General features: G+C 37.9%; 3 protein-coding genes and 1 pseudogene across 5 annotated transcripts; 1 reads left to right on the forward strand and 3 right to left on the reverse strand.

The window, feature by feature from the left end:
* The first annotated feature begins 207 nt into the window (after positions 1-207).
* Positions 208-16003, forward strand: LOC149008226 (ABC transporter G family member 31-like; annotated as a pseudogene). Its single transcript, XR_016175012.1, has 24 exons — positions 208-533; positions 3621-3741; positions 3829-3917; positions 4117-4201; positions 6095-6257; positions 6529-6605; positions 6684-6828; positions 7419-7720; positions 7804-8085; positions 8974-9290; positions 9379-9539; positions 9626-9729; positions 9884-10040; positions 10175-10234; positions 10342-10478; positions 10559-10891; positions 10974-11264; positions 11372-11455; positions 12170-12303; positions 12439-12666; positions 14185-14356; positions 14434-14521; positions 15174-15340; positions 15457-16003. The product of XR_016175012.1 is annotated as an ABC transporter G family member 31-like (transcript).
* A 3192-nt stretch (positions 16004-19195) lies between these two features.
* MOS7 (nuclear pore complex protein-like protein) lies at positions 19196-53705 on the reverse strand. Of its 2 annotated transcripts, none has more exons than XM_089165541.1 (9): positions 53204-53293; positions 50618-50769; positions 50059-50181; positions 34070-34188; positions 28714-28775; positions 27910-28126; positions 22118-23035; positions 20123-20372; positions 19196-20024 (listed from the first exon to the last, which is right to left on the reverse strand). In XM_089165541.1, exons 2-9 carry the CDS (start codon positions 50709-50711, stop codon positions 19759-19761), a joined length of 2049 nt encoding a protein of 682 aa, XP_089021667.1. In that variant the 5' UTR covers positions 50712-50769; positions 53204-53293; the 3' UTR covers positions 19196-19758. The 2 variants fall into 2 exon arrangements, with proteins under 2 accessions (XP_089021667.1, XP_089021666.1); XM_089165540.1 differs by having other exon boundaries at positions 19198-20024; positions 34044-34188; positions 53204-53705.
* A 4393-nt stretch (positions 53706-58098) lies between these two features.
* LOC149008228 (NAD(P)-binding Rossmann-fold superfamily protein) lies at positions 58099-59509 on the reverse strand. The gene has a single exon (XM_089166774.1). The coding sequence runs from the start codon at positions 59463-59465 to the stop codon at positions 58317-58319; it is 1149 nt and encodes a 382-aa protein (XP_089022900.1). The 5' UTR covers positions 59466-59509; the 3' UTR covers positions 58099-58316.
* A 4611-nt stretch (positions 59510-64120) lies between these two features.
* Positions 64121-99798, reverse strand: LOC149008229 (putative envelope ADP,ATP carrier protein, chloroplastic). Its single transcript, XM_089165769.1, has 10 exons — positions 99380-99798; positions 98920-98976; positions 98334-98396; positions 98195-98251; positions 98005-98088; positions 97316-97384; positions 97125-97237; positions 96844-97013; positions 65988-66066; positions 64121-64297 (listed from the first exon to the last, which is right to left on the reverse strand). The coding sequence occupies exons 1-10, from the start codon at positions 99731-99733 to the stop codon at positions 64198-64200; spliced, it is 1146 nt and encodes a 381-aa protein (XP_089021895.1). The 5' UTR covers positions 99734-99798; the 3' UTR covers positions 64121-64197.
* Between the last annotated feature and the right edge of the window lie 1424 nt (positions 99799-101222).

Here is a 101222-nt window from a genome sequence, read left to right on the forward strand (position 1 = left end):
GAGTCGTAAGGACTCTTTTTAAGTGGTAGTTGAGAGCCGTGAGGAGACTCAAACTGGTGTATAATTCGTATTCGCTTTGGTTTCTTCATAATTAACTCTCTCATCTTTCCCAAAACCCTGTTGCATTAAATAAGGAAAACCCCAGAAGATAGAGAGACACAAGTTCCATCGGAAAAATACAGAGAAGAGTGGTTTGTAGAAGTTGTAATGGCAGCTTCGAATGGGAGTGAATTCTTGGAAATTAGAACAGAATCTTTTGCTCAGCCTTCCAATGCAGAAGCTGTGAGGATGGATGAAGAAGAACTACTTTGGGCTGCGATGGAGAGATTACCGTCTCAGAAACGTACTTATTTCGCAATTCTGAAACGAGATCAGTTTGCAGATTCAAATGAAGAAGAAGAGAAGATGACAGAGATGATTGATGTTCGTAAGTTAGATCATAAAGCTCGGGAATTTCTTGTTCGAGAAGCTCTTGCAACCAACGAACAAGATAATAGTGAACTCTTGTCTGCAATCAAAAGACGACTTGATAAGTATGCATTCACGATCGATTTAATCACTCTTTTTGTTGTTTAATCTTCTGGTTTACCCTAAGAGAAGATACTGGAAACGGTTCTCAAGGATCCAAAATCGCCTTACTAGTTATTCCTTTACGTGATTTCCAACTTCATGGGAATCAGGTTTGGTAACGGAATTGAGTAACGCGTTTATGGGCCTTCATAACCAAGCCCTAGTTGGGCCTTAGTCCAATTTTTCATGGGCTTCATTATGGGCTTTGCGTTACGGTTGAAGCCTTAGATCGGATCCTAAAATACATTTGTGAGAAATAAAAATAATGCCTACGAAATTTTTTATTTTATTTTGGGGTCGAGTAAGGACCCATTGAATAACCCATAAAAAACAATTTCTGGTTTTTTTAATGTAGGAAAAAAACAGAAAATGTGGCCGAATCAAACTGTTCTATTTTAGGTGATTTTTTTTTTAATAAATTAAAACTTATGATAATTTTCTCTAAATCCTTCCTTAATGAAGTAGTCAAACAAGGAAAATGGGATTTTAAAGGGGATACCAATGCAATGTGGAATGAGATGGCTATGTGTATTAAGAAGATGGCTAAAGATGTTCTAGGTGAATCAAAAGGAAAGATCCATTCTTATAGAGAGACGTGGTGGTGGGATAGTGATGTTCAAACTGCCATTAGGAATATAAAAGCTAGTTTTAATACATGGCAAAGAACTAAGGATGTTGAGGATCTTCAAAGGTATAGGTTGGATAGAAATGAAGCTAAGAAAATTGCAGGAAAAACAAGGGAAAAAAAGTATGAAGAGTTATACAATAAGTTGGGCACAAAAGAAGGGGGAAAATCTATTTATAAGATAGCTAAGATGAGAGATATGAAGAGTAGAGATCTTAACCATGTTAGATGTATTAAAAATGGAGATGGTAAAGTATTAGTTTGTGAGGAGGATATTAAGAAAAGATGGGAAACATATTTCTCTAGTTTACTAAATGAGCATTTTTCAAGCACTTATGTTTTGGATGATTACACTTTTCACCAAGGCACCAATGGTCCGAACTTATATACGTAGAATTTCGATGTCCGAAGTAAAAGAAACTTTAAGGGGGATGAAACTCGGCAAGACACAAGGTCTTGATGAAATCCCAATTGAAGTATGAAAGAGCTTAGGAACCCATGGACTAGTTTGGTTGACTAAGTTGTTTAATAAGATTATGAGCACAAGGAAAATGCCAGATGATTGGAGGAGAAGTGTTGTGGTTCCAATTTACAAAAATAATGGAGATATTCAAAGTTGTAATAACTATAGAGGCATTAAATTGATGAGCCATAAGATGAAATTATGGGAGAGAATAATTGAAACCTGTTTGAGACACTTAACTATAGTTACGGAGAACCAATTTGGGTTTATGCCGGGAAGATCTACAACAGAGACTATTTACTTAATTAAGAGACTTATGGAAAGGTATAGAGAATGTAGGAAAGACCTTCATATGGTATTTATTGACCTAGAAAAAGCTTATAATAGAGTCCCTAGAGCGTTAATTTGGCAAATACTAGAGAAAAGAAGTGTTGCAAGTAAAAATGTAAATATAGTTATGGATATGTATGATGGTTCGGTGACTAGTGTTACAACAGTTGGGGGGACAGTAATGAATTCCCGATAACAGTTGGGTTACATCAAGGGTCAACTTTAAGCCCATATCTATTTGCATTGGTAATAGATGAATTAACCAAAGACATTCAAGATGAGGTTCCCTGGTGTATGCTTTTTGCGGATGATATTGTGTTGATTAATGAGACCCAAGTGGGGATTAATACCAAATTAGAATCATGGAGAGTAGCTTTGGAATCAAAAGGCTTTAAACTTAGTAGATCGAAGACATAATATCTAGTTTGTAATTTTAGTCATGATCGGGCAGATGATAAGGTGGTGATACTTGACGATAAAGAGATTCCTTAGAGTGATTGTTTTAGGTACCTAGGTTCAATCATAAGTAAAAGAGGTGATTTAAATGATGAGGTTTCCCAAAGAATTAAAATAGGGTGGATGAAGTGGAGAGGTGCGTCCGAGGTCTTATGTGATCGGCATATTCCATTAAGCTAAAAAGAAAATTTTATAGGACCGTTGTTCGACCAGCTATGATGTATGGTGCAGAGTGTTGGGCTGTTAAAAAGAATCATATAGATAAACTCAGTGTAGCATAAATGAGGATGCTAAGATGGATGAGTGGCAAAACTAGGATGGATAAGATAAGAAATGATCATATTAGAGTTGGTTTGGGAGTTGCTCCCATAAGTGATAAGCTTAGAGAAAGTCGTTTGAGGTGGCACGACCACTTTCAATGGAGGCCTATAAATGCTCATGTTCGGAGAAGTGATATAATCCATATTGAAGAAACTAAAAGAGCTAGGGGTAGACCTAAGATAACCTTAGGAGAAGTGGTGAGAAATGATATGTATAGCTTAGGCCTTGTATCTAGCATGGCCTCGAACAGAACTGATTGGAGGCCAAGAATCCATGTAACTAACCCCATTTAGTTGGGACAAGGCTTATTGTTGTTGTTGTTGTTGTTGTTGTTGATAATTTTCTCTCCAAGAAGCAATTTTGACTCAGTTTCTTGAAGCAAAAGTAGTTTGTAAGCTAGGTTTAAGTATAGAGAGAGGTATTCATGGAATTTAAATTCTAAATATAAGAGCTCTTGTAAAATCCTCCTATAGTGTTTTCGCTTCTAGAAGCAAGTTTTATACCTAAAAGAGTGTTTTTGCTTCTAGAAACACTTTGTGGATTATCAAATGCATCCTAAGAAAATCTTAGAAAGCAAAATATCCTACTAGAAAAATTAACCAATTCAAAACTCAAATTTGAGCAGTACCTAGATGGGCATTCAAGGTGTGGTAAAAGGACAAGGGCAAATGGAGGAATCCTTCTTTGATATAATTACAGAATTATAAGGAGAGTATTTAATCAAAAGCTCATAATCTAAATAACATCATAATGGTATTAACTCCCTATAGAATAAATTAATGTTTAAAATCAATCAACTGTTAATTTCTTGAGAAGGAAAAAAGAATATTAATTTTGGTTGTTGAAAATTTACAGTGCAGGATTGATAGTTCCAAGTGTGGAAGTGAGGTTTGAGAACCTTTGCATCACAGCTGATGTTCAAATAGGCAGTAGATCATTGCCTACATTGTTGAATTATTACAGAGATGTAATAGAGGTAAAACAATTACAATTTTACAGTTTTATTTTATACCATTTATTTCTTTCATAGAATCTCAAAGGAAGAATGGCTTTTTGAATGCAGAAAATTTTAAGCAGTTTGAAGATCTTTCACCCCAAAAAGCATTCACTTAAGATCTTGGATAACATTAGTGGCATTGTGAAACCAGGAAGGTAAAGTACACAGAGTTTCCTTCTTCTTCTTCCCTTTTTAAGGTTTTTTTTTTTGTAAAATATAATTTTAGAAAGTGACTTACCATGAAAATTTTCCTTTTTAAATATGTTTTTAGTTTCTTAGTAGAAGGTGTTTTGCTTGTTGACCAATCATCAATGGAGTTTCATTTAATTTGTTTCCTTCTCTTCTGATTTGTAGGATGACCCTACTTTTGGGACCACCCAGCTCAGGAAAATCCACCTTACTTTTATCTCTTGCGGGAAAACTTGACCCAAAATTAAAGGTTTGTACATTTCTGTCTCTTAAAAGATAAAAAATAAAAATAAACGTTATTATGAATTTACAAGTGCCTTGATGTATGGCCTTGTAACTTGCAGTTACAGCCAAACAAAAAAATCATTAAAAGTCTCATTAATAATGCACATTCTATGATGAAAATTTTCTTAAGATATTGATCTTCATTCTTATGCTAATTATTTTTATTTTATTTTATTTTAATAATTGTCATATTTTTTTAAAAATTTTATTAAGACACTCTAAGATGTTAGAGTAGGGGAAAGGAGTGTTGCATGGCTACATTGAACCTATGCCTTAACATACGAACATATGAAATTGTAATCTCATTCCCTGTGACAATTTTTTTTTTTTAAATTTGAGGTGACACTAAGTTTTCGTCAATGATGCCCTTGTAAGCACTCACTAGATCCCTTGCTAGTGGGCATCATATTACTAAGTAGTTACTTTCAAATAAGTATTTCATTTGACATATATCTTAGTTATCCCCAGCTATACTTCCCCACCCCCTGAATTTGTTCCAAAAAAAAAAAATAATAAGATATCAACTATTCTTCTACTAATTAACATAGGATGACTGCTTCTTGTTCCTTTAGACTTTACTTTGGCCTTTGTGTGAAGCCTTTGGCACGGGTTCGCTTTTTGAGTTCAAATCCTCTCGGGGCCAAGAGCAAAGCTACGTCTATATTAATTATATAAATTTTCCTTAGGAATGTAATCAATGTGCACATAAGTTGACCTGGATGAGCTCAAATAAAAAAATAATAATAAGTAGAATGACATTTCCTTTTGAGTATAGGTGATTTGATGATTAGACTTTGTAAAGAGTCGATATTAGTCTTAGTCCCCCCTCAGAAAAAAAAGAAAAAAGAAATATTATTTTTAGTTTCCAACGTCTATTCTACAAAGTTGAAAATACTTCAATATTTTCTCCGATTCAACCAAGGATCAAATTTGAAAAGATTCAATATTTTGAAGAGATTCTCTCTACATGATATATCATAAGAAGCTAGGTCTTTTAATTTTAATTGAAAATAGTGACTTTAATAAAGTAAGAATAATTTATGTCGATGATCATTAAATACGATACGATTCATTTGAGATCTACATATTTGGATTAGTCAAAGATATAAAGAAAGTTCATGTGAGAGCCTACACATATTTGTAAGCTTAATTTTGATTATTTTTTGTTTACTCCAACAATTCTTTAGTGTATATATTATTATTAATTTTAAAAGGGTTCAATTTGTTTCAATTTAGAGAAAATTTTGCTTTGATAATTGAAAATGGAACACTTTTTAACATATCAAATGTTTGTGTCAGAAAATGCACAGTACTGGTGGTTTCAGGTCTGTGAAGTTAGCAATAGAGACAATCTGCACACTGGTGGTTTCGGGTCTGTGAAGTTAGAAATAGGGACAATGTTTGCTCGGGAGTTCTGTAGTGAAATGCAAGGATTATGAGGAACACTAGTACATGTCTGTGTTGAAAATCTATACACAACCTTCATTGTGGTTGAGTTTTGTCACTCAGTAGCTAGTTTAAGCAATTTCCCACAATCTAGGTGTTTCAGACAATAATCGTCTTAGAAGCAATGCAAGGAACCTCCACTGCTTTGAACCCTGAACTATAACATTGTTAATTAATTGATAGGGTTGGAAAAGGGTATATATCCTTTCCCTTTCGTATGTAATTTATTCTGCATTTGATCATAAAAGGAGGGTTTATTGTTTTTTTAATTTTTTTATATCAGTCTTCGCTTTGCCTGTTCTGATTAAAATAGGGAATGTCTTCAACCACAAACTGAAAGAACAAGAAAATCATCAGGACTTTCTGCTCTTTTTACTGTAATTTTTATATTGATTCAGCTTTTTGGTTTCAGAAAACTGGGAAAATTACATACAATGGACATGAGCTTGATGAGTTCTGCGTACAGAGGACTTCTGCATACATTAGTCAAACAGATACTCATATAGCTGAGCTAACAGTAAGGGAGACACTAGATTTTGCTGCAAGTTGTCAAGGTGCCGGCCAAGAATTTGCAGGTTTGTATCTTGATTAACTCTACTCCAGGTTGAACTCTCTTCTTCTCATTTTGTAACTGCTCGATTATTGAATCTACCAACATTGGTGGATTCCTTTATGCTTTTGTGTACCGCAATATGAATAGCTTGACCATAAGTTCCCCTTTAGGACAACAGGGAAGAGAAAGAACGAATATTGGGATTTTTGCCAGTTGATCTTGCTTTGAACCTTTAAGGTTAATTTCCTGAAAAGTGTTGTATGATAACTGATAAATATATTTGGTAATTGCAGGATATTTAAAAGATCTGGAGAAACTGGAGAAGGAAAAGAATATACACCCCACTACAAAAATCGATGCATATATGAAGGTTCTTCCAAACCAAGACTACAAAATGCCCACTGTTTATCTTCTTTGTATTTTTTCTGAAATAAACTGAATTGCACAGGCATCATCTGTAAGTGGCAGGAAACATAGTCTTTCTACAGATTACATCTTGAAAGTTTTAGGCCTTGACATCTGTGCAGAAACACCAGTGGGTAATGATATGCTCAGAGGTGTTTCAGGTGGTCAGAGAAAGCGAGTCACCACTGGTAACAGACTTATCCTTTTGATAATTGCTTTCAATTTATTTGTTTCCCCCCTATTATTACTCATGATCCTTTCTGGTTGTTCCTTTTGAATTCTTCTTCTTGATTAAAAAAAGCCCTTGTTGGCTCAGTAGAGCATTATCTGTCCCGGAGCATGATATCCAACTTCCACTCTAGAAGTCCGTATACATTGGCCTTGAACTTTCTGATACCTTCAGCTTGCATTGTACTATTCATCCTAACTGTTCAGTCATTGGACTTTCTACATGAATGAACCTTCTCGGGTGATTTCCTACAGTCTTTTACCTATTAGCATTACTGCCACCATTGACTTTGGCTAGAATGTTCATTTTGATGTCCTAGTTTTGTCTTCCTCAGTCTATGATCAAAGGTTTTGGACTTGGAACTAATTTTGTCCAGTGAATAATAATAGTAGTTGATTGTTTTTTCAAATTCTGGTGAAATGATTGTTATGCCAAGAGAATAAAATCCATCTTTCCAGTCTTAGAAAACATCAATTTCAATATCATCATTTTGTTTCTTATCGACTTGGCCTTCTGAATTATCTACTAAGTTTTGTTTTCCAAATTCAGGTGAAATGGTTGTGGGGCCAAGAAAAACTCTTTTCATGGATGAAATATCTACTGGTCTTGATAGCTCAACAACCTATCAAATTGTCAAATGCACTGGGAACTTTGTTCATCAAATGGGTGCCACTGTCTTGATGTCTCTTCTCCAGCCTGCGCCTGAGACATTTGATTTGTTTGATGACCTAATACTATTATCTGAAGGACAAATTGTCTATCAAGGACCTCGGTCAGAAGCTGTGAGGTTCTTCGAATCATTAGGCTTTAAACTTCCACCTCGTAAGGGGATTGCAGACTTTCTTCAAGAGGTATTGTTATGTAAAAAGTCATTGGAGCTTGTGTTTCTTGCCCACTTCAATTCTTGCATTATTTGAATTTGTTCTGTTTTCAGGTTACCTCCAGAAAGGATCAAGCACAATATTGGGGTAATTCTTCAAAACCATATGTGTTTCTTCCCAGTTCAAAGATTGCAGATGCATTCATTGACTCTGAGTTTGGACGTTCCTTGCACTCCACTCTTGGAGTTCCATATGATAAAACCAAGAATGTTCCTTCAGCTCTTGCTCAGACAAAGTTTGCTGTTTCAAAATGGGAACTCTTCAAAGCATGTTTTGCACGTGAACTTTTGCTAATTCGCAGGAACAGATTTCTTTATATTTTCCGAACATGCCAAGTATGCTTTACTTTCAATCTTCTGCTTCTGAAGCTTACAACTTTATACAGTTCGAGTAAATGCCACATTAACTTGAAATGAAACTCATTTTTATCATGACTTTATTTATTCACAAACTATCTTTTTTCCTAGATTAATTAAGACTGGTCCAGTTGAATTGGTCTCTCTCTACTCTTTGCCATCTCCCCTCCCCCACCCTTGTCTTTCTCTTCTATTTCTTGCTTTCTATCCCTTACATGATTTGCTCCCCTATTGAAGGAGAAACATTAGATAATGCAGGCACCAACTTTGTTCTCTGTAACTGATATAAATATTCTTGCTCATTTGTCCAAAACATAAAACTCATTTGTGAAAAATACAAAGTTGTCAAGGGGACACCAGGATGCCTTCACCCAAAGAATCTCCATGACTCCTAGGCATCACTAGGTGACACTTAAGTTTGATCTGGAACTCCATTTTCCTTGCCATATTCAAAATTACCCTTCTTGTGAGCAAGCAAGATCCGTCCATTTAATTTTCCCAAACCTTTAAAGCATATAGTCTCTTGACACCTAAACATGCCACTTATTGGTCCTACGAATAACTAAACATGCTACATTATGCATTTGTGAAGAAATAATAAATTGTGTATCTTGATGTGAAATATTCATCATGAATAAGTGTCTAACTTTCAACTGTGTTGGGTGTAAAAACAGCATGGTTTATTGTCTGAATACATGAGGCTCTTATCGGTTTAAAACATAGTTAGTGGTTGATTGAAGTAGTCATTTCATGCAGTTTTTAGCCTTTTCTACATATTCAGAGTAAATGGAAGTGACAGCTTTCAATGTAACATACATATCTTTATTGGAAATTCTTTGCAAGTTACTGACTGTAACACACTTTCAGGTTGCATTTGTTGGAATCATAACATGCACAATGTTTCTACGGACAAGAATACATCCTACAAATGTGATGAATGGGAACCTCTACCTTTCTTGCTTGTTCTTTGGACTGGTGCATATGATGTTTAATGGATTTACCGAGTTACCCATTACCATTAGTCGACTCCCAATCTTTTATAAGCAAAGAGATAATTTCTTTCATCCTGCTTGGGCATGGTCCATTCCTAGTTGGCTTCTGCGTCTGCCTTATTCCATCATTGAAGCTTTTGTATGGTCTTGTGTTGTATATTATGCAGTTGGGTTTGCCCCTAGTTCTGGGAGGTACGTATTCTTTTTAAACAGCTTTACCAATTTTTATTTATTTCCATGAGTTTTCATTGTATTTATCTTCTCTTTTAAATGTCTCTAGGTTTTTCTGCTTCATGCTCCTTCTATTTTCAATGCACCAAATGGGACTGGGCTTATTCCGAATGATAGGTGCTCTTACAAGAGATATGGTCATTGCCAATACATTTGGATCTGCAGCTTTACTAATTGTTCTTTTGTTGGGTGGATTTATAATACCGAAAGGTTGGTCTAATTATTTTGTTCTGACAGTTTTAATGGTAATAGGAGTTATCAGCTTTAATATAATGATTTGGTGGTTTTGTTTATAGGAATGGTCAAGCCATGGTGGGTATGGATGTTTTGGTTATCACCATTGCAATATGCACAGCGTGCAATTTCAGTTAATGAATTTACTGCTACAAGATGGATGGAGGTTTGCTCCTTTTTGTTTAAAATGGCCTTTCCTGCTTCATAATTTTAATGTCTCTTTAGATTCAATCATGAATTTGTCTCTTGATTTTTGAATGCCGTATATTCTTATAATTTTTTCATCTGAAGTAGTTGACCTTATGCTATTTCTTTGGCAGAGATATTTGCATGGAAATAATACTGTTGGACACTATGTTCTTCAGTCACATGGTTTACCGGATAACCCAAACTGGGTTTGGATTGGAGTTGGTATTTTAATGGTGTATGCGCTGGTCTTCAATGTTGTGCTTACTCTTGCTTTGACTTACCTTAATCGTATGTCTGAAAGCACCTAGTGATTTTATGGATCATATTGTCTCTTTGTTAACCTTTATATGTTTGACATACACTAGTAATATCTCTCTGTTTAAACATTGCATTAATGATCATAATTTTCTTGTTTACTGCAGCTCTTAGAAAACCGCAAACAGTCATTCCACTTGATGCTGTGGAACAAACTTGTGATAGTGGTCAGGGCACATACTCTAATTTGTGTCAACCGCATATGTACTGTCTTGTATTATCTGAGTCAGAAATTTTGCTCCAATAGTTTACTCACCCTAATGCTTACATACAGGTGCAGTAAATAATCAACTGTCTAACCCAATACACATATCTACTCAAAATAAATCAGCAAAGAAGGGAATGATTCTTCCATTTCAGCCATTATCATTGACATTTCATAACGTCAACTACTTTGTTGACACGCCAAAGGTAAAATTTCCTAGAATGATTGCTTCACTTCAATTCTAAGAGAATGCATTTAAAAATTCTTTGTTTGTGTGTGATAACAGGAAATGACTGCCAAGGGGATTCCAGAAAAGAAGCTACAACTCTTGTCTGATGTTAGTGGAGTATTCTCACCTGGTGTTCTTACTGCACTAGTTGGTTCAAGTGGAGCAGGAAAAACTACTCTAATGGATGTGCTTGCTGGTAGAAAGACTGGTGGGCATATAGAAGGGGAAATTAGGATATCTGGTTACGCAAAAGAGCAAAGCACTTTTGCCCGAATCTCAGGATATGTTGAGCAATCTGATATCCATTCTCCTCAAGTTACGGTTGAAGAGTCATTATTGTTTTCTTCGAGTCTCCGCCTTCCGAAAGAAATCAGTAAAGAGGATAAACGAGTCAGTACTTGATATTGCTTTGTGATTAGATAAGCATCTTGCAATTGTCTCTAATATAAAATATTATTATCATGTATTATAGGAGTTCGTTGAACAAGTAATGGAATTAGTAGAGCTTGATACTCTACGGCATGCTTTGGTTGGTTTGCCTGGAAATAGTGGCTTATCAACTGAACAGAGAAAACGCCTTACAATAGGAGTAGAGCTTGTTGCAAATCCTTCCATTATTTTTATGGATGAACCCACATCAGGACTGGATGCTAGGGCAGCAGCCATTGTGATGCGAACCGTTCGTAACACTGTTGATACTGGTCGAACAGTGGTTTGCACAATACATCAACCAAGTATTGATATATTTGAAGCATTTGATGAGGTGAGTATAAGCATATATGTTCAAAAATGTCCCAAAAATATCAAGAAATCATAATTTTACTTGTGTGAGTTCTCATAGAGTTTTCCGTCCTTGTGTATATGGTGTAGCTACTTCTTATGAAACGTGGGGGACAAGTTATATATGGCGGGAAGCTTGGTAGGAACTCACGAATTATGATTGATTACTTTCAGGTACGACTTAATTCTGAAATTTTTACGTTTTTGTTTTACTAGTTTTCTTAACTAAAATAATTTCCTACATAAATGGTATTGTCAAATTAATTTTGGTTTCTATTTTAATTCTCTTAACTCCCATCAACCACTCTGAACCTAGTTACCAGTGGTATGAAATTTACTTCATCGACCTTGATCTATTATGACTTTGCATTTATTATCCATGTTATAAAGCATTTTGGACCAAGTACGGGAAGGAAAATTTTAGAAACAAGGGGACGATTATTGCAGAGGACAGCCATTGTATTTATTGCGACTAAGATACTTTTTAAATTTACTGTAAGATGCTTCAGGATGCTTTCCTAGTTCTATATGGAAACATCTTGAGCATGAGACAGAACTGTAGGTTTAGGCATGGTAGATAGTGTTTGATCATATTCTGTGGAAATATTCGTCTTCTGAGTTCACTTTGAGCAGAACAAACTCGTGATAAACTCTTGAAGATAATTAGAGGTCTCATGATGAAAATTAAAACCTCATCTGAAGTCTGAATTAGTTTTATAAGAACCAGCTCTTGTCCTTTTTTCACTCGTTTATTATAAGTATCTGATCGACAGAAATGTTTAAGAAGCTCAATTTTTCTATTTCTGGGTGTGGAAGAATGAGATAGAATGTCCATGAATTTCTGCTGCTCTAAATGAGTAGCTGATCAATGTTTCTTTCCTTGCATAGAATATTAGGGGAATTTATCCAATTCCAGGTGGCTACAATCCAGCAACTTGGATGCTTGAGATCACTACACCTGCTGCTGAACAGAGAATGGGTCAAGATTTTGCACACATATACAGGAACTCTGATCAATACAGGTGACAACCAACTAGATAAAAAATTCTTTGAGAACACAAAATATAGCTTGTATTTTCTCTAAATTGCTGACTTGGACTTGTTCTTGGATGATACTTCCCACTTTACAATCTAATTTTATCAATTCATTAATGCAGGGAACTGGAAGCTTTAATTGAAAGTTTGAGCATCCCACCTGATGGTTCTGAGCCTCTAAATTTTGCTTCTACACATGCACAAGATAGTATTTCTCAATTTGGGATATGTTTATGGAAGCAAAACCTTGTGTATTGGAGAAGTCCTCAATACAATGCCATGCGGTTATTCTTTACTGCATTTAGTGCCATAATAGTTGGCTCAATATTTTGGGATGTTGGTTCAAAAAGGTAATTTTTTTCTTCTCATTTGTATGCTGGGGTTTATATTGATATGTTGTATTAACAATTTATTTTCTATAATTATAAGTATCTATAGTTTCTTTTAACTTTGGATACTATCTCAAGCTTTTCACTTCATTCATTTACAGAGAATAATCATAATGAAAATATCTTCCTCTACTTTTATGAACAAGCAAATCCCAAATCTTGAATTCTCTAATTTGTTGAAGGATATGATAGAAAGATCTCTTGTATAACCATAACTTCAATAGGCAATGCCTACTTGAAGAAAATCATAGACCAAAAATGTGTGAAAGTAGTACTGGTTATTAAGTAATTGAAAAATAGTATGTAAGTTGAGTAAAGGGGAAGGAGACGTAGGCACACCACAAAAGATCTAAGAAGTTTACTTTGCAGTATTGAATTTGGGGGACAAAATATTACATTCAAGGTGGGGTAAGAAACCTGGCTTTGCCCCTGAGAGATTAAGCTTGTGAAGCTTTCTATTATAATTAGAAAATTCCTATTGGAGCATTTGGAAAATAAAACAGATAAAACTAAGACAAATCAGGACTCATTAGATTTCCATGTGGTTGAATTGAAGGACAAGGAAGGGTGAGGGACCGACTAACAGAGAAAAATAGATATGGAAATACCCAATAAGTACTTACCTCATTATCCTGAGATCAAATCCTTTCTAGGTTTTAGCTGAAAATTACAAATGTCCCATTGTGAAAAAGCCACATTAGAAATTTTAACCCAATAATAGCTTTACAACATTTGGTTAATGGTCTAGTGTCACTGCAGAATTTTATGACATTTTCATGAACTTAGAACCCCCCCCCCCCCCCAATAATTGAAATTTCAACTGACATAGTGGTTGAATGTTGAATGTTGAATGTGGAGACAATTTATTGTCTGTCTTACTCAGGCTACCCTGAATTACTATTGTGTGTGATCGATTTCTCTCCACTAGGTTAATCTGAAACATCTTTTGTTTATACTTTACATCTTCTCATTGTAAAACCGTGCAATTCTATGTCAAATTCTAACAATTTTCACCTATGGCCGCCATCTCATATTGTTCTTTTTATTTTTGGACATGTGCATAATTTTGTCTAACACACAATTTTGGCAGGTTTTGTACTATGATTCTTGGGTGTATTCTATAGTAGTCGATATTTGTTTGTTTTCCAAGCCCTTTCTAAGTTTCTAACTACAACAAAATCTACAAAATTCATGGCAGTCAATAGGTTGAATTCTTGATCAAGAAAATCATTGAGAACTTCCTATGTTTCAGCTTCCTTGTAGATAAATATCATGGCATCATTATGGCATACAATTAATTTCTCCTATCCAATCATTTGAGCCCTATCCTTAATTCCTCTAGCTTACTTTGATTAGAACCTACAAGAACATAGGCTGTATTTCATTGCATCAAATAGTCTACAAGCATGAAATTTCCTTGTTGCTAAATGGTGCTAAAGTTTGAAACTGATCAAGTACCATCTCTTCAATGTTTTGTAGAGACACAACAGAGAACTTATTAATGGTTATGGGTGCTCTTTATGCATCATGCTTGTTTCTTGGGGTCAACAATGCTTCTACAGTGCAGCCAATTATTTCTGTTGAGAGGACAGTCTTCTATAGAGAGAGAGCAGCTGGAATGTACTCTCCATTTCCTTATGCAGTGGCCCAGGTATGAATATTGGTTATTATATAAGTATAATTCCTGTTAAGTAAACTAATTAGTATATTACTTTTTCTTGTTGGCAGGGGCTGATAGAGATTCCATATGTTGCTATGCAAACAATAATATTTGGTGTCATCACATATTTCATGATCAGTTTTGAAAGAACAATAGGTATTGTTTAAAACCTATTTTCCATGTTATTTTACACTATGGAAGCTGATTATAATTTATTTTCCCCAGTCCTTAGCTATGGACAGATCTTAATAGTGTGCTTACACTTGTTTCATAAGTAAGATCTAGCTGGAATAATTTGACCATTCAGTTCATGTGTTCTGTTAAGCAGCTGAACACTTTTTGAAGCACTCATTTGGTTGGCTTAGTGGTTTTCTATCTTCAGTTGATTGTTGCAAAATAATAAATTAGCTTTCTGATTTACTAATATTTCTTGTACTGCTTTTTTTGTATATACTAAAAATGCAAACAATATCAATTTTGTAGTCTATTTTCCATTACCATGTTTTGTTTCATAGACAAGATTACCAGAAACATGGATACATAAAAGTGTGAAGAACTTCTTTCTCAAGAAGGAAAAAGCTGACGAGGCAATTAACTAGTTCTTCAACAACATTTGAACATGCTATTTCTAGTGCTCACTTAAAATGTTCAAGACTCCATGCCAATTAAGAGTTTCAATGAAACCAGTCCGACAAATCTTAATTGAATAGATTCAATTTAGCCAATATGTTTCAAAACTTAATTGTTTGATAAATTAGCTAATTTGTTTTAAAATACAATGGTTTAACACATAGATTATGTTTTGCAGTAAAGTTTCTCTTCTACCTTCTGTTCATGTTCCTCACATTTAGCTACTTTACATTCTATGGGATTATGGCGGTTGGTCTCACACCAAATCAGCATTTAGCAGCTGTCATTTCTTCAGCATTCTACTCATTGTGGAACCTCTTTTCAGGTTTTATTGTTCCAAAACCTGTAAGTAATCTACTGTTCATAATTCATCTACTTCTACTTTTCATGGTTCCATCTAAACCACCAACAAAAAGCTATAAAATCATTTATCTCCTAACCTTGCCTTTTGCTTGTCATAGAACATTCCAGGATGGTGGATTTGGTTTTACCGTATTTGTCCAGTGGCTTGGACCTTAAGGGGTATCATAAGCTCTCAGCTAGGTGACGTTGAGACTTTAATCAACATGCATGAATTTAGGGATCTGTCAAAGAATACATCAATGTCAGTCTCGGCTATGGTCCAGGAATGATCGGTGTTTCCTGAGCAGTGCTCATTGGCTTCAGTATCTTCTTCTTCTGTGTTTATGCTGTGTCTATCAAAGTTCTCAACTTCCAAAAAAGATGAAGCGGCACAGATTTGGGTTTGCTTTGGAGGAAAATAGTTTGGTTAGAGGTGAAGGTGAATGAACAAGGAAAAGAACAAGAATAATGATGGTTCATGCTCACTTATAAATATAATTTTTGCAGGATCATTACTGTTCATTTCAAAGGCCCTATACAAAAAATTGATCTGATTGTTATCCTTATTGGGTAATGGACATTGTAAATTCTTTGGGTTTCATTTGTTATGAGAATCAGAAGCACAAAATGTGGAGTAAAGAATTGTTTGAACTAGTGCGGGTTTCTTCTGAGGAAACATTCTTTAACTGTGAAATGTATATATATTCTTTTTTTTTTTTTTTAATAAACTATTGAATTTAGATTTGAATTGTGTAAAGGAGAAGAAATCAGCTTCTTTATTGGAATCCGAAACCCTATGACCTATGCAATTCATCAAATAGTTCATCAATGATAGGTATAAGGAAATGATCCTTAACGGTCACCGCATTTAAGTCTCTATAGTCCATGCAAAACTTCCATGTGCCGCCCCGTGTTTTTATTCGTAAACTTGATGATGAGAATGGGCTTGAGCTTGGCACAACTACCTTGGAGTGGAGCATTTCAACTACCGTGTCATTGTAGAGAATTATTTTTTCTTTTCTCCATTGCTATACAATTTCTCTTGTGATTTCTTCTTTTTTTTTTTTTTGATCTCATCTAAAATATCAATAATTAATTGAATAATAATAGCAATATATAATAAAAATAGTAATAATTCTATACATAGGAAGTACAAGACATAAATATTATTGGTAATGCTCAAGAAGAAGAGAAAGACGTCTTTCTATCTTTTTTCTTAAAACACAAAAAAGTCAATCTTATTTACTTATTTATTTTATGGGTTTATTATAAATATGAATTTTCTAATTTTTGTAATAGGGATCTCTGTACTGGCACACATTGACTGGGCCTACTCCCAATTGAAGTTGTTTGGCATGATCTTATGCCTACTTAGGTGGAAGAATTTGGATCCTCTTCAGCCAAGTTGCCCATATAGCGATACACCCCCACTCATATTAGTGTGGGACTCACACTGTGCTGACCTAACATATAGGCATGTGAGTCTGGGTCTCATACTTATATGAATGTGAGTGTATGGCTGTATGTGCAGACTCGGTGGAGAGGATCTACACTCCAGGTGGAAGGCCTTTAGGTTCCCTAAATACAATAGGGAAGCTACAGGGTAATTGGGCCAAATCAATTAGGTCATCATTGGGCTCGGAGTCTACTTTATTCCCTCCAACTCCAATTTAAAGAAAATCACACCAGTGTCGGATTTTTATCAAGTCCATTCCTTTGTCCATTTCCCTCTGGATGAAGGACACATGTCCATCAGTTACATCCAAAGGCTCAGATTAAATTAAAATAAATATATCCTCTAAATCTTAACTCAACCTTTGGATGTGACTGATGAACATGTGTTTTTCATCCAGAGGGAAATAGAAGGTAAGAAATGGACATGATAAAATTCTCACTAGTATTTGCCTCTACTATCCGTCGTAGGCCTTGAAATTGAATTGTTTCTGGGCCCTATCCCTCTGAAGTAAACTTGTTTAGGCCCATTAATTCCAATGTTAGTTTCCGGTAATCAAATATCATTGGGCCCATCTAGGCCATCTAATGTACACCCAACACAATATCAGCCCCCAAAACAGGTAAGAAATAGGCTTCAATTAGGGTAGAATAGTCTTGGATTTTAGGCCCCCGCCCTTCACATGGAATTTTATTTCCACCACCTACCCTTACATTGACATTTTGTGCTTCTTCGACCTCTAGATTCAAGATTTTTGGGGAATGTGTCGTGGAACGAAATGGTGTTTCTCCCACCTTAAAGTTAAGTCACGCTCCTTTTGGAGATAATTCCAAAATCCACCTGTTGTGTTTAGGTGTGTAAATGGATAACCGAAATTCGCTTTCGAATTCACATCAGCATCCATTTATGGGTATCTGAATCCATCCGATTACTAATAGGATGCAGATATGATATGCCCATTTCTTACCGATTATTATCCGTCTGATAAAATTATCCGATTAAGTTACTTATTTAGATTTTTTTATTATTTTTATAAAATTTTTACCTGTGATATGTGACTTTTTTTAGATTTTCTACTAAAGTAACTACCAAAGTTTCTAAATTCTTAAATTTCAAACCTAACCCACACAAATAAAATGATAAAGATGTAAATAGGTAGTCGTAAACTTATATTCAATTTGTATTTATGCCCATTTAGAAGAATCTACTTAAGAAAATAACTATCCGTTTATCATCCGAATCCGACTAACTCCGTCTGAAAACCGATAGGATATTATTCGAATCCGTCCGAATATAATAGGATGTGAATATGGTATTACCACTATCCGATTCGAATCCGGTCCATTTACACCCCTAACTTGTGTTCTTTCTGCTTTTACTCTTGCACAGACAAGAGCAGCATTAGTTTCCTTCGTCATACCAGGGCTAAATGCGTCTTGGTCCGGTGTTGTGGTTTCATAGTCACTTCTAACACACAAAGGACAAAGCAATTTAATTATGGACGAGGACCAATAGAATATTATACAGACTAAAGATCTCAACCTGCTTAAGATTTTGGAATCTAACAATTTCCTTTCACGACATAAAAAGAGGTAAATGCCACGATGCAGTTCACTGTTCACATAACTTCCAATGATGGCCATACACAACTTAACACGCAGATCTAGCAACAATGATGGGTTGATGAGATGTATAAGTATGTGTTGTTGCAGAATTTTGTCTCCCCTGATCGAACACTCGAACTTGCAAAAACGTGCTCGACCGGTGTGGTTGAGTTTCGTCTCCGACGAACAAGTTAGTCCAGACAAACAAAGGAAGTAAGCTCAATCTCTCAATGTATTCAATAACTCAAGAATGCATACTTGATAACAATCATCATACCTCTTTATATAGTTCTTGTCTGTTCGAGTACTGAAAGGATTTCCTGTTGTAGAGTCATATCAGGAACCGTCCTCTCCCTAGATGAGTCTTGCTTAAAGAGTAATACTCAAACTCCAATAAGGACTCAATCTTGAGTTAGAATTGACCAAGCACGGTAAGATGCTATTGTTAGGTAAGATGAAACTCCGCTCTGGCTCAATAAGTTTGAGTATGATTTCCAGGTTCGACCAGGTTCGATCATAACAGTATGTTTAACCAATGCCCCCCACCCCCTCATTTACACCTTCATGCAATCTCTTAGAAGGAGGCTTGAGCGAGTGACAAACCAGGGGAGAAAAATACATACAATGAGGAAGAGGGCGGCAGCAGCACCTCCTTAGAGCGTGGAAGACACTGTAAAACTGAGGGGATCCAAACAAAAGCGAGTTGTTTTTAGGGTTTATGCGAGCTTTCAGTGTCCCTCCTACTCTCGCCTTCCCCCTACTTTTCCTCTCCATATTTTCTCAACATGGTGGAGTTGGTAAAAAAGGAAGGGGACATTAAATTTATCCTTTAATTTATTATTTTTCAGATAACAACCTTGAATAGATTTAGATCACACACTACTTTCACACTATAAGAACAGCAATGAACTCTATGGACGGGCAATTTTAGGATATGAAACAAGGTAGTCACTAATTGTCTCTGTTTATGTGGTTAGTAAATTTCTCTCTCATAAACAAAATCATCTCATGTGGCACTTAAATTCAAGTTCTCTATGTATTGTCGGAGCTACCAGATGATGTTCATTCTTCCAAGTTACAACACATTAGAATTGAAGTGGGGAAGGGGTCGGGAAAACAAAATACACAGATGGGTGGGTGCCTTCCCCACTAAATGGCCTAAGAAGTTCTCAACAACTAAGCTTATCATACAGAAACTGATACAAACTGTAACAGCAAGAGCAAAACCAGCAGTTGATTTCAGCTGCATTTTAATTGCCTAACGTACTCACCAATTCGATTAGCCATTCTCTGATGGGAACATATAGAGATTTTTCACACCAACCCCATTAACCATGTCGCAATTATAAACAAACTTCCAATTGTCAGACTTGATCCCTGTTCATCAGTGCAGATTCTACAAGCTTGACCTTCTTTGAGTTCTCATCATTGACGAGTGAAAGCTTTGCAATTGATGCTTTAAGCTGTGCAATTTGGGCATCTGGAACATGGGGCTTCCTCCTCAATGCTACCTGTCTTCGGGTGGAGACTGATGCACTACGTTGAGGCGAGCTTGAAAACCTTCTCAACCTCGCATTTAGAGCTTCAATGGAAGAACGAAGTGCGTCCAACTCCACTCCTGTAAATCCATCTGCATAATACCCCACATGATGTTGAAAAAGTGTTAAAATGTTGATCGTGGCCAAAGTAAATGTAAGATTAGAATGCAAAACAACTGTCTTTAAGTACCAAGCTCAGATTTGAATTGGCGCTCTCCTTTGGATAACGGTTTCCGTCGGACCCCAGGCAAGTCTCTTAATCCTTGCAAACGTTCTTCTAGATGCTCATGAACCTTCAAGGCATGATTTAAACGATCCTCTAAGCCTGGCTGTTTTTCCTCAACCTTCAGAAGTTTTTTCTTGACCTCAGCTGCACGGGCATGCTGGTCATCTATGATTTTCTTCAGTTGTCCAGCATGATGTTTGAGTTCAAAGAAAACCTGTGAAGTACCACAAAAAATAAGAACTTTCATTCACCTATAAAATCATCCCAGAGTTGATGATCATCCTGGGAACTTGGAAAAATCAACTCACAGATTGACTGATCATGAAGTTTACTCTTCATTCCACATCAACCATGAACTAAAGGAGGCGGATGTGGAGGAGAGGCGAACTCAATCACTGGAAAAATATAACATGGATTCACTTCACAGCCAGTGGAAACCCAAGGGCCATACCATTCCCAAGAAACAGGAACATAAACAAAGTATCAAACAAATCAAGGTTCTCCTCGACCAGTACACAGGGTCCTTTCCATCACAGTAACTGCATGGTGGGAGATCTGCGAGATGGGAGATCTCGCCACATCTCGTCGAGATCTCGCCATATCTCGCCGAGATCTCGCTGCAACCATCAAAAATTGCCAGAAACTTGATTTTTTGTCGGAATTTGTTGGGGATTCAACTTCTAAACATCTTTAAGACATCTACAACATCAAATTATCATCATTCAAGCCTATTTCAACTAGATCTACAACAAAGGTAAGATTTTCCCCCAAATTTGAATTTTTTTCAAATAGAATATTCTACAATGGGTGTGTGAGTTTAGTGTAAATATATGTTGATCCACAAGCTTTGATCTAACTTTCATGGAAACCAATTTAATGTGACAGTTAAACCTATATGTGACATACTATAGTGATGAGTTGACTTGGGAGTCATATGTGGCCACCGTTCAGCATCAGTTGATGCAGAATGCTGAGTTATACTCTTGCTTGTCTTGTAGTCTTATTACTCACATACTCTTATGATTGTGAACCTATGGATTATGATTTATGACTTACTAAAAGTCTAAAACTTCTTATGGTTGTAAAATTTTGAAGCCATTTAAGTTCTTTGATAGTTTGATGTGTAATGTATTTAATACTTTATAGTTGATAACATGAATTACTTGATATCTCTACATTTCGGTTTTACACATAGGGTTGACTTTGAAGACGTAGTTAGGGTTATTTTCTCACAATTCTAAGGCCACCAATGTGTTCAAAAGGCCTTAAATAGACTAAATACCAAATTTCAGCCCAACTGGCGCCCTAAAACCCACCGAGATGGGTCACCGAGATTACGCCAAAATTTTGGTAGATCTCGACCGAGATCTCGCCATCTCGGTCGAGATCTCTCTATTTTGGAGTGGCGAGATCTCCCACCATGAGTAACTGTTTCACAGACCTCCTACTTTGATAAGTTCACTTTTCGACATAGTTGTTGAGGCAGCAAGACAACCCAAGATGGTGCAGGAGCGCCTAGGCACTAGGACAACAAGGCACCTGCCTAGTCATTGTTTAGGTTATTTTCCCTTTTATTGCATGATCCCATTATATGTATAATGGTATATACTTGTCTGCTCATATGTGTTTATCGCGCACACGGCTGCGTGCACGTGCGCGCGCGCAGGGGGGGGGGGGGTGGGGAAGAGAATTTAGTTATCTGCTCACATGTAGCATGAATGATGTACAAATGGTGATGTTTAACCAGCTAGCACGACATTTAAAGGCTACAGTTGGTCCGTTCTGATTTATGGCCAAAATGCATTACCAATTAATAGCATAAACTCAATGCCATGAATTTTGGGCCGAAAATTTTCTGAACATAAATCACAGAAAAGACTACAGAATAGATCTTCTCCAAAAACTGCATGTATTAGGACCATATAAGCAAAGAATGGCCATTGAGTATAGGTAAATTACCTTATGTGCATATTCCACATAATTCTCATTGAAGAGCTTGAAATACCGATTAAGAGTCGATCGGCCTTCAATGGAATCAGCAGCCATAGATCGCAGGTTTGGTGAGACCTGAGGAATGATATCCACCTTAGGGCCACTGAGTAGTTCTTTGCTTATAATATTTGGAGGATCAATTTCTGGAAGTTCTTCAGAGCTTGCAAGTCTCTTATTATCACCAATATGATGGGGAAGCAACAGATCCCAGCTCTTTGTTTCTACTAGTATACATTCTTGAGAGAAGGTGACCCCTAAAATCCATGAATATCCAACAGTATCTGCAAGTGCCACTAAACCACAAAGAGGAGGAGAGCATGACTCCCCCTGGCAGGTACTAAGAATAGGATGCACTGAAGGTTCTCTCATGGTTTCATCCTTTCCACTTGTCTGACTAGTAAAAGGAAGAAAATGTAACACTATCGAGTCTACACCACCACCATGCAAGCAATATATTCTCTCCGGAATGAGCGGATCAACAGACATTTTAACAAGGCTATCATTATGAGCAATTTTTGGTAAAGCCAAATCTACAACAGCCAGTCTCAACAAAGGGGGAGCATGTCCCAACCAAAGAGTACCATCAAGTTGGTCAACCTTCACAACAGAGGGCTCATCTGGGTTTGAGTCACAAATCATGGCAAGTCCACAGATGTGGTCATGAGAATCGACACAGAAACGGGGTCGACCACCAACGTTCCAGGCTGGCTGAATCTCATCTGCTAGAGCATCTATCTGCAACTGCCCACTGCTCCATGCAGTCACTAGAATCGAGTCTTTGCTGACTGAGTTATAAAGAAAATCCACTGCACGACCTTCACAATATGTACCTTGGACTTCAGAGTCCCCTTCTCCCCCACCATGGCATAATTTACGGAGAGGCCCCTGATACAAGATTTATTAGCTCCTAAAAGAAAACAAATACGCGAAACACAAGAAATTTCACTTTAGCTTGAATTAAAACCAAGAATGTGTTAAAGTAGCATCCAGAGACAAAATCATCACTCTATCTCATTAAGATCAGCAGTAAGGAAACTAAGTTGGACAGAAACACTACTGATTATAAAATAGGCATGTAGAGTGCACCGTATCAGGATACCAACCCAAGATAACTCCGCTGAAAGACAAAATACATTAATAAAATGGAATTTGGTCGTGCACTATTGTTACACATTCAAATCTACTAAAATTATTAGTTCCTTCCTGGGTTGAAAATGAATATTTAGGCTGAAGTAACATGGTTTCACGTGCTGAGACCATGTCATTAAAATTTGCACCAGACCATGGCTACCAGTAATAAAGAGAAGTAATCCACACACCCCACCCGGGGGGGGGGGTCTGAAAACTACTCATGTATCCCTTGATGTCAGAAGTGTTAGAAAAAACAAATCAAGTTGAAAATCATCTTTTATTGTATTTTTTTTAAATAAAAAAGGAGGACCCACAACTTCTTTATTTCTTTCTGTTCACCACCACAACCACGTCCACCTTCAAACTCTATCAAATATGTCTCACCCATAGTTGTCAAGGCAACAAAGTGAGGTGAGGTGCTAGAGGACAACAAAAACCAAGACGACACCAAAGCAACACCAGCTCGCCTTGACCCCAAAAAATGCCATGGCGCCAAGGCGACACATTGACAACTATGGTCTCACCACCCCTCTCTCAGAACACGCCTGGATGAGTTTGCTCCACTTATTGAACAATTAAGGCAGGTGGTATGAGTGAATCATGTATCACCTATTTGGTTTTTTATTCATGATAAAGATTAAAGGAGTCCTTGACCAAAACATCAGTCACCATTATAACACCGATCATTCCGAAATTAGGAGTTTAGGTATATGACTATCTACTAAGGTATAGATAATCAAAACCCCAAACAGTTGAAAGCTCAATTAAAAGGTTCTAGTGGCTGAAAATGCCAAATAATATGGTGAGGTAAATTAAGAGAAACATCGAGAACAACCAAGGGAATATTAACAGAGGAAGTTAGCGTCTACATGCAAATCCAAAAATAGTTCGGACAGCATACCAAGAACGTGAAAAAAATCTAATAATGTGGCCTCACTTCCAAGGGATTGGTTGTGAGAAGGCAAGAATCAAGAACAAAAGAGTGATCTTGGAACGTATTCAAAAATTTCAGAATCACAAAATTACAGTTCAAATGCAATATGGGCCTGTTTGGTTACATGAATCCAAAGATTTGAAATCTCTGGATTCACAAATGGGAGATTTATACCCATTTGGTTGTGTGAATCCTTGGATTCATGAAATCTAGGGATTCACCTTTTTACATTAAAAACATGAATCTATAGATTTATGGGTATGAGGATTCCACCCCTACTATAGAAGCACTAAACATTAGAACATGACTCCATAGATGTTTTTTCAGGATGAATCTACAGATTTCACTCCAAAGATTCAGGCTGACCAAACAATTAATTTTATGAACCATGACTCCATAGAGTTGAAATCTCTAGATTTTTGAAATCTTCAGACTCAATTAACCAAACAGGCCCTAAGAGATCCTAACTTTCAATGTTTTAAGGCACAAGAACGCTGGCTCACAAACAAACTGTAAATCAGAGGGAGAAACAGAGAACAGAAGAGCAGACAAGGTGAGAGGAGAATAAGAAGAATCTAGAAAAACCTTGGAGGCCTTACATTAAGTTGTAAGCCTCTATCAGATTCACCCTTTTTATAGAAAAAAAATGAGTACAACATAAAATAAGAAACAGAATAACAGATGCAGGAAAGCAAATCTCTAGTTCATCAAGAATATCTCCATCTTATGGCATAAGTATCACAATCAAATCCATAGGACTATAGGAGTATCTGAAGGTTTAAAACCACACATCCCAGTCTCTGCCAATAAATCAATCACATACTTTCATTGTGAAAAGAAGATCCCTTTCTTGGATCAAACAACATCTATACCCAAAAAGTACTTCAGTCTTCCCAAATCTTCAGTTTAGAACTGTTGCTACAAATATAGCTTCAACTTACCAAACCTGGTGGAGTCATTTCCAGTAACACTAACATCACCAACATACACTGAATGGTCACTAACTCACTATCACAACAAATAAGTCTAAAATCAAGCACAACAAATGCGAAGTGGCCGAACCATGCTTGAAGAAATTTTAAGACAACAAACCTGACCACTCTCCCCCTGAGCAACAAACCTAAGAGGTTGATCCATATAAACTTCTTCATGATCACCATGAAGAACGCATTCTTCACATCAATCTGATACAGAAGCCAATGGAACACAGCAGCCAAAGAAATCAAGACTCAGACAGATGTAAGCTTTAGCAGCACAGGAAAAAGTATCCAAATAATCCACACCTAAACTTGGGCAATATCCCTAAGCTAGAAGTCTGGCCTTCAAGCAACCATCTGGGCTATAACCTTAATAGCAAACGCCCACCAACACCCAATGGCCTTCTTACCAGGAGGCAATGGCACCAGATCCCAAGCATGGTTGACATGTAAAGCAGACAACTCAGTCATACCAGCTGTTTATTCTGCACTGGACAAGGCTTCTGCAACAGTCATAGGCAGAAGGTAATTCTCAATAGTAGATAAGCAAGCATGGAAAGAGGATGAAAGGTTAGCATACGAAACAAAGCTCAGAAACTGGATATTTAAGACAACTCCAAGTGCCTTCGCGAAGGGTATTTGAAACATCAAGTCAAATCGAGAACGACTTACCAGCAGATCTGAAGAAGGTAGGATATGTAGCATCAGCCTTTATGGTCAAGTGGTCTTCTTGCTTCTTCAAGTTTGTGTTCAGTGAGAGGGTGAGAGGAAGAGGACAGAACCTCAGATATAGTGGTTTTGTTTTCAACCTAAGCTTCAGCCATTCAACAAACACTATATAGGAGACAAATTGTTGTCCACAGAATTTCAACAAAGAAACAACCAAAACCCCGAAAAAGTGATACAGAATTATCAAATAAAATCTGTCCTTTACAACTCTAACATAAACAATCACCAAACTAGCAAAATCTGTCCACACAGCTTCAGCGGAACCAGGATTCGAACCAGTAGAACAATCAAATCAGAATCGCAGAACCAGGAATAATCTCAGAAACAATACGCAGGCCCAAATCATTCAATGAACTTAGTCAATCCACATAAGAAACAACACAACTTCTAGCCTAAAAACTGCTCCAAAACAGAAAAACTCTCCAATAAAAGGCAGGGGGAAAAATCTGGGCAGAACTTTACACAATTCTTCGATTTCTAAACAATTCCTGAACAAGGTACTAACCTTTCAACAATCAAAACCAGAAGTAGTTAAGACGAAGTAGTTAAGACATTCTTCAACAAAAGTAGAAGTTTTAGAAACTTCTTACCTCCTGAAAATTATCCAAAAAAGAAACAGCTAAACACAGCATAAGGTGCTGCCTCTCCCAAAATGGAAAGCTAGAAAAGTGTTCAAAACAACTTCGACAATCCTGTGTAGTAGATAGTTGTTGAGAAATAGTACATTGGGTTTGCAGGGATTGTACCACCTACAGCTCTGATACCATTTAACTCAGAGGGAGAAACAGAGAAGACAAGAGCAGAGAAGGCTAGTGGAAAAGAAGAATTTACAAAAGCCTAGGAGGCCTTACGTTTTGTTGTAAGCCTCCAATAGACTCATCATTTATTTATAGATCTTAATAATAAGAGTACAATCTAAAATAGGAAACTAAATAACAGTGGCAGAAAACCAAATCAAACCAGGAAAACTAGGTATTTATTGGGCTGAAAGACTTTCTTAGCCAATTCTATTTAGATGATTTGTCAGGACGATGTCGTGTTTTGGTTGGAAAATTGATCACTTGGCTAGGGCCCTCTAATTAACAATGTAGATGATACCATTAGAGTCAATTTGGAAAGACAACTCAGGGTTTGATAAATAAAAGAGATCAAGGGATCAAGGCACTCTAAATTTGAATGACAATTAGTTGATTTGTGAAAGATAATGGCAATGTTTCTGTATCAGACAGGCTGACAGGGTACAGAGAGAAGTGGTGAAGCTGGCTTCCATTGGAAACTTAACCATATATCAGAACCTGGGGTGTGATTCGACCTAGATACCCTATGGTTCCCCATGTAACTTTCAAAATCCCCTAAACAAATTACAAACAACAGCAATATTGTCTTTAGCTTGAAACTCACCAGCTGACAAATGGTACATACCAAATCTGAAGCAGTATCAGCAAAGTCCTACCTTAAAGTGGTTGATATATTCTTTATAGCCCATATCAATAAGGATTGATATGACTGAACGTGGCCCAAATCATGGACCAGGTAGATGACCAACTCTACATTGTATCGTATAGTTTTTCAATTGTTACTAGTTGGGACACAACAATTGAACCAGATCGTTATCAAAACATCCATCCGGTGGCCCAGTGTCAAACCTATAGAAGTCCAGAAAACAGAAAAATGGCAGGAGGAAAATTCAGCAGTACAATATCAGCAGAAGTAATAGGAGGCAATAAAATTCAACAGTCTAGTTCTTAATGACAAGTGGAAGCCAGAATAAAGCTGACCGCTAAGAACCAAATAGAACAAGCATTGTTTCTTAAGAAAATGATGGAAGTGTAAACATACTGTATAAACTGACACATTGATATAGCATACAAGCACCTAAAACCATCCATTAACTTATTGAGTCACCAGAAAAATTCACTCGTGTTCCCTCATCTCAAATAAATGTGCATCATAGAATATTTACTGGACAAAGCTAGAGAAGAAAATACCTGCAATGAAATGGATGCATCAAGTTGCGCATGCGGATGGGCTTTTAGTGCTGATACCTGGCCCCCATCCATATGTTGGTGAGCTAATTCAGGAAATGTTGCTTCTAACCAAGCAATAGCAATGCCAGAATTACTAACAGCTCTTGAATTGGATGATTTCAATCCAAATGTGTGTGCATCATTATATATTTCAGCAATAGATTCCCATCTGTAGACACTGCTCAGATAACACAACCATTTCAATTGAAACTCAACATACAGATCCAAGTCATTATTTGAAAAAAGGGATAAGATATGGGTATCAGTATTTAAAAAAAAATTAAAAAAACAGTTTCATTTTTTAAAGGGGGGGGGGGGGGTCTGGGTGACTAGTGTTACATGAAACCTCCATAGAATCTTTTGCTGCATGTTTACCGAATGATGGATTTGCATAACCAATATGACTTATTGTGTGAATATTTTGCAATGGTTATGAGCATCTAATCATGTGAATTTTTGGGACATCTGTTAAGTGGATTATACCCCATGAAAAGATAGATTCTTTACTTGTATACAGATCAGATATATACAGTTTTACAGTGTCTTTTTTAGTCAACTTCGCAAGCAAACGGCAACCCAAACCTAACACTTTTAACTGACTCCTGATGAAACAGCTCTCTTCCACAAAACGAAAGTTTCCAATCCTTGAAAATGGACTGGGACTTTCTGAAGTGCAAGAAATAGCACCCGAGAACTAGTACTTCTAGCGATACGTATGACAAACAAGAAAAATACAAGTAGGGAAAGAATTTAGGACAAGAATACCTCCCGAATGGCACAACTGGGCAGAGGATGTAGACAGAACCATCAGCAAATAAAACAAAGACCTACAGACAGCAGAAAAACAATTTCATAAGACAGTTCCAATTATCAGATCAGAAACTTAAAAAATACAATGATGAGATGTTGTACAGTTAATACTGAGATGATTTATACCACAACAAATCTCTAGAAACATGGTAACATCAAGAGTAATTCCCTTCGGAGTTTTTGGTAATGATATTCTTCAAAAAGATAGAGTAATTCCCTAGTCGTTTTTTTCCTGACTGTAAACCATTTATCTCATCCATTGTAATAAACTAAGCTTGGAGGAAAGAAAGGAAGGAGGGGAGTGGGGGGGGGGGGTGTTGCTGGTTATTAGTGGGTGACAAAAGTATTCCTTTTCCAGGAATTCCCTTCAAATATTGTAATATTCTGGTAACAGTTGTCATATGAGCAAAATATAGATCATGCATGAACTGGCTCACAATCCCCACAGCATAAATAATATTTGGCCTGATGTGGGACAAGTAAATTAGCTTCCTTACCAGCCTTTGATATCTTCCTTTGTCCACTGGTTCTCCCTCCTTTTCCTTAATTTAGCTCCAGCTTCAATAGGGGTATCAACTGTTTTATACCCCAACACTGCCACTTCTGATAATAAATCTAGGACATACTTCCTCTGGGATAAATATATAACCTTCTTTGATCGAGCCACCTCAATCCCTAGAAAGTATCGTAACTTCCCTATATGTTTAATCTCAAACTCTTTGCCAAGAAAGCCCTTTAACCTTTGAATTTCCTCACCATGATTCCCTATGATGACAATATCGTCCACATAAACAATCAAAAGTGTGACATTGGCAACTCTTCTTGACAAATAGTGCATGATCAGCATTGCTTTGCTTTTACCCAATAGAGATCACCACCCTCTAAAGGCATCCAAACCAACATCTAAGAAATTGTTTTAACCTCTTCAACCGACAAACTTTCCTTGCAATATTGTCATTGGAGAGTGGGATTTCCATATAGACTTCTTCCTCCAACTCCCTATGTAGGAAGGGATTCTTTATGTCTAATAGGTGCAAGTTTCAGTTTTTGTTCACAGCTAAAGACAACAAGAACTCGATAGTGTTCAATTTTGCAATAGGGGTAAAAATCTCCTGATAATCAATCACATAGGTCTGAGTAAACCCCTTTACAACTAGTCTAGCCTTCAATCTATTGACCGATCCATCCATATTTTGTTTAACCACAACCACCCATTTGCAACCCACGGGTTTTTTTTTCTAGGAGGAAGTGTAACCAACTCCCAAGTATCATTTTTCTTCATTGTATTCATTTCCTCTATCATAACTACCTTCCATCTCTTATCAACATAGATTTTCATGCCAACTTTTAGAAATAGAAACAGATGATAGAGAGCATATAAAAGCACAGTAAGAGTCAAACAAAGAGTCACACGAAACATATTTAGCTATGGAATGTTGAGTACAAGATCTAATCATTTTCTAAAAACAGGAAGATCAGAAGAAGATATCTCAGGGGAACAATAAAATCTGATTCTGAAGAAAGGGACTGAAGTGGTAACATGTCACCTTTCTCCACTAGCTTTGGCCGATTGTAATTCTTCCTCTGATAAATCTACACCTCCTTATTCTGGTCAATTTTGTTTTGAAAGACCTCAATAGTGTGCCTCATAGGAGTGGTCTCCCCTGACCAAATTCTTAACATAGCTCAAAAAACAGAGGGAGAGAATAAAGTCCTCAGGTATACTGGTTTAAGTCTCCCACTAGTCAGAAACTCTTCTTGAACTCTTAATTTGTGTTATGGTGGTGTGTGGGAGTCTGTGTGTGATATGTTGGAAAGAACACCTCTCCTCTAGGACTCTCCCCTGGAGAGGTGTATAGTAAGGGCAAGACTTGTTCAAAATTACATTTATAGACACAATGATTTTCCTGGAAGGAGGATGACAACATTTGTACCCTTTTTGAATAGCAAGAATACCCCGAAATATGCAACGTAGGCCGCGAGGAGTTAACTCACTCTGGTGGGCTATGATTCTAGTATAACACACAAATCCAAACACTTTTTAGGGAATAATAAAAGAAGAGGCTCCTTATAAAATCTCATTAGGACATTTAAATCGAAGTATCCAATTGGGCACCCTATTCATAAGGTAAGAGGCAATGAGCATAGTATCACTCTAGTATTGGTCAGGGACACGCATAGCAATCATAATTGGATGGGCTATCTCTAATAGATGTTGGTTCTTCCTTTTGGCAACCCCATTTTGGGCAGCCATATCAACACAACTGGTCTAGTGTATTATGCCAAAGTCAGAGAGATATCTCTGAAATTCACCATCAATATTCTATGTGCTATTATCACTGCGAAAGATCTTCAAAGTGGCATTAAACTAAGTTTTAATCATATTATGAAAATCATGAAAACAATAAAAAACCTCTTTTTTTTTTTTTTAGATAAATCCATGTAGAATGAGAGTGACAATCAATAAAAGTAACAAAGTATCTATAGATCTATGGCCAGTAAGCCACGTCAGCAAGGGCCCCACACATAAGTATGAATTAACACAAAAGGAATAGATTTTCTATTAAGAGGAGAAGATAAATAAGTAGAACGAATCTGCTTCGCAAAAATGCAGGCTTCACAAAAAAATTCGTCCTTGTTACAAAAAGAGATCAAATCAAGGAATATTTTTTTAAGAGTTCCTAGAGGAGGGTGACATATCCTTCGATGCCACTAATAAAAGTCTGATATTAGCAAATTGACTTGATTAGAAGATGCAGCCAGAGCAAAAGTAGATCCTCCAATCGGTTTTAGCAATAAAGTCCATTGTCTATTTTACCACGTTCAATCTCCATCCCTGTTACCAGATACTGGAAGACACAGTAAGATTGGAAAAAATGTCACTTTACAATTCAAGTCATGTGTAAGACTATTGATAGAGAGCAAGTTAGTAGAGAAAGAGGAAGCATGTAAAACTTTAGACAAAGAAAGTGATGGAGAATGTTGAATGGTCCCTTTTTTCAGCAATGGAAGAATAAGAGTCATCAGCAATTCGAACTTTCTCTCTTCCAGAAGTTGGAGAATAATGTAAGAAAAAAAAGAATGAACCTGTCATATGATCGATGGCCCTTGTATTAATGATCTAAGGTGCAAAAACTGAAGAAACATAGAAGCATGCAAAAGTTTTACTTGAAGTAGCAAGGTAGGAGTTGGTATGGGCAATGGAGAAAGCAGTAGTAGAGGCTATACCAGCAATAGAAGGTTGTAGAATACGTCGCAGAGCAGCTAACTCTTCTGTGAAAAAACAATGTTTGTAGAGGGTGTTGTGGAAACTGTCTCAGAAATATTAACCTTCGGTTTTTCCCTTCTTTGTGCCCTTTTCTACTCAAAATCAATAGGCTTCCCATGGAGCTTCCAACAATTGGCATTGGTATGATAAGGTTTGTGACAGTGCTCACACTTGACAATTTCCTTGGTCGAATCAGATTTAGTGCTAACAGACTGTAAGGCTAATTTCTCCACAATAGTAACATGAACCATAGTCAATTGACAGCTTTCATCACACTGAACAAGGGCATAGGATTGTTCTAGTGTAGCAAAGGGAGACGACTAAGTACTTGTACTATGATTTGATCATACTCCATATTCCAACCCGCTAAGAAGTCATATACCCGAATGTCATCAACATGCTTCTTATAAGTGGCCACATCATCCAAATTAGTGGGGTGATAATCCCCATAATGATCCAACTCTTGCCAAAGAGATCGCAACTCAACATCATATTGAGCCACAGTTAGTTCTTTTTGGGTAGTCTCATGAAGCTTCTTTCATAGCTCATAAATATGTCCATCATTCCCCAGCTGTCCATATGTTTTAGTAGTAGCCTTCCAAATTTGTGTTGCAGTATCAAGTAATAGGTATCCACAGGTAATACTTGGACATGATAAGAGGGTCATTCGAGATCCATTTATCATGTGGAACACCTGTGGTGGTAGGTTTGATAGTGGCACCCGTAATGTGTCCAACAAGTCCTCTTCCAGCAATAGTTAGGTATGCAGACCGAAACCAAATTAAATAATTTGTTCCATCAAATCTTATCGAAAGAAGATGAAGAGTGGGATAATGTTCGGAACCAGTGGGAGCCGTAGTACCATCAGTGGTTGCCATGATTTCAAAAAACTTTATGTTGTTCTTTTGGTCTTCACCCTTTCGAAACAATTGAAACGTCACAAAATTAAATAGCCTGACCACCCAAATAAATCTAAGGATTCATAAGATAAGAAACATCAATTTTTTTTTTATTTTTATTTTTTCGGTAAAAGGGTCACTTGGTTTAGAGGGAAAACCAGAGGTCAATTGGGTTTGGTTCATTGGGTCTGATTGGGTTTGGCTCATTGGGTTAATGGGTTGGGTCAATTGGGTCGCTTCGATGGGATTTTAAGAGATGGGTTCAATGGGATTTTAAGGGATGGGTTCAATCGTTTAAACAACAGAAGAAGGCGATGGAAAAGGAAGGTGGTAGCAACAAGGGTGAAGATGAGTAGCAGCGGTGGTGAATCTTCATCAGTGAGAGAAAAAAGTCTTCCTCGGTATAATCGATCTCTCTGTTTTCTTCCTCTTTTCTCTCTCTCTTTCCTTTTTTTTTTTTCTTTTTTTCTTATTCAATCTTTGGCTCCAATGTTGAGAAAGACGATTGTGGTAAGAATAGCTTGTATTGATCAATGTGATCTCAAGCCCTCTATTTATATTAAAGTGAAAAGAGCACAATCACATAAATACACTTACTTGGGTAATAAGAAATAGAAAATTACATGAACTAAAACTCTAACAGAATTGAAATCCTAGTAGAACTCAACCAACACAAGGTTTAGATAAAGCTTTATAGCCGTACAAAAGAAGTCCCATAACAAAAACAACAACTGTTGTCAAGGAAACAAAAGACCCAATAAACTTAACTTACCTACTAACTTGAAAGAAGTTAGGACCTAAGGTGACTTAAATTGAAACTCCTACTCTCCCATGTGTGGAGGCCAGGAGACATCCTAATTGCATACTTTTAAATGAGAGGACTCTTCTAACCCTGAATTAAATTGGACCAAAGCTAAAACCCAATTCAACTCATTGAACCATGGTTCAATTAGAAATATAAAAACACTAAAATAAACCGAGCATAGGGAAATTTTCATGCTTACTTAAACCATATTTTAGGTTAATTAAGCATGAAATAACAACAATGAACAGCATACAACTATAATTACCATGCTATAAGAAAGTATAATGGAACATCAAGAGACAACCGGACTCACACTAAACCTGTCCCACAAATGTTCACCTCCAAATGAAAAGCCAACAGGGCATATTGATGCCGTATTGCAGCATTTGCCTGGTTGCCCAGGCTGCAAATAGTATTCCTGCTCTGGCTGCATAAGACTAGAAGATAAATCAAAAAGCCTGCAAATAAAGGTATGTATCAATTCGAAGGGAAAAAAAAAAGGATAATATAATTTCAAAACACCTTTTGGCAAGGAAATAAACTTCATCCAAAACTAATTGAAAAATGACTTCAAATAAATATATACATCTGAACAACCACGATTTTTTACGTCTATAAGCGAGATGTGATAAAAGCTACTCTGAACGATACATTAGAAATCCCTACCCAAAGAATCATCGATATGAGAATTGCTACGTTGAAGGAGTTCCACGGTTGAGTTTTTGTGTGGTAGGGTTGCTTTTGGCTGGGTGGCTGGATAATTCATTGATTGTTTTATAAATTGTTAATTGTAATAGTTGAATCGATTTTTTTATGAATCAAGAGTTAATTTTAATTAGAAAAACCAAATCAAACGCAAAAGAAAACCAAACACAAATAGGATTATATTAGTCTCATCATCCCTACCAAAGAGAGGCCCATCAATTGCTGAACTCCTCCAAGTTGATCTGCTTACCTTTTTTTTCTTTTTCTCCAAATGGGATGCACTCAAATTTTTCTCTTTTTTCATTTCCTTCTTTTTTCCTTTCCTCTATTTTTTTTTTTTTTGGGGGGGGGGGGGGGGGGATTATTTTTTTTTTTGGATGAATAATATATTAAATAACAGAAAGAAAGCATAGAGAGCATATACAAAGGGGAAGAGGGGGGAGGGAGAACAGTCAAGAAGAAGACTAAAAGGGAGAAGAGAGACTCCAAGAACTAACAATCAGCCTATTTCTTGGAGAATCAGCAATAGGGGGGTGGGGGAGAGAGCGAAGTCTCATCGAAACATCAAAATAGATGGCATTCCAAATCATATCATGGGATCGGGATTTGGAAGTCCATCTTCTCAAGTTATGCTCCCACCAAAGATGGTGGATAGTGGCTGCAAAGACTAGCTTACCCACAAGGTCACAGATAGTGGCACCAGCAAAGTTTCTCAAGGTCCATTTCCAATCTCGGACAAAGCCAAAAGGACGTCGCGATCTAGGCCAAATGGAGGCAAGGGCAAGGGTCCAAACAGAGCGGGAGAGCGGGCAACCAAAGAAGAGATGGTCCAGGTCCTCTGAACTATTCCAACAAATGGCACAGTTTGGGCTAGCGAGAATGTGGTGGCTAATGAGAAAAGCTTGGGTAGGTAGGGCTAGGTTAAGGGCTCTCCAAAGGGTTAGGGAGTGGCGAGGGATGTGGCCTTTAAACCAAACAAGAAGACACCAAGGGACCGGGGGGGAGGGGGTTCTAATAAGGTTCCAAGCCGAGGCGGTAGAAAAGGGGGTAGAGGGGGAATGAAGCCATGTGATGCGGTCCGCGGTGAGGGGTAAGAGGGGAGGGAGGGAGTTCCAAACCTATGTGAGACAGGGGTGAGGCATAGTGGACCAAGTCCCAAAGGAAATGAAAATGGAGAGGGGGGTGGATTTTGGGATACGTGAGTTATACACAATTCTAGGGCCAAGTAAGGTGAACAGGATACCCATCGGATGCCAAGGGTCGAGCCAGAAGGAGGTGGAGACACCAGTAGAAATCTGGATAGAAATGGCGGAGATAGCACGATCACGGAGAAGCAAGAGCTTTCTCCAAATCCAGGAAGGGTTAGCAGGGAGAGAGGCAGTCCACAGGGAGTCATTCTTAAGAAGGTAGGAATAGACCCAAGAGACCCAAATGGAGTCATGTTTGGAGGCAATCTTCCAGATGAGTTTCATCAGGCAAGCCATATTCATGTCAGAAATACGGCGGATTCCAAGACCTCCTTCAGATTTGGGACGGCAAATGGATTTCCAAGGGATGGGATGGAGGAAGCGGGAGACTTCTTGGCCTTTCTAGAGGAAGGCACAAAAGATGGATTCCAAAGAGCAAATAGAGGATTTAGGAAAGGAAAAGATACCGCACCAATAGAGATAGGAGGATTGGAGGACAGATCGAATGAGCACTACTCTCCTAGCAAACGAAAGAAGCTTACCCTTCCAGAGTTGAAGCTTTTTCCTAATGTGATCAAGCATGGGGGAGCAATGGTGGCGGGTTAACCTACCCGGGATAAGGGGGAGGCCAAGATAGGAGACTGGGAAGGAGCCAAGGGTAAACCCAGTAAGCAGGAGGAGGGAAGCTCGAGTTGAGTCCGAAATACCAGAGAGAAAGATGGTAGATTTCTCAAAATTAACTCTGAGGCCCGAGAGAGATTCAAAGATAGAGAGGGTGGATAGAATGGATGAGATAGAGGAATGGCAGCTTTAGAGAAAATCATGAGGTCATCCGCAAAGGCCAAGTGCGTAAGCTTCAAGGATCTACACTTAGGAATAGGAGAGATGAGCATTTGATCAGTTTTGGATTGGAGAAGACGGGAGAGAACTTCAAGGCCTAAGGTGAAGAGATAAGGGGAGAGGGGATATCCTTGACGGATGCCGACACGAGAAGCAAAAAAACCAGCAAGAGAGCCATTAGTAATAACAGAGAAATGCGGGGTGGAGATGCAGATCTCGATCCAGTGGATGAAGGGGGAGGGGAAACCCATGGCCGACAGGACTTCACTAATAAAATCCCAGCGGATGGAGTCAAAAGCTTTGTGGAGATCAACTTTCATAAGGGCAGCTGGGGAGTGAGCAGATCTGTCAAAACCTCGGATAACCTCAGCACATAGGAGGATATTGTCAGAAATGCTACAACCAACAATAAAAGCTGATTGATTAGGGCTCACCAGAGAGGGAATGACCAACCTAAGTTGGTTGGCCAAGACTTTGGCAATGAATTTATAGAGGAGATTGCAGAGGGAAATTGGACGGAAATCCGAGAGGGAGGAAGCGCCAGGCTTTTTGGGGATGAGACAAAGAAAAGTGTTGTTGATGGAGGAAAGCTGGGAGGGATTAAGGAAGAAGCTACGGATAGCATGGATGAGGTCGGCCTCAATGAAGTCCCAAGTGGCAAGGAAGAATCCTATACTGAAGCCGTCAGGGCCGGGAGCCCTATTAGCTTTATGGGATCGAATAGCTATACGGATCTCCTCAGGGGAGGGGGGGAGGGGATGGAGCAGAGGGAAGAATAATGGGCAAGGTCAATGAATTTGTTAAGAATGGAAGGATTGAGGGGGGGACGAGGAGGGATAAAGGAGGGGGAGAGGAGGTTCGAAAAGAAGGAGACAACTTCCTCCTTAATACTAGGGGGGTCATAGATCCAGTCACCCCCACTAGTAAGCATGGAAGAAAATTCGATCGAAATGGTCGAAATTTCGATCGAAATGCCTGCAAAAATCCAATTCAAAACGAAATATAGTAATAGGCACAAAAAATATTCATTTCGTTTCGTATCGACCGAAATTTTGGTCAATACGAGTCGATATTTCGGCCCGATACCATATCGGGCGGAAACGACACTTCCACAGGTTATAAAATACCCAAAATCAACCCTATTTCGCCATTTCGACGTTGTTTCGAGATTTCAAGCCATATCGCCAAAGCTATTTCGACCTGATTTTGCAATTTTTGTTGATTTCTCTTGCTTTCATCCCATTCTACACCTAATTTCTAGTATTCCATTTCCTTCAAACACTTGATTTGCTCCTCCATTTGTGCATTTTCTCAAATCTTGCAAGGTGAGTAACCAACTTCCTCATTTTTTTATTTTTGTTTCATTTGTGCCTTAAATCATGTTAGATTGCTTCCAAATTTATATATGTTTACTTTAGAATGATGATCTATGAATTTGTAGTGTCAAAATTATTTTTTTTTCTTCCTACTATTTTTTTATTTTTCTGTTATTAAAAATTATTTACTAAATTATGTATATTGTTAAAAATGTTTATGTTTAGTACATGTATAAGCTTCAAATGAATGTATGTGAGAGTTGAGACACCATATTGCTATGATGGTGTTGAATTAATTTTTTTTCTGTTAATTATGTAATTTTACTGTATTTAATATATATTTAAATAATTAAAATTTTATATTTAAATATTAAAAAAATAATTAATTTCTGTTTTAAATTTAAAAATAGGAGAGTATTAGTGGAAGCATGTATGCAATTTTTTGAGCATGTTGTGGATATTTTTAAGATAGTTAATGTGTATTTTATATATTTTAAAATTATTTATATATTAAAAAATACTTATATAGTTATATATATATTTTTTTTATATATTTAAAAATATGAGGTTATTATTAGAAGCATGTATGTCATTTTTGGAGCATATTGTGGAGCTTTTCAAGATACTTAGTGTGTGTTTCTTGTATCAGACACTCTATTTTAAAGATGTCAGACATAGCTTGGGATCATAGGAGGCCACTGACAGCTGATAAGAGGAAGAGCGAGTGTAATTACTGTAAGAAACAAATAGGAGGAGGTGGGGCCACTAGATTGAAGGTGCATCTAGCTGGTGGCAACAGGGATGTAACAGGGTGCCCAAAGGTGCCTGTAGAGGTCAAGAGGTCAATGGCCTCATATATTAGTAGTGGAAAGCAAAAGAGGAAAGAGAATAGAACACAGAGGGATGAGTTCGAGGATGCTTGCTTAGATGACCTTCAAGATCCTGAGGGTTATGGTAGGGATGAGCCAGGAGACAGTGACCCTGATCCAGAGGCCGATCAGCTGAGGAGGGCGATGATGATGAGTAGGGAGCAACGAGAGGATTGATGACATCAGGAGGCAACAGAGGGGTCTGGGTTGTGGGTCCTCTAGAGAGCCAATAGGTATGGGAGGCACAGGTGGCTCCCAAGTCCCTATGAGGAGGTCTCAGAGTGTGAGGCGGGAGGCTCCTATCCCACGGGCCCCTACAAGGGGTCGGGCTACCTCAGCACATCCTACAGATCCGGATCTTGAGATTCTTCGCAATGATCCGGCCCTATTTGCGAGGCCTGAGCATAAACAGAGAAAGTTGAAGCACTTATGGGGGAGTGTGAAGGAGAAAGTGGGGATGGCTTTCTCCAAATGGGCGCATTACCATAGTGTTCTAGCACATACAGCCCAGGGGCCCTACTACAAAGATATGATTGAGCAGATAGGCAGGGTTGGGAGTGGTGTACAGGGCCCCACTCCATATGAGATATATAATGTGTATTTACCTAAGCATAAAGAGGACATAAATGAGTACATTAAGGGATTAAAGCCCATGTGGAATCATTATGGAGTGACTCTTTCATTTGTTGAGCAGATCTTCCACACTATTCCACAGCCACAAGGCCCACCACCACTAGTTCCTTAGGAGATTCACAACTTCCCACCGTTAGGGAATCTTATGCATGTGGATGAGGCCACATACAGAGGTGCAGTTCTTGACTATGTCCAAAACTATATGGGGCGGGGGCAAACATCAAGGGAGTTATATTATTGTCATTTGTATGGGGTGCAGACGGAAGAGGGAGACCTTGAGGCTTGAATAGAATAGACTTGTAAGTTGTAACTTGTAACTTGTTAGTAATAACAATACAGCTTCTTCACTGATTCATGTACTATATACTTGGAATGTTGGATGTTACATTTTCAGTAGTTTTTTAGTAAACTAGTAGTTATTATAGTGTTTATTATGCTTGAAATAGCTGGTATGCAAAAATCCAAATCAATTTGAGTGCATTTAAGGCTCGAAATTGAGTTTTCAAGAATCAGGAAAAAAGTTTCCAAGTTTCGTCGAAATTTCGACCTTTTCCAAGGTCGAAATGTTCATTTCGATCGAATTTTTTACCTTGCTAGTAAGAAGGCAAGGAAGGCTATTGAAGTTGTGGCGAGCTTTAAGAGAACGGTGGAAATAAGCAATGTTGGCATCTCCAAGCTTTAGCCACTTGATGCGGGATTTTTGGCGGAGAAAACTTTCCTCTTGGGTAGCAAGCGAGGAGAGAAGTAAGGAAAGGGATTTTTCTTCCTCAGCAAAGGATAGGCTAAGAGGGTCAGACTGAAGAAGAGATTGAACTCTAGAGAGATCAGCACGACACGAGGAGATTCTAGAGGAGATGTTACCAAAGGAAGAGGAATTCCAGGAACGAAGAGCCACTTTGGTATTACGAAGCCTACGGGCAACAGCCACAAGGGGGAGGGAGTAGCAGTGGGTGGGCTGGGACCAAGCATTGAAGACAATGGGGAGAAAGGAGGGGTTGGAGGTCCACATATCAAAGAATTTGAAGGGCTTGGGACCAAAAGATGGATGATCAAGGAGGTTAAGAAGGCATGGAGAGTGATCCGAGAGGAGAGGGGGGAGAAAAGGGCGTGAGAGGAGGGGAAATGGGAGAGCCATGGTTCATTGACAAGAAATCTATCAAGCTTAGAAGTAATACGGGCGTTCCCACCGCTACGATTTTGCCAAGTGAAACGATGGCCAATCCAACGGAGATCCGAAACACCTACATCATCAATCCAAGAATTGAAAGCATCAACAGCCATAGGGTCAGGGGGGTTACCTCCAACGCGTTCATTCGAGTAACGAACAATGTTGAAGTCACCCCCAATACCCCAGGGTTGATCCACCATGGAAGATGAGATAGATTGAAGATCAGACCAAAGGGGAGCTCTATCAGAAGGGCGGTTGAAACCATAAACAATGGACAGATAGAAAGAGGGGGATGAGGTAGAGGATAGATGAAAGTGTAAGATTTGAGAGGAAGAGAAGAGAAGAGTTGGTTGGAATTTTGAAGGATCCCAGAGGACCCAAATTCGGCCATTTGAAGAATGGGAGGAATTGGAGAGGAATGACAAAGAGGGGGCAATGGAGTTGGCAATTCGACGGGCATTGTCATAATGAACATGTGTTTCAAGCAAAGCCAAAAAAGAAGCTTTAGAATCACGGATAGTTTGTTTTAATTCAGCTTGCTTAGCTAGGGAATTTAGGCCCCTAACATTCCAAAAGATGATGTCAGTCATTTAAATAAACATGGGAGTTGGCAGTATTGAAATTGCAAGGGGGTGGGGAATCATCTTGCTTATCAAGTATGCATGAATGATTATCCAAAAACAAGGGAGGGGATGTCTCACACAGGGATGAACTTAAGGGGGAAGGGGATTCAAATAAGTCAGGGTCAATGGTTGAAGTAGAGCCAGGGGAAGAAGGTTTGGGAGTGGAGATGGGTTCAATGGAGAGGGGAGAGACATCAGCCGAAGCTTTAGGGGTGAGGTTAGCACAAGAAGGGTGGGGGTTTAAAACGATGGGGTGAGGTGGGCAGGCTAAAAGAGGGATAGATGGGCCAAGGTTTAAAGGGTTAGTTGGAAGGATTGGTTTAGAGAGTTTAGATGGAGGGGATGGGCTGGTTGGGCTTATTGGTTTAGGGCCAAAGGCAATTCGGGTGTTGTGTTAAAAATGTTGGGCTTTGAAAATGGGCTAGAGATGGTACGGTTCAAAGGACCATAAATGAGAGGGGTAATGGGCTTTGGGTCAGGATGTAAAGGCCCAGCATGGGAGGGTTTTGTAGAAGATGATAAAAGGTGAGGCGGTGGTGAGAGGGGGATATTAAGAGCAGGTAAACAGGGTTTGGGGAGAGGCGATTGGGAGGTAGGGATAGGTTGCAGGGAGGCGGAGGTCAGAGATGAGGTGTGGTGACTTAATGTGGAAGAAAGTAGAGGGACAGGGTTCACGACAGGTTCAGGGTCAGCTTGAGAAGGGAAACTTACTTGGGAAATAGTCGCAGATGCCAGAACTATAGAAGACCTAGAGGCGGCAGACTTAAGGGGCGGAGCCGTTGGCAAATCAGCGAACGAGAGAGGACAAGGCGAAGCAGGTGCAGGATCAGGCACAACGGGCACAGATGGAGTAGGCATTGGCAGCAAGGCAGACGTACGGAGGCTCTTATTTTTTTCTTTCTTCTTCGGTAGGTTTTCCCGGCGGCAGAGGTAGCAGGCAGCAGCGCAGCAGAGTAGCATCAGCGGTAGTAGAAGCATCAACAGTAATGAGTTCTAGTCTATTGATCAAGTTGCGTGGAACAATAGATTCCAGAGGGGACATCAGTTCAACTAAAGGAGGTGTCGGCAAGATAGCACAGTTCGAGAGCAAATGGCCATCGACATCAGAGGCAGGCGGCAAGGTCTCCCGTGGAGAGAGATTTGTAGCGGTGGCATTTGTCGTTACAACAGGAACAAATTGAGAAAGACCAGCAAAAGAAGTTGCAGAGGCGACATGAGCGGGAACAGCCGAGCACGAAGGGGCCTCGTGGCCAAAACTTAGACAGAGATGGCAGCGCGAAGGAACCCAGTCGTACACGATAATTTGATTGAGGTGCTTGCCTGAGTCGTCAACAATAGAGATACATGGCGGCAGGGGCTTTGAGGCAGGAACATCCACGCAGATACGGCCATAGGAGAGACATTCCAATCTGGAAGTTTTCAGGTCCGATTGAAGAGGACGACCCAAAGCAGAGCCGATACGGCTAAGGCAATCACGGTTCCAAAATTCCAAGGGAAGTCCAGGAAGGTTGAGCCAAAGGGGGAGAGAATTGAAATCATTCCGTCGCAGAGGCATAAAGGGCTCCCAAGGCTTGATGAAAATTGGAGATTTCCCAACATACCAAGGAGAGCCTTCGATGGCTTTAGAGTGACAAGCAAAAGAAGAGAACTTGAAAAGAAGAATCCCTTTATCGATAACAAAAGAGTCCAGGGAGCCGATCGAGTTCCATTGTTTGGCAAGGTCCAAGGAACTGACCAAGAACAGCGAGCTTCCAGCGGAGGATCTCAGGATTAGTAGCAGAAGAGGGGCAACGAACCAGCAGGACAGGGGAAGCAGAAGGGGAAGGAGGGATGAAGGAAAGATTGCGATCAGGGGTGGCGGGATGGAAGAGGGAATTCCAGGCAGACGGAAGGGGATGGGGAGAAGCTTGAGGAATGGTGGAAGGCGGAGTATGGATAACAGAGGGGAGGGGGTTTGAAGTGGTGGAGGGCGATGGCAAAGGAGGGACAGGGGAGGCGGAAGGGTGGTCCATCAAGGGACGGTAGGCAAACGGAGAGGAAAAAAGGGTTATCGGAGAAGCAGGGTCACCGGAGACATCTCAGGGTCACGTCAAGCATTTCTATATCATATGTTAGTAGACAGTGAAGTCCAAAGGGGAGGGGGATTATTAGTTATATTTAATTAAAGAAAAGATGGAGATAGAATTAAATCCATCTCCAAAGAGAAGGAAAATTTCTTCTCTAATGTACAGACTCAAATCCGAATTATATCTATACATAAAAGGACCAGTTCATAAGTTCACCTCTAATCTCTAATATTCAACCATCGAATCCCTTTAGAGTTTCTTGGCCCAACAAGAGACCAAGTCCTTCGTGTCAGCAAACCATACCATAAAGAATAACATGATTTCCAGAAAATCGTCAGATTAGGGGCACCTAATTGTCCCACTTCATCAGATCCGCAAGAAGTATCAGATAGGAATGCCTAATCCTCAAATAATCTTCTTGATACTATCTTCCCATAATCCCCAACAAGTAGCAAAGAGGCCAAAACATACGGATGCCAAAAGAGCCACAAGGCCATAACAAAAATATCATACATACAGGTAAATTTTAAAACCAAAACACTAGTATTTTTATCAACAGCCAGAATACATATTTTTATTTACACATACTTATGAAATATGGGCCTGCAATTAGAAGGAAAACAAGGGGGGGGGGGGACTAGAGACCAATAATTTGGAAAGTGAAATTGGGATACAAACTCAACAAATCCCAACAATTCTGGATTTTAAGTACCAGATGAACATATAAAAAAAACACAGCCAAAGCTGAAAATCGCATAAAACCACTGGTAGTTCGCTCTCCCCTCAAGAAGGGGGGGGGGGTTAAAAATAGATGGCTAATCAACCTAACAATTCATCAATGAAATAGGAAATAAATTCCTTAGAAAATGGAACTTGAAAATCTAAAAGACAGTACTTCTACTAAACTTAGGATTTGAATGCTTAAAACATGAAGTAAGACCTCTAAATTTAAAAGCTAATGAAAATGAAAAGAAGACTATTCTGCTTTTATAACTTAGGCTGGGAAGAATTTACATAATTAGACCAACTTAATCAATTTAATAAGCTACTTCTGTTTAGCTTAGACGCTCAACTTTTAGGCCCATGGACAAGCAATGCCACCCTAGGTTGATGTAAACCCATTTTAGGGTTAGGATTTTTCAGAAATTACCCTAAAACTAAGGGCTGCCCAGGACTTTCCAGCAAAAAAAATGGTTATTCTAGGAGGTGTCGGGTGGGTTTAAGCACTTGAAACCCTGCGGTAATGCTAATTCCGATCTGAATTTTAACAAAAATAGTTTGAAACCTAGGGTTTGGGTGTTTTGGCTAGGACGGAGAAGGGGCGAACTAGGGTTTTGAACTAGGGTTGAAGATGAAGTGCAGAAAATTTTGATGAAGAAGATGGAAGTGCAGGAAAATTTTCAGACTTAGAGAAATAGGGTTTATTTAAGAAACTAATAGTAGGACTGAGGCTTAGGGGTTGGTGCTATCCTATAGGGAGAAGAAAAGGAGGTTAACAGGCTGGGGAATAGGGAATTGCAGGGAATGGGTTTTAGAGCTGCCATGGGGAAGAAGGGTTGGGGAAGCTTGTGGGTGCTAGGGGGAGTGAGGAATGGGCTGGGGAGGGACATAGGGGTGAGGGGCAGCAGCTAAGAAGTAATGCAGAGGGTTTTTGTGCAGGGCAGGGGCATACTGCTGCTGTGTTGTGGAAGCAAAGGGGAGGGGGTCACAAGGATGCACAGAACAGGGGAGAAGCTGGAGATGAAGGGGCAAGGGGGTGGGTCCTTTTGTGGATAAGGAAGAGATGGGGAAATGGGTTGGGGCGTTTACTTACTAGGTGGGAGCTGCTGTGATAGTTTAATGGCTGCTGGAACTTGAGGATATTTGCTAATTTATAAGGATGAATGCTTCAAAATCCATTGTGGCCCTCCGAAACAGAACCACAACCCAGTTTCTCACAAATACTTTAATTTTATTCTATCAGACTTAAGAATTACAATGACCAATGAGGCTTATTTATAGGCTTTACATCAAAAGAACTTCGACTCAAATTCAACTAAGACTTAGAGACCAACTTAAATACCACCTAAATAAAAAGACTTACTAATCTAAAAGAGTCCTTTAAAGAAAGAATCCTTACCTAAGTAAATCACAATCAATAATAAAGATAAATTCTAGTTAAAAGCAAGCTCTTAAAAGATAGGAACCCTTCTTGTAAAAGAGTCTTATCTTATCCACAACTTAACTAATGGAAACCAACTCAAATAAGAATTTAAAATGTATTGGGACTCTTCTAAAATTCTGGAATTTAGATTCCAGCAGTAAAATAGGGTCTAAATATCCAAAATACCCTTGTAAAAGGATTCAGCCAGCTTGCTTGGGTAGCCCTTGGGGCACACTTTAGGGTTCAGCTAGGTGGTCAACCTGTGTTCACATCATACGTCAATTAAGCAAAATCACCCGATCCGGTGCTAGATCTGCATCAATAGCAGTGAGATCAAATTTTGAATCCGTGGTCTGATTGGAAATTGGAATACTATCCATTATTATTATCAAATATAAAAGAACAAATTATGCATACACCCCTTGGGATTGCAAACAATTACATTTATAACCCCCCTGAAATTTATTCTGCTACATTTACACCGCTTATGTTTCAAATTATGTATCTACCATACCCTAATGTTAGAATACTAGAGTTAAGTGATGAGCCAACATCTAAGGTACTAAATTTTGCGAAATTTCGACAAAATATTGCCATCTCTCAGGTTGGCAAAACAAAATTACAAAAAGCAATCGAAAAGCCTTAGATTTCGAAGAAATCTAGGTGAAATTTTGGTAATTTCTCCAAAATCTCAAAAATTGCGGTGAAACTCAAAAGTGGTTGTACGATATAGAGCTTATGGCTATGGATATGGTGGTACATATAATGATTGTAGTAACATGTCTACATATGGGTATGGAGATGGATCATGTGCATCGTTTCTGACTCTATCTTTGGATATCCATTAGTACCAACACAACTAGGTAATGCCAGTGATAGACTATATGGATAACTTTATCTGTACCATGTCATGGCATGCTTATGTCTAGTATTCAGAGGACTCCTCCATGACCCAAAGAACACACCCAAGCCAACACATACTTGTATATTGAATTCTACTCATATGTGTTGTTGCATTTTAATGAAAATCTTAATGTTGTCTTGCATAATATCCATATTTACATTGATTAAAATTCATGTTCCAGATTTCTAGTTTCGTCTTCATACAAACGGGCATATGCCTATCAACAACACCATTTGGGTTAGGTTTTAGGCAACAACACCATTTGGGTTAGGTTTTAGGCAAAAATAACACTCCTAGTGTGCTTATTGGTCTCAAATTAGGCTAGACTCCAACAACCAAGCCAGAACAACCCCAAATACCCCTTGAAACTTGGGATTGAAATCTGGCTGAAACATGGCGAAATTTTGGTCTCAGTAGGTACCAAGATGACCGAAACCAGCGAAATTTTGCACCTTGCCAGCATCTGCTTATTTTCGAAAATCTCATTTTGCCCTTCTTTATCTCAAACCCTGAAAAAACAAAGAACAAAAGCCATTCCATTTTGGGCTGCAACTCTTCACTACCACCGGCTTCTACTTCCTCTTCTCCTATGCTTGTGTTTCTATTGTTTCTTCTTCTTCCTTCTCTTCTCTATGCCTGCATTTCTATCTTTTCTTCTTCCTCCTCTTCTTCTATTCTGTCAGATCAAAGTAACTTTTAACCTTTTTGCGCACCGTTTGGGAAAGAAACCTACAGTAGCTATTTTCATACAACTCCCAAAGAAAACAAATGATCATGGGGTTTAGTATAGTTTAGATTCAGGACAGGAAAAAAAAGGGGTCGCTCCACATTTATTTGGTTCAGTTCAAACAGATGGATAGTATCAAATAAAACTTCACTTTTCAAAATAAAAACTGAACCAAAATTTTCCAGTTCGATTTTAGTCTTGTATTAATTCCAGACCTAAATTGAGACCCTTCATTTGGTTTGAAGAAAAGAAAAAACGTTGATATTTGGGATCAGAATAGCAGAATCAACTCAAGATACATGGTGATTATTCTGTCTTATGCTACCCAAACTGTTTTAGAACTTGGCCAGTAAGTAACCGAATTGTCCAAGTCAGACTGGAGTTCTGTATAACCCATTTATAGTTCTAAAATAATGTTTATCAGATCAAAATTTTGATAAATATATATAAAATCCATTGGCAGGATTAAAGAGATCATGGTGGAATTATCGTGTATTTTAATCTAAAAGGCATTCTCACGAGCATGGTGGGAGATCTCGCGAGATATCTCGTTTTTTCAGCTTGGCGAGACGAGATGGAGGGCGAGAGCAACGAGTTGGGATATCTCGCTCGAGATCTCGCCATATCTCGCTATATCTTGCTATATCTCGTCATATCTCGCCCTGGATCTCGCTGGAACTCTCAATTTTTACCTTTTTTTGTGGATTTTGGCTGAATTTTCACTTGCAACTACTCTTAGCACATCTACAACAAGGAAGATCAATCTCTACTTGTCTTATGTATTTATGATTTAATGACTTATATAGAACTTCTAATAGTTGTATAATTATTTTATTCTTGAAAATTGAAATGGTGATACTCATATGGATGGAATTTTGATAACATTTAAGTTAGTTGATGCATTTGATATACTTGCTTTTCATTATATGCCTTAAAGGTTCTATATTCTATGTTGTATAACATTGCATTCCCTAATCCTATTAAATTTTGATTTCACACTATGGGTAGACTTAGAAATCATACATAGGGTTGTTTCTAACAAATCCAAGGCCACCAACGTGTTCAAAAGGCCTTAAATAAAGCTAAATACCAAGTTTCAACCCAATTGGGACCCCAAAACCCACCGAGATGGGCCACCGAGTTGACGCCAAAAAGTTGTATATCTCGAGCGAGATCTCACCGAGATGGTCGAGATCTCTCTTTTTCAAGGTGGCAAGATCTCTCGAGAGAGCGAAATCTTCTGCCATGCTCACGAGAATGCCAATAAGTTAATTACCCCATTAATTCACGAAGATAAGAGTGAGTACATGAAGGTAAGCTACCTAAGAAGGAAACAGGAAGAAAAATTATATTTTTGGGAAAGATAAATGGTTGTTCTCAAAGTCAGAGGGAAGAAGAAAACAAAGGAGAAGGAGGGTGAGCAAATGGAAGAAGAATAGTAGAAGCGAACGAAGGAGAGCAGCATAGATGGTCGGAGGCAAAGGGGAGGAAGAAGAGAAGAAGAGTGGCAGAGATGGTCAAAGGTAGTTGGGAGAAGGGGAAGAACAGAGGAAATAGAAAAAGAGCAAAGGAGAGAGTAGAGGAATAGAGGGGAAGAAGAGCGCTAGAGGGCCTGAGTTGGAAGGACGCTGGGGTAGCAGATGTCACAAAAGAAGGAGAAAAAAATAAAAACTCACAGAGGAGAGGAGCAATTGACTGATTTATGTTCTCAATTTTTTCCTAACTTATAAGAAGATTTAGAAAGGTAAAATATGTATTTTTATATTTAAAACTCATGGTGTTAGGCACAGGGGGATATTTCTAATAGAATAAATTCCAGGGATGTAAACACATTAGTTTGCATACACAAGGGTGCATATGTAATTTGTTCCATATAAAATTTAAATTTGAAAAAACTCAAATGAAACCATAATTATCAAAGTGGTAAAGAGAGCACGGTGTTTGGGGACTCTACTAAGTGCCAAGGCAAATTAGGTGGCAGCATGGCCCCGCCTTGGCGAACAATCATTTGATGTACATTTTATGTATATTTTTCACAAGACAAACTTCGATTTAAAACTTATAATAGAGTTACAATAATGCGAGACTATCATTCAAAAAAAAAATGAAACATAAAAAGAGAAAGAGAGAAGTTCATCTCATCACAGTACAATAGCAACTTAGCATAATAACATATGATAATGACTTATAGAAATATAAGAGTAATAATTATACTTACCTCTGTGATGTCAAAATCATTGTGCCTAGGCCCTAAAATCATTCTATAAATGACTTCAGCCATCATTTTACTAGGTCTCTTTAATCTTAAAATGATCCTATGATTCTCATTTCATGGTAACAAAGTGAACCACCCATAATACATGGTATTGTGAAATAAGTATTGATCATTTAAGAAACCCAAGAAATTGAAATCTAAGATTCTGAATACAAAAAGCCAAAAAAGCCACAAAGGTTATCACCCTGATTAAAGTAAAATGATTAAGATACTAGCTGGAAAAGTAACCACTAAATAATAAGATATAGGCAGATCCAAACATTTAAAAGAAAGAAAAGAAAATTTTAGAGCCTTTATAAATCTTGGATTCCAACTTTACCCTCCCCCTTACCAACACACTTTAATATTCCCCTACTACAAATCTGCCACCATTACAAACTACAAAATATCTCCTGTTTCCCCCATTAATGCTTGATTTGAGTTATACGACACTTGGGTGGATCCAAAGCAAACCCAATAGGTTTTCTAACATGGGTTCTGCATTTTTTTTACTATTTTTGCTGCCCATGTGCATTGGAGAGCATTACTAGATGCCTCATGCTTTAAAATTCTCCCAATTCACATTTGACAGGAAATTCCTTTATACAACATCAAAAATAAGAGGAAAATTATATAAATCCCTCAAAGAGTCGACGAACCTCTAATAGCAACAATTGTGAATCATAAAATAATGAAATAGAAAAGTTGGTTATTTTTTGACTTCTGAAATCATAAATAACATTTGATAAGGAATAACCAAAGGACCAAATTCCATGAACAGAACAAAACTACTTTGATGCAATTATCAAATTAACTCTCAGAAAATAGAATACGAAACTCAACTATGAGATATTTTGGTCATTCTACCAAGACAGTCTTAAACAATGCCATACCTGAAAACTGAATCAGAAGAAAGAATTCCCAAATGGGTATCACTATATGGGTGCCATAAAACTTGTAAAATCCGTACAGAGCTGTTGCTGTCAAAATAAATTCCAGAACCAAGCTTGACAGTCCTGGCAACAGTTCAACAGGGCAGAATAAGAACTCTATAATACAGTAGAATCAACACCATTTTGCATTCATTATCATTTCATAGGAATAATCCAAGTGATCAATCATTAAGTATCGATAGCAGCAAATAGGGAAACATTTAAGGGTTACTATCTTAAACTAGTCATCAAGAAAAGGTATTTATATAATTTAACCTGGTATGGTTAAAAATTTTAACAATGACCAGTTGTAACTTGTCAATTTAGAATCATACTTCAATGCTTGTGGCACAAGAAATGGTAGATTGCCTCATCTCCACCACATAGTTTATACAAAACCCTCCAACTCCACCCCACACAAACACACCCCCCCCCCCCCCCCCCCCCAAAAAAAAAAAAAAACAGAGTTAAAAGAGAAACAATCATATGCATATTTCTAAAGAATCACTGCAATGCTTACCTACAAATAATGGTGTTATCTTTTGTAGAAGTTCGCCCATACAGATACATGACACATAGATCATCAGATCCCTCCAGGAGCATTGCTGATCCATTTCTGTTGATAGAGATACTGTTGACTAAAAACTGCACCCCAATATCTGGTTGCAGTACCTGTGAAACTACTGCCATTTGTCAATGATTGAGACAGAACATAACATAGTCAACATAACTGTACCAAAAACTAGATAAGGAACAAACAAAAATATGTAAAAAATCTAAACAGATCCTCATGATCAAATAAAACTGCTCCAAAATATCAGTAGCCCCTTCATTTCATATCCCGAAACTCCAAGAGTGTGTATATATATAAAAAGGATTTGGAAGGCATGCCTATAGTCGTGCCTCTACCTCTCCTTAGGCCCCACCAACTTTCTTCTTGCATTTCATGCATATAATATAGACTTCATATGTAAATATAATGCATGCAAAAGGATGAGCTGAACTATTCTCCGTCTTTAGGAAGGATCTAACTGCCAAAGAACCCAGTCCATAGCCTGACCCAAGTGAAGACAGGAGGCTGTTGAAAAGGGGAAAAATTGGCAGGTGGAGTTTGGTTCTAAGGCAGGGAAACTTTAATCCCTCTAGCATGAGCCAGAGGTCCTTGAAAGAAAGGGTCAAGTTAGCCCACTCTATCCTTGCAGTAAAAAAAAAAAAAGTGAAAGGGACACTGATTCCAGCCTTTTTCTATTTGCTAGGATGAGCTGAACTGTTCTCCGTCTTTGGGAAGGATCTAATGCCAAAGAACCCAGTCCATAGTCTGATCCCAAGTGAAGGCAGGAGGCTGTTGAAAAGGGGGGATATTGGCAGGTGGCATTTGGTTCTAAGGCAGGGAGACTCTAATTGCTCTTGCGTGAGCCAGAGGTCCTTGAAAGAAAGGGTCAAGTTAGGACTTGGTAGTCAGTCTCTTCAATTAAATCCATTTTAGTTAGCTACAGCAAGTTGGCAACTCTCATAGAAAAATGGTTAACAACAAAAGAAATAATCAACTCCAAATGGAATTCCTAACAAAATCAAACTTCCTAACACCGAAATCCAGTCAAACTCTCACTAGAAACGTTACTGGATAAGCTTCAAAAGCAGTAAGCAAATCAAGCCAACATAACAAATCTGAATCTTCCCCATACATACCCAACTAAACCTGATGGAAGACTTACATAACAAGCTGAGATCCAGAAATAAGATCAGCCACTTGTTCTGCAAATGCATGATCCCCTCAATATGAATAAAAACTTTCTGAAGAAACCTCATTGTTTCACATTTGTCACAAAGTATCATATGTTCTTTAAACCCCCACTTCAATTTGTTCAATATTCCAACTTATTCACATGAAAAGAAGCAACGATTTCACTATGATAAACGGGAGGAGGTAAATGAAGCAAATTGTTCATTCTCCTTCTTCTTTGTCTTTTCTTTTCTTTTCTTTCTTTCTTTCTTTCTTTCCTTTTTTCAGTAGTGGTGTTGTGGGGGTTGTCCTTGTCCAATTCATGGATAGATTCAACTATAAGAGAAAATAGTGTTACCTTAAACGTTCAAGGTTTCATGAACTTCCACAAAATATTTTGGTTTCACAAGATGCGAAACAAAAGTCCATGCAATAAGTGCAAAGTTTCTTTTCAGTAGTGGTGTTGTGGGGGTTGTCCTTGTCCAATTCATGGATAGACTCAACTATAAGAGAAAATAGTGTTACCTTAATCGTTCAAGGTTTCATGAACTTCCACGAAATATTTTGGTTTCACAAGATGCTGAAACAAAAGTCCATGCAATACGTGCAAAGTTTCAATTCAAATTTAACTGCTAGAAAAATTTCAAGCATATCCATAGTTTTTATTGGTTCAACCAATACAATAAAAAACTTCACTAAAAAAAGAGTAGTTTCAAACAGGGTAGTTGGTTTTGCTAGGTTCAACTGCTCAAGATTTATGGAGACTTAGTTTGTTTTTTGGGGAACAAGTTGTTGGGCAATAGTAAAATGCATTGAAAGTGATGACTGGCTGCATCTTTTGTTGTTTTATGCAAAACTCAAGGGCATATGGAGCGGACCAGATTGGAGAATTTATGTCGTATACTACTAAACCCAGGGTCCAAAATCACCATTATTTTGGGTAACTGATATCTAAAAGTAAGAGTTTCACTACTTTAGAGTTTAGAGGGCATAAAATAGAGTTATCCAGAAATTTTCAGATCTTAATTTGGGCATTTGAGCCCCAAAACCGTCCAAGTTTCAGCACAAATTTCGTGATTTCATTAAATATCTCTCAAAAACTCGAAACCTGGAACATTTGTTACCAAGACCCAGAACCTGAAGCAATTTCCATGACCTAATATTATGACTCATATACAATCATAACAAATAAAAATTACGGATTCTTATTCCCAAGGAGGTAATAGAGACCATGTGGAGTTGGGGAGTTGGTAATTCAAGGCTATAAGAACTCCACGACCACTGATCCGGGAATCTTTCCAGCACAAATTAGATGAAAAGATAACCTATATTATCCCATACCCGAACTGTATATCAAAGATTTCAAAACCAGAATGAAGCGACCTTGGAAGGTGAGGCAGTAACGACGGAAGTGGGCTCAGGATCACCCAAACGAATGGATAGTCGATGAAGGCAGCACTTATTGGAGTCCCACAAGTACAGACGCGAAGCTCCATCCCAAGCAATGAGGTTTTCCAGCGCCGAAGAGGCGGAGGAAGTGGCGTTGCTACCACTGTCGGTATTGACGGAGGCAGAGAAGACTGGGTGTTTCTGGATGGGCACCCATTCAAGTTGTGCTTCCTTGGAAGGTGTAGGACTTTCGCTCACTTCAGTCTCCGTTTCAACAAGAGCAAAACTGAATTTCATTTTAGGTCGTTCTTATATAGCTTTGATCTCTGGTGTTCCACTCTCCTGCAATTTCTTCCGTTTTTCGTCTTCCTTCGTTCTCAAGTGTCCGAGTGGCTACAGAAGAAGAGTGTCTGAGAAATTGAAACCTCGGCTCGCCGACCTTTCCCTCTTTTTCTTTCTCACCATTTCGCTTCAATAAGATTGGGAATCGGGTGGAGTATATGGAGCCGGACCACTATTTTGAGGTGCCAAACGGTGGCTCGGTCCGATTTATGGTCAGACTGAAACGATTTTGGTCTTGAAATGAGAGAGACTAATAAAAGGATGGAACATGCGATTAGGTTGACTTAGGTAAGTGTTTGGATCCTCTATTTGCATGGCTAAAGAACTAGAGTCTCCCCGTCGGGAGGCACAGCACTGCTCCCAGACCACAAAAACCAGTGGGTCCCACTAGTGAAAATTTGAATTTTTTTTCCCCCAAAGTTTTTCCAAAAAGTGGGTTTCCACCGATGGCCCCACATATTTTTGTGGTTGGGAAGCGTCAGGGAGCACAAAGTGCTCCCCGTCCGGGTCACTGATCCGGACTCGTGTTTGGATCCTCTATTTGCAGAGCTAAAGAACTATACTCTCATCACATTCTTTCACAACACATTTAAGAGAGCAGTCCACCTTCAAAGTGAAACAAAAGTGAATCCCCTATCTAAATATGTGATTGAGAAGTATGAGAGAAGTACAATCCTATTAACTCCCCCCAACGGCTTTATCTCACTCCAAGTATGGTGAAATGACCACCAAAAGGCTATCCAACGTGAGGTTCATTACCTATATGAGGTTGGAGAGACTTAGCGAGGATGTAGATCCCTAAACCTAACCCTCTTAGGCTAGATCATGTTTAATATTGAATCTATTCTTAAACTGGATCTAGGCTGGCATAAGATGATAAAATATTCTATAATTTCATATTATTTCTTACATTTACCAAAAAATTCCTACAATGTGGTAAGTTTTTTTTTTTAGTAGAACAATGTGGTAAGAACTTTCAATCCTAAACTCACAAAAAGGGCAATAGTGGGTGATTTCTGGTAGGGGGAAAGTGTGGTGGTGGTGGTTTTTTGGAGGAGGGAATGTGGTGGTTTCCGGCACGGGTGGGTAAGCTCTGGCAAGGAGTAGGAAGAAGATGGGTTACCAACCTAAGGATTGGATATGGTATGAGAAATAAAGGTATTTTAGTAATTTTTTTCTCTTTAAATTTAATGGGAGGGTATTTTGGTCATTAACATCAAGAATTAACTAGGCACTAGCCCCAACCGTTAAGTTGAGGGTCATTTGTAATTTATCCCATATAAATGAGTCAACCAGAGTCTTGACCCATTTTAAGTGGATCAACCGTAAAAACACTAACTTTAATTGATAGGATCATTGCTTTGATTTTATATTACACACAAGGCCAGTTATATGAATGTGGCATGGGACAGAGAAAATACATTGGACTCGTGTGATCATCATATGTAGGTTGTGTAGCTAGGTGCATACTAAGTGCTACTCCCCTTGACAATAGGGATTAGGTGTTGGCTAATGATGCATCTATGTGTGATATGGATGAACTTCGAGTACCCAATGTGTGGTCATGTGGCTTCCTAGGGCAAAATGTGAGTAGTCAATAGGTGCAATTCGAGTGATCCAATGATCAGATGGTATTCTTGTATATCTGATTGTTCCCATCCAGGATTATGTGACTATAAAGGCCGATGAGAGTCTATGATGGTTTAATATTGGGGGTATTGTATGGTGTGATAAAGAATATTGAACCGCAACCGGAGTAGCATAAACATGAACATATTCCACATAGTGATGACTAGTGGAGTTCCAGATTACAGTTGGTATGAGCATAGTGAGGCACAATTTTGTGAAAGTTTATGCTATTTCATTTTTACTAGTTGCATCACTTGTACAGAGGGGATTGTATTTCTTATATCTTTTTGTGATGTTTCTCAACTTTTCTGGTTTTATAGATTGTAACAAACGATTTTCAATGGAAATGAAGTAACACAAGTTTTCCTTTTTGCCCTTAATGATTTGATATTATAACTTATCTAACCTTATTGGCTAATTTTAATTGATTCTTGTAACGAGTGGGAGCATACAACAATTTGAATTTGGTTTTGATTAGGAGTAGATTGATAAATGTTCATAGTATTGCATTTTGGCTAAGCTGAATCTAGGTGTGACAATAGAGTAGACATCAACAAGTATAAAATACACTATGAGTGATCTACTCCTTAATAGAAAACATGGCTTGTTTATTACTCAATGATAAAGTCATACAAATCACAGTTCAGGTTTTAAAACCACCGAACTAACAGTTATCTTTCGATTCGTATTGCAAAGTGAATCACTATTTGATGATAATGAGGAGTATAACAATTAAGGTAGTGATAATGATATTTTAAGAGATCGAGATTCCTTATTCTGAGTGGGTCCCACATATAGTCCCACATATAGTGTGGGTGAGGCATGTTAGTTATAATTTTTTTCTTGATCAGTGAGTTGGCTCAATGTGATTGCCCCATGACATAGGCTATCATACTGAACCATATAAATTGTTTATCTTTACACCTTTGTCATCTTTCATATTTCGTCTTATTATCACATCGGCAAACAATAGTCCTATTGATCCAACAAACAATAACGGAACTTACTAGACTTGAAATTGCAACCAGTACCTCAAACAATGTTGAACAAGGACTTACTACCATTAAATTATCAACCACTTTAGTATCACATGTATTTTTTTTATTTTTTTTGTGCAAAAATATCACACTTTTTTTTTTTTTCGTAATCAAAAGTATCACATGTATCACATACAATAAGAAAGAGTTTTTGCATAAATATCATCACAAGACTAGTGGTTTTCCGTTACCAAAATTTTCCTTGTATTTATATTTGCTACCCATTTATGTAATTGGTGAGGAACATCTTCATGGTGACAAATTCAATGTAACCAACTATTGCTACACCAAGATAAACCCAAAATAAAATGCAATGCTACATATAATGCAACATGTATGCATCATTTGATGGTACATAATAAAAGAATATTGATCAACGTGTGACAAGTTAATCAAGTATAATGAGGTGTCATGGAATCTAACCATGAGAATCTAATCATGAGAATGATAGGAAGCTTCACAATTCTAAATTAATTACAAACAACATTCTTGTATCAATGATTTTCGATTCTTTTTCTAGTACAAGTCAAGCTCAAAGAGAAATTACTTCTCGCTTCTATATCCAATCTTAGGGGGTAGTAGACCATGGCATGGTCCCCCACAAATCCATCCACAGAGAATAACGGAGTGGACATATGTGGACCATACAGAAACCTAAGCGTCGGCTTGGCCAATAAATAGCAAGAGTATTTTTTACTTCAAATTGTTTGAGATTTGTTAGGTGCATGTTGGTATTAACTTTTTATTTTTTATTTATTTTTAATTGATTGATTGTAAATCCAAACTTAATAGTGTTTTTCTACACATGTCTAATTTAAAATTCTTCTAGAAGTACTTCTAAAGTAAAATAGGACTCTAATGGAGAGGATTCGTAAATCATGAAAACCTAAAAAGACGTAAAAATGAAATGAACATGATAAATAAATAATTACATAATTGAATATAACGATTTACGTGTTTTGATAAGATTATCTATATTCAAGGTAAGTTAAGATCAGTTTCAATGTCAATTGATCAAGAATAAGATTACAATTGCTCGTCTTAACACTTCAAGAGCCCTCATCATAAACTTGTACTTCAACCTTATAAATACAATCCATTGAAGTACCTAGATAACCCTAGAAAAAAAAATTTATATGTACTCTGATGGTCTAACCCATTAATATCTAAATTCATCAAAGTTAGGAAAAATACTTGGGAGGCAAATTGGTTGGGGAGAGTGAGCAAGGAGATGGGTTATGCCGGCACCTTGTCACAGCTCACACATCAATGTGTATGGGGGTGCTCAACAACATAAACTACATCAGAAGCTCTCTTAGTTCACTGTTTCAAAGACTAACCCACAAGCTCATGAGACTCAATGCTCAGTTACCAACAAGCAAAGAGTCATTGGAATAAGTCCCAATGCCCACAAAAACCAAGCAACTCTCCCTATATTTCCTCCATTGGCTTCCAAGAAGACCCTTTACACATTGTTCTAAGTGCTTCTCCTCCCACTGTTGCAATAGGGTCAATTGAAACTAATCCCAATGTCCACAACTCAAGATAGAACTCTAACCCTGCAACTCAATTCCTTATGGCTCTTAAATCTCATTTTTGGAAGGATTTACTCTAATCAAATTTCAAGAATCGAACTAAACATATTGAGATTGATTTTAGTCTTATATTATTTTTCTTTTCTTTTTTAATTCCACATGGGAGTTGTGCACTTTGCCAAAATTCTAAGGACACCCTGATTCCAGCGAGTCAGATGACATGTTAAAACAAGGAAAAATGATTTATTAAGGTGTTTGAGGTATTTAAAAACTGAAGTTGACCAATCACATCAGGACAAGATGAGCAAAAATGAATTCTTTTTATTGGAAACAAGCGAAGCTCAGTATTTAATGTATGGTTATAATGGATGAAATGTGAAGAAAAACTGGAAAAGAAACACTTGATGAAGTTTAAATAATAAAGATTACAATTAAAAACCCAGTTTATGGTGCACCACTCACTCCTCAATTCCTCATGAGCTCTTCCAGGAATGCTAGCAGCTGTAACTTGTTTCAGTTGGTCAAAGCTCCAACTAGTCATGAAGCCTTTCTGCTTCGCTTCTCTCATGCAGGAATTAATCTTTCCTTTCTCATGCAATCTATCCAATACAAGATTGAATCCAGATTCTGGTAAGTCATCAAGAAACCAAACTGATCAACCTTATCTCTTGACAAAAGCATCTTAGTTGGGCATCTAAACAACATATCCATAAATTCCCAGTTGGCTAAATCTTCCATCTCGGTTCTCTGAAGGTTCTTCTTCTCCACAATCTCCTCCCAGACACTTCCCTTATCAGCCATGAAATCGGAAAGGCATAAATCCGGCGAGAACATGTTATCTGCTGTAGTCACTTGCACTCCAAATTTAGCTCCAATTGCAGGCCAGATTTCCTTCCAAGTGAAGCTTGGACCATTTGTGGCATTAAAAGGTTGGCCTTTAAAGGATGAAACATGTTCATTTGTTGATGCCCATACATGTTGCTCAGCTACAAGCCTTGTATCAGTGATATCAATGTAAAACTCTTCCCAACATTCTCTTGATCCACCAAACAAGAAGGGAAGATTGAGATATTTACATATGACACCATATACACTAAGGCAACCAATGAAATTATAGCAAGTCCTCTGAGAATTTCCTATAAGTAAACCTGGACGATGAACTGACCAAGCAATCTTGCCATTTAGTTTCTCTATAAGCAAATCCTCTAATGTGTAATAGAAATTCTTGCCTTGGCTTACTCTGGGGCTATCTTCACTGTAACGAATTGGGTTTTTGTTGAAAGGACCAGAAAGAGAAACATAGTGTTTTGCTCCAGTTTGAAGAGAGACATGCTTCAGTGATTTGGCTGTGGGAAGGAGAGCATTCAAGGCATTGGACAACATGGCCTTATTCTGCTCACAACATGCTGGGGAATCTAAAGGAAATTGGCTTGACCAGGTGATCCAATACATATGAGTTACATCAACTAGTGAAGAGAGTTTCTCTTTGGTCTGTAAAGGGTTTAAGAGATCACATGAGATGAATTGATAGTTAGAAGAAGAACAAGGAATAATATGGAGATCATCATCTCTACGAGCTATACCATACACCTTCCAACCAGGTTTTGCAGCAATGATTCTTGCAAGCTCCCTGCCGACGAGCCCGGACACGCCGAAGATGATCGCGACGTTGAGAACGAAAGCTTCTGCTGTTCCATTTCCATGGATTGCCATGGCACTGATCTGGGTAAGGTGTTGAATGGCTCTTTGAAGGTCTGTATCTTATCAGTATGCACGAGTGTTCAATAGAGCCATTTATATATAACTGTTGGTCTATGGTCATTGTTTTGGTGAGTCAAATATAATAGACCAACTGGAAACGTTTAATATATTTTACAGCAAAACTTCTGGAAGAGTTGTAACTTGTTACGCTATTCATTTCTTAACCATAGATTCATTTTCAACCGTAGCTTGGACCAGAAAAGAAGAGATCACATGAGCATTGAAGGTGGACTTTTCTTGAGGCCGTGTTTGGTTGTCAAGAAAATAAATAAGTAAACATAGTAAGACAACAATCATGACATTTAATGATTGATTAAAAATCATGATATTTGATGATTGATTATGTGTATATATAATTTAATTTTTCTGTCCTTTTCAGAAAATAAAAATAAATAGTTGCATCACAAATGATATGATTTTTTTTTTTAATTGAAAAAGAATTTGTTGGATTTGTGGTCTTGCATTACAAAGCTTCAATGAGCACAACATGTTATCTATTTATGATATACATCCCATGAAGTTACTAACAACTACAGTTACTACCTCTTAAAAATTTTCAAATACAAACATACGGGTATTTTTTATGGAGTCCTATTTATATTGATCATATAGTGCTTGCTCGTTTTTCTCTCCTAGCTTGATCTGTTTATTGACTTAATTGAATCTCTAACTCTGTTTGTATATGTATGTAGTATGATGATTGGATTCTTTGTAGAATCTATAATAAGAGACATTTGAGTTTATTGGTGTCATGCTCATTATGATTCAAGCCAATGAATCGAGCATATCGTTTGGACCAAGTAAAGGGTTCAAATCTGGTCGAAGATGAATCATCTAGTATTTCTCAGACTTGGCACTTCTCGGAAGAGATACCAGCTGAGAAGCTGCAAAGAAGACCATGTAGTGATGCACAAAACTATTCTCATGCGACTTCCCAACAAAAGTAACTCAGATAAGAGATTCAGCGTATCCTTATCCAAATGTCAATCACAAAGCTTCTTCGGAAGAGGCTTCGAGCTCGAGACCCGAGTACCGTTAGCGAGGATTCTCACTTCTTTGGGAGACTATTGCCTTTTTGCATGTATTTGCTTGTCCCCTCATTCGTGATAAGATTCAGGGCGTGGCCGCAACTCCGTTCTTTGGAGCGGTGGCGCCGCACTTCGGCAACAAGCGAGAAACTCGGTGCGCTGCGCGCCCGGAGAGGCGTCTTGGTATGCCCTTTGACTCGCCCGGTCTCCGACCACCCTATATGGGCTACGCGCTTCAACCTAAAGAAGCCGGCCCTACTACAACACAAGGGAGAAGTGAGGCACACCCTTGTGTATCAAAAGAGCGCACCGTTCAAAATCATATACCATTTAATTAGCGGTGATCACGAAGAGCGTTGGCGAATCCTTTCTCTCTTGGTCGGGTTGACCTATATTAAAAGATGGGCCTTGAGCCCGGTTAGGGAAGCCGCTCGAGGTGATGTTCATTTGCTGAGATCTTGGATGCTTACCGAAGAGGGTTGCCGTAAGAGGGAGAATCTTCTGGGCTCCACCATCGGGTTTCCGCATTTCGGATGGTGGTAAGTGAGCCACATAGGCTCTTCCTCATTCATCGATTTTTCGGATTGGTTTGACCCTTTTCCTTTTTGAATCTTCATATAGAACTCGTTACCTCATCTCCCCCTTCATTCATTGAGTTGGAGGATCCATAGGAGGCCCGCCCGTTATGCATTGCATGTTAGAACCTTTCTTACATCTCCTGATAAGTGATGAAAATTCAGCATTGAATGCGATGAAAATCATTAAATGTTCATTGTTGGTGAGGAAACTTCTAATTCATTCAAAGCCTGCCTTAAGTGCTGCATCAACACTTTTTGTCCCCCCAATTATGGGTTGGTGACACATCAGGATCAACCTGATGCTGACCACTTGATTCACCACCAAGATCTCCAACTGTCATGAAGATCACACGGTTTAGCTTGCTGAGCAAGCCTCTCCAAGAAGTCATCTACATCCTCCATCTAAGTCATGCTCATCTAAGGGCTATGAAGCATCTACTATCATTTTAGGTATGGACCAACAATATAAACCATCACCATGCCTGAGCAACAGTAAGACTTGAATACTCTGACCATCATTCTCCTGCATTTATTCCGGATGAACATTCTCTTCTTCATCACCTTGAGCATTTATTCCTCAAGGGGAGTCTCTGATTCTCTTATCTGAACTGACTTAATCATTGGAGGTGACTTCCCATCCTCAGAGACAGCCCACTTTCACCGTTGTTTTAGTCTCAGTAACTAGACTCGGATTTGGAACAAACCAAGGAGTCACCAACACATTTTTACTATAACAATTGGATTCCTTGGAATATCTATAAGAAGAAGCATTTGAGCAGATAATCAGATGAGTAGATGGAGAATTAAAGGAGGAGATTGAGAGGGAACGTGATTTTGTCCGGCCTAAATTACTATGTTGTTGTGCCTCTCATTATTGGGATTGCGTCATGTGTCTTTAGTAAATATTGACCATTGACTTTGAACATATTTTTTAATGAATCCATTTCTATAAAATGAACACTAGATGAACCCATGTATATAAGAATCAAACCAGAACCAAATCAACTTGTTTGGCTTTAGAAGATTGTAAACTAACCTTCTTGATGGAGTTTTCTCATTGACATCGTAATAGACAAAGCCATATTGAATGATGCTAATCAATCAAGCTCAGCCAGGCATTTTGGAGCTTGAAAAACCCCTTAGAATAGAGGTTCCTCCCATCACAAACTTGATTTCAGTTGTGGAGTTCCTTCAGTTTATATCACAGAGCAGTGGATCAAATGCCAGTGGCTGCATCTCCTCCACCATAAGCAATGGATAGGCCTCTGATTGCTTAAACCGATCTGGTTTGGTTCATGTACGCCGGGTCTATATATTAAACTGACTTCATATTGAATTTTTTTTTGTCTGAGGTTCATCCGGACCAGCTTTTTGCACACCTCGATTACATCCTCAGAGGGAGTTTTGTCGTCAGTCTGCAAGGGTGGGTCGTCTCCATTGAAAAATATAGATCTTACTATATCAACTCTGCATTGACTAAAACTCAATATTCATTATCTTTTATCATTGCAAGTACTCCATCCGTATAAAGGATCAACGAAATAGAAATTTCAACAGAACATATCTCATCAAAGATAAGATTTAAAATTTTTTTTTTTTTTTTAAACCTTATCTTTCAATGGATATTTCTCCTTTCCCATAAAAATAAATAAGTAATGATTGCTTAGTTTATAGATTTAGATGACATAGAAGACAAAGCTTTACTTTGAACATCTTTTTATATCTTCATAATCACCAATGTGACTCGCACGTAAAGGTTTAAATGTGAAAAGTTATCATTCTTTTTTTTAATAGCTTTCTTTGTATTGAAACATGAGAAGGATTGTTTTGTAAGTATTCTTAAATGGGGGACTTCAGAGATGGTTCTCTTGACAATGGTACAGGGAAATGCACCATTGAGGTGTGACTCGTCTACAATTCAATGGTTTGAAATAGAACGATTGTTTTGTAATTTATAAACTATAACTACTTCTCAATATTTATTCTTGCATCTTAGTTAAAGTTTCAATATTTTCTTCTATACCCATGTTTAAATATGTGAAAATACATAATCCAATTTGGTCCGCATACAATCAAGTATCTGATCTTTTGGGCACCAAAAAATTGAAGAAGCATACAATCAAGTACATATAAATCAAGAATATCACTTTATATTGAGTTTCAAAAACAAAATAATACTATCATTGTGTTTATTGGACTCAAATAAGGTTGGATGCTAAAAATCAGACCCAAAATCAATCGAAAGATAATAATATCATGTAATCATGTATCACTGAAATTTCGACTGATATCTCTCGGTGTCTCAAACAAATGAGACAAGATTTTTAGCCTTGCTCAAGAACACGATTAGGACACCTATAGTGCATGATTATGGGTGAAGCAAAACTGCCCCCTTTTTTTTCAAGGACAACATGAACAGTAGATCTCATCAAGTATTTTTTTTAAGGACAACAGAAACAGTAGATCTCATCAAGTAGTTTATACATGCATAGGCATCATACTGTTGCTGCTCTTCGGTCTACTGCCTCATGGATTAGCACCTGGAAATGGTGCTTGAAGATGAAAAATCTCATACTGAGCCTGTAAAGGTTTCTTTTTCACCACAGCAGAGTAGCATCTTTGCAAAGAGAAAGAAAAGCCAAAAAAGGAAGGAAAGAAAAAGGGGGGGGGGCAAGCAAAACAAGCAAGAAATGACCAGATACATCAGAATTAAGTAACTACACAGTGCTCATCTATTTATTGACTAAAATGAGTTGAGGGAGAGTACATGCCTATATTCATTGCTAGTACAATTTATCACTGTGCTATAAATACTAAGCATCATAAGCTTGTGAACAAGATAAACAAACAGACAACACTACCTTTGCATCACAAAATCTGAAGCTACAGAGAGAATGACAAATTAAAGTCACAACTGGATTTGTATCCTCAAGAAAGCTTCATTCGAGATCTAAGAATCATTGGCTTACTCAATAGAACCAGAAGATTGGGAAATTCCATCAACCAAAACTTTATTTCCATGCATCCAAGAAACTGATACAGGGCTACAGGCAAGAACAAGAATCATGTACAAAGGCTCTAGTTTTGTTTCTGGCGGTTTTGTTCCATGATTTTCTCAAGTTCTTTTTCACTGGCTGCAATAAGTCTTTTGACACTGTCAAAGGTCGTCAGCCTTATACTGTGAGACAGCAAAAACAAAAGATTTCATCAGTGAAAACCAAGGAATAGGCAGGATCTTTTCATCATTATATATTATTATTATTATTATTATTATTATTATTTTATTTTATTTTATTTTTGTGTGTATGCGTAGGGAAAAAATGGCATGAAGACTGTAGTAAGAAATAAATGGGCATGTCCACCACAGAAATGGAGTCAAGATTGTAGTAAAATTAGAAAATCATGATAAATGATCAATGCACCAAGCCTTTAAAGCCATCCATAAATCCCATAGGCACCCATATTAACGAAGAATGGGCATAACCAGGTGGAACAAGGTCTGAAAACCCGGAATAGAATCCTGTTAACTCCTATCCAATTCCATTCAATTGGAATTGGCCCATTCCGTCAGTTAATTCCCTAAAAGGAATTAGGTCCAAAATCAGTTTAATAGAATAAAAGTACAAATTTAAACCAACTCCCACCATAGAGTCACCAGACTCACCACCCAGTGACCAGACAGCCTCCCATCTACTTCCCCCAGCTTCCTGTGCTAGCAAGCTTCAGCTCAACAACCTGTCTGGTCTGAAGTCAGTGGCTCTGTGAGTGATCTGGCATCTACATGGTTACATCCTCATCATCCTTGCCCACATTGGTCAGCCACCTTGACTCCAGAACCCCCTTATCTTCACAGCCCACCACACCATCATCAGAGACTTCCTTTTCCAGATGTCAAGCCTGTGTAAATCATCACATGCTGTCTCTGAGTTGCAAATGGTTGTTGACATCTCCACTCTCTATTCTCTCCTCGGAGCACCATCCTCATGCTTCATTTCCTTTTCCACCATCGGATATATCCATTGCCATCGATCTTCACAACTGTTAAATCAAGCCTCACAAACTCCTGGCTACACCTTGATGGGCTCATCCATACACTATCCACGCTCTTATTCATTGTCTCTCGCAACAATTCTGGGGATTCACATTCGATGCAAATGAAGTCAAAACACTGCTTCAATCAGAAGTACACCATGCTCGCCATAGCCATCCAGTTTTAAGGATATGCATTTTATCTGCATTTCCACATGCATTTCGTGACCCTTCTATTGTTAAGGATCTCAAATTTAGACCTACAAAGGTCCTTGGGGTCAAATTATTAACCAACATGTTTCTTGAGGAATTGTCAGCACAGTTTCAGTCTGTGTGGGAGCCATGCCACTCTCCCACAGTACAGGGAAGTTAGCATGATGACAACCCATTCTTATCAGTCAAATCAAACTAATCCATGATGCATGAATTGAATCAAATGATTCCCATCCAATTTTTCAAACCAAGAGGTGGAAGTACTTTTTGTTAGGGTCTCCCAGGTTAGCAGGTGGAGTAGATGATTTGGTCCTACATTTCAGCAGTTTAACTGAAATTTTGGGCTCAAACCGAAGTCACTATTGCACCATTTGTGGGTCCTTCTTCCGAAAGTCAAATTAACTATCAAAATTAAAGCAGCATGGCTACATTAATGCAATCTAATCTTCCAGAACATTTTGACAAAAATACTAAGGTAGCTCTTGTAAAAACTGCTCATGACCTGACAACTGAATTAGAAGGCCTACAAATGCAAGGAGGATTTGTTTCCTAGTTTTCAATCAAACAGCAATATAAAGAGCTGAACTGAGCAAAACAACAAAGTTGATACAACCAATGAAACTGACCTGCTATTGGGCAGGGTTTTCAGTGCATTTGGCACAAAACCCCTGTATAATCCAATGAGACCTTCACGTTGTATAATTCCTGTATCAGTAAAATGAAGCTTGATGTTTACATCAATCACCTAAGAGCAAGGTTACGTTCAACTTATTTTGAAAACAACAATTTAAAAAAAAAAAAAAGGAAAATATAAGAACTAATAATGACACATACGATGAAAGTGAGATTGTCAAAATTCAAAGCCAGAAGAACTTTCATGGACTGGATGAGGACATGAAGGTCTAATTTTCAGATCTACCTAAACCAGAATGCCGCAAACCTAACCTAATATTTTGTCAAACTTATTTGAAATTTCAAGTAGTAGCACAATAATGCAATGTTTCTTTTTACAAACTGTCCAAATTCTAAAATGTGACCTCTCTCTATGTTACTGAAAATGATTGCTTGACGCCTAACATGGGAAAAAGATTTTCAAGTACCTAAAATATTTGCCATGGCACAAACCTCTTCAACCAGAGAACTGTTTGATTGAGTAATCAAATAATTGTTATGCTATAAGATTTTATTTTTATCTTTTTGAGTCTGTTGCCAAATTCTCGTTGTTTTTGAGCAGAAATATCTAAAATTTAGAATTGGTTAAGGAATTTATTTAACAAAACCCACAAGGTTCTGTTTGACAACAAAAACTCAATTCATAGAATACATATTAGCTGAAGAGATTATTGTAATATTAAGCCACTTCAATTTAACAGAACTACCAGAAATTGGGTGGAAATATCCTTCTACGAAACTACACTAAGTCTACGATGTTACGGAATTCGATTCCTCCCACTGAATCATAAAACTGGTCTGGTATCCTAGAATCATGATGACGTATTACATACAACAGTCTGAACCAATGCTTCGAAGGGATCACCAGCATGCTGTCTGGGATACCCGAGACACCTGGCAACAGCCAGACATCCCCTTATTTATATCGGTATTGTTCATCTGTTCCCCTTATTCCTACACTCTGACCTTGCACTATCTTGAGTGACAGAAGGGACCTTGCTGCAGCACTTAGTAGCACTCAGATCCCAATCTCACTTGCCAACATAGTATGAAATTTCGCCATCTTGACAAGTATCAAAACAAAATGGCCCGCGAAAAATACAATATATTGCCGAAATTTTGGTAATTTTGCCTAATCATGAAAATTTTAGTGAAATTTTGAAAATTCCATACGGTTGTACCGTATGAGACTTATGGCTATCGGTATGGAATTGGTGAAGCATATGGTGGTTCATCTGCTGATTCCAGTGGCATGTCTGCATATGGGTGTGGAGATCGATCAAGCGCACCAATTGTGGACTCCATCAATGGATATCCATCAGAACCAACACATCTAGTTATGCCAGTTCCGAAAACCGGGTTACAATCCATGGCCGCATGACACATTCCCTAAGGTAGGTTATCTACTTAATGTTGATGATGATACTTTACAAGGGCAATGACAAATTATATGGATAACTTTATCTGTACCATGTCATAGCTTGCTTATGTCTAACATTCAGAGTATTCCTCTAAGACCCAGTGATGGATCCAACCCGACACATACTTATATATTGAATTCTACTTATTGTATTTTGTTGTTGCATTTTAATGAAAATCTTAGTGTCGTCTTGCATAATATCCATATTTACATTTGTGAAAATCCATGTTCTAGACTTAGAGTTTCACCCTCATCCAGCCAAGCATGTGCCAATCAAAAGCACCACTTTAGGTTAGGTTTGAGGCAAAAATAACATTTTCATTGTGTTTATTGGCCCCAAATTAGGCTAGACACGGAAAACCAGCCCAAAAAATACCAAATAACCCCCAAAATCTACCATCGAATTTATAATAAAACAAAATCAAGATGAACGAAAATTTCGAACCTTGCTTGCCAACAGCCCATGCTGGACCAGTCACCTCAACTCACAAAAAGCTTGCATATGTAGCTTGAAAACCCTAACTTAAAGGACTTGAGGAACTAGTTGGCCTAGGCCAGTACTTTATCCAATGCTTCCTTACGACAAGAAATCATTCATAGGTGCAAAAGCAGCCATATTATAGAGTTTGGTTTTCTTCATTTCAGAGGGAGGGGGGGGGGATGGGGCTATTTAATGCTGAGGCAACTCTGCAGCGCTAAAAGGGAAGCTAAGCTCTTTTCTCATATACGCAAATGTTCAGCCCTTTCGAGTTAGATAGTACTTGCACTTTTCTAGTTAGCATCCAATTTAGATTCCTTCATCATTCTTTATGAGCTTATCCAGTCATCATAAATGCTGTAGACCAACTTAAGAAAGGGCAAAATCTTATTCCATCTGCTGAAATCTTTGATCTGATAGCTTCAGTTTTTTGTTGAATTCAAACCAACAGGAAAGGGAGGCTGATGCCCATGCTCACTGCCAGAGCAGCTACACTTGCTGACTCCTACATGGCTAACAAAAAACAAGTATAAGATTGAGATTAATAAGCTCCTCAATAATTCCAACCCTTGTTTGACTAGAAATCGGTTCTTCTTGGTTTTGGATCTCCAAACCATAGCACGCCAGTCCAACCAGCCAAGTATTACTACATCAATAATAAGGGTTGGAAATTATTGTTTAAGAACTAAAATTTAAGGGTATGAAAATATGGACCAACTAGAAAAAATAATGGTCGTGGCGAACTCAAACCAGTGCAAGTAATTGGGGAGAGTCCTAATCAAATAAGGAATCCCCCTCTCCTCATCCTTTTAGGACTTATATGTCTTTTGTTTAATTCCTAGACTACTTTGTACTCCTAGTCTTTCTCTAAGTTAGTTCTAGACTATGAGTTGTAAATCTATAAATACCCTATTAGGGCACTTGAATGAAATTACCTCTAGAGTACAATATTCTCTCAGTTTACAACATGGTATCAAAAGGGGTTTAGTTTGAGAAAGCTTTAATCCTCCCGATTGTGCTTCGTAGTGATCTATTTCATCCGTTTGATCCGCCCAACCACTGGTACGTGAAATCACTCCAGTTCATGCGTTTGTTGTCCTCCTTTTCTCTCTGTTTGATTGAAAAGGGACAGATTCATGCTTGTTAAGTGCTTGACCAATGCACCAAAAGTTCTAAAACTAATGGAACAAGCTGACAGCTGAGTCAAGCCCTTTGACCTATCCTATAGTATGCTGGCCCAATCTAGTGCCCAAACACCAAACTGGGCCCTATTAAGCACAAAACATACCACCACACTTCCATAGTTGTCATCCTTGACGGCTCTTACTACAGGCAGCTCTCACTCTAGCAGTAGATAGCTCTCTCCAAGTGGTTGCACTGTGTTCCCTCAATCTATTTTTTTTCCTTTTTTTTTTTTTTTTTTTTTTTGGGGGGGGGGGGGAAGGGGGGGCAACAAGTAGCCCTTTCTTGGCAGCCTTCACTCTACTCCAAGTAGCCCTTTATGGGATTTGAACCCTTGATGTGGTACTAGTTCTGATACTAAATGCTAGGTACTTGACCAATGCCAAAAGCTCCAAAAGGTTGATGGAACGAGAGAGCCCTTAAAATTGTTCCATATCAGGCTTGTGCAATCTAGTGCCCATACACCAACTTGGGCCCCATTAGGCACATAATAGTGTAGTTTTTTTATTAGAGGAGGATTAGTGCAAGGAATTCGTCAAGGAGAAAAGATTATCATTGGAGGTGATTTAAATGGACATGTTGGAAAAGATCAAAGAGGATATGAGAGTATACATGGAGGATACGATTTTGGAGAAAGGAATGAGGAGGGGATTTCAATTTTAGATTTTGCTACTGCTTTTGATCTATCTATTATAAATACTTATTTCAAAAAGAGAGATGATCATTTAATTATCTTCAAAAGTGGACAGCATAGAAGCCAAATAGATTTCTTCCTAACTAGAAGGACTGATAGATTGTTGTGTAAGGATTGCAAGGTGATACCGGGGGAAAGCTTAACTGCACGACATAGACTTGTGGTCTTGGATATGTGCTTAGTCCCAAGGACACATAAAAGGTCCAAGGTAAATTATCCTAGAATAAGATGGTGGAATTTGAAAGGAGAATACTCTAAATCCTTCGTTAATGAAGTAGTCAAACAAGGAAAATGGGATTTTAAAGGGGATACCAATGCAATGTGGAATGAGATGGCTATGTATATTAAGAAGGTGGCTAAAGATGTCTTAGGTGAATTAAAAGGAAAGCTCCATTCTTATAGAGAGACGTGGTGGTGGGATAGTGAGGTTCAAGCTGTCATTAGGAATAAAAAAGCTAGTTTTAAGACAATGACAAAGAACTAAGAATGTTGAGGATCTTCAAAGGAATAGGTTGGATAGAAATGAAGCTAAGAAAATTGCGGGAAAAGTAAGGGAAAAGTAAGGGAAAAGAAGTATGAAGAGTTATACAATAAGTTGGGCACAAAGGAAGGGGAAAAATCTATTTATAAGATAGCTAAGATGAAGGATAGGAAGAGAAGAGATCTTGACCATGTTAGATGTATTAAAAATGGAGATGGTAAAGTACTAGTTTGTGAGGAGGCCATTAAGAAAAGATGGAAAACCTATTTCTCTAGTTTACTAAATGAGCATTCTTCAAGCACTTATGATTCGGACGATTACACCTTTCCCCATGGCACCAATGTCCGAACTTATATACGTAGAATTTCAATGTCCGAATTAAAAGAAGCTTTAAGGAGGATGAAACTCAGCAAGACACAAGGTTCTGATGAAATCCCAATTGAAGTATGGAAGAGCTTAGGAACCCATGGACTAGTTTGGTTGACTAAGTTGTTTAATAAGATTATCAACACAGGGAAAATGCCAGATGAATGGAGGAGAAGCGTCGTGGTTCTAATTTACAAAAATAAAGGAGATATTCAAAGTTGTAATAACTATAGGGGCATTAAATTGATGAGCCATACAATGAAATTATGGGAGAGAATAATTGAAACCCATTTGAGACACTTAACTACAGTTACAGAGAACTAATTTGAGTTTATGCTGGGAAGATCTACAACGGAGGCTATTTACCCAATTAGGAGACTTATGGAAAGGTATAGAGAATGTAGGAAAGACCTTCATATGGCATTTATTGACCTAGAAAAAGCTTATGATAGGGTCTCTAGAGCGTTAATTTGGCAAGTACTAGAGAAAAGAAGTGTTGCAAGTAAATATGTAGATATAGTTAAGGATATGTATGATGGTTCGGTGACTAGTGTTAGAACAATGGGGGGACAAAGTAATGAATTCCCGATAATAGTTGGGTTACATCAAGGGTCAACTTTAAGCCCATATCTATTTGCACTGGTAATGGATGAATTAACCAACCAAAGACATTCAAGATGAGGTCCCCTGGTGTATGCTTTTTGCAGATGATATTGTGTTGATTGATGAGACCCAAGTGGGGATTAATATCAAATTAGAATCATGGAGAGTAGCTTTGGAATCAAAAGGCTTTAAACTTAGTAGATCGAAGACAGAATATTTAGTTTGTAACTTTAGTAATGATCAGGCAGATGATGAGGTGGTGATACTTGACGATAAAGAGATTCCTCAGAGTGATTGTTTTAGGTACCTAGGTTCAATCATAAGTAAAAGAGATGATTTAGAGGATGAGGTTTCCCAAAGAATTAAAATAGGGTGGCTGAAGTGGAGAGGTGCGTCTGGGTAATGTAGTACTGTATTTGATTGATCAAAACAGTAGCTAGATAGAACCTTTCACAGGGAATAAAGTTCAGATTTGAAAGACTTACGATGAAACAGAATTTAAATGTGAAAGAGGGCTGAAACTAAAGTGGTATTATAAGGATAATAACATAACAATACGGACTGAATAGATCTCGAACATGGGCAGAACTATGATAAAGAAATTGAAAGGACACTATGAAGGAATTGAGAATAAAAATGTAACACCCGGACTTCACACCGTAAGGTGGATCGATTGGATCGAACACCAACTTACCTTGATCAAACACAAGGAGTCTGCATAGAGAAGGAATGCTAGCAAAGCAATTTGATTTCAATAGATGAATTGTATCTTCACCTCTTACATAAGTCTCTTTATATAGCATTCTAAAGAGACATAAACATTAATGGTAATATTCAACCATTATCTAACACCATCTACCTATTAATAACTCAACTACTACCTAACTTTTGACAAAGGAAAACTCCTTTGACAATGATTTCTTTTATTTTCAAACCATAGCCCCTTTTATTGACTTTTCAAAAACTAGACTTGGGCTTAAGTCTAGACTATGAAGTTCAACTTATGTGAGCTAACTTTAACCCACTAAAATAGTCCTAGCCCATGAAAGCCATGGGATGATTCAGGTGACAGCTTTAGGCCTTTGATGGGCTTGATCCAATGGGCTTCTTCTTTCTTAAATATGTCTTTAATTCTGCATCAACTCTCCCCGGCTTGAAAACATTCGTCTCCGACGAATGGATGAATGATATGTATTGCTCATACCAATCGGGATCGAGTTTCTCGAGATTTTCAGCATGAATCCAAGTGTTATCATGTCATGGACGATTCTTCCATTTGAACTCGCCTTTGCGTTGCTTTAAACATTTGGTAATAGGTTCCATGACTACACTAAAGTTCCGAATGACTCTCCTGTAAGACTATGCAAGTCGATGGAAATTATGAACTTTAGTGATTGTCCTTGGGTTAGCCAGTTAATGATGCTTTTTATCTTCTTTGGATCAACTTCAACCCCCTGTGTCATAACCCTCATGAAGGCGCTAGGTGCATTTGTCAAACCAAAAAGCACAACTTTCCATTTAAATAGTCCATCCTTGGTTTTGAAGACAATCTTCCATTCGTCTTTAGGCCTAATACGGATCTGATAATTGTTATTCTGAGAAAGAATAAGGTGAGGAATGAGGGAGAGGAGAGGATGGAAGCCACGATTTAGTTGTGGAGGCTCATCTTTCTTGTGAGCACTCCTCAAAGTAACTTTTCTATCTATAGGCTAATTTACAAGTCTATTCTATATAGGAAAGCATAAACCTATTTCAATTGGTATAAAACTCTTAATTCCTACCACTCTTTCCTATCGAGAGTTAGCGCAAAGTACTAACTCTCGATGGATCAATCCCTTCCTAAATTGCCCTTTTCTAACACTCCCCCTCAAGCTGGAACATATATATTACTCATGCCCAGCTTTTTACAAATATAGGTAACCCTTGTATTCCCTAGAGCTTTGGTGAACAAATTTGCAAGTTGCTCTCCAGTCCTCACATGCTTGGGGGATATTATGCCTTGCAGTAACTTCTCACGAACAAAGTGGCAATCTACTTCAATATGCTTGGTACGTTCATGAAAGACTGGATTTGATGCTATATGAACCGCAGCTTGATTATCACACTATAACTTCATTGGTGTGTCATCAATAATTCCTAATTCCTGGAGTAATTGTTTTATCCATACCATCTCGCATGTTACCTGTGCCATAGCACAATACTCAGATTCTACGCTTGATCTTGCTACCACAGTTTGTTTCTTACTCTTCCATGATACAAGATTTCCTCCAATGAATGTGCAGTAGCCTGTAGTCGATCTTTTATCAATAGGTGATCCAACCCAATCAGCATCAAAGAATCCTTCTACATTTCTATGTCCATGATTAGTGTAAAGAAGCCCGTGTCCTGGTGCTTTCTTAAGATACCTCAGAATTCGTATAACTGCATCCCAGTGTGATGTTCGTGGGGCGATAAAAATTGACTCACAACACTGACAGGAAAGGCAATGTCAGGTCTAGTCACAGTCAGATAATTCAACTTCCCAACAAGCCTTCTGTACTTCTCTGGATCATCAATAATGGTTCCATCTTCTAGCATTAACTTTAAGTTACATTCCATAGGAGTGTCTATGGGTTTTGATCCCAACATTCCTGGTTTCGAAAGCAAATCCAATACATACTTTCGTTGAGATAAGAAGATGCCCTTTGTTGATTGGGCAACTTCAACTCCTAAAAAATACTTTAACTTGCCCAAGTCTTTGGTCTGAAATTTCTCTTGTAAGTAGGTCTTTAACCTATCAATTCTCGAAGTGTCATCTCCCGTAATGACAATATCATCAACATAAACTACAAGAAAGATCTTGCCCGCATCGAGTTTTTAAAGAATACAGAGTGATCACTTTCACAACGAGTCATCCCAAATTCTATTACAACAGTAGTGAATCGTCCAAACCATGCTCGAGGTGACTGCTTGAGACCATATAATGATTTGCGGAGGCGACAAACCTTATTCTTCTCCCCCTGAGCAACAAACTCAGGTGGTTGCTCCATATACACTTCTTCATGTAGATCTCCATGAAGGAAGGCATTCTTCACATCCAACTGAAACAAGGGCCACTTGTATGTAGCGGCAAGAGAGATTAAAATACGGATGGAAGTAAGCTTGGCAACAGGTGAAAAAGTATCAACATAATCTATGCCATAAACTTGAGCATAGCCCTTGGCAACGAGACGAGCTTTCAGGCGAGCTAACGAACAATCAGGATTAACTTTCACAGTGAATATCCACCTACAACCAATAGCTGTCTTTCCTAAGGGTAAAGGCACAAGATCCCAAGTTTGATTGTCTTCTAAGGCTTGTAATTCTTCGTTCATTGCACTGACCCACTCAGGATTAGACAAGGCTTCAAGAACATTCTTAGGAATAGGATAATTCCCGATAGTAGATAAAGCAGTAGAGAACCCAGGTGATAAATTAGAATATGAAATAAAGTTAGAGATGGGATACTGAACACAAGAACGAGTACCCTTCCGAAGAGCAATGGGAATATCAAGGTCAGATTTGGCAGGAACGTCCGCAGGATCAACAGAAGAAGTCGGCATAGAGGTAGAGACCGTAGGTGCACAGGGGGAGCTGATGGTTTTTACCGGCGCATGTACACTTTGGTGATGTCTGGCACAGGTAGAGGGGAAGGAACAAAAGAGGAAAATATACCTGTAGCCCCGGTCATATGATCAGAAGCTCCTGGATCAATAATCCATGGGCGAGATGTGGTTAAAAGGCAAGCAATAGCATTACCTGTCTGAACAAGGGTGGCAGTGGCTGATTGTGGTTGAGTGGCCTAAAACTGAGTGAAACGAATATAATCTTCCTCAGTCATCTTTACAGTCTTACCCTCAGGATGAACTTTAGTAGTTGTAGACACTAATTCAGAAGTGATAATTGCATTCGCCATGTGTGGGGGCTTTCCATGAAGCTTCCAACAGTATCGTTGAATATGTCCTGGACGACCACAATGATGATAAGTCTTAACTTGTCCTGGACTGTCAATAGAGTCGTGTGACCCTGGATATTTTCCAGTATTATTTCCTCGAGTTCGTCCTATATTCTGTCCACCATAAGTGCCTCGAGAAACTGTTGCCAAAGCTGAATTTTCTGTAGAGTTATTGGTACTCTCCCTTGCAACACGAAGAACTCTTGAAAATGTGTCAGCTAACGTGGGTACATGATCACTACCAAGAATCTGTGCTCTAACTGCCTCAAACTCCTTTCCAAGACCTCCCAAGAAACCCATAACAGCTAATTGCTCTCTTTGATTTTGCATAGTTTTGACATCAGAGGAGATAGGCAGAATAGAGTTAAGTTCTTCATACATTCTTTTAAAATCTGCAAAATATTGGGTAATATCTCTACCTTTTCTATCTACTCGATAAAATTCCTGGGACAATTCGTAGATTCTAGCCAGATTATTCTGACCAGAATACAACACATTCAAATACTCCCATAATTCCTTCACAGTTTGTAAGTGATTCACCAAATTTATAATATTATCGGCCAAGGAATTAAACATCTGCCCAAGTATTCGTGCATCAACAATTGCCCAAGTATCATCATCTATGGGTACAATCTTAGTCAAATGATCTATCTGTCCCCGTCCAGTAAGAACAATTTTAACTATAGCCCTCCATTGGTGGAAATTTGATCCACCCTCCAATTTCTTCTCAGTTAACCGATGAGAGGATGAAGAAATAATTTCAGTCATAGTATTTTTACTTGAAGTTTCTCCCATATCAAACAATTTTAAAATCAAATCCCAGAAATCAGAATCAAAAATCAAAAATCAAAAATCAAAAATCAAAATCAGAATTATTCCCAGATTAATCCCAGATTCAGATTAATCTTATAAACATAAATAAACCAACTTGGACCACTTGAACTAACTTAAAACCAAACCAAAGCAGAAAATTTATCTCAGGTCTTTCAACACAATCAATCTCTCCTTAAAACCACCAAAACTCAAAACCAAACCCGAAAGCTGATCGCAGGTCTTTCAACACGATCAATCTCTCTCACTTTTAAGACAATCGATCTCTCTCACTCTTTCTCGAAGTCAAAGTCTCGAAGTCTCAACACAATCGATTGCTTCTTCTCCTAAGAAGCAGAATTGAAAGGAACCACGATCGATCTCTCTCACTCTTTCTCGAAGTCTCAAAGTCTCAACACAATCGATTGCTTCTTCTCCTATGAAGCAGAACCGATAGCAGCCACACTAGACAGATTCAAAACTGAATAAAAAATAATAATAAATAAATAATAAAAAAACCAGCTTCGATTGCTTCTTCTCCAAGTACAGTTTCTTTCCTTTCTTCTATAGAATCGAAAGGAATAAGAGGACCTACAGCCCTGATACCATGTTATTTTGAGAAAGAATAAGGTGAGGAATGAGGGAGAGGAGAGGATGGAAGCCACGATTTAGTTGTGGAGGCTTATCTTTCTTGTGAGCACTCCTCAAAGTAACTTTTCTATTTATAGGCTAATTTACAAGTCTATTCTATATAGAAAAGCATAAACCTATTTCAATTGGTATAAAACTCTTAATTCCTACCACTCTTTCCTATCGAGAGTTAGTGCAAAGTACTTACTCTCGATGGATCAATCCCTTCCTAAATTGCCCTTTTCTAACAATAATAACCACTTCTAAGGCCCAATTTAGAAAAGATCTTAGCCCCAGATAGCATGTCTAACATGTCATCAAGCCGCGGTATAGGAAACCTATACTTGACTATAATATTGTTGACTGCTCTACTGTCCACACACATGCGCCATGAGCCATCCTTCTTTGGAGTCAATAATGCTAGTACAACACATGGACTTAACTCTCCTGAATAAATCCTTTATTTAGCAACTCATTCACCTATCTTTTGAGTTCATTGTGCTCTGTTGAGCTAAGGCAACAAACCGGAAGGTTTGGTAACACCGAACCCGGTACCAAATCAATGGCATGTTGAATACCGCACATAGGAGGTAGCTCATTAGGCAACTCATCAAGAACCAAATCAAAAAAATCAGAATGTAACTCTTTGATGGGTGGAGGGAATGTCACCTTAGGTTGAGGGGTAACTTCTTTCGTAACAAGAGCCAATACCAGCCCTGTGTTATGGCTAGCGTGAATGAACTCCTGGTGTTCAAGCTTTACCTTTTGAGAGTCACCAACATGCTTATTGAATGTAGGTTGTTCTCCAGTGAAATAACTCCGTACGTGCTCTTCGAGGGTTGGTAGCACAACTGAAATCCTTTGGGGCCCTCTCCTTGTATTCATCCGGGTAGGAGAGTTGGCTATAAAGTGAGTTGGCTTAGAATCCTCACCAAGTGGAGGGTGTGGAGCATGAGTAGAGGCAACAACTCTAGCCTCCATTGCTGAGAACCTCTCTTCCACTTGTTTGTGGCTTGCAGTGATTTGGTTGCTCAATTGTTGCAACATCCCCATCATTGTTGCCATAAGGTCAGTATCCAATCCAAAATTTCACTCCCTGTCATGGCTCTAATACCAAATAATGTAATATTGTATTTGATTGATCAAAACAATAGCCAGATAGAACTTTTCACAGGGAATAAAGTTCAGATTTGAAGGACTTAAGATGAAACAGAATTTAAATGTGAAAGAGGGCTGAAACTAGAGTGGTATTATAAGGATAATAACATAACAATACGGACTGAATAGATCTTCAAACATGGGCAGAACTATGATAAAGAAATTGAAAGGACACTATGAAGGAATTGAGAATAAAAATGTAACACCCGGACTTCACACCACAAGGTGGATCGATTGGATCGAACACCAACCTACCTTGATCAAACACAAGGAGTCTGCATAGAGAAGGAATGCTAACAAAGCAATTTGATTTCAATGTATGAGTTGTATCTTCACCTTTTACATAAGTCTCTTTATATAGCATTCTAAAGAGACATAAACATTAATGATAACATTCAACCACTAGCTAACACCATTTACCTATTAATAACTCAACTACTACCTAACTCTTGACAAAGGAAAACTCCTTTAACAATGATTTCTTTTATTTTCAAACCATAGCCCCTTTTATTGATTTTTCAAAAACTAGACTTGGGCTTAGGTCTAGATTATAAAGTTCAACTTATGTGAGCTAACTTTAACCCACTAAAATAGTCCTAGCCCATAAAAGCCATGGGCTGATTCAGGTGATAGCTTTAGGCCTTTGATGGGCTTGATCAAATGGGCTTCTTCTTTCTTAAATATGTCTTTAATTCTGCATCATTGGGGTCTTATGTGATCGGCGTATTCCATTAAAGCTTAAAGGAAAATTTTATAGGACCGTTGTTCGACCAGCTATGATGTACGGTGCAGAGTGTTGGGCTGTTAAAAAGAATCATATAGATAAACTCAGCGTAACAGAAATGAGGATGCTAAGATGGATGAGTGGCAAAACTAGGATAGATAAAATAAGAAATGATTATATTAAAGCTGGTCTGGGAGTTGCTCCCATAAGTGATAAGCTTCGAGAAAGTCGTTTGAGGTGGCACGGCCACGTTCAACGGAGACCTATAAATGCTCCTATACGGAGAAGTGATATAATTCATATTGAAGGACTAGAAGAGCTAGGGGTAGACCTAAGATAACCTTAGGAGAAGTGGTGAGAAAGGATATGTATAGCTTAGGCCTTGTATCTAGCATAGCCTCGAACAGAACTGATTAGAGAGCAAGAATCCATGTAGCCGATCCCATTTAGTTGGGACAAGGCTTATCGTTGTTGTTGTTGTTATTATTAGAGGAGGAACGAAAAAAAAAACCATGGGTGCAATCCAACTAGTCAACGAAGACCTTCGACCGCAACAAACACGCTTGATGTCAGTCCTTTAAGCCCTTCGTATGTCTTGGTTTGATTTTTCCAGGGCAGTCAGTTGTTTTTTGGGTCGATGTATCCTCTGACGCATGAGCTACAAAAACAAAGTCTTGTCGAGCTATTAGGGTCTACAGCTGACTGATAGAGAAGCAAAGATGAGGGCGGCTTGATTGTTGTTTTCATCAGTCGGATACAGTCGATTATTAGGTGAACTCCAGCAATATTCATTATATTTTTCCCGCAATCAGACTCAAAGCAAATAAATCTAAAACCTTTTATTTATCTGCTTCTCCTTTAGGTTTCATAAAAATAAAAAAGAATCTGCAAAAGAGGTTGTGATATAACTAGGGTTAGGGGTATTTTATTGATTTGCCTAAACTTAGGGTTTTCCCAAGAAATTCCAGCAATTAAAGGTAGAAAAAATTATGGATTACCTAGTGTAGGTAGAAAGAAACTAAATAATTTTGGATGGTTTAAGGGATGTCCATGGATCAATACAAAATTATGTAGAAAGGGCTTTGGAGAAAAGGGAAAGTTAGGGTTTGGTCAAAACCCAAGATGGGATAGTTTACTAGGAAGTAGGATAGCCAAAATAATAATAGGTAAACTAGGAAAGGTAAAACCTACGGTTGGGGTGTCAAGGGGTTTAGGGATAATTATAGGGAAAGGGAAGGGAAGGTAAAATTGGATTATTTCTATCTCCATTGGAATGGGGAAAATTAGGGAAACAATCCAACGATTTGAAGGTGTTGGGCAATCTTTCTTCTCTTTTCCTTCTTTTCTTTCTTTTTCTTTATTATTTTCTGTTTCAGATCTGCTGTAAGCCAAAGGAAGGGTGGGGAGGGGCCTAGGTGTTGCCGCAAGGGTGGGGATGGTTTCTTGGCTGCTGCCAAGGTGGGGCAGGGGCTCGTGATGGGAGGGTAGGGGTTTTCTTGGACTGCAGGAATGGGACAGTAGGTTCTTGGAGATTCTTGGGATTTTCTTGATGTTTCTTGTTTACAGGATCTGGACGAAACAAGTGGCTGGACTTCTTGCTGGAATCCCAGGACATGGCTTGCAGGCTTGAAGAACTGACTGCCATTGATGGGAGATTGCTTGATCTTGAAGAAACTCGAAGGAAGAAGCTGAATATCGAAGAACTTATTCAAAACCCGCCAAGGCCCCTTCGAATCAGAAACCCGGGTCCTTACTCGATAACTTTTTATTCAATAATCCAGACTGCCAATAACATAACATAACATAAAGACGCTATTTACAGCCTGAAAATAAAAGACTCTGACTCAACTTGAAACTCCTAAACAAATAAGGATCCAATTACATCTTGGACTGGACTCTTAATGATAAAACATCTCCTAACAAATAAGATAAGGATTCTTATCTTAAGTAACTAATTTTCACTCACTTAGGAATCATTCAAAAACAACTTAAGCTCCAAATAAAACTCTCCAAACAAGACCAAACTCAATTCAAACTGCAAAATTCGACTCAAATAAAATTCTGAAAAATTCTAGAATTAATCCCAAAATAAAAATAAGGCTAAATTGCCCAAAATAGCCCCCTAAAGGAGTTCGGCCGGCTTAGGTTGGTTTCTTGAAACCATCCTTCGGGCCCCACCTGAGTTTTTGGCCAGGGGTCCTTGTGTTCACATCAAGTTAAAGGCGGTGACATCATATGTTACTTTTTCAAAACCAAGAAAAAGTAAAGAATTCTATTTGGTTGTCAAACATCATCCCTCATCATCAAAGAAAAAACAAATATACAACGTGGGTGGTGACGTCATCTGTTACTTTTTCAAAACCAAAAAAAAAAAAGGAAAAAGAATTTTGTTCAATGAAGGTAGTGACACCTCTTGGTGTGAACACGGGTGACCCCCATAATTGGGCGCAAAACTCAGACCAAAGAAGGCCAATCCAAAGCTGGCCGAATCCCACTCAAGGACATTTTGGTCATTTTTCAGGCCTTTTAGGGCTCATTATGTGTCTAGATTGAATTCCCTAGATCCAAGGGTAATGAATCTAATTTTTTTTTTTATTAGGGTCAATAAATTTTGAGTTACAAAGATTATAAGTCCATGATAAGTTAGTTTTGGATAACATAAGATTCCTTATCCAAGGGGGTTCTTATCTCTTAGGAGTTTGTTTAGTTTTGCAAGTTCTATTTTGAATTAAAGTTGTTGCTTTAGTCCTAAGTTATCTTAATTAGCATATGCTTTTAAAGATAACTTAAATTGTGTTAGTAAGATTCCAATCCTAGGGTTGTGGCCTTGCAGTAATTTGATTTCGTTTTGAGTGTTTTGGTCTAGAGTTGGGATCCTCATCTCTTAGGGATTCCCTACACCCCAATTAGAGTCTTTTCATTCTAAGGCTATAAATAGCCCATTCATGCAATGTAATATAAAATTTGACTGTCTATTGCCAAGGTGTGGCAGGTTCCTCTGGAGGGGATCCTGCGGTTGTTTAATATTTGCGTTCTTCAAGCTTTAGCATTCAAGTTCTCCAACTCCAGCAAGCTTCTTCAACCTTCAAGCAATCATCTAGCGATTGGAAACCCTTTCCCCCTCTTCCTCATGGCAGCCACGTCCTACACCCCCTAGGAAACCCTGATTCCCAGCCTTGTCCCAAACCCCTTTCACCTCCATTAGGATCACACGGAACCCTAGGACCAAACCCTACTGCTATCTCCCTCAATTCAGTCCTACCTCCCTCAGTCTAGAAAACCTGCACTTCATCTTCTACCTTGGTATTCTGCAAGAATCTTAAAATCCCAGAAATCTGACTTTGTTAAGTTCTGTTCAATCAAATCCCATTCTAGTTGAAAGGACAGCACCGCAAGGACTAGCATATTTCCACCCTAGCCAAATCCATCCAAACTCTAGTTTGACTATTGAACTCGAATTTCAAAATCTGGAATTCTGATTACAATAGAATTCAGATATGGATTTAGTCTCAGCAGGCCCTAAGCTATCCTAGAAACCCTAAAACCTTCCCCCTTTTGCTAGAAATTCCTGGGCAAACCCCAAGTCTAGTGAAATTACTAAAATACCCCTAACCCTAGACCTGGTTTCCATCACTTCTGCTTCTTCAGTAGAATTTTTGGCAGCTTTGGTTGTGACCTTGCTCATCGTATTGGTCCAATTGGTCCCTATTGGACAATAGCTAGTTAAATCTCTTATCAGGCTTGTGCAAAAATTGGTCTTCTTTATACATGAAGATCCACCCTTTCCTTGGGAATCTTCCCTTTGGAGACCAAACCTTACAGCTGACCTTAAGTTTTATTTTTCCTGTTGTACCCTAACAGTTGTTATCCCATTACAATCTACTTAGGGTTGCAGCTCTACCCTAATTGTTCCCCAAATAGTCAATAGGGTTAGCTACACTGAAGTTGGGAAAAAGATAACTACATCAGAATCAACTACAACCACAGACCCGGCCAACGCTTCTAAGTCAAACTGGTAATACTAAAGAGGCACCAAAGAAGTTATTAATTGAGAACATTGTGAGAAAGTGTGGTTACAAAAGGTTAAGTGTTGAAAATTGCTCAGGATGCCCGTAAAATTTGAAGTAAAAAGAAAAGCTTGTCATGGAAAGAACATGGGAAAGACTTAGGCCAATCAAACTGAAACTAACTCTACAACTTCCACTGGAACTGACATGTTCTCAAGACTCTCCAATGAGGAACTACAAGCTCTCCGTCGGTTAGTACAAGTTTCCCCCACTACCATTACATCTACGACAACCTCTGCTACTTCTTTATAAAGCCCACGCAGGTAATTCTACCCTACCCTTTTGTGATTTAACTGTATCTATCCCCTGGGTTATAGATTATGGAGCTATCGTTCGCAAGACATTGCACCCACTCAGTTCCATCAATACACCCCTTTGTCAGGAAAAGATGCAATCTGTGTGGCAAATCAATCCCTCTCTTCCATCTTTGAGAAAGGGACCATACACTGCTTTTCCACCTTAACACTGTCTTCTGCTTCGTGCATTCCTTCATTTTCTACTAATCTCTTATCTATTAGAAGTCTTGCTAAGGATTTAAACTGCAGAGTTACTTTTTTTCCTCCCTGTTGTGTTGTTTAAATCTTATGATAGAGAAGATGATTAGACATAGTAAGGTATAGAATGGCCTCCACTTACTCAACAATACGGCTCCTACTGCTGCAACCTCTTTACCAACACCACAAATTCACTCTGCTCCTCAAATATTCACCATCTCCATCAAAGGCTTGGTCATCCTCCAGCTAAAACCTTGTTTTCCCTTTTTCCCAATTTCGTTAAGCACTATAATAAAGACAAATATTTGTGAAGCGTGTATTTATGCTAACCAAACACACTACTTGTTCACCATCTGATAAAAAAGGTGACCATCCCTTTGATTTAGTTCATTCTAATAGATGGAGCCCTACTCGTACTTCTATTTCTGGCTTCTAGTGGTTGTAACGTTCATTAACTGTCACACGCATGTCACTTGAGTGTATCTAATGCGACATAAGAGTGAAGTCTCCCAATGCTTCTAAGTATTCCACAAAATGATACAGACTCAGTTTGATAGCAAGATAAGAGCACTTCGCACTGAGAATGGCAAAGAATATTTGGAGCATACTTTTCGAGCACATATAGCAGATTATGGTACTCTCCATTAGACCAGCTATGTTGATACCCAAGCTCAGAATGGCATGGCGGAAAGAAAAAAAATGGGCAATTGTTAGAAGTCGCTCATGCTTTAATGTAATGTTCCATCCCAATATTGAAGTGATGTGTTCTGACCACCGCCTATCTAATCAACTGGATGCCCTCTCACATTCTTGATTTCCAATCCTCTAGAGCTGTCTTCCTTGGAAAGAACCCTTTTTTAGTACCTCCAACGGTATTTTGGTTGTCACTGCTATGTTAGCAATCATCACTGTCCTGTCAAGCTTGATCCACAAAATATCAAATGTATCTTCGCAGGTTACTCTCCTTGACAAAAAGGCTACCGCTGTTATCATCCTCCATCCCATAAGCATTTTGATTCCATGGATGTTCCTACTATACCCCCAACACCTCTTTAGGGGGAGAATACTTCTAGAGAATATGTGTCGACCGACCTAGACATTTTCTCCACAATTGAAAATGACATGGAACAATAACCAAAAGAATATGAGATGGAACAACAATAACAACCATCAACACCACCAACAGAACCACTAAACATATATATATATATATAGTGAGGGGAAGCCATAGGCTCCTAAGGATACCTTACAGACATGATGGCAAGAGACCATTCTCAAAGTACCCTTACCATTACAATAATCTTGCCAGCACCAGATCCTGGATCTCCACCTACTTCACGTCCTCCCGATAAGGATCCTTCTCTTGAACTACCTATAGCCTTTAGAAAAGTGGCAAGAGGTTTATGCAAATCCTAAGTGGAAGGCAGCAATTTCGAAGAAATGAAAGCACTTGACAAAAACTGTTGGATTCTATTAGGAGTCTAATAAGAGTTTGTATAGGAGTTAAATTAGAGTTTGCATTCATGTAAAATTCTATTCTTTGTAATAGTCTACTTTCCACTTAATTATAAATAGAGGGCTTTAGATCATGGATCAATAAGCCATTCACCACAATCGTTTCTTTCAACAAAAACGGGACTTGAGAGCTTGTAGCTCTTCTTCCAAGCAAGAGACATGCTGGTTGCAGATGGGTGTTTGTAGTGAAGTAGAACAATGATGATCTGTTGACCCATATAAAGCCAGGTTCTTAGCCAAGGGATTCACCCAAACCTTTTGGATCGATTATCAGGAGAACTTTGCACCTCTTATAGCACGAAACATAGTCAGAGTATTACTTGCATGTGTCGTCAACCTGAGATGGGATTTTTAGCAGTTAGATGTGAAGAATGCCTTCTTACTTGGAGAACTAGAAGAAGAAGTCTACACGAAATTTCTTCTTGGCTTCTCTAATGAAAAAACACAAAAATTTGCTGACTTTGATAAGCATTGAATGGGTTAAAACAATCTCCCTCAGCTTGGTTCGATAGGTTCCATAAAGCAATGTTGTTAGTCGAGTACAAACAAAGCAAAGTTGATCACACACTTTTCATCAATAGAACAAGACCTAAAGTAATCATCCTTATTTGTCGATGTTGATGATATAGTTGTGACAAGTAATGACGACAAAGAAATACTCAAATTAAAGAAATTTTTGACTCAGGAATCTGAAATAAAAAATAAAGGAGAACTGAGGTGCTTTCTAGGGATTAACGTTTCTCATTCAGCTAAAGGTATATTTTTATAAAAAAGAAAGTATGTCTTAGACTTATTATATGAAACAAGCCTCCTAGGCTGTCATTCAAGTGATACTCCTCTAAAAGTTGGGACCAAACTAGAGGAAAAACGAGAACCTATTAATAAAGGCCGGTATCAGCGACTAGTGGAAAAACTAATCTACTTATCTTATACATAAGCTAACAGTGTTGCTACTATTGGTATTGCAAGTCAATTCATACATGATCCGCATTCCAATCATATGTCTGATGTGTTCCAAATTCTTCACTATTTGAAATCTACTCCTGGCAAAGGTGTTCTCCTATCCCCATGTGATCATCTTCAAGTTGAAGCTTATACTAATTCAAATTGAGGAAGCTCACATGATTGAAAGTCCACATCGGGGTACTGTACCTTCATAGGTAGAAATTTGGTTACTTGGCAAACCAAGAAGCAGAATGTTGTTGCAAGATCTAGTGCTGAAGCATAATTTCATGCTCAAGGGATTTGTGAGTGGTTATGGTTACGTAGTCTTCTTAAAAATCTAGGGGTACCAGCTCCCCTTCCCATGATGCTCTATCGTGACAACAAAGTTGCCATAAGCATTGTCTATTACCCAATATAGCAGGATAGGACAAAGCATGTGGAGATTGACAAGCAATTTATAAAAGAAAAGCTTGAAAGTGCTATCATCTGTATGCCATTTGTGAAGTCTAACAATCAAGTAGCAAATGTCTTCACCAAAAAGAAAATGAAATGTATTTATCCATTCTTTTCAATAAGAAATCCTTCTTCTATTTCAATTATAACCACAATTATGTGTATACGTATACCCTAGAACAGAAATTGTTACACAAATACCTAACCAGGTATCTTATCTATATATAAATATTAATTAGTGTGCTTAAATTTTTATTGAATTCAATATGAATATATTATATTGAATATAAAATAGAAATTATAATATAGCACGACCTGTGTTGTTCCGAGTAGAACTGCGATAAAAGAGGAAATATGCAGATAGCTATATCTACATGTGTTTAATAAATACAACCCTTCATACACACTTCAATTGTATTCTACGAATTCTACTAAACAAATGGGTGTTTCATCCCATCTTGACCAAGTTGGCATGTGTCATATTCATGCCCTAACTTGACAAGGAGTGTCATGAGGGACTTGAACCAATGCAAGTAATTTGGAGAGTCCTAATCGAATTAGGACTTGCCTCTCTATCCTTTTAGGACTTTTATGTCTTTCATCCTAAACTATTTTGTACTCCTATTTCTTCTCTCGATTAGTTCTAAGCTATGAGTTGTAAATCTATAAGTACCCTATTAGCGTGAATGAATGATATTATCTTTCGAGTGCAATATTCTCAGTTTACAACAAGAATAACCAATAGCAGCATTGGACCTATGGTTGATTGAGATCACCTAAACAACCTCAATTAGACTCAAAAAAATTTGAACAAAGAACCAAGGAAGAAAATTCGACCGAAACAGGAATTTCAATCTTGCAAAAGGCCGAAATTTCGACGTTTGATCGAAATTTTGATCGAAACTGGACACTTCTAAAAATTGGAACTTCAATTTCAGGCCTCATATGGACTCAAAATGATTTGGATTCTTGCATACTACCTATTTCAAGCATAATAAACACAATGGAACTAGTATTTTGTAAAAAAAAAAACATTAAAAATTTATCATTCAAGTATACAAACAAATGACTGGTTCCGACAAGTGCAAATTGTATTGCATACATGCATAGAATCAACAACATACATAAATTGTTTGGTAGAATAGTTACATATACAACAAGTCAACAAAATAAAATGACCAACTAGATCAAGTGATGGTGTCTCAAATATATTAAGCTGAAGCCTATATATCATACATACATAAAATAAAAATACATAATTTTAGAAAATATATTAAAATAAAAAAATGAAAAAATGATAGCAAATAATAAAAAGATAAGTTTAACAAAACTCAATCATAGATCATAGTCCTAGGCTAAACATATATTAATTTCAAGGCAATACAAGATCATTTAAGGCATGAACAAAACAAAAATAAAAAAAGGGGAAGTTTGGAACTGTTGGGTGTGGCTCATGCTTCACATTCTATTGTTGCTAGAGTTTCCTTTGTAGCTGTTGTGTCTTAGGAGGTGTTTGGAGGCAAAAAAATGACCAACAAGTGGTGTTTGAAGGCAAAGAGTAGTGGAAATTAGGTGAAAATGGGATAGAAATCAACAAAAACTGAGGAAAAACAAGTTGGAATGCTAAAATGTCGAAATTTTGGTCAAAATTGTCGAAATCTCCAAAATTTCGATCGAAATTTGACACTTTTCCGAAATAATTGGAATTTTGTTTTGTTTTTTAAAAATGCAGACATTTTGACCGAAATTTCAACAATTTCGGTCGAAATTTCTTCTATGCAAAGAACTCTGGTGGCATGACAAACTCAATGTGCACAATGTCGAAAACAACAATGTCCATGTGGTCTTTCTCCAGTTGTGTCTTCAATCTTCTCTACTTCAAATAGGAACTCTTTAAGTTCTTTTTTATTGCTCAATATCTTATCAATATTTTCTACAACCAGCTTATCAACTATAGAACCAGTTCCACATTATCCATTGCCTCAACTTTACATACTTCAAATTCTTTAATGCAAGCTCAACATTTGAAACATTAAGAGCCGACTCTTCCTTGATGATAGAAATTCCAGGAACTTCAACAGTAAGCTCACAGATGCCATTGTTATCATCTACCATGTTTTTGGTTTTCTACTTCAAGGGTAGCATAAAAAGCTCATTCATCTCCAAGTTGTGGTTCACATGCCATCGTCTCTGGATTGGACTCATATTGGTCACTAACTTTGCATTGCCTCTTTGTAGGCAAAATTTTGCATAGTGACCATCACCTGGCTATGGAGTGAATCTTCATGGAGCAGCATTGAGCAGATGTTCAACGTCCATAGCCTTCTCAACAATCATTTAAATTGATAATCTGGACTATACCCCTTGTCTCTAATATCAGCCCCCAATCTCAATTTTAGAGGGGATATGAGTAGCTCATCTTCACCATTATAGTCAGTCTGACATAGCGAATCATTGAATCTACTAGCTATCCTTCAACTGTCAACACACCTATCGAGAGTGCTGATATGTGCTGCTATTGTGGGCAGATGGAGGGAAGACTAGAAAAATTAGAAGAGCACAAACTGAGGAGGGAGTGCTAACTCTCAGAAGTCTAAAACCTCTCACATAGAAGTACTAAAACAAATACAAGAGTACAAATTAAAACTGAAATAAAATACTTATTTAAATCCATCTCTTGTTGGGCCAAACTCCATTGACTGACTTTCTGGGTTGGACTGGAACCGATTGAACCCATCTGATAATGCATCAACACTCTCAGTGATGAGAAAAAATCGTGACAGTATCAGTACCATATCATTGGCATCTACAAACACTGACTTTAATGTGGAGACGAGCCAAAGCATCTTAGGGTCAATCGGCTTATAGTCTTTATCCAATGATGTCTCTTCATTGGGAATCTTTCACATGGGCTTTGACAACCAAAATCTGACAGTCAAATAATTCTTCAATTCTAACTTTGATCAAACCATGCAAATCAATTTGCCTGTTGCTTTTGTCGACTTCAATTTCTTCTACATCTGATTCATCTTCTGAGTATTGTAACATGCGTGACATTCGTATAATAGAAATTAGTATTAATATCAGCAAGCTCCCAAAGACCTGTTGTCATGTTAGAAAAGTCTTCTTGCATTGGGGCACTTAAGGATGAAGAAGGCAGATACTTTTCTTTTAGAATATCAGTCATGGCATCCCATGAGGTTGGTTCCAGACTTCCATGTAATGGAGAGTAAATCTCCCATCATGTGCTTGTCACCAAACTTTGGTTCCCTCAATGGGTTTGGTACTGACTAGTTGCATCTTTCAATCCTCAAATAATGGAAACCATGTTAATAATCATTTAGAGCATTCAACCAATCACGGAAAGCGATGTAGAACATGTTTCACAATATGTTCCTCTATATCAAACTTCACATTATGCTTGTCATTTTAGTGTCACGGTAGCTGTATATCCTTCATCATCTTCAAAGTCATCATGAAGGGATGTAGGAATATTTATTCATCCTAGGTGTAGGATAATGTTGAGCTGATCATTGAGATGCCTATGGCTTGAAGAACAGAGATACTCTTCTTCAAGATGTCATGGCATCCCATGTGGTTGGTTCCATGGAACAGAAAATCTCCCATCATGTGTCGCAGCTGTCGCCACCAACCTTTAGCTCCTCAAATGAGTTTAGTATTGACTACCTGCATCGTTTGATCCTCATATAATTTAAACCAATTCAAACTCTCATCTAGAGCATTCAACCAATAATGGAAAGCAATGGGACTGTGCATCTCATCATACTCCTTGAAATCAAACTTCACCTTACGCACGTCATTTCAGTGTAGTGGTAGCCATGATGTAAATTGTCATCTTTGTTGTCTTGAAAGTCATCACAAATGGCTGTTGGATTTTTTTTTATTAATGCTTGGTGTAGGCGGATAGTGTTGAGCTGATCATTGAGAAGTCTATGCTAAAAAAGAGGTAGATACGTTTTTTTGAGAATATCTTTCATGGACTCCCATGTGTTAGGTTCCATGCAACAGTAAGTTAATCTCCAATCATGAGCTTGCCACCAATATTTTGGCTCATCCAATGAGTCTGGCACTTATTAGTTGCATCTTTCAATCCTCAAATAATTGAAACCATTTCAACTAATCATCTGGAGCAATTCACCAATCACGGAGAGCAATGGAATCGTGCTTCCCATTATATTCCCTGACATAAAACTTCACTTTATGCCTTTCGCCTCAGTATTGTGGTAGCCATAGTATTCTTCATCATCTTCAAAGTCATCATGAATGGCTGCTGAAAGCCTGAAATATTTCTTCATGTTTCACATCGAGGTGGTCAAGGGCTAAGAATCAAGTGGATTGTCACCCTCACATTGATTCCTCTGTCAGCTTTTTGATCTCCCAATCCATGGAAACGTTCTTCATAGATATTTGCTAAACATCAAGTAAAACGTATTAGGAGCTTGACTGGAAGCTTGCCTTGCACTTTCCTCCATTTCTCTAATACCAACCAATCTAAAACTATAACTAGAGTGGGTCTAACCTCCAGTAGAATAATAAAGAATACAATGGATGTCAAATTCGGAGGAGACTAAATGATCTCAAATTGCTAACCAGTAACCACAAGTAAACAAAAACAAGTAAATAATAGTATCCTTCAAAGCAGATACCTTTGGGCTTTGGAACCCTAACTTCTTTGAAAACCAATGGTAGGGTTATTCTGCTGATTCGGTTCTCAACTTGATGGAGACATACCCAGGCAGCAATGGTCTTGATGTAAAAATCTTCAAGAAATCAATGCGACAATCAGTTGACAGAAATCCCAGAACTTTTCAGCACTATTGAACTCAATTTGAGTAAAACTAGGGTTTGGAATCAAGTGCTGATGGAAGGGAATGGGCATCTCACCCAAAGTCAAAAGTAGAAAATGCTCAGCTGATAAACATTCCACAGTAGGGAATGATGATGGGTTGCAGTAGAACATTGAAATAACAATAAATTTGAATAAGTAACCAAGGAGATAAGGATCACTCTAGCCAAACCAACTTAGTTGGGATACGGTTATGGTTTTCATTGTTGTTTGTTTGAGATAAGGATCAAGCCAGCCCGTAGAATAATATCACACTTAGGTCAAGTAGTGATAGAGGTGAAGGGATGATATACTCCAAATTTCAGCCAATTCTGGTAAACAAAAACCAAGGTTAACACCAAAAAATAAAAAAATAAAAAACTAAGATACAAAGGTAACTCTAAATTAGAAGGTGATGGAACATCATGCAAACCAGCACTGAGGTTGCACTACATGGTAAGCCGGACCAAATATCAGCCTTGACAAGATCCAGAAGGGGAGGTCTGATTTTGTCTGCAAAAAACTCCAGCCAAAATTATGAGTTGGAGTTAGGACAGGGTGGCCTTCCTGGGAGACCGATTAAAGCCTCCAAAGGCCTGCGACAGCAGATATCAGACTCCAAAGAAAAGCTGGACCATATAGTGACAGGTGGAGAGAAATCTACAAAGTTTTGTTCAATCCTCCTTTTGATAGTGATCAAAGCAGTTAACGCTTGGTAGGACAGCAACTCCAGGCTTCAAAAGTGGATGATTGCAGCAACACAACAAGGAATATCAAACAAGGAAGGAGGAGAGGAAAGGGATAAGGAGAACATCTTTGCACAAAGCAGTTTTCTCTTCAACTTGATAAATCGTGGGAAGCCTCTAAGGATGAGGGCCGTGACACATTAATAGAAGGCCAAACTTGCTCCTCAAGTTACAATCAATATAGAAACTGACTTGACTGGAAAATAGAACCCAAACTAAGAATTGTAAACATAGCATGCCCACATTTCTTAAATATATAGCCAAAAGATAGAAAGAAGTAAATAAACTATGCCTATGGCAAAGGAAGAAACCAATTAAACTCTTATATCCCTCACATATAATCAAAACTGGTACTACACTTCTAAATAAGTTCTAACATGATATGCTTTTCAGCCCACAGGGTCTTCTCTTAATATTCCGCATTTCCGTGAAGGCAAAATAATGGAATGTGACACTTTTCATGTAAACGGTAAGATGGAACAGTGTTTGGCCTCTCTTTTTCATGTTTTGTACTGCATCGAGTTTTCTCACCTAACCTATCTCAGGATTTTCACAAAGGCTCTAGCCAATAATTCATTAATCAAATTCATGTACAACGATGCTGAACCCCTTTACAATCTTATATAATAAGACCAGAAAATAACTTTAGACACTAAAAATGAAAGAAATAACTCAAACTTTAACTAATGAAGTAACCTAACCTAACCTAACTAGGAAGGTGAAATAATGAGGAAAATAAACTCAAAAGCAGACTCTAACCAAGCTGATGAAGTAAATTCAGTTTTTCCTCACTTCTTCCCATATCCTAGGCTTGTTAGATAGGCCAATTACAGATCACATCCTATTATATTGGGACAGTTTTGGATAGTATCCTATCGGTTTTCAGAAGGCTTTAGTCGGATTCGAATGATATTCGAATGGTTTTTTTTTCTATACAGAAAAATTCTTCGAAATGGGTGTGAATATAGACTGAATACCATTTTTCAACTACCCCCTTGATAACTTTACCATCTTATTTGTGAGGAATAGGTATAAAATTTAAGAATTTATCAACTTCCTTTTTTTCTACTTTTTAGTCCTTTTGGAATAGAAAATGTAGAAAAAAATTGACATAGCTTAAGTTAAAAATTTATAAAAACAAGAAAATAAATCCAACAAAGTAACATAATCGGATAACTTAATTGGTCAAGTAATAAGCAGTCAGAAAGTGGTGTTACCACATCTGCATCTTATTAGTAACTGGAAAGATTTAGACAACCGTAAATGGATACGAATGTGAATTCAGAAGCAAATCTTGGTTATCCATTTACAGCCTACATTCAATACATCTATATAACCCATCCTAAGGCTCCTTTCTGTTAAGATAAACTCTCTAAGTGACTTATCTGTATCACATGTTCTCCACAATGCCTAGCCAGCAAAATCTGCATTTTCATATCCCATGTTCCACCATATAATTCTAGGGCATCAATCCCCCTTTTTTCTTCCTTCTTGAGACAAACACATTAAGTAGTAACATGTTATGTCATTTGGCACTCCCTTAGGATTCTTCTTCGCTAATTTGATCCGTTTTATACACCAAAAAAATGTGTAATCCACTTGAAATATTACCAATGTTTTTCCTTTTTGTGGGTTGGGGCGGTAGCTGGTGTTTGCAAAATAAAAATAACCGCAAGCGCTTGATATCGTGTAGCTAACAGATCGATCTCAAGGAGATATGCCACTTTAGAATTTAACCTCTTAATGATAATGCGAGAGTGCAATGATTCAAATTTGTTAACTAATTAATTAAACTAAACGAGCAGTCCTAATCCATACATCTAATGCGATCAAATTGAGACTAAAGATAATACAAATATAACCAACGCCTAAATAAAATGCAGAAAGGAAATAACAAAGCAATAAAAAGAAAGGCACCAAAGAGAGGCACACGCGGACCCAGGGGAAAGGAGAACAATAAATAATTGTGAGAAAAAAATTGCAGAAAGTAAATAACAAAGCAATAAAAGGAAAAGGGAACCTTAACCAAAGAGAGGCACGACTGTAGGCATCTTTGATCAAGGACCCAGGGGGAAGGGAGAATAATAAATAAATGCTAAAATTAAATCCTAAATTAAGAATATGGAGGGGTAGATAGAAGCGGCAATGGAGGGGGGAGAGAAGATTATTGAAGAAGGTTACCTACTTACATCTTTGAACTTCAAATAATAAAAAAAAAAACTTGAACGAACGATTGGAATCTCAACCAACCCTAACAACCAGATCTAGAATGATCTAGATCTGCAATTGTTAGACCCAGAGAAAAATGAATCCTCAAACTTGAAACTTGAACTTGAAATTGCATTACATAAAAAAATTAAACCTAAACATTCAATCTAGAAATTAGAATCTCACAAAAGCAATCAAATAAAACTAGAGAAAGCCTAAATAAACTAAAGAGAAAAGAAAGCGTGCTGCTCCTAAGCTCTTAAACATGTTCTCCCTTGCTAGAGTATGCTCTCCTTTTATAGAGTTTACATGGGATATGATTCTTGACAGAATTTGAATCAAACTCAGAGTTCCTATCTGACTCAACCAAGGAGGATTTTGGAGTACTAATCAGACTGACTTAGATCCAATGCACAATTACACCGTTGGATTTGAGGAAGAAGTCATGAAGCTCTCCTCCAAAATTCAGCTTAATCGGACACCGGATGACCATTCGATGAAGGGCTTGATCGAAACTGGACAGAGACACTCAAAAATGGGATTTTTCCCTCTTCCTTCTTTGAATAGGATTCTTTTTCCTCTTTTTCCTTCTTTGATTAAGTCCCAAATAGGAAATAAAATATTGAAGCATGCAAGGACTCTTTCTCTCCATTAGGACTCTCTCAATAATATCTTTGTAGATTTGATTGATATTTTCTAATCTCAACCGTAGATCAAAATTTGCTTCTTTATCTCTAAAATATTTTGAAGTTGGGCCATAATCACATCTCTAGCCCATCATGCTCCAAATCAGGCCCATTTTCGCACTTGAGAATTTGAATGAACCACTTGACGTGTAAAATTGCATGTTTACACCCAAAACTCCAAATATTTGCTTAAATCTTAAAAAGTCCTAAAATCTGCAAAAACAACATAAAACCCAAGGTAGCTCATGCATGCTTTATGCCCTACGATTTCACACATAAATGTGTTCATCAGCTGGTTATCTTTTTTGTTGTTTTGGGTTCATATATAGTGCAAATTGCCTCTTTTGCCTCATCCTTTCACCAATCAGTATCCTTGTGGACCCTCATCTACCCCTATTGCCTAGATGAATGTTTGAAATTATGGTCGAAATAAAATCAGGTGCAATTTGCCTGAGTTTAATGATAGTTTGGCCAAACTTTCACAGTTTCATGAATGTTTTTCATTATGTTTTGGTCATTGCCTTTTGTGCAAATGCTTGGTTTTGTCATGTGAAGCTCAGGTCACGAATGACTAAGCCCCATATAACCCACAAACAAAGAAATAGCATGAAGGACAAAATTAATCAGTTTAGGGTCCGAAACAGCAAGGCTCCTAAACAGCAAGGCTCCTTCAGCTCTAGGTGTCAAGCTCTCAACAGCAAGGTCCTTCCCCTTCTTATCACTCAAGAAACAAAAGAATAAACTCAACCAAAAGTTTCATTAATCAGTTTCTATAATTTATAGGCTGAGAACAGCCTATTACATATTTATAGAGTGCTAATACTTGCTCTCCAACTTACATAAAATATAGGAACTACTAGACTTTGCTAGCCAGATATATTCTCAACAATAACAAAAGTAGAAACTCATTAGAACAAAAAATTAGAAACTACGCGAATACTAAAACAGAAACTAAAGACTTAGAAAGTAAATAAATTCAAATCAGTCACCATTCTTCCCAAAATCATGGGCCCCACAGATCCTCAAAAAGTGCTTGCAAAGTAAGACAAAATAGGCTGCGACATTGTTTACATGACAATAACGTGAACAGTGATATGGCTCTTCTAGAAGCCCAGCTAGGCAACCAATTGGCACTATGGCCCAAGGGAATGGTTCAAAAGTGAACCAGCCATATTCTTCTTAACTACTCAACTACATTTCTTGCCATACAGCTTGAGCTAGGATCTACATCATTTTAATCAAAATCTTCCATTTTTCAAGTTTTCATATGGTTTGACTAGTTTCAATTCCCAGTCGGGAAACTGCCCAGAAAACGTCAGGGTTTGTACTTTTTTTATTTTTTTAATCAAATTACTCTGTTGTCTTTGTAATCAACAATGTATAACATTTGATAAGAACAAAATTTTTGAGCTTCATGTTTATCCATTCCCCTAAAGCATATCAATCAGGAATCCAAGTCCAAACAACTATTTGGCCTTTTCTTATTTTATTTTATTTAATCCTAGGTTTGCATTATGTTCAAAAGGCTTACAACAGGGTTTGGTAGAAGTTTTGGTAACTAATTTATCCATTGGAGCTTCAAAACCAGCAGTTGGAACCTTTCAAGTTTTGATCAAAATCTTGCAGTTCCACAAAATGTTCAATCCTGAACATATGGTCGAAACCAGGCTGGAATCAATGCAAAAAGCATAACGGAACAAGAGAGTGACCCAATGGAAGGAAAATGATGTTGATGATAACACCAAGAGCATGGCTTCTAGATCATAGAAGATAAAACATTCTAGAATTGGATGGAAGTTTCTCATAGATTAGAAGAGGTTAACAACCACTTTCCAAAAGTGAACAGTAGTTTTTATCCCTGGAGGGTGAGGGTGAGGAGTTGATAGCAAAATTAATGGTTCAGGATATTTAAAACACATCTAGAAAAAGAAAATAAGTGGACGGCACTTTAAAATAATGATAATCTATATTTCTGTAATCAACTGACTTGTACCAAAATAAATTTAACAGGATAAAATGTGAAAAGTATTCAACAATAAGAAGATTGTTCAGTAACCTCTAGACTAAACTTATTCACAACTATTTTGATTGAAACTGGATGACAAAGAAAAATGTGATCACTAGACTGCTTTAGCCTCCACATAACAACCAGGTATCAATATGTTAAGGGTCATAACCTTATGCTCATTGTCAAAATGTCAGAATAGGGGTTTCTCCTTCCATAGTATCTCTGCAGTGTATCAGTTACCTTTCTAGATACATTAGCAAGCACAGGACTGATACTTCAAGAGATGCTAATCATGTCACTAGCAACTATGACCATGTTTTTACCTGGAAAGGCATCCAAGACAGTCCTGTATGGCGTCCCCTTCATTTGCATCTGTCTTCTTACTGTGTCCAGAGGGTAACACATAAGTGTTGCAAAAGTTGCTGACACCAGTCCTGTTATAAGAGATGATTCCGCTCTTTTCTGAAACTCCTCAGGCAATGATTTTTTCACCCTGGAAAACACCAACGGGTGATTCTTTTAAGTTACAAAATTTTCATTTTAATGAATTTTCCACAAACAGAACTCGGGTCAAAATAAGACATCACCAAAAGAGTAAGCTCACAAGTCAAAAATGCAAAAGTTCACAGCAATATAAGGAGCTATTCCAATAAGAGAAGGTCCAAGACCATTATAAAAGGAGGCAATTCCTTCATCTCTTAACATGTTTAATGCAACCTGAAAATGTTCACTGAAGCCCATTAATTTCACATTAAAGGTTCTTCATATGTCATGCATCATTTAAACAAAACTTACCTCAGACATTGTTTTGTACCCAGGTTCAACAGCTAACCTTAACCTCAGGACATCCAAAGGATATGTCACCTACAAAAAGAATGAGATAAGAACCTTTAGAGCTAAACTAACAAAAATAAACATACACGCTCAGACCATGCAAAACTAACAAAGCCAAACATACACTGTCAGACCCAACCACCTGCAAATGTCTACAGGTCAGGTACCCATGGATTTAAGAAAAGTAAAAGAGGCAATAGACATGCAGAAAGTTTCAAAGAATGTTGAGAAAACAAGTCTTGCACACTTTTTAAGTGGAGAAGAATGACAAATGATAAGTGTGCAGACAGATGAAAACCACCATCAACTGATCCCACCAATGAATTCCTAGGCAACGGGAAAGGCAATCTAGTAAACAATCACTGCAACCATCCAACTGGGGGCTCCTCATCAAGTCATTCCGTGTAAAACTTGACTACCTTAAAGAGCACAGAAGATTCAGACTTTACTTAAATCAGGATAAGTAATGCTTCCTTAACTAGAACTGCGATATCTACCAAAAAGGATCCATCAAATGACTTCTGATCACAATTGTGACATTCCTCTAAGACTGACAATTACTTGAACTAATCATGGCCTGAAGGCATACACTGTGACAGGTAACAAAAGGGAGGAATAACAATCAAATAGAAAATTTTCTTGGCACTCACAAAAGTAGAAGTCATCCCAGCACAAGCCCCTGCTGCAAGTCTTCCAATAATAGAGAGCTCCGTGTTTTCTCCTTTAAAAAGTTTCTATAATACAAATGACATAGATAAATCAATATCTTGGACAATACTCATTCTCAATTCATAGCATGCCCTATTAAGTTACTCTAAGGAAGATGATTTGGACTATTACCTTGTACATTTCATAAGCAAAAAGCTGCACTGCACTGTAGGGTATGATGCGTATCACCTGAAATTATTCAAGAAATGAAACGCTAAAATCAAAACAGCTACACATTCCTGATATTAAGGAAGCGGAGAATGTAAAATACCTGAGGAAGGTTGCCTTTCCAGTACCCTTTAATCCCCTCCTCCTTTCCTATTAACGTCATGGCCTAATTCAAATTCAACGAGAGATTGTTACTGAATATGAAGATGCTCTAAATAGGAGAGGACCCTGCCATCTCAAACACACACCAACTACTCTAGTCAGACAAATTTAGAATGTAAACTACCTAGGATGTTTAGAAATAGCCACAAATATCACATGAATGATTAAAATGATGGATCTCAGTTGAACCACAACAAGGGTAATTGGTTAAAAGATCAAAATGAGCTAAACATGGGAGCCTAAGGTAAGATTTAAAAGTGGAAGCCATGCCTCAGGCAGATTTTTTCCTAAATACTTCAGTTGATTAAATTCTTTCAGCCTTAACTGAAAAACACCTTTTTGTGAGAACAAAACAGATGTATCTTAAATCTAATTCAGAGCCTTTTTTTTTTAATAATGTGACTGGAGCGGATAAAACCACTTTCAGGTTCAGGTTTGAGAATACTCATATCACAATTCAAAAAGTCTAGAAATGACAAAACCATAACAAATAACATAAACAATGCAAGTTCATAAGTGTAGCTCACCTCAACGAAACCTATTCCTTTCTTAGTCATTTCTTGCCCAGCCCGCAACCCATGAGTCTGCAAATAGATAAATGCAACGCAAGTCACTTAAAAACATTTTGTAATTGAATCCAAGAAGAGGTTTAAGGTTTCCAAACGTCGCTTCAATAAAAGGAACGAAGGGGAAATGTTCCCATTGGTTTGAAATATAAAAAATTACAATCTAGCATCAGAAGCAAACTCTCTTTGACAAAATGACTAGTAAATCAGTTCCAGTAAGAACCAAATCAATATACGATAATAAATCTATTACGCATACAAAGAAATACAGACGCTTTAAATTTAGAGTACAAAGGAAAGTGACAAAATAAACCAATTAGTCACGGAAACCTTGATAAATGACGGAATCGAAATATTCTCAACCAGCAAAAGCTAACAGAACTAACAGTGCAGAAAACATTAGAACTCTTGGAATTGATACCTGCATTAGCAGCTTGACTCGATCGAGAGGGGCTGTAACAGTCTTCGCAGCAGCGCCAGCAACGGCTCCTGCAGCAAAGAGAGCTGCGTCTTTGGGTACTAAAGCAAGCAAGGCCAAAGGGTGTTTCAAAAATTGCTCTTTTGAAGGCATAAATTGATTCTTATCTCCCTTCTCCACCATAGAAACACATGCAAAAGCAGCACCAACACCACCACCACCACCACCAGCACTACCACTTTCAGTGTTCAACCTCTCCATCCATTGTTGAGAATTCTCGGAGCATTCTATGCCAGGAATCTTTCGGCAGACGAAAACCACTTCTTGTTTCATCTTCTCGTTCGAAATCGAAAGCATCAAACCCTTTGTTCCAAGAAATCAAACAAGAAGATAAGGCAACGGGGTTGTTGAAGACAACGGACGACGAGGTGAACGAGGGAAAGAAATTTATATGCTTTCCACTATATATTTTGAGAGAGGGGTAAAAATGGGAATAGTGGAAAGACATTTCGTTTCTTTGTTGGCAAATGTTGGTCACTTGTCCATTTATAAATGGTTATTTAATTAATTAATACCTAATTATATTTCTTGTTTAGTTTCATCGGAAAAAAAAATTCTATTTTAGAAATTATATCTAATTTTTTTTCATTTTTTTTTTAATTATCATGATCTAATTGAGTTGTATAACTCAGAGGATGACATTAATATTAAAAAGTAACTTTCGAGGTGGTGCTCATATTTTTTTCATTTTTCTATTAAAAAAATAGTTGTGGCATACGTGACAAATATCTTCTTTGATACCTATAAAGGCTACTCACGATGTTATTACAAACAAATAATTTAATTATTATATTAATTAATTGTCATTATTTGAGATTAACAATTCCACATTCTTATTAATTAAAAAATTATTAAAATTTAGAATTCTTTTCAGATTCTATGAGGGCATGTTTAGTTACATGAATCTAGAGATTTGAAATTTCTAGATTCATGAATGTGTTATTATTCCTGTTTAGTTATGAAAATTCCTAGATTCATGAAATCTATAGATTCATCTTTTTACACTAAAAACGTGAATTTGTACATTTATGAGTCAATCTGCATAAAAGGGGTAGAAAGCTTCATGAAATTTAATACCCTCACACACAAGCTGAGAGAGAGCACTCAAATAAGGAGGCTTGGCTAGAGGACAATGTATTGATACATGGTCAATGGATTCCACCTTTTCTCTACATGTGTTGTATGAATCTTCCTATTCTTGGGTTCCCTATTGGCAATCCCATCAGCATGACCCCCCTAGAAGGAGGCTAAGCTTTGGAGAATTTCTTTAGCTTACTTCACAATTAATTCTCTTACTCTATAAAAAATCACTTCTATATGTGGTAGAGAAAAAAGTTTGATATTATTGTTGTCACACCCCTCCTATCGATATCTGATCCAAGCCGATTACTTGTGGATATGATCCATAGTCACGAGATCAAGTTACAGTGACAGTAATAAATATTACACACAAAACCATAATCATGAGCAAAGAGTAATAAATCAATTATGAATAAGTATTAAGTCTCCTAGGAATCTCAAAAAGAATCTCCAAACAAAGGGAAAGAACAGTCAAAATTAAAGGGTTACATTTGTTTCAAGCAGGGATGGAACCAGGATTCAATATTGAGGGGGGCCGAATAATGGAGTTTCAGATTGGAGAAGCATCAATGCTTTTTCGCCACACATATTGTGTGGGCCCTTATAAGACCCATTGGGAGTCCCACTTATGAATCATTTTAAGGATAATTACTGTTGCCCCCCCTGTACTTTGATTTTATTATTAATAAAACCATGTTCTTTACGA

Source organism: Hakea prostrata, chromosome 8 (genome assembly GCF_041222555.1).
Source record: "Hakea prostrata isolate BN-2017 chromosome 8, UWA_Hpros_2, whole genome shotgun sequence".
NCBI lineage: Eukaryota > Viridiplantae > Streptophyta > Magnoliopsida > Proteales > Proteaceae > Hakea > Hakea prostrata.

What these genes read in the sequence shown, in the direction of transcription:
- LOC149008228 (XM_089166774.1), bottom strand. Translation starts at nt 59,465, where the DNA reads ATGGCAATCCATGGAAATGGAACAGCAGAAGCTTTCGTTCTCAACGTC.
- MOS7 (XM_089165540.1), bottom strand. Translation starts at nt 53,506, where the DNA reads ATGAAATTCAGTTTTGCTCTTGTTGAAACGGAGACTGAAGTGAGCGAA. An exon ending in ATGCATCCATTTCATTGCAG is followed by an intron (nt 23,036 to 27,909) that starts GTATTTTCTTCT and finishes ATCTTGTATCAG; the next exon opens with GGGCCTCTCCGTAAATTATG. An exon ending in ATGTGGAATATGCACATAAG is followed by an intron (nt 20,373 to 22,117) that starts GTAATTTACCTA and finishes GGTACTTCACAG; the next exon opens with GTTTTCTTTGAACTCAAACA.
- LOC149008229 (XM_089165769.1), bottom strand. Translation starts at nt 99,733, where the DNA reads ATGCTTTCGATTTCGAACGAGAAGATGAAACAAGAAGTGGTTTTCGTC. An exon ending in GAGTCAAGCTGCTAATGCAG is followed by an intron (nt 98,977 to 99,379) that starts GTATCAATTCCA and finishes ATCTATTTGCAG; the next exon opens with ACTCATGGGTTGCGGGCTGG. An exon ending in AACTTTTGCATTTTTGACTT is followed by an intron (nt 97,014 to 97,124) that starts GTGAGCTTACTC and finishes GGTGTTTTCCAG; the next exon opens with GGTGAAAAAATCATTGCCTG.